Source organism: Argiope bruennichi, chromosome 8 (genome assembly GCF_947563725.1).
Source record: "Argiope bruennichi chromosome 8, qqArgBrue1.1, whole genome shotgun sequence".
In the NCBI taxonomy this organism is placed as follows: domain Eukaryota; kingdom Metazoa; phylum Arthropoda; class Arachnida; order Araneae; family Araneidae; genus Argiope; species Argiope bruennichi.
In genome coordinates this window covers 38986320-39130498 of record NC_079158.1, presented here as the reverse complement: position 1 = coordinate 39130498, position 144179 = coordinate 38986320, and positions in this window count along the sequence as shown.

The window sequence follows — 144179 nt, the reverse complement described above, 5'->3', positions numbered from 1 at the left end:
CAGTATGGGAAATTCCCTTCTAGTTTCAGAGGACGTGAAGATATCGATTTTAGGTCCGAGCTGTCATAGAAGGGCCTTTCTTTCTCGTAATTCTGCGTTGCGGCGTCTGCCCGTAATGGACAGCCCCGGGGTGGATACCAGAAAGAAATTTTTCACCTATTTCTGGGAATAAATCTTACACAATTAACCGGAAATGGTGAAATGTAAAAAAGAAGATTCGTGCAGTATGAGTTAATGTTTAAGATGGCTGCCGTGTGTAGGAAGATTATTATATTATATTCGAAGAAATATTGATTGTATCGGAAAAAATAAAATTAGGCGTTAAAAGAATTTTTACGAAATAAATGATGTTGATTATTCATTCGAATTGTATGATCTGTCTGGATCGTAACAGGAAATGAAATATAAAAATAAAATTTATTCTGTGGATCGTTTTTAAGACAATCATAACATTCGAAGAAAAACTGAAATTATTAATAAAATATTACGACATTGGGCTGCAATATGGTAAAAAGGTATGAAAACATTCCAACTGAACTATCATTTGAGATTCTGACAGTAAAATTCTAGAATGTAAAAAGAATATTCTTTCTGCGCGTTAGTTTTAAGATAGAGGATACATAAAAAAGCTAAAATGTTCCAGGAAATATTGTTCCTTTTGTAGATATGAAATTAAAGTTGGTAAAGGAAGATAATAAAGTCCAAAGAAATGCAATATTATAAAGATAGAATAATGGTGTTCGTTAAAGAATAGACCAAAAATATATGATGTTAGTTGTATCAGTCAAAGATTATGGCCTGTTAAAATTGCTACAGAAAATGTTCGAATATAAAAAGAATATTCATTCTCCCAGTTATTTTTAGATGAATGGGTTGATAAGAATTAAACTACTATTAGAAATGATATAATATTAATCAAAACATACGAATGGAATTCTAAGAAGATTATAAAAAGAACTGATCAATTACACATGGAAAATTTATTCTCTAAGCTATTTTTATGAAGGTGAATTATGTAAAGGAAATTTCTAGCGCTTCTAGAAATAATTCTTTTTACATATATGCAATTAAAAGATTAATCAAATGCAGGTAATGATGCGTATATCATTAATGGTAAAAAGAGACAGATCTTATGAATTAAATAATCTTGTATGTATTGTATTAAAATAACAATAATATAATAATATTAAGTACTAGAATTTTGTATTCAGCGGCTTTTATGGTCTCGTGAACAATAAAAAGAATTTCAAATAAAAAAAATAAACATTTACAAAATTAAAAAGTTGATTTGTGAATTCGTTATCTATATAAATAACTGTATATTCATTACTATTATTAAGCAAGGAAGGCTGGGGTCAGTGGAAAAAACTCGGCTTCAAGTTCAAAGAATCACTCATTCAAAACTCGTTTTAAACACAATAAATGAGCAGCGTTAAGTCAATTCTGCTAAGAATCGTCAGTTATATTTCTTTTGTTTGACCTGTAAGAACCATCCTCACACAATAACGATTTCTAGGATCGACCTTATTTTCCAAACCTTATGGCAGGCAACTTCTTAAGAGGGTACCTTATTCTCTAATTATGAATTTCTTCAGAAATGATATTCTTGAAATTTTAAATAGGGATGTTATTTTATCAAATTAATACCCAATTGCACACTATGTATCATTGGTCTGATTTTTTTATAGCATTCTAACCCAGATTTTCCAGAACTACGAAAATTAGTTCTTCATTCAAGATATGTCATGACGTTTTGAAATTCAAAAGATTCTAAGAGGTTGGTGAGAAAATTCGAAATAAATGCTTTCTGACATACCTACTGTTGCAGAAAGATTCGAAGTTTATTTCCCAGCAAAAAACTAAGCCACCTTCTCTTAAAATTTCCTTAAAACTATTTTTTGTAATAGCAGTAATTTACAAATAATACCATGTTCGATAATTGCCATTCATCAGCTTCCAGAAGTTTACTGTATTTTATGAATAAGACTTAATACACATTAAAAAAATATAAAATAAAGTAGGTTTTGCTTTATCTTGGTAAAACCCTCTGGAGCGCACCTCGAAATAAGGATGGGAAGCTTTCGGTATGGTGGTTGTTTCTCGCTATCCTGGAGAGTACACGAAAACGTGGGGGTCTTATTCCTCCCATCGATGACGGGACGTACTTCCTTAGGGAAGGGTTGTAGCGTGGCCGGCGATGGCCCTTAGGACTCAACCACAGTTTCCGCCAGTATTGCTGTAGCGGAAATCCGGTCATTTAGTTATTTTCAGTTCGGGTGGGTCGGAGAGTTAGTGATAAGACTTTATCTTGGTAAAGAGAAAACAATATCTCTCCCACAAAAGCAGCAGAACATTTTGATTATTTTTCCAATTCTGAATGTTTTTGAAGTAATCAAATTATAAAAAAGCCTATTTAGGTATTGCCTATAAAATAAAGCAATTATAGTTACTTGGTAAATGCCATCAACTTTATTCTTAATTGTACAAAATCTTAAGTTGAAGTGTGACGAATATTTTGCTACCAACAAAACACAAAGCTAGGATTCGAAAATAGATGCGCCATGATGGATAATATCACGTGAAAACCGGAATTTTTCCAGTTCCTTAGTAAAAAGAGACTTAGGTAGAAAAATAGTATCATGTATCAAATCAGGTTATAAATTTCATAATTTTAGCTCCAAGGGATTATAGAGTTAATTATAAAATGTATGCGAAATGAGTGCTGTGATTACTTTATGCAAAATATAGTACATTAAAAATTCACAATTAATTCTTTAATTACTTAAATGATTAACTGTGCCACAAAGATAAAATATCTATATTTTGATTCACCAAAAGTTAGAGTTCCCATCGGGGTAATGGGATTAAAATTCAAGATATTGAAGATTTTTTTTTAAAAAACCTGTTTGTTTTGAATAATACCATTTTTGCTAATAAGAGTTTAAATAAATTTCCTGAATATTTCTGCATCAGAATTATAAAGACTCTTAAGAAATTGATTTTAAAAACATGCATTTAAAACATAACCGAATTAATATATCAAATCAGTTAAGAGAAAAAAAGAATTTCGTTGCAATGTATAAATAAGTTTTAGAAAAAAATATGGAAGCTTAACATTAAAAAAAAATTAATGAAAGAAAGATAACATGTGCACTTCATGTTCAAAAAATAAAATGTAAGGCATCGAAGGAAAAAAAAATACTGATGAGACTTAAAAAGAAAGAAAGAGGTGGGATGTTCGAGAAGCATTTTTTTTTATAACTGGTGATATTTAATTTTTCAGCACTTAAGAAAAAAAAATAAAAATGTATGTTTAGTCAATAAATTACACTCATTTTTTCGTGTCAAGTGGATCTTTCAAAATGGAGTGGTTTCACGTTTATTCAAAATTGAGGACGATGCAAAATCTTTTATGTATAATTGAATTATAAGAAGAACGTCTACACTTAGTTGAAAAGGAAGAATACATTTGAATAAATATATATTTACGCATGGAACGCAGTTTTTAGAGCTTTTAGATATTATTTAAATTGAATTTCAAAAATAAAAAATAAATTTTTAAAGACAAGGAATATTTTCACTTTTATAAAATTGAAAAGCAGTTCTGTGTTAGACTATTATTTATTGATTATCTGTTTCTTGCTTAGAAAGTAGAAATTATTTTCGATTATTTCAATGAAAAAAATTGAGAAAAAAAATGTTGAAAACATCAATATTTTTATTTTTTTCAAAAATATTACATAATGCTTCGATCTTTATTTTAACCCTATGAGCCGCCGACCTCCCAATATCGTCCCGTTCGATAGGGGCCTGGCTCAAGCGCTTTGGAGCGGTTAAAGAATTCAAAGGAGTGTAAATGAGCGCTCGTCGAGAAATACCTTTCACCCCTTAAACTTGTTTATCCGCCCCAAAGTGCTTGACTCAGGTCCCTGTTGAACGGGGCGATATCAGGCGGTCAGGGTTCATAGGGTTAAAATATTATTCGGAATATTTTTTCTAAATTATGTATCTATTACTATATCAGCTCTTAATTTGAGATAAAGAGTTTAAAATTACTCATATATGTGGATAAGGCGAGTCCTTATAAATACGCATCAATACGCCTTATAAATATGCATTAAAAACATGAAGTTACCCAACCATCAAAAATTTCATGAACCTTTTTTTAACTCTGTAAATAAATATATGAGAATTTGAAAATAATTCCAGACATTGCTGAGAAATAATTATTGGGCAAAAAATATGTAATAAAGATTGCAGCTTTTTACATATCATTATATAACATGAAAATAAAAATGTTACTCAAATTGGAGTTATATCGATGTCGATGGCTTCATTAGATCAAACAAATTTGTTGGACGATTAAGCGGCCAATTTTTCTCATATAAAATTTTTTCATTATAAGTCAATAACTTTTCCCTTCATTTTTCAGCTGGAATATGTTCTTCATTAGGATCCATTATTTTCAAAATTTCTTATGTTTTTTTTAAAAATGAATTTAGATTTTCCTTCAAGTTTTCAGTTTGTTGTTTGTTTTAATTGTTAATCGCCTTGGCCCTAGATGGCACTACTGAAACAAGAGAGGCTAAACCTCGGTTTAAAATTGCTGACTTCGTCTGCGGACTTGTCTATGACAAGTGCCATAAGAAATAACAGCAATATCAATTGTTAATTGGGTCTGGAATATCACCTTTTACAAAAAAAGATTTGCATCCAAAATTTTATAAATTCATTGCAATATTAATTGTTTGTTTTCAACTTATATCTTATGTATGAAATTATATGGTTAGATAGATAATTCGTTTTAATATAGGAATAATTTGATTAGTTCTGGCGATAAATTTGGCTTATTTTTGCAAAAAAAAAAAAAAAAAAAATCTTATTTTTTTTGTTTTTGTTTTTAATATTGAATCTATTATAAGCAACATTTTAAAATTTGAATTACTTTATGGTGGAAAGGAATAAAAGAGCCACGTTACGTAGAAAGCATCAGGAAAGAAAGTGCATGCATAATAGTACTTGACTACAATCGGCGACAAATTCTTGTTGACAAAACTGATGATTAAATCACATTTTTACATGCTTTACAGTCACAGAGGAAGGTCCTTGATATAAAAGAACTTAGGTTCGAAATATATCGTTTTATTCAAAATGGTACTTAAAATGATCATTGATATTTTAAACAATTCTTTGAATACATTAGTTATAAGAGATAAATATTAATACAGTTGAAACTATTGCAATTAGATTTTACTGTCTTAGTAGATCACATGAGTTCCTTAGGAGTTTATTTTGTTTCACATGAATGCTCAAACTTTTTAAAAATATTGAATCAAAGATTTCTCATTAGTTACATTCTAAATTAAGATCATTTCCATTTTTGACATCATAAAATGTCTCGTCACTCATTGGGCGCTTGCTTTCAAACATTTGGCGGTCACGGAAAATATAGAATTATAAATAGTTTTGCTTTCTAACTTTTTAAAATGGCCATGAATACAAATTTCTATACTTTTACAAATAAAATTTAATCCACTATCTTTTGTCTTTAAAAACATAGTACCTACGATTAGAATAAAAGACTTTTAATTGGAGCAACCAATTCTCTTTAAGATTATTAATGCTGATAACATTAAATAGATCATGATCATATCAGGACTATTTATATTGATACAGCGCAACATTTACAGCACTATCAAGAGCTAGCGGCAAATTCAATATAATCCTAGGGCTTAAAATGATATCTCTCAGCAAGTTGGAAGGAGAAAGCAAATTCTATTTATTCAATCACATAAAGAAAAGAGATTCTTACTCTTTTCTACAATTACCTTACAATTACTCCTTACAATTACCAAAAGTTAGAATTATGAAACTGGAGAAAAAGGCTTAAAAAGATGAAACTGTAGACAGCTTTCAAGCGATATTTCACATACATAAATAAAAAAGTCATTACAAAATCATGCTCTGCTGTTTCATCGTAGAAGATTTGAGTTCTTGAGCGGAATGAGCGAAGTACATCCGAAATGTATAGCCCTGTTAAACTCTGTACCCATGGCCAGTTGCCGGCTACCTCGTAAGTCTGCCATCTGACCAATTGCATTCACACACTGGCTACTTTTCTGCAACAGCAACAATGGTGGAAACTGTGGTTAAGTCCTAAGAGTTAGAGTTATTACCAGCCACAGTACAACACTTTCCAAAGGAATTACGGCCCGTCATCGATGGGAGGAGCTAGACGGGGGGCGAAAACCAACCACCATACCAGAAGCTTCTCATCCTCAATTACGAGGTGCCCCTCCCTTGGGACATTCTGACCAATTGTAGGACCACACTCGCCTGTGAACCTCGGTCGGGAGCTTCTCGAAAACTATTGGACATCGGTGGCCCGGTAGTAAGGTTTCGGCTACAGAACCGGTTGCTTTCAGGTTCGGGACCCGATTCCACCTAAGAACCGTCGTGTAAGTGGGTCTGGTTCACGTCAAACGTCCTAAAGCTGGTGTGGCGTGGTGGGGAGAGAGGGGGGGCACGCTCAGGAGACATCCTCGTCATCTGACCATGGTTCAAAATTATGAGGTCCGTCCCAAAATAGACCTAGTGTTGCTTTAAAACGGAACGTTAATATAACTAAACTAAAAACTAATCTCGCAAACTATCGGCAAAACGAACAAACATCAAAGAGCCCCGAATAATCTCAAATGAAGTGAAAGATAGCAAAATGCGCCGAACACTAGGAGCGCACTAGGGGCTTTAGGGTCGTCCTTGGTTAGAAGGCTATTTTTTTTAATGTCCATTTAAAGGGAGCAGGCACCTGAGGCTAAGTCATTCTCCCTCTGGTACCCCAGTTCTTCGAACCAACTGACGAAGCATTTCCCCCATTATTATGTATCATACTTCTGTTTTCTATAGGTTTTTGAACCCACGAAGATATCTAGCAAAATTAGAACATCTGGGGTTTGTAACGATAACCACAACAGATTAAAAAACAGTTCAAGGTAAGGGTTGAAATTCCCTTTTCAGCTTCAAACACTTAATGACTTACAAAAGTTGTTCGCTATAATATAGAGATTATTTGCCTCTTCAGAGTTTATGCCTTCAATGGTTAGTGATCAATATGAAGAAAAAAATTTGGCCTTCCAATCATCCTCCCCTCTCTTTGGGTGTATGGCCCATTTACGAGCTTGATAAGATTTTTTCTCCCTGCAACATATCTCTAGATGACTTCTTAAAGATTAATTCCGTTACATTTTAAAAGGTAAAAAGCATTTTTATTTAAAAAACTTTTAAATGAGGATGGTTTTAGTTTCTAAGAAGTATTATCAAAGAAATTGAACTATTGCGATAGATAGCCTATAAGAAAAAGAACTATTGCAATCAATAAATTCCATTCCCATAATTTCCCATAAATTCCATTGTAATACGTAATACATAACAACTAAGGCAATAGATAACCTTAACCGGCTACACCAACCCACCTGCAGTCTCAAGGAAAAATCTGATCGGACCGCCGCGACAGCAACACTGGAGGGAACTATGGTTGAGTCCTAAGGGCCAACACCGCCACGGTACAATCCTTCCTGCGGGAAGTACGTCCTGTCATCGATAGAAGGTAGTCAACCCCCTACCATTTCTGTCCCCACCAGGGTAGCGAAAACCAACCACCATACCGGAAGCTTCTCTTTCTTATTTCTGAGATTCCTCCCAATGAGAGAAGGCAGTAGATAATTTTCTTACTAGAAATCTAGGTAAAATTTTTGAATGAAATTGTTTTTTAAATAAATAAATTTTGTAAAACATTTGTCAAATATAAAGACCAAATTTTAACACTAAAAATTAAAAGAAATCCTTCTGAAATAAATGCTGTTTGATAGATGAAACCATATATTATATCTGTTATTAAGGTATTACTTAAGTCTACATGTAGTTTTTATCCATAAATGACAGTATAATCCTAGGATCATTTGCTAATAATCGTAGAATTATTTACGGACTATGAGCAAAACCATTCTAGCCCTAAATAATATTGAATGTAGATAATTATTTCCTGTATCGATAATGACTTTGGTAAAGTCCGTTAACAGTTATCATGGCAACTTTTACGACGGCAGGACCAAGAAAAAGAAAATGTTTATAATCGTGAGCCATTTAGATGGATAATAAACGGTCTGTTTTTGTATAAGAAAGCCATTAGACTATCTTTACCATCGTACAACAGGAAGTCGTCCGGTTTATCTCTGTAAGAACAACAGAGATGCAAACGGCCATTAAATAAATGTTTAGTTATAGGTAGTCAATGTTGTATTCATTTTTGTTATTAATCTTCAAAATATTTAGCTATTGTACTTCGTTATATATTTAAAAAAAACAAACTGAATTCTGATTTAATTGTGTAAAATGAGGAATATTAAAAACATTTTTATTATTAAAAATGTAAACACATCTTTGTATTCTGCGTAGTTAAAATCTTGATTAATTGTAATAACTTTGTGTTTTGGGCTGGAAATAATCGTTTGATGGTTTTGCATTTCTTCATTCTTTCAGAATAATATGTTGAAATCTGAAATAATACGTTTTATTGGTGCATTTATTGGTGCCACAAAGAAATTTCTATAACAAAAGAAGTGAATAGATATTCGTGGGTAAATTCTGGAGGATTGATGATTTTTCTAATGCTACTTGAATCAGCATTGATATAGTATTTCAGGAATCAAGAACTTTTAGTTAAGCCTTTTGTTTCTAAAGCGACTTTGGAATACCTCAGGGAGAAGTGTAACTTTGCTCCAATATGTAAATAAAGGTTGTCTTTCTACATACTTTCAGAGGAAACCAGTCCGCATATGCATTTTTCAAGGAATATAAAACCAAAAATATCTTCCAGTGGTCCATCCAACCACTAGAAACATTTTGTTGTTAAACTGAAATCAATCTACTAATTTTTGAATAATATTTGTTAAGAGCTGAATCGTAACATTCTACCTTCGATTCTTGTTTTAGATCCATGCCATGCCATTACATTATTCATTACGTTTAATTTGGTTGTGAACTAGCTAATTAGCAAAATGGCATCTGGGATGTAGCATTTTTTTCACCAGTTTGGCATTAAAGACAAAAGACAATAATAATTTGATGTAGATGGTCCTAACGATTATTACCCTTGCCACTGATCCTATGAAGTATGATCTGAAACCCTCGGGGGGCACCTCGAAATGAGGATGAGATGCTTCCAGTATGGTGGTTGGATCTCGCCACCCTGGTGGGTACATAAATAGGTGGTTGATCTGGTTCCTCCCATTGATGACGAGACGTACATCCTTCGGGAAGGGTTGTGCCGTGGCTGGTGATGGCCCTTAGGACTCAACCACAGTCCCCACCAATGTTGCTGTTGCGGAGGTACGGTCATTCAGTATTCTTTATCCATGGACATTCCGGCGGGTTGGAGAGTCAGTGATATGACTACAGCCTGTTTCACTTTATGTCATTTCTCTGGATAGGTGGGTAGAATTAAAAGCAACTTTCATAAATTAGATTTTGGATTAAATGGATTCCTAGGTATCTTCTTGAAATTGAAAATTTAGTAAAGGGAAAGAAACTTTCAATTTTCCAGGATACTTCAGAATATTTAACGATCTGAGAATACTTCACCAACATCAATACTTCAACGATCTGAGAATAGCATTTTGTTGCTTTCGCTCCTTAGAAAAAAATTAATTTATAACAAATGAAATGATATAATAAGGTCATAAGATAGCAGAACAAATCAATCGTATTTACAATTAAAAATATCAAAGAAACTGAGTGAAACCGTAATCCAGTTGATGGTACAATACTATATCAGCTCGTACGTAGAGACTTCATATAATTATTATTACACGTTATGGTCAGGTTTGCTACTAGAGGTTCCCTCTAGGAAAAACAAAAATTTGGGCCAATTTACCCTGTAAGTGCCCCAAGAAGGAAACCTACCCTCGTATATTGGAGTTATGTAATATGCTAAGACAGGCAGAATTCTCCCTCACGTTCCGATGTCGGATATCTAGAAATTCCACTGTCAATTTCAGGAATAAAAGATTTTAATAATCAGAAATTTTGAACTAATAAACTTTCCCAATTATGACGGAACAAAATGGATCAGAACCATCACAAATACTGAATCTCTAATAGACAAGATTGTTTAATCGAAAATGTAATAAAATATATTTAATATCTAAAATATATTTTTCTCCCTCTAAAATTCTGATTTTTCATTTGAAATTAAATTTAAAACAAATAGTTGATGGTTATGAACATACTTATTTCTGAACAAATCACGAAGAGAGGCAAAAAAACTAATAAACTAAACGATGTTTAGATCCGAGGTATTAATTCATCTAATGTTTGTTCAAAGTAAACGCTGTGTCCCAAACAAAATAATCTGTTTAGGTACAGGATGCCGCACTCTTTATTTTTGCATTTACGAGGCGGCGGTTTTAATAATCATTTCGCCGTCTTCTTTTGTTCAGGGAAAAGACCGTGATTTTGTTTTATTCACAGTAAACGTTCTTACGGAGCATCATTAACGACGATCGCATTCTTCGATTTCTGTGAGCCATCTGTGTGGAAGCGATTGAAGTTAATTACTTGCATTTAAAAGCTCTTTCGTGCCGACCCCCCTCCCCCGTATCCCAGTAATGGCGTCTTTCACCGCCTGGGCAGCAACAAAAGTATCGATTTTATGAGGAATTTTTTTTTTCTCTTTAGGTTTGAATACGGAAATTCCTTTCACACGACAAAAGAATGAATGTACGAGGAGTTGGCAAAGGAAGTGAAAACGGATAATCAGGCCGATAAATGTTTTTTGAAGGTCAAGTAAAGGAGTAAATTTATCTTGGGCCGTTTTTCCAGGTAACTGAGATGAGAATGACCCACGCAATAATGTGGCAAGAAATATGTAACTTTGGTCAAATTGGAACTGTTTAATATAATACGTTGAAAAATTGGTTTTCATATTATTCCGATTATTGAAACATGAAACTTATATGGATATTCAGAAAATCAGCTTTATATAAACAGATATCCATGCATAAATGGACAATTAAGTCCTTTAGTTGCTTTCCATAAATTCAGTAAACGAGTAAATATATCTCAGAATCAAGTCGATAAACATTTTTTTGAAGGTAAAGTAAAGGAGTAAATTTATGTTGGACCATTTTTTCCAGGTAAGAGATCAGAATGACCCACGCAAATAACGTAGCAATTAATATAAAACATTCATCTGATTGGAACAGTCAAATATGATATGTTGAAAAATTTTCTTTCATATTATACCTATTATTGAAACATTAAAATTATATAAATATTCAGAAAATCAGCATTATATAAACGGATATCCATGCATAAATGGACAATTAGATCTTTTAGTTGCTTTGCATAAATGCAGTAAATGAGTTAATATAACTGAGGATCAGGCCGATAAAGGTTTTTTGAAGGTCAAGTAAATAAGTAAATTTATGCTTGACCATTTTTCCAGGTAACTGAGACTAGAATGACTCACGCAAATAATGTGGCAAGAAACATGTAACTAATTGAAACTGTCTAATATGCTGTGTTGAATAAAATTTCTTTTCACATTATTCCAATTAAATAAATATGAGACTTCTATGGACATTCAGAACATCAGTCTTGTATAAACGGGTAATCGAGCATAAACGGACAATCAGGAATTTAGTTATTTTCATAAATCCAGTAAAGAGTTAATATATAGTGAAATGAAATCAGAATTTGAAAGGCAACATTTATGACAAATAATATATAACATTATTTTACTTTGACGAAGTTTTTAATGTCTCGTATGCACAGTATAGAAAAAGTATAGAAATCGTCAAAAACATTTGGTACACAGATTCGGTATTTCTTTCTGTATACAAAGAGTCATAATAGTCAATATATTCGAACTCGAAATTTTGACGAATCGTCACTATTTAGGCATCTCTGAGTTCGAAAAACACATTTTTAGAAAATTGTCTGCCTGTCTGTGACAAAGATAACTCAAAACTGCTTTGATTTAATTGGAAGAAATTTAGTATACGTTCTTCATACCAAATTTGGAGATTTATATTAAATTTTGAGTAAAATCTATTCAGAGTAAATCCGTCTATCTGAATTTCCAAATAGAAGCTTTACACGATAATTACAAAACGAAGAAAGTTAGATACATAAGTTTCGGTAAACATATTCAACATCTATAGTGTGGATATCTGTAAAGTTTTGTGTCAAAACCATCAAAAGGTTGACTGTCTGCCAATCTGTACGTTCAAAAACATGTACACGCGATAATTCAAAAACATAATGATTTAAATATATCAAATTTGGCAGGGGATTTTGTGACTACAAGTGTAATTTTGAATCAAATTTTTGTTTCAATCGACTGGGACAAATACATCTAAAACACAAAGTTAATTTTCGGATACTTTAACTGTATGTCGGGGATTAATCGCCAAAAGACTCGCCAAAGAGAGATTCATTAAAAATGCTAAATTTTCGCCAAAGGTTGATATTTCGTAACTACTGCAAGTGCAAGGCATTCTTTGGAATAACATCAATATGAGAAAGTATGTGAAAAAGTTTCGGGGTTAGCACTCCAGCTGTTTATAACATAAAAATTTCTTTATTTGGAAGAGACTGCAGGAGATTAATTGTAGTTAAATGTTGTTTTGTCTGTTTCTTGCGCCTTCTAGTGAAGATAGTTCCACCTCTTAGTATCGAAACATACAAAAAATGATATCGATGATTTTTAATGAGTTTTAACTTCTTCTGGTTGCAATACAGAAATTTCTTTCACACGATAAATGAATAAATAATTCGAGGGGTAGTTACAGAAAACTAAAACTGATCATCAAGCCTATATATCACATGAAGCTTAGGATAAAGAATAAATTATTGTTGGGTAAACTTTTCAAAGCAATTCAAAATAGCACAGGCATTATATATATCAAAGATTCACATCAAATTATTTTTACTATTAGTATTTTTGTTGAAAAGATGCACCTTTAAATTGTATTAATTGCTGAAACAAGAAAATCAAACGATTGTTCAAAGATCAGCGAAGAAAATAAAGTAGGTAATAGTCGATAATTGTCTTCTTTAAATAGATTTTTTTCCGAAACACAGAATCAAAGTGCCCTTAGCAGGTAATGTAACAAGGATAAAGTTTGGTTTACTTCTGCGTTTTAGTTTAGTTAAATAAAATTTCTTCTGAATTGATAGGTTGATAATTGTTGAAACCTTAAAAATAATAACAAAAGAAGTGAAAAAGGACAATTAAGATGATGAATGTTTTCTAAAGACTAAGTAAAAGAGTAAATGTATGTTGGACAGATTTCCCAAGTTACGGAAATCAGCATGCCAAGTAAAAGATATGGCAGAGAATGACATTGGCTGATCTTTCCTATTACATTTCTTAAAAGTATATTACATTGATGATGATATTCTTATAGATTACATTTATTATCGAAACTCGGAACTTAAGTGGGTAATCACAGAGTCAGCAGAGAAAATATAAATAAATAATCAGATGGTTAGACATATTTAACAGATATAATACGAAAGTAAATTAATCTTTCATACTGTGTTCGATATTATCACTTGTTATTTTCAACAGCATAACGTTTTGGAATGAAGAGCTCGTTTCATATGCGATATATAATTTTTTGTCAATCAGATTATGAAGAAAATATGAATACTTTTATCTTATAAAACGAAACTGATCCAAATTGATTATTCTCCAAGTTAGTCATTTTTTTCAGGTGGATTTCTTGGAATATTTTTCATTTATAAATTATATTAATTTTTAATTAGTGTTAATTACTTAAATGTTTCGGTAAACCAGCTTTAGATCTTAAAAAAGTAAAATGAGTGAAATAATTTTTGAACTATTCCTTGAAATATTGAGAGAAACAATTGACCAAACAAAATGCCCTTATTGAATTTTAAAATGTCAGCACATTTAAATTTTAAAATATCAAAATATTATTTTATGAAAAAAATATTTCAGCAAATAAACTTTTTTTTCAAAAAAGCTTGAAGGATGATTCCATTCCAAATACCGTTCAGAAAGCCTTGTTTGTTCATAAAAGGCAAAAGCAGCTGCTTTCTTATTTGGAATGGCCACATCACTTTAGCGGAATATCAAAACAATGAACTCTTGCCAAATATCATAGCTCCATTTTCACCTGCTCTTTTCAAGAACGCAAAAAAAAAAAAAAAAAAAATGATATACGAAAAACTATTTACTTTCGCAAGGCTAACTGCAGTTCCCTTTCTCGTCGACATTAAAGAAATCTTTGACAAACACAAAAATGTTTCAAAATGACAAACAGAAGAGGATTTGCTGGGAATAAAAAGCGATGCCTCTTTAAGAAGAAAAAATGATTCTCTCGAGTCTAAATTCCAGCATTATGGGTAGCGACTTAAAAACAACTTTTTCTCTTGCATCCCAAGAACGAGCAAAGGGCCCGTTTCAAAGATCGATAGGGAACTAGCTCTCTTTTCTTTCTTCCTATTCGAAAGTATTCGCGCGGATTAAGAAGTTCAATGATTGGCCGCCATTCGAAACATGGAATAGCCTGAGGATCAAAGATATGGCAGACGGAAGGAATATAATCTTTAAAGTGACAAGAATATTGGAAATTCGTGCTAGAAGTATGCACTTTCAAATTGTAACTGTGCATATGTAGCTGGTGACGGATAAAATTTCTGAAATAAAATTTACATAGTATGTGGCACGTAATTTAGAAATTATAAGTTAAACTGTTAGAGAAATTTTTGTTAAATATTTAAGTGTTCTGTTGAATTATATTATTGCTATTGCTCTTATCAAAATATCAAATGCTAAATTTGTCGGAGTATTTTATTGATGGGAAATACATTTTTAGGTTAATTGCATTTGTTTTGAAGTTGTTCATTGGTATATTTAGAGGGGTTTTTTTGTAATAGGTTAGTATTCATATTGTTAGCATTTATATAAGAATTTAATCATTTCTGTTGTTAAATAAAAGAATAAACATAACAAAAACATCAAAAACATTAGTTCGTTATTTTCCCGATATGTCTCTAATTATATGGTAGGGATTTCTGTTTTAAAATCAAATTTTCTCATGCTTTGATTTGCAGTTTCAGAGATTTTGATATAACAATGGCACCAGGTCGATCGATAAACATTTCAAAAGTTATTACTTGAAAGGAATTAAAGTTTCCATCTATATATATATAAAATACTACTATACGTGGCACAGAATTCGCACGTATTACTTATTGGTGAATGGTAACAGTGAAATGTAAACAAATTTCTCTATGGCCAGACTATTTCATTGAAAAGTATTTGTAGCAGCGCTTGATTCAATGTTTCTCTAATTAATGGCGCTGCAAAACATTGTTAGAAATACTGTGTAGAGGGTTGGCATTCCATTAAATCAAAGGAAACAAGATGTAAAAGAAATAGGCGTCAAACAAAAGGTTAGACATAGCGATTATCCATCTGGAGCCGGTTAAAGCAGATGGAAAATCGCTAGGACTTAACTTCTCCATATTAGTCCTTTAATAAGTCAATCTTTAATAAGTATACCATTAAAAGTGATAGAATTGAAAAAAAAATACGGAAGGGGACAATTTATGAAATGGATACAGAGAAAAGGATGTTTTTAACTTTTGGTTTTTTTGAATCTGTAATATTAACAAATCTTTGGAGTTACAAAATTTTGTTTATAAAAGTGGAAGGAAAAATATCTTTTTTTTATGATTCTATAAGAATTATTTTTCAATAACCTGGACATCATTTAATGAAATCTTCATTAGAGGGCCGATGGTTTGTCCTTTATAAACAAATGCATTCTCTTTTGATATTTATAGAAATAGATATTTCAAAACAGTTGGTACTCATAAGAGATGCTGTATTAAATTTTTTCATTATATGGATAATGAAAGTATCATTGAAAGAAAAGAAATTTTAAGGATATGGGAAACTTAAATTTGAAATATCATAGCAGAAAATATTTTTTACGCTTGATACGTCTATCTTATCTTTAGATTTAAAAGTTTAATTAATATTTTGAGAAACTCTTTTTTAGTGATTCATTCTTACCCTAGGAGAAACTCATATTTTCAAAAAAAAAAAACCTTAATTAATGAGAATCTATGTGGTCAATGTTGTTAGTCCTACATCCAATGTTTGTTCTATAGAGAATTTTGAAGGACTATTTAGTCAAGAATATTTTATTTTTAATCTATAAATTATATGCTAGCTTGTAAATATTATTTTTTTAAAACAAAGCAATGTTATAAAAGATATAATCTAATAGTAAAAAATGTAATTAAATTAAATTAATGAAAGAAATATTAAAGATAGTTCCAATTAAGACATAAAATCGATAATATTTAAATATAATGACAAAAGATGACAATATGCTTTGAAATCTGAGGCATACATTTGTTGCCAAAACATTATGAAGAATTCTGGCAATCCACTTCGATTATGTATTCATGCCAAATATTTCATATATGTAAAAGATATTATAAAAGCCTGCGACACAGGGATTTTTGGAAAAGAAAACCCTATGGAATTCCATAACGCTTGACAACAGAACAATTGAATTAGATTGAGTTGGCAAGGATCTGACAAGCTGCCGAGATTGTGGATGTAAAATGTTTTCCTTAAGACTGCTCCTTTTTATTGTCGACATTTTGTTTAGACGAATTGGTTTGTCTGCAAAGTACCCAAGTGCTTTCATGAATATATGTACAGTTTCTATTATTTAAAAGTAACTATAAAGTTTCGTAATATTTTATTGATATGAAAGACGACATATTGGTCATGATGGTGTTTGATATTATGTACACTGTTATTGCGTTTGAAATATAGATTGTGAAGGGTCTAAATTGTCTAAATTCTTCTTTTTTAAATGAACAATCTGAGAAGTTTTATTAGATTAATGCAATTCTTTTACAGTATAACAAAATATGTTTATACGAAAATCAAATTTGTATTAAAAATAAACAAAGTGTAACATGTTCTCGAAATCTCATTGAGATTAAGACGTATCTACTAGTAACTCTGTCCGATAATTGACTTACGAATATTACTAGCTGATTCTGAATATACTTTGCTAATTTTGATTACATATTTAAAAAATCTTTTTGTATCGTTATTAACAATGTATATTCATTGCACAATTCCGATAAAAATATATTATACATACAGTATTACTAAATAGAGCTTTCAACTTAAACTGTCTTAAAATTTTTATCAGTAATTTTGCTTCACTTTATTTGCATTTTTCAAACATCATCCTCCGAAACTATGCAACTCTTCTGTTCTTCTCCTTTAATTCATACTAGCAGCCTTAGGAGACCAGCCGGTTCGCCAATCTTAATGTTCGTTAAAATTTTAATCATTATTTTATGCAATTCTTACTTTGATAGCTTCTTCATCAAAATATTTTAAAACTTCGAATTTTGATTGTCATATAATTTATTCATAATATTATAAATGCCTTCAGTCATAACGCAATATGTATCTCTCTCATTTTCTGTTAGCTCCCGCAGAATTCATGCTTTAAATTATTTCATGCTATAAAAGCATTTTTTAATAATATGATTACAGAAAACAGTGTCACTGAGCGTTTAAACTTTATGGGCACTAAAGAATATCTTTCTTAATTTATGCAATATCTCAAGAATTTGTCAACAAAATTTTCTCAGATTCATCATGAGCAGATAGATTAATTAACAATGTTAGATTTTAAATGCATGAAACATTAAGAAAATAAACAGAATCATTTGAAATAATCGGCCGAAAATGTCCTAAGCCTATCCTCTTTAGGGTGGGAAAAAAAACGAAAGCCTTACTCATTTCATGGTGGGGAAATGAAAAGAGTTTTTTGGTGGGAAAGTTAGTTTTTAATTAACAATTAAAATTCTAATTAAAAATTAAAAAAAAAGGGAGCCCAGGTGCCCGTTCCCGATCTCCAAGATATGAATGTGCCAAATTTGGTAGCTGTAGGTCGAACGTTCTGGCCTGTAGAGCGCCAACACACATACACACACACACATTGAGCTTTATATAAGTATAGATAATTCGGCATTTTCTAAATTAGACTAATAGATTAAATTTAACAATTTTAAGCATGAAAGCCCGAACTGAAAAAAATTATTAATTCCTTTGAAAACCAAAAGATAAAATATCGTACAGATATTATTTTATGCAAAAAATATATTTTAGATATATAATATATATTTTAATTTTCATATATTTTGCTAATATATAAAATAATATTTAATAATATATATTTTAGATTTTTCATTCAAAAATACGTTTTGACTAGCACATAGTTTTCCATTCTAAATGAAATACTTTCAAATTTAATACATTTATTAATACAAATAATTATAACAGAAACATTCTACATTGTCCAAAATTTTTGCTTTACAAAACCTAACGTTTTCCAAAATCTAATTTTTTATATTATGTCTTATTAAAGACGTTTCTTTTCAAAATGTATTAGCATTATTAGCATGGAAAAAAAAAAAACTGAAGCCTTACTTATTTGGTAGTGGGGAAAATGTAGATTTTTCGGCGGGAAAGTTAGTTTTTAATTAATAGTTAAAAAAAGAGACCCCAGGTGCACATTCTCGACCACCAAGGTATACATGTACCAAATTTGGTAGCTGTAGTCAAACGGTCTGGCCTGTAGAGCGCCAACACACACACACACACACACACACACACACACACACACACACACACACACACACTGAGCTTTATATAAGTATAGATAGACTATTAGTACTGGTTTAATATGTTCCTTTCCTTGATGATTTTATTACACTCATTATGGGAAGCACTGAGATTCAATCAAATATCCTAGAAGATGTTAATAACTGTAATGATAATTTTAAAGTTGTAATCATTTTTAATTTTGAAATTTTAAAGAAAAATAGAACATAAATACAATTAAAAAAACTGAAAAAATTATTTTTGTATTTTGTGATTATATCTTAAATAAAATCTGTCAAATTGCGAATTAGAACTAATTTAATATAAATGATTCTTGGTATCAAATATGAAAATGTTCCTTTAAAACAGTTGGAGAACATTTTTAGCTTCAGTTTTAGCAATTAACGAAATTCAGGAATAGCTTTAGAACGAAATCAAAATGAGATTTTCCTATTTTATACACTCAATAGATTTTAAAGCCTATTATAAACATTACATAGCATTGTTGGATAGCAATGAAAAGATGCAGCTACAACCAAAACAACGACCATAGGACAATCTATATTTGAAATTGAGACCTCATAAGATGGTATATGCAATTCAATTATCTCTTGCCTTCAAATTCGAGTCTTTTCTTTCTCTTGGGAACCAGTTTGTTCGTAAGGAATACTGGTCATGATTGGTTTCAATTAAATTTTTTATAATCTCGATGCGACATATTTTAACGTATGATATTATATATAGTTAAACAATGTTTATTTAGTAGCTTTACACTTACTGGAATAAAGTTATGTGCACAAAAAAAAATCATGACATTCGACATTAAGTTAAGAGAAATTGCCTGTTGTAACTTCACTTTCGTATTCTTAAGATTAAAAATGAAATTGATTTGAATATTATAAAGTTGTGGTGCATTTTTATCATATTATATAAATACGTCCTGCAATATGTGCCTGCTTAGAAATATACAGTTAAACATCGGATAAAAGCTAATACAATCATTAAGAATACCTAGCATATTCCACAAAAATTCATAGGATCTATCTATAGATGCTCAAATAATTTATTGAAATAGAAGAAAAATGAAAATAAAACCCGAAATTCAATATGACTTTATTGAACCATATGAAAAAAATTCATTTCTGAACTTTTAGTTAGGAATAAAAATGAGTGATTAAATATTTTATTTGTAAAAGTGCTTTAAATTTCATTTCAATAGTGGAGAGTATTGTTACAATTTTAATCATAAAATTTATTCAATAATTTTGAATATTAAGGAAAAAAATATATGATTATCTAAACTGATATTATTAAAAATATATTGTTTTGAATTTTATTGTATTTATATGCTAAATACCTAATTTTCTATTCATATGCTAATATCTCATAAAGTAACTGACAAAATAAAAATATCTTAGTTGAATTTTTATCACTAAAATTAAAAAAAAATAAATTCAACTCGAAAGATATTTACTAATTTTCAGTAATATATTTTTTGCCATATTTGATATCTTAAATTAAATGGGTTGTCTTTTATAAAGTCAATGTACGGAGTCACAAAATTACTTTTTAATATGAGTAGAAATAATTGAAATATTTCAAATCAGAAATGTATGATCTTTCAAATTCAAAATGGAGTACAAACCTATTCTTGGACATTTATTTTATGATCATGAAATTCTATTATTAAACAATTTAAACTGTTTAGAAATTCTGACCAGCATATTTATATTAAATAAAATATTAAAAAAAAAGATAAAAACTAGATATTAACTGCTTTATCAAAGATAAAATAACCATTTATTTTACATCATATTAATAAAAATATAATGTTTATAAAATTTTTAAGTGCAATGAATATTCAAACCGCTATTATGGAAACTGCATTAATAATTCCTTCCAAATTAGAGGAAACATTAATAAATAAATAAAAAGAGAATTAACACCAATCTTTTATAAGCGCAAACTCATTACATAAAACCATTACTACCACGACAGCAAAGAGATGCAGTACTTAAGCCGACACATACAGAAAATTTTTCAACTTCAGAGGAAAAAAAAAAAAAAATGCACTAAAGAGTTAATTGTGCACTGGATAGGATGCCATTTTTTTTCTTTAAATCTTCAATGCGGACGAGCGTAAAACGGTAAACCTTAATTAAGTCATTTAGTTTTCAGAATCGGTCGCTGATCCTAATTTAATTTCTCGTCAACTATCAGTATGACATTGATTCGTTTGTTTGCTAAAAATGGCTATTGTTTCCATGGCGACGTCAACATGCGGGACGAAATCTGAACCATAATCGAGCTCAAGTTTAGCCGATTTGTTCTTCGCTATGAGCATTGTTGAAACATTTTCGCGGAAGTTCAGCTAGACGGGGAGGAGGAAGGCTTTCAAAACTTTTTTTTTTCCGTATTTGTTTTTACAAGACTTTAGTGTGAGAAAACAGCCTTTGCACAAGCGGAAGGGGAATTTTTCTTTCATAATTTTTGAAGAATTTGTTTCAATAATGCATACTCTTTTTAAGGTATCCGACTAGGTTAAAAATACGAATTTAGGATGAAAATTCTCATTTTTACTTTTTTGCAGTTTTAAAAAATATGCACGTTTCTGTTTCCTTTATTTCCTGTTACCTTTATTCTTTGTCTAGGTAAATTAAAAACCAACTATTGCAAGCTATTGAAGCAAGATATATTTATTTATAAGCGTTTAAAAACTTCAAACGCATTTTCTGAAGAACGAGTATTTTCATAATTCTGCTGTACGAATATGGTCATATTTCAAAAAATAATCAAGATATCTTAATAAAATTTATAATTAGTGTTCATTATGTTATGCAGAATGTAATGAACGATGGATTTGATGAATACTCGAGAAGTGGATTTATAATTGCTTAATGCAAATATTATTGAAAAATGCCAAAATTTTGTAGATAATTTCATATATTACAAAAAAAAATAATTTATTTTTGAATATAACTGTTGGATAATAATTTGTTACACACTAATATATGTTACACATGTAATATTACAAAGAAAAATGAAAAACAGTAATGATGTTTTCCTCTAGAACAATCCTAGTTGTAAAGCATTCCTAAAATTTGCATCAAAATATGCATTTTCTTCAAAAGCTACTCATATCAATTTTATTTTCATATAATTATGTTTAGTTTTCAAACACGTTTTTTAATTTATTATGTAACGGTTTATGCAATAGGTTTTTAATATTAATTCGCAACATAAATCCTTAATTTAATGTTTAATTGTGAAAAAGATTTCTCAATCTGAATTACATCAGAAATGACAAATTACATCACATCTGATTTACATCACAAACATATTTGTTTTTCGAGATTGCACCGCTAGCTAGTATTTTCTCACATTTTGTTTTATTTTCTTAAGAATGTAAAAGCGTACACGATGAAATAAATAGGCACGTTAAGACAATTTATCGGACAAAAATTTGAATCTCCGTAGATTCAAAATTCTTAAAAGTATAATTATTTAATGACCTTGCTTTAAACAATAACAAATAGCTTCGCGATTTTCTCGCAAAACTCCACAGTACATATTTTGTAATTAGCTTCGTGATATAGTAACGATATATATTGTAGAATAGGATTTCAACACTTAGGAAGACATAAAAATTGAAGTTACTTAAGCTCATCATCAAGTTCAAATACTCAAATACTTAATGATATTTCTTATTATAATTTTATATATTTTATCTATCATATCGATGGTTGAGTATTACAAAAAAGCAAAAAATGACCATACATGTTTGTATTTAGTTTCGTTGCATAGTATACGTAGGTCGTACACTTTAAATGAGGTACTATTGCCAATTTTTTTGTTAGTTACAAGTAGGTATTTATTTCCAGATGGAAAAATAGTTTAAAGAAAGTAAAAGATTATTAAAGAAAGTAAAGGATTATTTTTTATGCCGTTCGAGTCAATAAATATAAAAAATAATTTCGGTAAAAATAACATTTTCTAAATTTTTATATTTTCCCCATGCTTTTTTTAATTAATAATTAGTTTAAAATAATAATGACACATTAATATTTTTAACAAAAATGTTTCACTCATTTAGCACCAAATGTTTATGTACACAATACATAGAACAGGTGTAATGTTTGCACAATTTTATCCTTAAAAGTTGTGCAATGGATGCACAATTAGATGATTCTTTGGACATTTAATTATGCGTAAAAAGTGAATGCAAATTATAAAAAATATAATTGAAATAATAAACATCCAATATTCTCTGTGAACTAGATAGTCGTCAAATGCGTCTAGTATATAAATATAAATAATACATGTTCTTTCTAAATAAATTTAATTTAGTACAACTGCAAAATCAGAATTATATATTTGCATTAAAATTCAAGTACATTTTTAAAATTTTATTATTTTTAGTTAAATGTCTTGAAAGATATGATAAAAAAGCAGCTTTAAATTTTATTTCCAGCTTATCAAGATAAGAATTTCTATGAATTGGATAGTTTCTTAACAGGTCCTTAGCGGTAAAGTATGTCGCTAAGGACCTGTTAACTGGTTAAAGTATGCAACTCTCCGTTATTAACCGTATTCATGCGGAATCTCATTTGACCATGCGTAAATCAATAAGTTTTCAGACTAACACAGCCTGCAATGATTATTAACTCTTTCAGCTAGAAATAAGAATTTGGTATCCTGTATTGGAAAATATTTAGAATTTATTATAGCAATGGTAAACAAAAAATGTATTTTGTGAATTAAATGGTTGCTGTAACTTTTTATTTGCATAAAGACTATTTGATATGAATTCAAGGATAGAGTTAAAATTAATGAACCGTCGCCAAAATAGAATTTCTTGGAACGATTTCTCGCCAAATGTAATAGTGACAATTTCTTATAGCAACCGTAAAAACCGTTTGTTATTGCTGGTATCCCTTTTAAGATCACCGGCTTTTGGATAATTGGTGCGATTTTGACGGGTTTGAAAAAAACAAAACAAAAAACGTACATTAATTTCAAGTTTTTCCAAATTCTGCTTTTATCAGTATATCATCCCATATCTTTAAAAATTGAATGGAATATTTTTTAAACTCTTTAAAATTTATTTCTGTCGAATAAATAATTACGATTAGATTAGAATTTTTATGTTTATAACTGCTTTGCCTATCGTGTTATTAACAAATCATTCAACAATATACTTTTAAAATCTGACTGAAATAAAAAATACATAGTCACAACCGTCTAGATATATTTGAGTGACCCTTCCATTTTCCAGGCTTACTTTTTTACATTTATTATTTCTGATGGCAATGAGAATTCATAACAAAAAATAAGATAAACATTTTTTTGTTCTATATCCGATATTTGCTTTGAAAAAATAAACTCCCATATTAACTCGAAAGCTTTCAATATCACATTCGTAGCAGTGCCCCACAGATATTAATTTTTTTAGTCTAATGTAATGAAGAATAAGACATCTAAATGCGGCTCAAAGGAGCCCTTAAATAAAAATATTGTAAAGAAACGGAAGAAAGTAGCTGCCAAAAAAGAGAACAGTGACAAAATAAAGGACCCAGAACCTGCACCTGTTAATATTAGCGCGTCTGGATTGGCACCTGAAATTCGTAAGAAACTTTTGAAATTATGCGTGAAAAAAAGTGGTAAAAAGAAGAAGAAAAATCAAAAGAAATTCTGGGATACTAAAGTATCTTCGTTGGTGGATGGGACATCGTCTTTAGCCATCATAACTGTCCTATGGCTGTTATTTCCTTGTTTTCTGAGTGAAGATGTCATAAAAAAGCTTAAAAAAGCCAGTCTTCCATATTCTGAAATCTCATCAATAGAGATGACTTCTATTTTAATGCACAGATTTTATACTTATCTCAACTTACCATTATTATTCATTTTAGAATGTTTTAAAAACTTAAACGACGAATTTGTAAAACTTTTACATCATCCTGCAATTGGTAGAGTGTTTCTTGGTTAATCTTGGATTGTAATGTCAAATATAAACATATATTACAACCTGTATGTTTAATGGTAATGTGCAATAAAGTAATAGATATGATAATTGTTTCATAATGTGTTCTTATTTATGCATTAAAAAATCGAGAAATAACATTTTCGTTAACTTTGTTCAGCAAACTTTCTGGCAAGTTCATTATATTCAATGCCAATATGATTTCATTTTGGTAAGACATAAGTTTAATGACCAGTTTCCCGCCAACATGCCAAAATCGAGCCATTGTTTAACTTTCGTGCCGCTAATTTGTTTGTAGCAAGAAATAGTAACAAATGTTTTTTTAGGGTTACAATATAATTGGTATTTTTCGGCTAGCCAGGCTCAAACAGGAAATCGCCAAATTGTCTTGATCTGCGCCAATGAAAATGTCACAAAAAAAGTTGTAAAGTTAGGTTTGCACGCAAGTTAGAGCAAGTCAAAATTATTTGGTGATCTTTCGGTTGCATTCTGCTAACCGAAAAGTACTATAAAATTCTAACAGGATTAAATTTAGCAAGAAATTATTCCTAAAATAATTCTTTGGCGAAGGACGTCTCATTTTAACTAAAATAATTCGTCTATTCTTGACAAAATAATAATTGGGTTCAGATTCGTGAACGAGGTATCACAAAGTAGAAAAAGTCTTGAAATCTTCTTGCTCAACTTAAGAATAATATTCAGTTCCTAAAGTTGCTTTTTTGGATGAATTTTTATAAAATGCGTTAATCTTTAAAATTTTTATTGCAACCCTCGCAATCGGGCTAGTCACAATCGAATGCTACGATCGGCTAAATCTGAATGACTGGACACTGCAACAGCATGGAGGAAAACTATAGAATAAGTGGAATTGTGAGTCCTAATGGCCATCAGGCTAACGTAAAAACACTTGAATGCATCATATTTTGGATTAACTCATTGTGATTCAAATATTGTTTTGTAGTGATTTTTTTTGCTGCAAGCAGGTTATTTACATTTTTAAGTGATTTTGTATTCATTAGTAATTTTTGATTTCAAATTAATTTGGGCTACAAATTGGAACTTTTCAAATGACGCCAGTCAGTAGTCTAATGTCCATTTTCACCTTAACTTCTCAGATATAAAATAACTTAGCGGGTTTTCAAATGCCAATATTGTCATTATATTCTTTCCTCTCTTATTTCTTCAACGTAAAATATTTTCCCACGTCACAGGAAATAAATTACATGATTGTAATGTGATTGTTCCTGCCTTTAATTCTTTTCTGAAATATATCAGTGCATAAATAGAAAATTAGGATATTTGATACATTGTTATGTATATAGTCGCAAAAACAATTATAAGAACCAAAAAATATAAACAACCATCATCCGACTGTAAACAACCACATCTTCCTGAACCTAATGGCATGTCCGCAATTAATGGCAAAAAATCGCCAAAGTTGTCATGTTAATCCATTGCTTATGTTCTCAAACGGTATGCAATTAATACACAATTATCAATCAGTGTCTAATGATTTTTCATCAATGTTAAGTTGATAAACAAAATTATTAATTCTCTTCCAAAAGACATTTAACATCTCTAACTATGATTTGACTTTGTACATTCTGCATAAATAACGAATAAACAATTCCTAACATAAATAATCATATCTTTTTGAACCTAACCGCATGCCAGTTGTTAACCACACAAAAAAAAGGTATCATGTTAGACGATTATGCTCTGAAATGGTACGCAATTAATGCAAAAATATTGAACAGTGTCTAATAATTTCCCCACAAATGTTAATTTAATAAATAGAATAACTAATTTTCTTCAAAAAGACATTTAACGTTCTCTAACTATGATCTGACTTTGTATATTCGACATAAATAAACAAATAAACAATTCCGAATATAAACAACCATATCATCCTGAAACCGAAAATGAAATACTGCCCTTAAACAGCGCATTAATAGATTTCATTTCTGTGTGACAGGAAAGGGGAAAAGCAGTTATAATAAGCATTTTAATGCGAAGAAAACCATTTCCCTAAATCATCCAGCGCACATGGCCGAAAACAACATGAGTGCATTCGAATGCCGAGTTGCGGAAGCGCTGCATAACTAATGCATACCGAATTCCGAGTTAATGCATTATTAACGTTCTGGCGTTCTACACGTACACATGCATAAAAGCTATGGGATCAGGCCGCACGTTACAGGAAACGGTGAACTGATGTCGTGCCTTGGATATCATTAGCGGAATTGGAAAGGTTGCAAGGTAGCACGAGGGATTTTGTCAAGGGATCTGGACTACCAGATTACTTCATGTTGTTGTGGAAAAAGAATGTAAGACTGTTATGAAAATGAAAATTTTCGGAATTATGTCTATGTGAAGTTTAAATTAAAAATTGGGAATGTTCTTTCGTGTACTTTCTTATTCCCTGTCTCCACTAATAATGAAGATGAATGTGTGTGTGCACTTCTATGTTGGCGCTTTGTAGATCAGAAGGTTTAACTTAGATCTATTAAATTCGCTAAATATATACTTTGGAATGTGAAAATGCGCAATTCCGAGCGACTTTTTGGACATTTTGAATTTTAATCGGTTAATAGTTGAGCGAAATCTTGTCATTTTTCTGCAAAAAATTTCGAAAATATTACATTACAAAAGTGATTTTCGCAGCATTTTAAAATTCAAGGAAAGATTTTTCAATGATACTAATTTATTTTACATTTTAAATCAATTAAAAATATTTCAAGTGTATATTATAACAACATATTTAATTTTTAAAGCGAAACTTAAATAATTTTCATTGTTGAAAGATAATATACATTATGTATATTTTACACAATGTAATTATTTTACATAATGTAATGTATAATGTAATTACATAATGTAATAATGTATATTGTACATAATGTAATAATGTATATTGTACATAATGTACATAATGTAATGTATAATGTAATTACATAATGTAATAATGTATATTGTACATAATGTAATAATAATTTTATATAAAATGATACATTATGTATAATACATAATGTATCATTTTATCAATTTTACTGTAGTTATTATCAATATATAAAGATTTCACTTATTTGTGCATTTTGAATAGATTTCATAATAAAGTTAAGCCTTTAATTACATCATGTGAAAATTGTCGTACAAATTATTAAGTTTTAATTTCAAAATCAAACAATGATGAAAAATGATTTAAGTGAGTATAGTTTTAAGCACTACCTCTCTTTTCTATAATATTATTGGTTGTACAAAGATATAGACCGAAAATTATAGAAATTCATAGCAAAATGAACAAAATAATGTAAAGCTCCGAAAATAATAGGACTTATATGTACATGAATATTTGAAAATTAAAAATATTTTACTGTAGAAGGCATTAAAACTAGATAAGAAAAGATATTTAATTGAAATATTAAGCATGTATTAATTTTTCCGAGTCAGTTGATCATCATAAGCAGCTAGTGTGACATTTAAGGAAGTCACACAAAGAGCATATTCAAAAGCTATTTTGCCTATGTGTGATGTAACCAAAGGTTTTCTGGTCACATGATTCAGAATTCCCTAAAGATAGTGTAAATTACTTTATTCGCAGATTGTTTATCTTTTCTTTTTCTTTTTTTATGATTTGTCTTTTTACCGATATTTTCAAAAAAGTTTGTATGGAGAAGTGAATTTCGCAATGTTCGATTTTAAAATTCTAAATATCATCAATTCGACGAGGAAAATGTAATCGTCAAGTTTATTTCCTGAAAAAGCTTCTTTTAATTCTTACAGGGGTAACATGCTCATCAAATGAATATATTTAATATTTTTAATTAGCTTATTGGCAGCTCGCAAGTAAATTAGGGCAGTAAACAAACAAAAACATTATGAAAATTGTTCCTTATTCTTAAGCTGCAGATGTGCACCAGATTTTATCTAATTCTCTCTTTGCTTTCGTAGTTATCGAGTTTTTCACTTCTAGTTCGGACAGCTAGATAGACAAACATGCTTCCCGTAAAAAAATTTCACTCAAAATTTGAAAGTAATCTATACATTTTATTTTAATTCCACACCAAATTTCGCCTGGATGACTCCAAGCATTTATCAGTAATCGTGTTCACAGACAGACTGATAGACAGACATAATGACAAAACTTTATTTTTTTGGATTCCGAAAGGTTTGAAACGTAGATTCGTCAAAATCTCGATTTCGAATCTTCTGACGATTTCTAGAAAATAAAAAAAGGACCAAGAGCTAGCTAAAGGATTCTGTTTAATATCTTTGTAGTTTATTTGAGAAATTAGAAAGTGCAGTTAGAGTACCTCTACAGTTAGAAAATAAACAAGCCGGGGAATTCAGTTTTTAAACATTATGATGGCATAGGATTTAACGTTATTGTTATGGTTCCATACTTATAAGGAGCGGTACAGATACTATACGTTCTTGGATTTGATAACCCCGCCGTACTTTTGCATTGCGTTCAAGATGTGTTTATTTAATCTAAATAGTAGAGAAAGGAAGGATGAAAGGATGATATGTTTACTCTTAACAATAGGACGAACAGATTATCGAGGAATTGAAGGTAATAACCGCTAATCTTTCAATCTACCATTCTTTACCAAGGTATAATCGTCGAAAAGTGCTAGTCTCACCATCTTAAAATGTGTAGTATTGACACTTAATGTACACACAGTACACTTAAACGTATGTACTAACACGGCTTGAATTTCTATCACACGAATATTTTCGTGAGGAAATCAGGGATATTAAGTTTTCCACTGGAAGTTAATTGAAAGTTAACAGAACCAGTATTTCTCTCCAAATAACTATCAGTTGGCAATTAATGTGTATATATGATTTGATTTCAAAGAAAGATAATCTATATGGCACTCGTTATCGAATTATTCCAGAACTTTTAAACAGATTTTTTAACAATCAGTTCGAAATATTTTAGGATATTTTATTGGAAATCAAATGCATCATGCACATCAGAAATTATATTATAAATTTTTTTGAATGCACAGTTCAAAATATGTATTTCCTTTGAACTATCTCTGATCGATATAAACATAATTTATCATACTCTTAATCTTTGTTAGCTATACTCATGTTTAGTGCAGCCATATCATTTTACAATTAGCAAAGCAATCAATCAACAATTATTTTTCCTCAATTATCTTTGTAATACATTAAAAATTTTACTCATTTTGGATAAAAACTGACAGGAATTATTTTGCAAATCACTTTTAAATAAAAAAAAAAGTTTTTTTTTCTTGCCTCTTCCTTTAATAGTTTTTTTTTACTTTTTAATAATGAAGGCAAGAAAAATTCAAGAGCTAGGAATGGAAAATTTCATTCGCACTTGAACTAATGATATAATCAATATTCAAATCGATTTTCTGGAACTAACTTATTTTAAGAAAATTCGGGCAAATTAATGGATTTTGAAAATAAGAACAGTTTAACTTTTTCATCGAAACTCCTTCACAGAAATATGGTGCGGCATTATTGCTATACTTAGGTTTCACTTTTATTAAAAGTTAGTGTTTTTAGAAATAATTTAATCAATTATATTTGCGCTGAACTTTATTCAGATTCTTTTACTTTATCAAAATTCATTGAAGTAAATAATTTCGTATCTGAATTGTTACAATACAATGTTTTCTTCAAATGATTACAATTAGAAGCAAATAAAAATATTACAAAAGCTTTACATATTTTTAAATTGCCACGAAGTGGGCATTACAGAAAAAAAGGGAAACGCTCAGTGTTCAGAGAACTCATATGAATATTTTTTATTATTATCTGTTTTGTTATAATTATGGCCTGATTTGAAAGGGAAAGTAGGTCTATTTGGAAAGAACCTCATAGATTTAACCCTTTATTTACTAAATTATGTTGCCATCAATTTTTCAACTTCATTTTTGCACTAGTAGTTAAGTTTTTTTGCAGAATAATCCCAGGGAGCCCAAGAAAAATATTTTTATTAATAGAAATAAATTAATTTAATTATTAATTTAATATTTTTAATTCCTACTTTTAGTTTATATTAACTTCTTGCTATTTGGGTTACATTTTCCGTGCTCTTTAGAATATCATCAGCAAAAATTGTCATATTACGAAGATATAAGCCAGATTTAAATGGTACTTTTAATTACCGTCAGTAAATAAAGGGTTAAAACCCGGTCAGATGACGAGGACAGCACCTGAACTGACACCTCCCCCCTAAACCACTGTACCGCATCAACATTTTTTCCCCGATTAAAGATTTAACGTACTTGAGACCCGAATACAAGACGGATCATAAGTGGAATCAAATTCGAACATGAAGACCTTCTGCCCCATAATTGACACCCTACTAGGCCACCGCAGTTTTTAATTAGTGTGATCAAACTTTTAGAAAACGTAATACGAATGCGTTATACTATCTAGATTGCCCAGTCCTTTGCTTCTCTAGTCCTACTAGAATAAATACGGAACCCAATATTTGTTGCAAAAACTTGCTATTTATTGAATTAACCCTTTTTACACCTATATCGAGTCTTATTCGCCTTTCTAAAGAATACATCATTTTCATACTTTTGTTAGATAATTATTATTATAAAACATGTGTAATAGAACACACACACACACACACACACACACACACACACACACACACACACACACACACACACACACACACACACACACACACACACACACACACACACACACACACACACACACACACACACTTTAAGACTCGATAATAATATTAAACACATATTAAAAACATATTTAACAACACATTAAAAAACGATTTTTAAGAATTAGAAGATACCTATATCTATATTTTTCAGCTTCCTTAACATTAAAAGGAATCCTTGCATTCTCTATACGTTAAAGCAGCATTTCTTTGGGGAGTATTAAAGCTTAAAGGCATTAAAGTTTATTACGTATTTTATAATAACATTCATCATGTTCTTCATTAGACGTTATGGTAAAAAATGTAATATTAAATACGTATAAAGTGTGTTCACTATTTTCCATGAATTTATGTTAGATACAGCTTAGTTAGTCGTCATTGCAAGGAATCATATACAGATGAAAGGATGCAAATAAAGACATGTATTATATCGAGGATGATTTTATTAATGGTTACATTTTCAGGAAAATGTATCTATGATTTCTCGTATATCTATTGAAGCGAAATATATTGGTATGTCCAGGACATAGCTGTTGCCATTTGTACATAATTAAATTATGAGCACATGCTTAGTGTAGGATTTATGCAGAAATTAATCTTGCATGAATTAAAATATTTTATAGAAACTTTCATTCAAGAAAATATTACTCATTTTATTAATTTATGTAAATAACTAGAAAATGCTGTTAAAATGATAACATTGCTTGAATCCTCATTTCTGTGAGTCTCACCATTTGTTTATGGTACATTTTGAAACTGTACATTAATAAATTCGGCCAAAATAATAAAGGAATATTTTAAGGAAATTTTCAATGTATGTAATTATACATTGAAATGAACTTTGACATTCATAAGCTTGTCGAAAAATGCTTATTCTTTATCACTTTAAGAGATCTTAGGCTTACTACATGAAAAAGAAATCAAGAAATCTATGTTTCAAGGAAGACCTAACAGAAAATTCTGTAATTAAAAAAATCTCGCAATTGAGATATCTGAAGCTATATTTGTAGTTTTTTGAATCCTACTGACAATAACGCCCATTGAATAAAATTGTTAAAATATCACTTATGTATTTCTATTACAATAAACCATAGCATTGGTTTTATATTCAAAATAAGTTTTGATAACTTAGATACTCTAACAGTTGAATATGTCTCTAAATTTTACACTAACTATTTAAAAACTTGGTGGTCAGTTGGTAAGAAAATCTTTCGAAACGTGAATTGCTGATGAGGAAGATAAGAAAGGCCAATAAATCTGATGATCTGATAAACACCACACTTATTTTTATAGATCAAATCATATCATGGTAGGGAAAGGGGAAATAAAGCAGAAAATAAAGCAGTGTCCCCAAGTTCTTACACTAGTCTAGGTTCAACATTATGGTATGTGTTTTGAAAATCGTGAAGTGAATTTAGAATGGGGTGTAATAATTCTCAAAAAATGAATTCTTCATAAAATGAACAAAAGTGATGTTTTTGAATTTTCATGAAACAGTATATCTTTATAGGCAAAAGGTTAAACAATAGTTTACATTTTTAGTTTAAATAATAGTTTAAACAATAATTTACATTAGACCGATTTAGCATAAAGAATCTGTTTCTTATAACAGCTTGGAACTTCAAGTGGAGACTGAATAATCGATTAACATTCAAAACGAAATTAGAGTTAGATGTGTTTCTGAATTTTTAGGCCGCAATGTATATTAGTAGATGTAGTTTTAAACAAATTGTATACATATACAGCATTACAGGATCCGCTTTCAGCAAAAATCAGGTCATTTTAAAATAAATATATAAAAAATTTACTTGAAAAAACTGACCATTGCAAAAACTTTCTTAAATTCTAAATCCTTAAAATAAGATATAATAAAGATGAAATTTGCGAAGTTACTTAAAACGATTATCATAAAGTACAAAAGCATGGTTTTTTTCTTTAAATTTTCATAAAACACCTGATATTAGTAGACATAAGACAAGCACAAAATGTTATAGATACGTAGTACAAAGATTCAATATAATGAAAATTGTCCCAAATCCTACAACTTTTAAATAGTATATAATTATCACAAAATTCAACAAGTAAGGTTACACATAATTTGTGATTAAATTGATGAAAGTGGAATTTCTGCATTTCTATTACCTATTATAATGTTTCAATAAAATAGATAATTAAAAAAAATCTTTTTTTATTTTTATGCTAATTTTAATATGGCAGTTTCTTTCATATACTTCCTTATATAAGAAATACAGAAAAAGAAAGGATCGTAATCATCAAAGAATTCGATTTCGAAATTCTGACAAATTTCCTAGTTTCGAAAGCTCCTGAATCCCAATTTTTTTAGAATTGCCTTTTTCCGTCTATGAATAAAATAAATTTAAATGTATTATACTAAAGAAATGAAATTTAGTACACAATCTTAATACCACATTTGTAGGATTTCTGTCAAAAGAAAATTTATTTCTGTCCGCATGCAAGTGAATAAAATAAATCAAGAATATAAAGAAATATATCAAAATTTATATATATATATATATATAGTTATGAATCTCTAACATTGCTTCCCTGTGAAGTTAATCTCCTAGTAAGGTAGAGAGTTTTACAGAGCATTTTATTAAATGCTCCGAAATCATGATGTCATAAATGGAATCTAATGATTCCTAACATTGGCTAAGAATTTTTTAGCAAACATTAATACTCTAAAAATATAAAATTTATGACAATATCTCTATGAAGAGACGAGAACTGAGAATCTTCTATAAAATGTTATACTCTGTTGGAATATTATAAACGACCGAGTGGTTACGCGAGGAGTTAATTCTCCTTTTGAAGTGTTGGTCACGGAGTGAACTCTAGCTTGCGTTCTGAGCGCTATCATTATTTTAAATAAGCGATTTGCTGTCTACGTATCTTGCGAGTTTCTACTAATGATGCTATGTGAGCACGTCTTATCTACGTTTTTACTATCTGTAAATCGTTCCTTTTTTGGAATAAAGAATTGTTTCTGATTATTAGAATGCTGGACTTCTTTCACTGCACACCCACAGGGTGATTTTGATAACAATATTCATTCTAAAAATTCTAGAAACATCTGAAATTTCGGACGAAATTTGCCACTTTTGTATTCCTTTGTATGTTAATTCGATAACAATTCAATTAAAACAGTTATATTAATGTCCCCTTTTTAAAGCCTTACTAGGCCTATTTTGGGACGGAACTCGTCATTTTGAACCACATTCAAACGACGAGAAGAAAACCTGAGCAGGTACACCCCTCTCCAGATTTCCACACAACACCAACGGAGGACGTTTGGCCTCACCATTCACCAGACCCGCTTACAGGACGGTTCTTCGGGGAAATCGGGTCACGAGTCTAGAACCCTCTGGCTCCGTATCTGAGACCGTATAAACAGGCCACTGCGGCTGAGCGATAATTCAAAAGTGTATCGAATTACGTAATAATTATGAATGCTATAGCTCAAAAGTGCATTGACTTAAATAATAATTATGAATGCAATAGCTCAAAAGTGCATTTACTTAAATAAACATTGTGAATGCAATAGCTCAAAAGTGCATTGACTTAAATAAACATTGTGAATGCAATAGCTCAAATGTTCATTGACTTAAATAAACATTGTGAATGCAATAGCTCAAATGTGCATTGACTTAAATAAACACTATGAATGCAATAGCTCAAAAGTGCATTGACTTAAATAATCATTATGAATGCAATAGCTCAAAAGTGCATTGACTTAAATAAACATTGTGAATGCAATAGCTCAAAAGTGCATTGACTTAAATAAACATTGTGAATGCAATAGCTCAAATGTGCATTGACTTAAATAAACACTATGAATGCAATAGCTCAAAAGTGCATTGACTTAAATAATCATTATGAATGCAATAGCTCAAAAGTGCATTGACTTAAATAAACATTGTGAATGCAATAGCTCAAAAGTGCATTGACTTAAATAAACATTGTGAATACAATAGCTCAAATGTGCATTGACTTAAATAATAATTATGAATGGAATAGCTCAAAAGTGCATTGACTTAAATAAACATTGTGAATGCAATAGCTCAAATGTGCATTGACTTAAATAAACATTGTGAATGCAATAGCTCAAATGTGCATTGAATTAAATAAACATTGTGAATACAATAGCTCAAATGTGCATTGACTTAAATAATAATTATGAATGGAATAGCTCAAAAGTGCATTGACTTAAATAATAATTATGAATGCAATAGCTCAAAAGTGCTTTATCGTATATTATCTTTTGGCTACAATCGTAGCTCTGTATTAAAATTTTAGATCCAATCTGACCAAAATACTTATCGTGAAGATGCTGGGAATTCGTGGGAAATAGACACCAGCCAGTTAATCTTGTTTCTTCTAGCATTCTATTCACACCACTTGCATAATAATCGGTAAAATCACATAGATAAAAAAAAAACCCCTCATAATGATATAAATATCAACTTAAAGAAATAATTTATACGATAATTTTTCATTTTAAATTGCGCACCCATTAAAAGATGATACAACGTTTCCAAATTATCTCATTTTCGGTAACAAAAGCTCCACATCTAAAATTGAAAATAAGTTTTATCAGACTGCTCACGGAGAATTTTGGGCGCATTAACGGTAAAATATCCAAGCAGAGAACTGAACATAATAAGGGGAGGAAGGAGGGGCAACAACAAAAAAGGAACAACTAAAACTATCCAGTCACCGCAGAGCAGAAAAGTTCCATTAGCCATTAAGGTAAACTGCAAATTCCCAATCTTGAGTCACTTCGACAAGCAAAGCATGAATTTTTCAGACGATAATACAATTACTCCTTTCCTGATTCATTAATGGATCGTACGAGGAGTGAGTCTTCTAAATCAACAAAAGTTATGACCCTGGGGATCTTTCTCTAATTTAGAGACAATTAAAGGTGTTGGGTTATGTGCAGAGGATTCTCAAGTTTCCCTGAAGTGGAATGGAAAGTTTGGTTGGATGTCTCTCAAGATTGAGGGGGAGAAGTATAATCGATTATGTTTGAGAAATTAAATTAATAGTTTAGTTTATTATTAAAATAGAATTTTCAATGAAGAATTATTGCTATAAACTTAATGCGTGGGAGTTCTTCCTATGCATTTATAAAGAAAAAAAAAATTAGAAATGTCAAATGGTTCACGAACTAAATAGAATACAATGGCGTGAAGACTTAAAATAATCCACAGCAAGAATTTCACTCATATTGAGAATCAAGTCCTTTACATAAATTAACCAAAATTTTACATCAAATACTATGAATTCATTGTACTTAATTAAATATATTCTGTATTGTGGTATAGAGTTTACCATAAACTTTCTTTTTCTTTTACTGTTTCTGCCTTTCAATGAATTCGCTGAATAAACCTATTTAGCTGAGAGCGAACCCTTGAAGTTTCAAATCCGAATATATAGTGAGGAATATATAAAAAGACTTAAAAATAAATTTATTTAAAAATTAAAAAAAATTAGTGTACTAAAATAGCATCGTAGCGGTTACATAACTCTTTGACTTTCTCGTTTAACACAACAGATGACGTTACCTTATTAACATCAAGGTATATTTCCCATGATCCTTCTTGGTGGTCATTTTTAGATTGTATTCTGTGCGTTGTGCATTTTAATGTAAAATTGTGTGTTTAATGTTGTGTATTTTAATGTTTTGTCCTGTGAAATGTGGAAATTTGAAAATAATTAAATAATTGTTGTTGAAATGCGTCTATTATTTATATTAAGTTATAAAGAGTCTCTCCCCTCTATAGTATTATTTATTTAAATTATAATCTGACTTTTAGTTTCTAATTCATTAATTACAGTGAATATAATGTATTTATATAGGCACTTGGTAAAAAAAATACGAGAATGTACTTATATACTATAGAAAATCTTATGCAGCCTTCAAATCAATTTTTCTCAAATTTATTATCAAATATCGTTACTTGTATGCAGCCTGATTAAATTAAATGGATTGATAAATAAGTTCTGAAAATAAATCAAATTAATAAATTAGTGTTATGTGATCCAGAATACACAAGTGAACAAAATTTTAAGACTCTAAGGCATCAGAAAATGGTTAAGAAATTGATAAAAAAAATTCCCTTTCTTACAAACATGAAACAATTAAATGAAATTATTTAAAAATATTAATTCAAAATAAGTTTTGTTATATTTATTCTACATTTTAAAGCAGGGTCAGAGTTAATGGCACAGGATTGTTGCTGAAAATCTTAAAAAAATTCGTTGATTTCAATTCTATAGACATAATACCATGATGAAGTTATATATTCAGAAAAATTTAAAAAAAATTACATTACGTAAAGGTAAAGTAATATGGTGAATAATTTTTCCCATGAATTTATTATTGGAAATAAAATTATTTTCTGCCACAATATTTATATATGAAAATAATCAAAGAAATTATTAGCGATAAAAGAAATATTAAAAGTGATATTACTATTTTAAAGTTTAAAAACCCTTTTGTTTTGACATATACCTGAAGCAAGTTTAAGCGTATTTTGGAAAATTAAACAAATAAAAGTTTTTTTGAAAAAGCAATTTATTTCTAAACATAATAAAACTGAGGTCAAAATTAAGTCAACCCAATTAAGCAATTACTTGCATTTATGAAATAAGTTGTTCTAAATATAACGTTGTGGTTAACGTACAATTTATTATTTATTAATCTAAAAGATTCATCTAAAGGGAAACGCATTACAATGTGTTACATATGTTGGTAAGATTTCCCGAAGAAATAAATTAATAAAAATATTTTCCATTGAAAAACAAACTGTAAATTTTGAATTTATTTTTAAATTTTAAACATTAATTACAAATTCATTCTAAAGAAATTTCGAAATGCTAAATAGAACATTCAATTTTAAATCAAAGAAAATCGATATATCTGATAATCGATATCAATTTAATTGATATGGAGGATAAAAAAGGGACCAAAAGTTCTAACTGGAAATTCGGCCACCAAACATTAAAAAAAAAGTCTTTTTATTTGCATCACAGCTGTATTCGAATTAATTTGCTCTCATGTGATGCATCTCAAATGGACTGTGGAAATTTAATTCCGATATCTACTTCGTATCCTATAGAAAGAAAAAAAATTTACAACAACTGAATATCATGAGACAGATGACTAGACACTATCAGACACTAGATGATGTTATCAATTGCGTTTATTATATGACTATGATATCGTATGAATTGAATATATTTTTGAAATAATTTCAAATATAAAAAAAGAGCAATGATCCTATTTCAGTTCTTTTACTCTCAAAATGCAATTAGATACTAGACGATATATGCCAATTACGTTTATCATATGACTCTAGCATCGTATGAACCGATTGCATATTTGAAACAATATCAAGTTTAACAAAAGAGCAGAATTCCTCATTCAGTCAGTTTGCGTAGCTCTGTTTCACAAAATGCAATCAGATACTAGATGATATGTGCCTATGAGGTCGTATGAACCGACTATATATATGAAGCAATGTCAATTACAAAAAAGGCAATGCTTCGCCTTCATTGCCTAGCTTTTACTCTCAAAATGTAGTCAGATACTTGATGATATGTGCCAGTTACGTTTATCAAGTGATTATGACCTCGTATGAACCGATTACATTTCTGAAACAATATCAAGCATAACGAAAGAGCATAAAATGAAAGAGATTTTCTTTCATTCAGTTAACATAAGTCTTATTCTCAAAATACAATCTCATACTTGAATATATGTTCCATTTGCGTTTATCGTGTCATTATGACATCGATGATTATGAAAAAGCAATCAAACACTATATGACATGAGTGGTTGTTTTTATCATATGGCTATAACATCGCATGAACTGATTATATTTCTGAAACAATATCAAGTATAACAAAAAAGCAAAGCTATTCTTTCATACAATTTACTCAATTTTTACTCTCAAAATGCAATCAGATAATAGATAATATGTGCCAGTTACGTTTTAATTATAACCTAGTATGAATCAATTACATTTCAGAAACAATATCACGTATAACCAAAGAGCATAAAATGAAAGAGCTCCTTCTTCATTCAGTTTACATAGCTCTTATGCTCAAAATGCAATCAGATACTAGATGATATGTGCCAATTACGTTTATCAAGTGATTATGATGCCGATAATTATGAAAATGCAGCTAAACAATAGATGGGATGTGTGGTTGTATTAATCGTATAGTTATAATGTCTCATAAACTGACTACATTTCTGAAAAAATATCAAGTATAACAAAAGAGCAAAGCTCTTCCTTTCATGCAGTTTGCTTAATTTTTATTCTCAAAATGCAATCAGATATTAGATGATATGTGCCAGCTACATTTATCAAGTGATTATGACCTCGTATGAACCGACAACAATTCTGAAATAATATCAAGTATAACGAAAGAGCTTCTCTTTCATTCAGTTTAAATAGCTCTTAATGTCAAAATGCAATCAGATACTAGATGATATGTGCCACTTACGTTTATCATGTGATTAATTTCTAAAACTATATCAAGTATAACAAAAGAGCAATGATCCTCTTTTAGTCAGTTTGCGCAGCCTTCCCTCTCAAAATGTAGCGCCAAAACTTTCTGGCGAGAAATGCGTTTTGTTCTGCATCAGATCGATAACCTACATCGAGAAACTTTAACTAAAGATGCAAGAGAAACAAACAGTGTAAAAAGCTTGCATTTAAAAGGGAGCAACGCGAGGAATTTCCGAAATAAAGTCGCAGCAACTAATCAATTGGCAACGCGCAACTAAACACATTACAGTTACCATAACATAAGATTCAGTGGGGGAACTGGAGTTGCCTAGGTTTCGAAATGCAATTTTTCCGCTTTAGATGCCGTAAAAGATTAACATTTTATGCTTAGCGAGAGAAAGAAATTTATTTTATGTTGCTGCCGGGGATTTTAAATTATCAAGATTAGCTTCCTTTTTTTATAGTTTCTGTTAGAAGATGATGGATTTCGTGTTTGAAATGACGATGAGTATTCGTTAATTGAATTGTTATATGAAAACTCTTTTAAATTTTGATGCCTCAAAGTTTCAAAACAGATTAAGTAGTTTTAATTAAAGATTCTTCTTGCTTCGGATGGGATTTTAATTTCTCAGAGATTTATTTTAATATCGGTTAAAAATTAAGTCATTGTAGACATGGTTTTATGCGAGTAGAAGTAGTCTCCCTAAAGCATTTCTCGCATACTCCCAAATAAATACATTATTCTCCCCCCCCCCAGCTTAAGAATTGGGCATCTTAAGTTATTGCATCTTTAGGTTTCGAATTTTAGAAACCTTTTTGCCAATTGATTAAAGCAACGTTGACACAGAAGCGACGACTTAAGTAACAATATCACATACCAAATTTCATTTATTTAAATCTCTGTTGTTTTTGGTTTATTCTGATTACATGCCTGAAATTGCACAAACAGAGGATAAAGATTCAAATGGATTTAGTTCAACATTTGACACAGTTCTACATTTCAGATGATGAAACTGTGTAACAAATTTCATTCATCTAGCTTCTTACGGTTTGTAGTTTCCAGCTCGCTTGTATTTGGACAGATAGATAAACTTTCTGTGAATGTATTTCATATAAAACTTGATAAAATCTATATATATATCTGTTGTAAATAAGATATACCAGATTAAATCTGTCTTGTTCAAACAGTTCATGAAAGTCATTAATGAGGGCAGATTGATATAATTTCAAAAATTTATTTTTAGGATTCAAAGAAGTCTGAAATATGAAGATTCCTAAAAATTTCAGTTTCGAATTTTTTTGGCAAGTACAATATTTTTTCTTTATATAAATCATGCATGAAAAAGAATAAACAATGTTAAATGATTAACTAATTTGATATTTAAGGTGTACGTACACACTTGAAGATTTTTTTTTAAAATTTTAACTTTAAAAATCCAGTTTTTTCACAGTAGTTTATTAATATATGTTTAAACTCATTTCAGTGAGTAACAACCAAATTACACTAATTATTAATTAATTAAATAATATTTAATGAGCTAATTAGCCTATTTTTTGAAACAAGATATCTTAAATTCTAATTTGTACAGACACACAATTCTAGCTGGAAATGATGCCTAATATTAGTCTTCATGTTGTCTGCCTCAATCAAGTTATAAAAATATATAGTTTTTTTTAACGATTTTTTCATCAACGATGAATAGAAAAAGCGAGATTTTTTCTGTCATTTTAACTTTTAAACAGCTATTAAAAATTTACTTCTATAAATATAACTTTGATTGAGGCAAAAAACATCCGCTATTTCATACAGATTATTTTGATATATAAATAACTGTATTTGGTTCATTTATTGTTGAGTTATGATTGTTTGAATGAAGCAACATAGTGGAAAAATATCCTTCTTCATAAAATGAGTTTTAAAAACACCGTAACTAGAGTTTTCAATGGAAGCACCTCAAGAGAAATAATTATAACTCGAGAAATATTTGGAAAATTGGCAACATCTTGGTATCGTTTGAAAGCTAAGGAATCAGAGAACATTATTAAGCAATAAAAAAAATATTCGATATTTTGAACGATTTTCGAAGTTTTAAGTGTGTACATACACCTTAAGTTTTGAGAATATAAAAAAAGAAACATTGCACTGCCGTTATGCAAAATATCAATTTTCTAGTGTTCCAAGAGGTGAATGAAAATTCAAATATAAAATTTCAAGAAAACCCGATTGAATGGTTGAGTAAAAAATAATTTGACTTTATGTCATTTTTCTAAATATATAAGTACATGCATAAGTTTTTCTAAGTACATATTACCAAGGAAAAGCGCTTCAATATTAAAGAGATTCAAAATTCATTGGATTAATGTAATATTCAAACAAAGGCGTTGACCATGTAACTAAAATTGAATCATAACTTGTATACTAAATTTCTAAAAATTGCCAAGATTGTTTAAAAATTTTAATGTTACTAGGTATGATTCAGTCAGAAAATAATTTATTGATTTCCTTGTCTTAGGTAATACAATCGTTAAAAAATAAAATGATTTTACCTGTTACAATACAGCAAAAGAAAATATTGCTTTAAGTAAGCAACGTATTGTTCAAACATGTTAACATGGAAAAGATCCAAGCATGAGTACTTCCCTAGACTTTTATATGTCTGAAGAAAAACACAGCCCCTGACCACTGTCCGAAGTGTTTAACGACTTCGTAGACCCCTCAACGAGAACCTGACGACAGGATAGAGACACAAAAAGCAATTACTGAGATTTCATGTAGCGCCATTATATAGATGTTCAAGAGAGGTCTTTGTCTCTTCCAATCAATATCGAAATTGACAAAGGGGTCCTCGTGACAAAAACGATTTCTTGAGATTTTTTGGAGTAACGTCATTCCTTATATAATTTAATGAGACACTGTTAGGGTTTTTTCTGCGAGATTTTTTTCTTGGCATGTAGCTGTGATTTTGTTGCGATGAAAGGATTAAATTGGTGAGAGTAATCTTTAGTTATTTCTTTATATGACAGATTCTTGGCCTAGCCCTTTAATTAACGGGACCATGGTCATTTGGACATAGAGAATCATTCCCCAAACTTATAATTCCAATTTAAGTAATTCAAAGGTGTATAATTCGATATAAAAATGAGACACCCACAAATGTCTCAATTATTCTATAAATTCTTAAGTGAACCAGTAAGTCAGCACATTCTCTAATTGGACGATTTATCTAATAAAATTAAAAAAAAACTAAACAGTTAAGAGTTAATAAGAAATTTAATTGGAATAAGAAATAAGATATTAGTTAGATTCCACTGCTTTATAATAACTTGTGAACATTTTTTTTCTATATTGATGACTTGTATATGAAGTATATAAAGAGAAAATATAATAGCCCAAGACTTCAGATATTGAGATTTTGAAGTATTTGCATTTTTCCGAGTTTCTGATTCCCCCACCCCCCCAAAAAAGTCATAATACCTGTCTGTCTATTCGTTCATGTTCATGTTAACATGATCACTCGAAAATGCAAGCGCAATATAGAAGAAATTCTCTATGTCATCTTCACACCAAAAATTCTTAATATGTATCAATTGTTGGACATAGAAGTGAAAGGTTAGAGATACAAATTCAGACTTATTTTTATTTTCAATTCTATGAAACAACTAAAAAAGGCGTTAAGTATTTTATTATGACGACGAACATAGAACACTTTCGTTCATTCATAAAAAAAACAACATTGGTTTTAACTGTCGATCTCTATATAGAAGAGTTCAATGCATCTTCAGATGTTTTTAGCAAGAGGTCTTGTGAGATATTTAATCAACTGTTTAGATTATCAGTATTGGTTCTATACTTAGAAAAGAGATTATTTGTTATGAGTATGACTGAAGTGCCAAACATATCTAAATTACTTAAGCCATGAAATTCTATACACATGTAGTCATAATATAACATAACGCCATCCTACGTTCCCCGGTGCCTATAACAGTGAGTTATCTAACCAGTTGAATGAACACAATAAGAGAAAAAACGAAAAAATACGACGTCCACCTGATCTTCAAAAAGCATCTCACCGAAGTCACATTCTGGAAAACTATATTTAATGTTTTAGCTATTTATTGATTAAATAAAGAGAACAAAAATACCTAAAAACTAATGGTGACTATAGATTGAACTGTAGTTGTAACAGTGACTTGACGTAGGTAGAAAGCAGGATTTTTAAAACTTAATATTGACAGTTTTTTTTAATGTTTTATGTTATTTCGGATAATTTTTTTGCTTATATTTGCCCGTGATATTGTTCTTAACAATCGCCTAAAGCAATTCTTAGCTCAGCCAAAGAGATCGTCCACCTGTCTTTTAAAACTAAGAGTTTGCTATTTCTTTATTTCTAAATGTTTCCGATATAATTTACTAAATTTCTATATTTCTAATTTACTATATAAATACTAAATTTAAAATTTTTTTTATAAATTAGCTACATTTTTTCGAAAAAGTTCAAGATATGAATATAAAATTCTTGTAACGAGCATTCTTAATTTTGTTGATTTTTTAAAACTTATTTGAGATAATCATTCTAACACTTTCTCTAATTTAAAACAATGAAGATCAAAATATTTTGATTGATTGATTTTCAATTAATTGTTTTTTAAATGAGTTAAAAGACTTTTTTCTCTGATTCGTAGCTGTTTTATTCGTTTTATTCTTCGTTGATTTCATAAGGTTGCCAACTTAAGAAAACTAAGAATCATGAACGTTATTTTCATTGAGCTGTCTTCTTTAGTGTGTCTTTATTTTTCGTTATTTGTTTTGATTTTTATCGTCTTCAATTCTCCAGGTGCAAAGAAAGAAAAATAAAATTGAAAAAAATCACTATACTTTTTTTATTTCTTTTCATAACTTTATTTTAGGTTATCGTTGTTATGATTTCACTCAAATTCATCAATCACGTGTAATTTCGCGCAAGAACCAAGAAAACTATTTATATAATTTAATTTCAATAGCATCTTCTAAACAAAAATTTTCATTTCATTGCCTTTTTTTTTAGCGCACTTTGATTTTCAGCTAGTTGTTTTGATTTTTATTATTTATAATTGGCCAAACGATAATATTATCATAAAAAATAAACGTACAAACTAAATATTAATTTTTATAGTTGTATTTTATATTGATTTTACTGACATTGATCCTCTCAATGGACAATGACATACGGATTTTGCTAGTACGTAATACAGTATATGCAGAATAAAAAAATATATTTTGCTTGCTACAATTTCCTCTACTGAAATTATTGCAAATCAAAATGAAAGTACTATCAGTATTAAAAGTATTATCAGATCTTTAATTATTAAAAATTATTAATTCTATTCTTTCTACTACACATTAATTCTTATTTTAATTATAATATAACCTTACTATGTTTTATATCAAATTCTCTAAACTATAAAACTTAATGTAAAGTTTGTTGATTTTGATTAAAATATGATCATGATAGCTCAAATATTTAGACACACGTTATAAAAAAATCAATAAAATTCCCATCAGGGCTTCTTGTAATATATATCTGTATTAATTTTGTGCATAATATTTAAGATCAGCATTAAATCCAGCCGTCTTCAATGATCAACTTTTTTGTCCACTATAATAATAACATTAATTTAGAAATACCAACCAACTTTGATGAAATACATTTTATCTCAGCAAATGAAAATGCTGTCTTAAATTATACTTGCATAGTAAACACAGGAAATTGTTCTTAGTTAATTTTTATACATGTAAAATGTCAACATTTATCGTCGAATAAAAATGGCGATATCAATCTATTTGTTGAAGAGGGAGTATGAAGGTTTTGTTTAGTGAGAAACTTCTTTGATTTTTATATTTCCGAAAATGGGTAACCTGAGACCAATGATCAAATTCTTAGATGTAAGATCTTTCATCCGTACTGATAATAAATATGAATGTATGCATGAGTGTTTGCACTTTACATGCCAAACGTTTAACCTACAGCCAGCAAATAAAGAATATGTGTATTTTAGTGGGTGAGAATGAGCCCCCCCCCCCAGAGAATATCTGAAATTTTAATTAAATTGAAATTAAGCGGAATTTCGAAATTTTTTCACCATAATTTGAAAATATATTTATGACCAAAAATTATTTTTATATCATTTTCAAATTAAAAAAAAATTTTTTTTCAATGATACCAAGTTTATACCAGATATATTTTTCCTTTTTAATTAATTTTAAGCATATTTTACAACAATATATTTCGTTGTTAAAATGAAATAGAATTCCTTGTCATTATTGATATGATACTTCTACTTTTCCTAAGGTTTCCCCTATTGTTGATGGATAAGATAAGAGGATTCGGCTCATATAGAAAATAAATTCAAGATACTAGAAGATTGTGTACTGCCACTATGCATATTAATGCGAAAAGATTTATGCCTGCCAACTATATGTTTCTTATTAACTTTTCCTACTGATATATTTTCTTGATATATTTCTTTCCTGAGATTATGTCGTGAACAAATGTGAAAGTTTGAAATTTTGAGGTGTATTATGTATAGAATCAGTTATATTAAACATTTCTTAAGGAAACAAAAGCTTCATTTTTTGTTACAAAATCTTATTTTTAAAAGTACGAAATATTTTTTTTTACAAAGATAAAGAATGTTATATTTCATTTCATTTGTTAAAAAAAAAATCCATTTAACTTATATGTTCCTTTTTTCCCTTCTGCACCAAATGTGCAAAAAGAAAATATGCAAAAAAATGATACAAAGAATTAGACATATCTTTCTGTTTTAGACTTCTCTGAGATAATTCCAAAAATGATGTCTATCTGCGAACGCAACTTTGAAAGACCCCAAACTTGATAGATTAAATTTTCCACCTGATCTCAATACCAATAGAATAAATTTTTATCACATTTTGTAAGATATTTGTCCATTAAAAGATTATATAAGTGTCCATCCGAATACGCGTGGATTTAATATGCCACAAACCGGATGAGTGAAAATTGCCATATAGATTGATAATGACAATTATATTTGCACATAAAATGTTTACTCTGTCTATTCGTGTATGTGTGAATGTGGGGGGTTAAAATTCCAATAAATATATCAATGAAACAGAGTATGGGAACGTAACAAAGGTAATTTTCCGTCAGATTTTCAGAGGCCGCGGTGACCTGGTGGTAAGGTCTCGGCTTGTGAGCCGTAGGGTTTCAAGTTCGAGACCCGATTCCACTGAAAAATCTTCGTGTAAGGGGGTCTGTTGCACGTTAAATCCGTCATGCCAAACGTCCTCCCGCTAGTGTGATATGGTGTGGAGAGGGGGGTGCCAGCTCAGGTGTCGTCCTCGTCATCTGTCCGTGGTTCAAAATTACTAGGTCCGCGTCAAAATAGTCCTAGTGTGGCTTTACAGCGGGACATTAATATAACTAAACTAAACCGTCAGATTTTCAATTCAATCAGTCACAATTAATTAATAACTTAAGATTAAGATAGTTATTTACAGAATCTTAACTATCTTAATAAGTATCTCAAAAGTATTATTACAGTATCTTCATGATAATGTCTGACATTTGGAATGTCAGGAAACATTGTGAAAATGCCGTACAATATCTTGTTCTAATAGGGTTGCTAAATTTCATAATTCGTAATGGCAGGAAATCAGGAACATAATATACAAAAAAAATTAGCAAAATGAACTAATTCTTTCTAACATATTATTACAAGTACTTATTTAAATTATTTAATGGTGGGTTTTAAATTTTAGAATTAAATCTATTAAAAAGACATTTCATTTAACTGCAACGAAAAATATTTAAATAATATATTAATAAAAAATAATAAATATATTAAAGAAACTGCTTTGTTTCTAAATAAACTGATTTTTATTTATTTGATATTTTTATAAAATTCGTGTCACTAATAAATACTTATATTCACAACACTCCAAACACAAAAACTCTATAATGAAAAGAAGAAAAAAATGAAAGGATTTTTTTTTTTCAAAAACAAATTAATCCTTTCAGCACGGCACGAATTTTTCCAACAGAAACTGCTTTGTTTCTAAATAAAAACAATTTTATTTATTTGATATTTTTATAAAATTCATATCATTAATGAATACTTAGATTCAAAATACTCCAATTACAAAAACTGAATAATGAAAGCAGAAAAGAAAAAAAAAAAATAAGTGAAAGGATTTTTTCTTTCAAAAACAAATTAATCCTTTCAGCACGGCACGGAATTTCCCCCAAGAAACTGCTTTTTTTCTAAATAAACTCAATTTTATTTATTTGATATTTTTATAAAATTTATATCACTAATTAATACTTAGATTCGCAATACTTCAACCACAAAAACTCAACAATAAAAGTAGAAAAAAGAAGAAAAAAAATAAGTGAAAGGATTTAAAAAAACAAAAAAAACAAATTAATCCTTTCAGCACGGCACGAATTTTTTTTTCTCCCCAACGAAGTACATTAGTCTTTTCGCCGAAATACAGCAGTAATTTCCTATGTCAATCATACTACCAGGTGAAAGTTAAGAGAATCTATATTTAGAACCATCATTTCCTACGCTAACTGGGTTCAAAAGCACCGAATTGATCTCTGATGAAAGAACAAAAAGTTTAATGCTCCTATCATTATAGGTGAAGAAACCATTTCTTAAATCTCGAACTCACAGGGCAATTACCTTTTGCTATTTTCATTATTTCTACTACTAGTTCTTTTCGTAAATAAATTTTCAGTCAAACACCTGCCTTGAGTTTTGACTGAAAAATATGCAGTTTAACTTTCTAAAGTGACATCTGCATATTTAGCTTCAGTGTCGAAAGAGTGATCTGTTTAATGTTATGAATATATTTTGCAGGTGAAGTTGATGTTACTATATATCAAAATTTCTGAATAAAACTGGAATGGGGTGATCTACGATTTCATATGCAGACAGTTAAAAAACTTGATATTGGCAAGATAAAATATTTTTAACAAGGGATTAAGAGTTTAATAATTTTATCGTACATGCTTGGCGAAAGTAAGTTTTAGGTATAGGAATCACAACTCATGGAAGATTGGGGAGCGTGAAATCTTAATATGTTCATCATATGTAACAAAGAATATTTGAATAATTTTTGTAACTGGCAAACAACATTATAAAATATTTGACTTGCAATCGAATGAACTAGTATTCGAAACAGATTTAACATCGGAGTATCAAGCACCCTTTTGAAAATGCAATAAATGGAAATCATTGGGAATTAAAAATAAACAGCACCCTTTTGAAAATGCAATAAATGGAAAAATTGGGAATTAAAACTAAACAGCACAATTTTGAAAATGCAATAAATGGAAAGCATTGGGAATTAAAAATAAACAGCACCCTTTTGAAAATGCAATAAATGGAAAGCATTGGAAATTGAAAATAAACAGCACCCTTTTGAAAATGCAATAAATGGAAAGCATTGGGAATTGAAAATAAACAGCACCCTTTTGAAAATGCAATAAATGGAAAGCAATGAGAATTGAAAATAAACAGCACCCTTTTAAAAATGCAATAAAGGGAAATCATTGGGAATTGAAAATAAACAGCACCCTTTTGAAAATGCAATAAATGGAAATCATTGGGAATTGAAAATAAACAGCACTCTTTTGAAAATGCAATAAAGGGAAAGCATTGGGAATTGAAAATAAACAGCACCCTTTTGAAAATGCAATAAATGAAAATCATTGGGAATTGAAAATAAACAGCACCCTTTTGAAAATTTAATAAATGGAAAGCAATGAGAATTGAAAATAAACAGCACCCTTTTAAAAATGCAATAAAGGAAAAGCCCTGGGAATTAAAAATAAACACTAATAATAAATATTGTCAAAAATATTGATAGTAAGCAAAATAAGATTGAGTTCAAATGGTTATTGAAATTTCAGAGAACAAAATGTCGAGTAGTTTGAATTAAAGGTATATTTAAACAAAAATTAATGCAGTTGTTGTAGATCAAGGGTTTTATTTAAAATTTTGTTTATGAAAATCCTCAAAATTCCATCGTGTTATAACTACATTTTTTAAACCATCTTCACGATACAGGTATTAAACAAAATTTTTCTGCTTCAGCTTTCAACAATGAAAGAAAAGTCGAGGGATTAAATGAGGTAAACGGTTTGAATTTGAGGACAACAACAAAAAAAATATTTAAAAAAGTGCCAAAATTCAGAGAAAATTTTTATGATATTTAATTTCCTATAACTTAAAAGACAGTATTTTTTAAATTTTGAAATGATGTCAAATTCATTTTTGCGCAATAATATTTTCAGAAGTCATCAAATTCAACGTTCAGGTTTAAGATAATTTTCTGTTTATCATTGATTTAACGCATCATCTTTCGTCTAAATTTAATAATAAAACATTTAAAATTTTAACTTATTTTGCAAATTTTGTTTAAATGTTTGTAGAGATGAAATTATAAATGGCACACGCTTTATAAATCAATTTCTATCTGAATTTTTTTGATAGATATATTATAACGAAATATCTGTTACATCTTTCGTATTCTTTCCTTAAAGTTTAATTATTTCATTTCCATTAAGATATTAAATTTATACTGATTTCATTTCGTAAGCATATAGTTTCATACTGCTTGAATGAATATTTTTCATAAATTAACTTGGATTTTTCTATTAATAAATTAACACTCATTGCTTGCTACCAAACTCCAGTATCTGATTGTAGTAACAGGGGAAAAAAAAAGAAACGTTAGCTCGATGCAAAGGGAATAACTTATGTGCTGATCTAATTCAATATTTTATTGTGAAATTTTTCCTTGAAGCATAATTCCTTAAGTTTTTAATTACGCATGATGTATGATTAAATGTCTTCGAATATAAATCTTTTATCAGATACTAAGAGAGGTTTAGCTTAGTTCAATTATATTAAAGTCCCGTTTTAAAGCAACACTAAAGCTATTATGGGGTTGACCTCATAATTTTGAACCCCGGTCAGATGACGAGGGCAGCACTTGAGCTGACACCCTCTCTCCAAACTTCCACACCACACCAGTGGATGGACGTTTGGCCCTGACTGATTTGACGTGTACTAGACCAGCTTACACGACGGTTCTTCGGTCGAACTGTCCAAAGCCGAGACCTTACCACCAGCCAACCATGGTCCCAATGCTAAGACAGGAGTAATCATTTCATAACGAAAAATGAATACATTTGAAGTCATGAAAAGCACAATATATCTCGTTGATTAAAAATTCGTAATATAATTATAATATTTAGTTTCTGACAATCATGATGTGCTACTTGATAAATTATCATCAAATGTAAATATACTTTCAGATAACATCACTAAAACGAGAACATTGAGTTCGTAATATGCAGGGTGTTCGTTCTTATCGTGGTCCTAAAGCTAATTTCTTTGCCAATGATGATAGACATATAGAACCAAATGAAAAAAAAATGTTTTAATGACGAAAAATTATATTTTTTAACTTTTAGTCAATAAATATATTTCACAAGGTGTTACAAAATTTAAGTTCTCACCCCCCCCCGTTCTTATCAAATACATTTAGCAAAATTTCTTGACACTTTAATACTTTTAATAAAGAACCCACCCCCTTTCCTCGGCGATTAAAACTGGTACAGTTATGAAACTATAAAAATTCTCTTTTAAGACGAATTCTATGATAAAATTCGCTGTCTGGAGAGAAATCTAAAAGGATAAATTTCAAATTAGTTTATTAGTTGTTTTCCCTATTTAAATTGCTCCTTATTATAAATTTATATATTTAACCCATTTAGGTTATATTGTTATCATTCGATAAGCTTTAGTTATAAAACCAGTTCTTCCCACCCCCCGTTGGTTTTAACTCATCAACAACTTATCCCTATATACGACCAATGAGATTGAAGAGTATATAAAAAGTTAAAATTAGTAACTTTTTCAGAAACTTATTGATGCATACAAGATAAAATATAATTCCTTAAATCATTTATGGTACTTACCAATTGGAACTATATGTCTATCTAAGAGTTTAAAAATGATCTTTCAAGCCCATAATAAGAGCGCTCATTCGGTAATATGAATATGCCTTAGTCATCCTATATAGCGTTTAGTAATAAAAATTTCAAATTAACATTTTGTAAGTTTCAACATGGTTTGATAATGTTAATTTGTTATTTTAACATGTTACATATGTTAATATTAAGAAATGACCTGCCCATCATAGGATACTCTCATTCTTATATAGTTATTCACGGCACTTTTCCGTTTGCCAAAGAATGTAGAATTCCGCCAAATTTCTTACGCCAATTTCACGTTTGGTTCACAATCCGTAAGCCGGGCGAAAGCGAAAAATCGCCAAATAATGTAGAATTCCGCCAAATTCGCGTTTGGTTCCCAATTGGCGACTTTTGCGCCCGGCTAACGGAAAAGTACCTTATTCTTATTATCATCAGAAACATTAGAATAATAATAGATTTTTCTACCTTATTTGGGAAGTATAATAAAACTAGCAAAAACATTCCCCCTCCCTCAACATCCTCATATGCTTACATCATTTGGCGAATTTTGTGTTTAGTTGGCAGATTGGCGAGAACCGAATGTTGCTCTCATTAACCAGTTTTAGTATAAAAATCACATACCAAAACTCATTTAATTGCTTATTTAAAACAAAAAAGAAAATCGAAAAACTATTAATCCAACAATGGGTTTGGTTCAAATCAGACACATTCACAATTCTTCCTATAAAAATCCTATGATAAATTCCACCCATCTAGTTCGCTGCGTTTATACATTATCGTATTCACATACATGTAGACAGCCAAAAATAAAGACTTCCCTTTGTTACAATTTATGCGAAATTAAAGACAAGTCTTCATTGAAATAATAAATACATTTACCAACTTTCTTCCTTTTTAAACTTTTTTAGCTGACTGCATTTCTGAATTATAGTCTTTGTAGGTCCATGGATGGATAAACAGATTTCATATAGTCCAAACTTAACGGAGAACTACGATTTAAGTGTAAATCCATGTCAGTTTCGTATTTCTAGCTTCTTGCGTTTTTAAGTTATTGTTTTTATAAATGGACGCAATTCCAAAACGTTTTTTATTTCAAAATTCAAAAAGAACTAAGATTTTGAGATTCTTTATGTTCCCAAAAGTGGTTTTTAGGTTAAAATGCTTTCCATTGTATTTGTAAACGATATATAACTGTTATATCTCTTATAAATTTATACATACTGTTTACTGTTTGTATGTACGTTATACATGTACTGTTTGTATGACGTACATACAAACAGTAAACAGTATATACATACTGTACATGTACTGTTTATACATGTACTGTTTGTAGTACTGTATCAGGTACTACAGTAATTGTATACTAATTTATACATGTACTGTTTGTATAACGTACATACAAACAGTAAACAGTATGTAGTATGTAAACAGTAGCATAGTAAACTGTAGTACTGTATCAGGTACTACAGTAAATGTATACGGATATAACTGTAAGGTAATTTAAATTAGAATACTGCAGATGGAATTCTTTAATTGTTTTAAATAATATCTGGAAAAATAATTCATTTTTTTTCAAAAAGAAATATTCATTTTACAATCATTCCATAATTTAAATCAAATTTCATATGCATATGTAAATACGTGGGTTTTAAATTAAAAAAATGAATAAACGTCTTTCAGAATAATAAATCGGTTGCAGCCTCCGCATAAAAAAGCAAATGTATAAAAAAGAAAATTTATTACATCATTCGTTTCCATCAATTAAAGAGAAAAAAAAGCATTCTTCCGTGTGTTTTTTTATCGAAAAAACAAATCATTAAAAAATTACAACCTTTCATTGAGTGGAAAAAAAATTATAGAATGAAGCTACATCATTGAAAAAAAAAACGATTTTATTCATCACGTATTGGAATTAATTAAAGCACGCATCCGAAGTACAAAACTAATTTACTAAACCTGCACAGGTCCAGGGATGAAACACCCACACATAATTAGCGAAAGGTATCTTTCAAAATTTAACGATGCCACCAAACAGGAAAACCCTAGAATAATTACGGTCACAGTTAAAAGAGAAAGAAAAATACATTTCGGAACGAAGTTTTCTAGAGAGGTAACCGTTTAATGTTTGAATGGTAATTGATTGTCGCAGTCTCCCTCTGCAGATTATTCCGAAAAATTACTCGCTTAGCTTGAAATCTCTCGATTACTCTATATTTTAGACTGCACAAATACTGATGCAGGAAAGAGTTGGTTTTGTAGAATTTTCACTTTAAATTGCCATGCCTGAGTCTGCCATTATTGACGAAGTAAGCATCATCATTGCAATGCTCCATGGAATGTTTCCTCTGCGATAACTATTAAAGTCAATAATGATTACATTCGAAAATGATTAATTTGCTCTAGCGAGGAAGGAGGAAATTAGTCTTTTAGATTTCTGAATTAACAATTATATTTAACATTTTTACAAAATATATACCATACGACTTCTAAATATTTAAATGTTTTTTAGATTTCATATGTAAATGTTACATTCTGAAGTTGTACATATGATTTTGGGACATAAGTATTCAAACAGAGCGATGTATTTAAGGACAAGAAAATTACCATATGTTATTTCCGTCTCCAAACTTCCATATCAAGATAAATTTCAAGAAAAAACGTTACACTTCTATATGACCGATTAAAGAGAAAGCACTTTCGAGCAATTAGTCTTCAGATTCCGAAGTTAAAACTAAATAATCAGCTAAATAATTTATACCCGTATCAGAATTAATATAATGTTAGACACATCAAGAATATATTCTTATAAAGAATATAATAAAAAGTTAATAAAAGAATAATAAAGAATATAATAAAAGAATATGTCGAGAGGTTGACGGTCTGTCTGTATAGTTCATTTTGTGGCGTAAGAAATTTGGCGGAATTCGACATTATTTGGCAAACGGAAAAGTACCGCGAATAACTATATAAGAATGAGAGTATCCTATGATGGGCAGTTCATTCCTAAATATTAACATATGTAACATGTTAAAATAACAAATTAACATTATTAAAGAATGTTGAAACTTTCAAAATGTTAAGTTTGAAATTTTTATTACCAAAAGGCTATATTGGATGACTAAGGTATATTCATATTACCGAATGAGTGCTCTTATTATGGGCTTGAAAGACAATTTTTAAACTCTTAGATAGACATATAGTTCCAATTGGGAAGTGCCAATTGGAATTTTATCTTGTATGTATCAATAAAAGTGTTTCTGAAAAAGTTACTGATTCTAACTTTTTATATACTCTTCAATCTCATTGGTCGTATATAGGGATAAGTTGTTGATGCGTTAAAAAAGAGGGGGGGGGGTACTTGATTGTTTTATAACTAAAGCTTATCGAATTATAGCAATATAACCTAAGTGGGTTAAATATACAAATTTATTTATTTTAAGGAACAATTTAAATAGCGGAAAAAAACTAATAAACTCAATTTGAAAATTATTCTTTTAAAATTCTCTCGAGACTACGTATTTAATCATAAATTTCGTCTCAAAAGATTATTTTTATGGTTTCATAACTCTACCAGTTTTAATCCCTGATGAATGGGCGTTCTTTATTTAAAGTATTAAAGCGTCAAAAATTTTGCTAAATGTAACTGATAAAAACGGGGGGGGGGGCAAATAAAAACTTAAATTCCATAACACTTTATAAAATATATTTATTGACTAAAAGTTAAAAAATACAATTTTTCGTCATTTAAAACCTCTTTTCTTTTTTTTCGATTTTCTGGTATTTGTGTATTAACCGTATCCCAGCGATTCATTTCGAAAAAATTGCAAAGGATCGTACGTTAATAGGTTTTTTTTTGTAACTGACCGGCTCAGGTGTCGTCCTCGTCATCTGACCGTGGTTCAAAATTACAAGGTCATTCCCAAAATAATATTAAAATATTTTTTTCCTAATCCAAAATGTTACTTTTCATCAACGAGAAGTAATAATTGTTTAATGAAATCTGAGTTTTTAAAAATGCAAATGTAATTACTTTTTTTATTTTTAGTAGATTTTGACTAATTCAGTAAATAGTACTATTGATCCTGTTTCAGAGTTAGTATCTAATCATAAAATCATTTTATTTTTCTTGTTATTAATCATATTAATTATTACGGAATGGAAAATGTAATTGTCAATTGGTTTTTTCTTGTTACACTCATTTAACTAAATGAAGTGTAATGTGAAGTTATGACACAAAAAAGTGCCTTATCTTTTTATTGCGATCTTGAAGCTCTAACATAAAAAGCTAATTTTCTTTTCCACTTAAAAAATGAACACAAAAAAAGCAAATTAAATCTTAAATGAATTTTAGAAATAAATATTGAAATAAAATTTACACGTGTTCAATCTATACGTTTAAGGAGTTAAAGTATAAATAGTTAGAAAATTGCAAGTTTGCATTTTCCAATTTTAAGGTCAATAAATAACTTGAAAGTAACAAATGAAAATATAATCTCAATTAATAATAAAGAAGAAAATTTGTGTGCTGATATTCTACAGAAAAGACTTTTTGACCTGGAACTAGCAGACTTGACGCATATATAATTTGGAGGATGAAAATGTGAGCATTGGAAGGAATTTTTAAATTAATAATTCAATTAATTAAAAATTGAGTAAAAGTTTGGCGTTCTTTCATTTTATGATAACTTGAAAATATTACTGAAGAAAAAAAGATTTTAATATCGTTCGAAAATTTAAAAAAAAAAGAAGAATCTTTATAATGATAACAATTCAGTAGTCGTGCAAAATTTCCCTGAGTTAGGGCAGTTAGAAAAAGCCTTTTTCACTTGACTTCTTTGAATAAATTACATTATTGATGCAAAATTCAAAAACTTTTCGTTATTCTGTCAAATATTTAATAGTGATTTCATCATTTAAAGCTAAGAAAACAAAACTGTTTGATATCTTTGTAGTTTACACTGCGAATAAAAAAAATGAAGTTACACTACTACGAAAGTTTAAAGACAGATGAACCAGAAAATTATATATTTAAGACAGCTATGTTGTCATAAGATTCCATTATGAACAGCGCCATCATAAGACTATAAATTAACATGGCTTTATGGTTATGACAATTTTATGCTTAAACATAGTTTTTTGAAGGTTTCTTGAACCCGAAGTTATGTCCAAAATTTAAATGAAATTAAATTCAATCAGTTTCTTTTACAGACCATTCGGTCTCTAAAAGTGGCTAGTATATGAATAAAAATATTAAAAAATTCGATATGCGCCTTAAAAATAGTTAAAACTATAAGGAAATTATCACTAAATATGAATATATTTTATCAAACTTTTTTATTAATAAAAATAACTCAACAAATGTTTTCTCCCAGTTTTATAGCTGATTACAAATTTTGAAATCTACACCAGTTGAAATGAAGCATAAAAAATTACAAATGAGCGAGCAAAATGTCGAATAGAAGTTAATAAATAGTGTTTTTCTAAAGCTTGAATGAAGTAGCCGAATTTATTATATTGAAAAGTAATTATTTTCCTACATTAAGCTAATTGAAATGAAGCGAAATAAAAATTTCAAGTGAGTGAGCAGAACATAAAATGGAAATTAATAAATAGTATTTTTCTGTAGTTAGACTGAAATTACTAAATTTACTATATTGAAATATAATGATTTTCTATTATTGATAATAAATGAAGTCTAATCAACTATTTTGAAATTTTGTGCAAATTCAGTTCTCACAAAATATTAAATGTATCGTAAAAAGCTAATATTTGCATCAACAATATGTTTTTTTCTGTATATATTTTTAGCATTTTTACTGTAATTAAATACATACAAAGGGAATTAATTATAAATGAAAATCTTTTATTGAAACTAGTAGTAATAAAAGATTTTGTAAAAATACAGCTCTTAAATGAAAGTGTTGAGAATATTTTAATTTATTTTAACAAAAAAGTGAATTGAGATTAGATTTTTACGAATTATATTTGACAATAATCTATTCTATCTCATTATGTGAAAGAAAATCTGCATTATTGCAACAAATTATATCAAATCACTTTCAGTTCTTGTGAAAAAGTCAATTCTATACTAAATTTGTGCAATATAAATCAAATATTATTATTCATATTTAATTGGCTGAAACTTTTATTATTATTTTTAAATATATCAATATGTCGAATAAGTAGATTCATAACGTTTATATGAAATAAAAGTTCAGTTGATATTTTTTTATTATTAAAAGAATGCATTTCATTTTCAATCAAATAGAAGATAATAGTTGTTGAAATTTTCAAAATTTGTCTTCAATTTATGAGGTCAAAATACAGAAAAAAAAAGTGGAAGGCTAAATTATATGTCATTTCATTTGAAAATGCTATAAGTCTGCATTATTATCTAAATAATCTAATTATATGTTAATTATCTATTAAATTACTATTGATATAATTATCACATGTTAATCATCTAATTTCATATTAAGTAATATAATTGCATTATTATCTATTTATATATTTACAATTTTGAAATTCTTTTCAAAAAAGCAGTTAGTTTCTAATTTTATTTTCAGCAATTTTCTATTGGTTGAAACCTTTTATCGCTGTCTTATGAGGTCAAAACATAGAAAAAAAGAAAGCATAGTGCTAACATGAAATATGAGTTCAGACGATATTTTTTGTCGAAGGAAAGAAAACAATTCACTTTCAATTAGAAGATATGTTTAGCTTTATTGCATGAGGTCAAAATCCTGGAAAAAATAGAGGACAACTAAGGGATAACATTTACATATTTCAACGAACCAGTATTGGAGTCCAGAAGACCTCATTATGTCTGTGTGCTATTTTTAGAACGAAATAGTACATTACGAGAAAGAAAGTAGGCCAAACCGGGTTAGATTGCTGCTAAAAATAGGGGTACTTTTCGTTTAAGTTAATAATTAAGCCGCTTACTATAGTGGAATGCACGATATTTTCAATGCAGTATTTCATTTTATAGAGAAATATATCTACAAATTTAACAATGGAAAAAGGACTTCAACTTGTATGCATTTTCTTTTTACATCACGTGACTTCTGTTCTCTGTTTAACATTGCCAGAATTCCTTAAGTGATCTTTATTTCGCAAAACTTATTTATTGAGGTCTTTGTGACACTAATTGTTTTCTAATAACTAAATAGAACAACTGTTTAATTTATGTGAAGATATACTTGGTTTTAGCCATGTAAGTTTATATTGAATGCTGTAAAATTAAGGCTTTTGTAACTGAATATTTTACAGTTGGACATTCAGGTTTTAAGGAAATTTATTTATTTAAAATATTTATATGAGAAATGTATCGTTTTCTTTGTTCGTCACTGGAAATATCAGTTATCGAAAAAATAATAAGGCACTCAGTCATACTAAATACAATTATTTAAAGTTATATACAAATGAAAAAAAATAACAATTATTTCCAGAAATCTAGTTAAATGCGTTCAATATCAACTTTGAATCATGGACATCATATTCGATGAAAAAAAAAAATCCAACATGAAATTTCTTAGAATCAGAATGTTTTATTAATTTAAAATTATGATTCAGTTTGTATTGTAAAATAACCCAATAAATATAAAATGCTTTGAAAAAGCACAATTGGTATTTCATACACATTTTTAAGAAAGCGAACTATGTATGTTTATTATATATATATATATATATATATATATATATATATATATAATATTACTCTAATTAGAATATGGATTACTATGGATTATAAATATTTGTATTCTAGAAAAATTATGAGTTATACTTTTATAATTTAATGAATTTTTTTATCATAACTATGGCTTTAAATTTTTACTATTTATGAAAATTATTAATTTTTAAAATATTTTTCTAAAAGCAATAAACACAAATTTGATTACTTCAAGTATATATCTTAAATTAATTTTTATTACAATTCATTCGTATATATGAATATTTTACTTAAAATTAGGAAAGTCTTAAGCTATTAAACTTGTTTTAAAATTTTATTATGAATAAATTCTTTATTAAAAAGAGATTGAAATACAGTTAAAATCCATATGTAATAGAAATATTTATTTCTCAATTTATATCAAGAAACATATTTCAATGAACAGAGTAGCGTTGAATGAGTGTAAATATAATATATGAAATATTTTCATTTAAAAAATATTATAAAATTAAAAAACGAATTTCGAAAAGAGTAATAATATAGAAAAGCGAAAATGCAGTTTTATAAAAACCTACAGGCAAATTTTATAATACTTGTTTATTTTTTATCTGGCAAAAATTTGGTAATTACTTAAAAATATCGAAAAATAGATGATTGTCATGATTATAGTTTATCTTGTAACTGAGTTACATGGAAGTAACAAACAAAATTTATCTACGGATAAAATAATTTTAATATTAGATGGGAAAGATTTATCATAAAAATTATTAAAAATGTTATTTATAGCCAATACGAAAAAAAAATATGAAAATGGAAATGTAATCTGAATATAAATATGGATTCATTTTTATTGTATTTGAACATTTGGGAAAATATATAAATTATTTAAAATCTAATTTTTCATATCCATTCTAACATGAAAGTTCATTCCAATAGATATGAAAAAATTACTGTACAAATGTTTATAATATTTTTTATCTAACAATTCACGTTATTTTAAAATAGATTAAATATAAAAGATGAAAAAAAAAGGATTGTAATACATTTAAGATTCCAGTTCTACAATTTTAAAGATAACATTTTAGAAAAAGGAAGGATTTCATTCGAACACCGCCAAATAAATTATATTCTTACTTTTTCTGAAGCATTTATTTATGGATTCGAGCCACGTTTCACTACTAAAATAACACATTAAACTTAGAGTAAAATAAGAAAAATTTGAGGAATTTTATTCTCATATTAAAAAGTTCTTCTAAGCAACTATAAGCCTTTTTTGTAAGCCGATTTAAGAATGTAATACATGATTAGTTGGTTTGAAATAACTAATCGCAGATCATCTTTTTTTAGTACAGCTAAACATTTTAAATCTTATAATGAATTAAAAATTTTGCGAAAATGTTACATTCAATATTTATCTGGATCTTCTCACAGAATTTACACATTGAAAAGTGTAAGTTATATTACTTAATCTAAATTTTTGCAAATTATTTCTAAAAATGTTACCATTTCTGTTATGAATTTTTTACACATTTTTATAATGTTAGCAGTTATAAACATATTTATTTCATAATTTGCTTTCATTTTTTAAATACAAATTCAAGCTTTAGGAAAAAACTAAAATTATATTAATTTAAAAAAAATCTGTCTTCTAAGCACCTAAAACGTTTTGACTTTTCCTTTGTGGAAAATTTCAATATCGTCTGCAATATCTTGTTTAGAGGAATTCGAAATTCATTAAGCTAAATGTGAGGTAATTGAATATATTGTCATTAATTTTTTAAATATGAAAAATAATTAAATTTCTTAGAATATATATCGAGTATTAAATCTAACAGTTTAAAATATATGATATTAAGAATCTAGACTATATAATAAATTAATAAATAAAAAAAGAATTTTTCAAATTTTCGAAGTAAAAATACAGATTTCAAGATAATATAATTTAAAGCTTCGCATTTCCAGATAATTTTTAATAAAATTATTTTAAGTTAATAATTAATTAATTAATAAGTTACTAGCATTTAAAAAAAAGATTAACTTTTCTGAAGGTGGATTTTACAAATAATTTAAATCACCCCAGTGCATTAACTATTATTTTCAATGAATTGATTTAAAAATGAAAGAATGCAATTTCACATGTGTAAATATTTTCATTTTCTTTTTAGAAAAAAAATAGGCATTTCTCGCCTCTCTTATTTTAAATTTCACTTATTATTTTCTACATTTCACGGTAAATGTTTAAATAGTTTTTGAAAGTATTGAAACTAATAATTTTAATAAAAGAGTTCTATTTTTTCCGCTCTCAAATTCTACACATTCCACAATAATACAATTTTTTAGTCATTGGCCTAATTAGTTTAGATTCCCCACCCCGATGTGTTTTTAATCGTTTTTTCGAAACTCTTATCTATATTTTATTGAATAACCTATTTTTGTGCAAATTGTTTTTTCAAAAATCCTTTTTTGGTGAGACCTTACAATTATCGACTTTTATAACACAGCTTATTCATACACCATATCAAAATTTTGACCTACAACTTTTTAGAAATTTAACTACATGAAAAATAATAAAGGTCCTTACCTCTACGAAGGTCAAAACACGATTCCATAGCTACTATATTCCTGCAATTTCTTCTGGCACCACAGTTCATCTTATTTACAAGCAAGCATAAAGGATAACAGGAGGACGAATTAACAATATATTATTTTTAACACGGAAAACAACAGCTTACGGACCTAAATAGCATCCGAAAAGACTGCAATGCAAGCATGAACAAACATTTCAGTATCAGGTACGGTATCGAAAAGACGGCTTCGTTGAAAAAAGATTTTTTTTTTCTGACTCTGTTACAGCGGCGGCGGTAACTCTAATGCTTTTTATCAATTAATTATGCGACGTTTGGGACGGTATAGCAGATAGATGTATCTGCAGATTTTACGGAAACGTTAAGACTTCTTGGAAAAAAGGACAGAAAGCTTGGATTTTGAAGGAGGGATATTTTTATCTACTATACGGCAGTGTGAAGTCGTAGCATTTTCTTCTCTTCCGACACTCTTCTCGGGCTACACTAGCTGGCTTAAAATCCTGCAGGCAAGCAGGATTTCTGCATCTCTTTGGTGAATCGATATATAGGAGGTGGTGAGACCTCTTCGGACAGTGTAGATCTGACTGAATTAAGATTTAAAAGAGGATATTAGATGCAACGGGGCCCGGAAAGAATGCACGAATTTTTTCTGGGAGCTTAGATGCCATTTTATGTGCATTTTTAAGGCCAGAAATTGCTTTTTTCGCGAATTATTCGATCTGGAAATTGTTTTGGAGGGAATTCCGAAATGGGAACTCTGGACAGCTACGTCAGTGCCATCTCGTGTTAATGGTTCGAGTTAAAACGGTAATCTGCACTTGCCGAGTTAATCCGCGGATATGAAACGTTAAAGTGAGTTGCTGCTCTTAAAGAGGCGTTTATTTTGGTAATCAAACCGAAAAGCTAGTGTTAAGGTTCTTCTGGCTTTAGTCCGTCATTTCCGTAATAGTTGGCGGATTTGGACTGGAGAGAGAGTCTGGCGTTATTGTTAAGCATTGTTATGATTCAAATAACAAGAACTAAACTGATGAAATGATTTCCTTTCTTTTACTTCATATTATTATTTTAATTGCTCCATAAATAAATGTTATGCATATAATTAATTAACTAAATTAATAAAATAGAACATTTGGTATTTTCTTCAATTTAATCTTTATACGTAATTTCATGGTTATTTTTCAATAAAAAGTCGGTGAATACCACAATTTAATAATAATTTCTTAAAGAGAGTTATATTTAAAAAAAAAATGATGTTAGTATTTTTTTTTTGAAATGTCTTAATTTTTTAAAAATAAAAAATCTAGAAATATGAGTAACTTCTTAAACTATTTAATTTTCTATTCGAATTAATTAGAATAAATTCAAAGTATAAAAGAAGTAACAAATATATAATAAGAAAAACTGAAGAAAAGCGAATCAAAAATATGTTTAATATTAGTGGTTTCTTTAATATTAAATGTTTGATTATTTGTATACATTTCTAATATCTGAAAATAAATAAAAAATTTCACAAGGAAACAAATTGAAAGCTCACCCTAATTTTAAAATGCAGGTAAAAGAAATATTTCTTATTCATTACTTGATATTATACCAACTTTATAATTTGAAGAAAAATTAGAATTTTAATAAAATTGATACCAATCTATAAAAAATGAATCTTTCAAGAGTATGAAATATATTTTCAGTAAAATTTGCTTAATTTTCATAAAAAAAAGTTGATTTTCATTTTAAAATATTAAGTTTATCTTCATTTGTCTATTGCTTTAAGAAGTTCACAAAATTATTTTTCTGTATATTTCAATTCCTTCACATTGCTTTATATTTAATCAAAACATAATTATAAAATTTTAAAATATTATAAATATTTCAGGAGTTTAATATATAAATATTCCTTAAAAATTACTTTGTGTACTTTTTATAATACTATCTTCCCCCCTATCAAATAGAATGTTAGAAAATAAAATATGTCTAAATGATTTAAAAATATAAGTAAGAATTTTAATTTACACAAATTTTCATCGAATCCGCTTCCGTATAATTAGATAAGTAACTTTTTTTTTATAACGAACATATTTTTTATACTAAATTAAAATATTTTGAAATTAATAAAAAACAGTATAATGTCCCATTTCGGCATTTAAATCAAACGAATTAAAAAGAAAATAATAAAATTTTACATTTTAGATGAAATTTTAAATAAAAGTTTCAGTTGAAATAAAATTTATTTTTAAAAGAAAAAAAAAAGGAAACGGGTTTTATTGCTTGCTAAAAAGAAGCCATAAATAAATAACCTATTATTAAGATAATTTAGAAATTACGTGGTTATATAATAAGGAAAATGAAAAATTTCAATCAGTAATGAAATTTTTTTTTCCATATGTATTTTATCCATCTCGATTTGATGAATACATTTATAAATTACCCAATGACGATATTTGAGTCGTCGAATTTAATCCAAACGTTATTATTTAATAATTTAAGCGGAAAGTAAATTTCATGTTCCCTCGAGCTAAAATTCGATTTGTTTCAAGTATTTTATAAAACAATCATTATTATTCTTTGTGATTATTTCCTATTAAAAGCAAAGGAACACATACTTTTAAAAGTAATAGTCGGATCATTATTCTTTGTTTTCTTATTGATTTTTTAAGTACAATGTAATGGAAATTTATCAGCTATTTCATTTCGATAAATAATGAAGTAAAGGAATTGTTTTACTTATGAGTATTTGAGTAATAATTCCGGCAATATTAAATCGATATAAATGAACAAGGGAAAAATGCACAATTTTTGTAACAATTTATGTATCGCATTTTCTGAATATTTGAGTGTGTATCGGCAAATTTAAATTATTAAAATTGGATGATGAGGACGACAATCGAGATATACCTTCTATAAACTTTCGCACCACACGAGAATGAGTGCTTTTGGCGTGCAATGTTAGATTTAATAAGCCTAGAGGGCTTCTTTTATTATATATTTTCTAGTGTGATGCAGGTGTGGTAGATTACACTTTGAAGTCTATAGCCCAGAAATTTGAGGTTTGTATACTAGGCCATTTTAGACGTTTATTTATAAAATGGTGAGAAGATATTTCAGGTAATGGGTATTTTATTTGCTTTATAATTTTCGGAAACTTTATGATAACAAGGTCATTTCTTTCATTGTCATTTTCCAAGTAAATGATACATCATGTTTGAAATATTTCTTGCTTCCTTAAATTGTGTATTAAACGCATCCAGCGGAGGGTTTCAGGTTCGAGACCCGATTCTACCGAAGAACAGTCGTGTAAATGGGTCTGGTGCACGTTAAACCGTCCGGGCCAAACGTCCTCCCACTAGTGTGATGTGATATGGAGAGGGGGGTGCCGGCTCAGGTGTCATTCTCGTCGTCTGACCGAGGTTCAAAATTACGAGGTCCGTCCCAAAATAGCCTTAGTGTTGCTTTAAAACTAAACTAAACTAAAGCATCCAGCGATTAACCACCAAAAAATCGACATAGTAATCTATTGATACTATGCGTCAATGACATGCGATTGAAGCCTAAATTTTGTTATTGGCAAAGTTGTTTGTTATAGCTAAAAGTTTATCATTAACAAGCGGGTAATTCACAAGCACCTTTAAAGCAATTATTCTGGCTAAAAAATATCTGTAGTTTTCTTGCGTAAAGTGATTCTCTTGCATAAAGTCTTATTATATATTTGTTATTTCTTCTATACTTTGAATTTATTCTTGTTAATTCGAATAGAAAATTAAAAATTTTATGAAGCTACTCATATTTCTAGATTTATTTTTTAAAAATTAAGACATTTGAAAAAAAAAATATTAACATCATTTTTTAAATGTAAATCTGCTTAAAAAATTATTATTAATTTGTGATATTTACCGAATTTTTATTGAAAGATAACCGTGAAATTGCGTATAAAGATTAAATTGAAGAAAATATCAAATGTACTATTTTATTAATTATTTAGTTAATTAATTATATGCATAACATTTATTTATGGTGCAATTAAAATGATAATATGAAGTAAAAGAAAGGAAATCATTTCATCAGTTTAGTTCTTGTAATTTGAATCATAACAATGCTTAACAATAACGCCAGACTCTCACTCCAGTCCAAATCCGCCAACTATTACGGAAATGACGGACTAAAGCCAGAAACAATGAGGGGACCAACAGGAGTGCTCTTATCGAAACTTCATCAGAAAATCTCTAATATAGGGGTTGTTTCTTGTTGTCAACATAAATTGAACACCTGAAAAATGACCATGAACATTACAAGTACTCAGATTTTTATTTTCACACACATAAGAGTAATACACTCTTTAATACAGTAGAGAAAAACTGATACATGAGTATTAACCGGATGTCACTGGGGAACAAAAGTGACAGAAGACCAATTTTTGGTGTGAATATAACATCTTACTGAATTCAGTTTGCAGTCTTTGATGATTAATCGCTGACATACGAGCAATATACATGTACCAGAAAAATTAAACGTGTAATTTGGAACTTTTTTTTTCTATTGACTGATGCCAGATTTGAAGCATAATTGTAATTGCAGTCATAAGATCATATTTCGCTTATTTAAATATTTGTGTTCCTCAGATATTATGTTTATATTCACCAGAGAGTACAGATGGGTAACAATTTTTCTGCAGATTTTGTTCAAAATGTGACAAAATATACAATTTAAATCCGAAAAACTGAGAGCCCAATTTTATTTACTCAAGTTGTTACGTTTTTAAATTAACCCGATTATATGCAGTAGAGACCGACAGATGATCAACCACTTGATAGATATGGTTCTAAATTTGTTAGGTTTTTACATTTTAAGTATTAAATCTCAGTACGAAATTTTATCTGTATAGTTTTCTTAGTATTGTAGTTATTGTATTCATTTATATTCGAACAGCCGGACAAACAGACTTCAGCGGAGTGGATTTCGTTCAAAATTTGACTGAAATCTACACGTTTGGATTAAAGACCTCGAAATGAGGATGAGATGCTTCCGGCATGGTGGTTGGATCTCGCCACCCTGGAGGGTACACTAATAGGTGGGGGATCTGGCTCCTTCCATCGATGACGGGACGTACTTCCTTCGGGGAGGGTTGTACCGTGGCCGGTGACGGCCCTTAGGACTCAACCACAGTTCCCGCCAATTGCTGTTGCGGCTGTCCGGTCATTCAGTTTTATGGTTTAAATTCGTGTGCCTTCGGGCGGGTCGGAGAGTTAGATGGTGGTTGACTTAAAGACCGTATACTAGGTTTTGTCCACATAGCTCAAATCGTTTGCTTGTTCTCGGACGACGGATGGACGGACATAATTCCAAAAAAGTGGTTTTCTGATTCAGATAGCTTTGAAGCGTGGTCATTAGTCAAATTTTAAGAGTTTGAATTTTTTGAAAATTACAATATTTTCTCTGTGTATACACCATATTCGAAAAACTTAAATATTCCTTTCCCGTATACAGTTGTTCTATGTCTCTTCTCTTGGTCACATGGGCGACATTGCTGCTTTTCTGTATTTCATAATCATATCAAGAATACTCGGTACATACTTTCAATCAGTTCAGTGCTTTACATAAAGGAGGAGTTATGACAGAGTTCAAGTCACATCTTAAGGAAATAAAGAGTCAGAAAATAGTTATACGAGATTTAGTTAACCATATGCAAGACATTTATTCATCTATCATTTGTTCTTTTGTGGCTGAGTATGCGCTTCACTGTGTGAAAAGGAAAAAGCTAGAGTGTCGCGCTTGCGGAGAAGGGAAATAACATGAAACAAATATTAATTATTCAAATATTATCTTTCTTCATCATTTTTCTTCAAATACTTTTTTTATAATTGCTGTTTTAGAAGAAGTTGGTAGCATCATTAATTAGAGAAATTGTTTCGAATATCGCAGTATAATAGCGAATTTCGCTTGTTATATATACATTGTATATACACTTATAATTTTCTGACAATTGTTTTGAAACGTCACTTTTAATAAATGAAACTTTAAAATCTAAATGATTGAATGTAGTTAGGTATTATTCCTTAAATAAAAAATGATTTGTAATAAATCAAGCATACAGGACTTTCTGAAAAAATTCACTACCTGAAATCCGTTAGAATACATACGGCACAAATTACTTATCTTACTATCAGTAATTCATTATGTTTATTCTTATAATTGAAAGAATAAATAAATATTGCTTGCACCTATATAAAAATTAGCTGCTCATGAATACCATTCAAATAAATTGTGCTAATGCACAACATATTAATTTAAATCGTTTGTATTTATTCAGAGACTTATTGCAAATCGAATATATAAAAAACTTTATAAGAAATTAAATGCTCGATATTCCTTCGTATTTACATCGACAAACGAGAAATTATGAAATCAGCTTATTATTTTTTATCATAATAACGAAAGCATTTATATTATTACTTGCAATTATATAAAATTTAGTTAAACCTAATTATTATTCTAATTTATATTGCCAGCACTTATAACATTATTTAAATCTTCAATATTTAAAAAGTATACAGTGGTCTTAATAATTTTGAACTTGTAATGATAACCAATATTTTGTTCCTTTTATCCAAATGTTCGACCCCCTGATGCATTAGTCACTGAAAAGGTTTTTAAGAAAATAAATGAATGCCTTTCAACTTTTGTAACAAATCGCGAATTGTTTTAAATATGGAAAATATCCCTTTCAAAGTTGTTTTTCCTTTTAAAAAGTTCGCTGGCTGGGAAAACAATTTCCTACTCGCGAATTGCACTACTGAAAGGAAAATGTCGAGTTATTTCGGTGATATAATTTTTTAATATCTTTCTTCTTACCTGCCTATTCAATTTCTTTTAGTTAAAAAAATCTTTTATATAAGCAAACAAATGATTTGGAATTAATTTTAAAAAAGTATGAGGAAAATTAAGTTTAGATGGATGTAATCTCTAAATTGTGATTATTTGCTTGTTGATTTTCCTAGAAGAGAAACGCTGTACTGGATTTTCGAGAACAAATATCACTTGCAGGTTTAATTACTCTTTAATATAAGAAATATTTTGAATTATAATCAATTATCAGCAAAAATTAATCATAATAATTATTTTCAAAGTAGTGAAATGAAACAAAATTACGAATATTCTGTCACAGAAGTTTTGATTCAGTTGGCTAAAGTAAGGTCAAAATCTGTGTTCTTAAGGTAATTTTATCGAAGACTTTCCTGATGTAGAATTCATTTTCAAAATATTAATTTATTTATTAAAATCATTTTTAATTTTATTGTTAAAAATTCGGCGAATTTTTAATTTTATTGTTGAAAATTGTCGAATTTTTTTAATAATATTTAAATTTTAAAAGTATTTGAAAAGTAAACTACGAGTAAGTAACTAAATTCTGATATTACTTATTAAATTTAAAATCTGAGGTATAATAAAAATAGATATACTTAGAGTAAAGAATGCAAGCCATTGGCTAATTTAGAATTTGAAGTTTGCAAGGTGTATATTTTATTATAATATTGCTATTCCATGCAAACTTTAATTCCACAACGAATTAACAAGATTTTCTTTCTTTAAATTTGTATATCAAAATAGCTTCGATCTTGCAGATTATTTAAGAATTTGTTCCATAGAAGCATATTTTTAAGACAAAGTACAGAATACTTTTAATTTTACTCAGCTTTAAGACCTCTAAAAATACGAGAAAAGGTTTGGTTTAGTGAGAGATTTTCTATTTTAGTTATTAAGAGAGCTTATTAGAAAAAAGTGTTGGTTAACTATCTTTATTTTGTCATAAATTTTTAGCTTGCGATAATCGAAGGCAAAACAGCTGAATAGGGAATATTTAGATAGTGGTTAACTGAGATCCAAGATAATGTTATATAATTTTGCTCGATAATCGTCCTGTTTTGAAATAAAAATAAGTTTTCATTTTAAAACTTTTTATTTCAAAAAAAAAAAAAAAAAATGAAATAGAAGTAAAAATTCTTTTCGTTGCATTTCACCAGTTCAGATGACAAGAACGATATCAGAGTCGACAACTTCTCCCAGAATTCTGTGCTATATGAGTTTCATAATATTTATCAAAACATATGTAGGTCCTTTGAGCCTCTTTTGTAGCTGCCTATTTCGCTTTCTCCTATCTCTACTAATAACAAGGATGGATGGGTGTGTATATAAGTTTTGGAGCTTTTAAGTACAGACCGTTTCATCTGGCACAGATACATTTTCAAAATTAGATATATGCACCATGGTGCGATTTTTTGAAATTTTAATTAAAACGGGAATGAAATTGGGAAATATTTCTACAATAACTTTAAAAAATATTATTGCACAAAACTAATTTTTAAATCATTTTGAAATTTAAAAAAATTATCTTCTTAATGATACTAATCTAATTGTTATGAATATTTTTTTCTTAATTTTAAATATTTTTTAAAGTTATTTGTATAATTTTCAACAATACAGTTCATTATTGAATGAAATTAAATTCTTTTTAAACAAAATCCTTTGATTTTCTTCTCTTGTTGAAGTTTAAGGAAGAAGAGATTTATTTAATATCTTTGTAGTGACATAAAGAACAAGAAAGTGAATTTACAATATCACAAATGAATGCTTAAAGATAACTTCATGGAGAAATCATGCTTTGTATAAACGATTTAACTAAAAATAAACACAAGAAATACTGCTGTAGAACCAACTGTTCAAGAAAAGTGGCTAGTTACCAATAAGCATATTTATTAGACATATCTCAACAACACAGAATAAGGATGTTGCACTATTTACAGTGATTTAGAGTTCCAAGACGTTGGTGCCTAAAAGTGGAAAAATTTTGTAGTGTGTCCTTATGTAGCATAAATCTATTGGTACAATCGATCTCTACTGATAATAAAGTTGAATATATATGTTATATGCGGCCATATCGTTTGACCATGAACTACATGTATATTTTGAAAGATAGAATTCTTGGGACATGCATATTTTGAAAGATGGAATTCTTGGGACATGCATATTTTGAAAGATGGAATTCTTGGGACATGCATATTTTGAAAGATGGAATTCTTGGGACATGCATATTTTGAAAGATGGAATTCTTGGGACATGCATATTTTGAAAGATGGAATTCTTGGGACATGCATATTTTGAAAGATGGAATTCTTGGGACATGCATATTTTGAAAGATGGAATTCTTGGGACATGCATATTTTGAAAGATGAAATTCTTGGGACATGCATATTTTGAAAGATGAAATTCTTGGGACATGCATATTTTGAAAGATGAAATTCCTGGGACATGCATATTTTGAAAGATGGAATTCTTGGGACATGTATGTTTAGAAAGATGGAATGTGAATCTCTTGATTCTTTAAAATTTTAAGTAATTGAAATTGAAGAGAAATTTTTGTATTTTTTTCCGCTAACGACCAAAATTATTATTGTAAAAAAAACTAACTTTTATCTCATCTTAGAGTTTGAAAAATTATCGTTTCAATGATGCCTATTTAAAATCCTTTCAAGCTATTTCTAAGTTTCAACAATTAAATAAAAAATATTTTTTGGAAAATTTTTAGTAACAGATTATATTATTGCCCCGAGACTCAGACCTCTGATATCCTCGACCACAGTTTTCCTTTTGTAGGTTATGGTTTTGCAGATGGATCTGATACTAGCTAGTTAAGAACTAACAAATTTTATTAATCTAGCTGTTTGTTTTGTGGTTACCGCGTTCAATTGCACTTGGACAAACAGACTGGGAAGTTTATCAAGAAAGGATTTCGTTCAAAATTTAAAGGAAATTTACATATTTAGTGTAAAAGCTATTCATGAAATTTATCCGTCTTGGTCAGAGTTATAGTATGTGCTGATAAGTGTATTTTATGGTGTAAATTATTGTATGAGCAGTGGAATGTGTTTTTTGCCTTTTGGGATATCTAAAACTTAGATTCGGGAAAATATCGATATTTTTGTAGATAACAACACTTTTCCTATGTTTATTTTGCTCATTAAATGGAACAACACATTTCTAACCACACCAATGTTAAACGAGATCGACTTCTGATTTCACTATTCATGCATGAGATGGTAAAGAAGAAATCGTGTTGCAATTCTTTAATGAAAAGTTTACTATTTGACGATAAATGTAGTCTTAAGTGACTGAAAAAAGAATGGTCGTGTTTCACTTGACGTTGGGGGGAAAATTCCCCCAGACAGTAGTTTTATTACAAGATTCAAAATATTTCAATTAAATAAATATCCAAAGTTCTCAAAGAAAGAATAACAAATTTAAAAATGAACCAGAAATTAAATTACGAGACTTATTTAATACGTTGGCTGCTACCTGATTCACCTATGGATTACAACTGCTATTTTATTCGATGATTTCTTCTCTACTATATCTAAAAGATAGCAAAAATGGGGTCATATAAATTAGAATGATGACCCGCATCACAAGGATAAACATTGGCAGCAAACGTGTGTCAGGAATGTTCATCAGTATCAGTACGATTCCTTGTTTCAGCACACAATTTCATTGATAAAGACCAACACGGTTTTAAAAACTGTCGATAAAATTCTGTAAATACAATAGACAATTTTTTTTTATCCTAGTAGCTAATGTACAGGCAATCTAGATCGATGACATGGTAATCAAAATAGTTTACAAAAAATATCGAAACTTGCACAGTCCGAGGAGACTGGAAACGGACTTCAAGAAAGTAAAGTATTCTGGTAAATTCTAAATGTTGCACATGTATTTCCAAGAAATTAACACCAATTATTAATAATGAAAAATATAAGCATCATGAAATTTCAATTGAAATCTATTTCTGAAAGCAAACTAAAAAAACTAAAAATTCTTTCTGAATCAAACTAAAAAAGATATAATTGTATTTAGAGAGTGCTAATGCTACTACTACTAAAATATAGATGAACTTAACCAAATTAGTAAAAATACCAAGTAAATATTAGTAAAAAAAAAATAAATAGAATAAAAAAAAAGAAAAAAAAATTAAGAATCCGGCCTGAAGGCAGGTCGGATTATTAACTAATATTAACTTGATATTTTTGCTAATTTGGACCCATTATTAAAGATATTTTGTTTATTTGTGCATTGACAGATGCACATTTTTCAAAAATGTGCTTTTCGAATTCAGAGAGATCTAAAACCTGAACAGTATCAAAATCGAGTTCGAATCTTCTGACGATTCATTTACTTTCTCTATATTACCTACAAGAGAAAGTAAAAAATTACGGTGCTATTTGTTCAACGTAAGGTTCAACAATTTGTTTCATAAGGACTTTTTTGAGATTTCATAGATATTCCGTTCTTAGTAGCTTCTCAGCATTGTTTTTCAAATAAATAACGAAACTTTGTATTACAACTACACTATTTAAATTTTTTTTTTCAAAACAATAAAAAGAAGAACGTACAACGAAAGTTTACGTTAACAATTTTGCGTATATATCTGAATACCCCTTACTCAAAAGAAAATATCATTTGTTACTCACCACAATTAAGAGGTTACAAGGTCAAAGCGACATTATGATGTGGGACAAGATAAATGAGCAAAAATTATTTGTGAAAGTCAACCCAGTTCACCCGTACGTCCTTATGTTAGTTAATGCATTAATAATGAATCTGGTAAGTGAAAGAAACGAGAAGAAAAATGTGTTTAAAGATTTTCTTTGAAATTGTTTTGTTGGCATTTTAACAATAGCAACAATTATTCTGTGGATATTTAACTTGTTTATGGTAATGGGTTTAATGATTGTATTGCTTCCGCTGAAGAATAAAAAGAAAAGAGAAAAAACTCAACAAAAATTAAATGCATGTCTTTGTTTTGAAAGTTTCTCAGAATCTTTTAGAAAATACATTTTTTTTTTTATTTCTAATAAGCAACGCTTTTTTCCACAAACTAATTATACAGTTTATGGAGTGAATTGGATTTATATTTAAATTGGATTAAAAACTAAGTATGAAAGCTTTATTTTATTTGAAGTAAAGCGAACTTAAAAGAAGCGCGAGCACATGTTTTGTTTATAGCAAATGCACTTTAGTCATTAACACCAAAAAAAGTTATAATGTAAACACATATATCGCTTCTTAAAATGAAAAAAAAAGCGGAAATTGGGCATATTATAAATATTAATATATTTGTTTGATAGTTTCATGCTTAGTATACTTTTAAGATAATCGAAAAAAAACCCCATTTTTTCTTTCATTTTTTTTTAACAAAAATCTCCTAAGATTTTCAAATCTATTTTTACAGTTCTAAACATATAAAGGAATTACATCTAGTAATAAAATAAGTATTTCGTCACTTATAATAGGGATATTCTGAAAATAAAATAATCTGAAATAAACTCATTCATATCAAAGAAAATTCGAATTTTTAAACCAAAACATTGTATTCGAATAATGTTATCAATACAAATAGTTTTTTTCATTCCATCTCATTAATTTTATTTTAATAATTTACAATTATTTCTAAATCCTGTTCACAAATTTATAAAATTAGATCAAACTATTAAAAAAAATTCTTGATATTTCCTTAACCCTTTAAAGGGCCATTTTTTTTCTGGTCATATTATGTTAAAATATTTTTAGGTTTGGAATAAGAATAAGAAAAAGGATTAATTTAGCTAATTAGATAAATTTAATTTGATTCATTAATTAATTTGGTTCGTTAATAAGTAAGTAACAAATCAAGACACGTCATTTTGTGTAAGATAAAGAACTAATGCATCTAAGTTTGTCTTTCTAAAAAAATTGTCAGAACTTATGCCAACCTACATAATTTCATACAAATATTGATCAATTTGGTGGGAAGCATACTTCCCACGGCCTTAGAAAGGGTTAAATTAGATACAAAGTATAGTTAAATATTTCTAAATTGCGAATTTATCAATTTTTTTTAAAGAAATTATACTTATACTGCATAAACAATTCCACATTTAAACTACTGTTGAAGATTTCAATAAAGAATGGGTTATAAAAATCTACTGCATCGGATGTAGTATAATAAATTAAAAAAATAATTAAAATTGAAAAAAATTATATTATTCAAAAGTTAGTTTTTTTAAATTTTAAAATCATATAAAAATATGTTTTGCATGATTGCATTCTGATGTACTCCGAAGTTATTAGATAAAAATATAAAAATTTTGATTAACCCTTTATTTACTAACAGTACTTAAAAAGTACCATTTAAATCTTGCTTGTATCTTCGTATTATGACAATTTTTGCTGATGGTATTCTAAAGAACACGGAGAATGTAACCCAAATAGCAAGAAGTTAATATAAACTAAAAGTAGGAATTAAAAATATTTAATTAATAATTAAATTAAGATATTTCTATTATTTAAAATAAGATATTTCTATTAATTAAAATATTTTTCTTGGGTTCCCTGGGATTATTCTGCAAGAAAACTTAACTACTAGTGCAAAAATGAAGTTGAAAAATTGATGGCAACATAATTCAGTGAATAAAGGGTTAAAGGGGGGGGATCTAAAAATTATAGAAAACGATTTCTTCCTTTTTCTTTTTTAATATATATTGAACACTTTCTACATAAGAAGCAATCGCGTAAGAAATGAGGTATCTTTAAATCAACTACGCCCCGTAGGAATCATTAAACGATTCTTGTATCAAGTAATTTACAGATATGATTTTACACTAAAAATATTGTCATTATAAAATCGAACAGATTATTATTTTCAGCAATTTTTCAAACAGTTTTAATAAATCTCAAAATCTATATAAATTATTTCACATAAATTCCTATTGTCATTAGCATTATTCAGGGTTGTTTACAAATTCAGAAAATTCTAAACTAAATTATACTGATCTTCGTTGAATTTACTGTGTGTTTAATTGTTTAATTGGTTTTACAAAGATTTTATGCGAAATTATTTTTTCCTCATTATCTCAGCAATTAATAAAGATGCAAATGTGAGTGTGTAAGTGTTTGGTGCTCTACAGGTCAGTCCATCTGACCTAGAGCTACAAAACCTGACATATATATATGCCTTGTAGAATGGGAATATGAACACCTGAACGATTCAAAAAAATTAATTAGAATTTTAAGAAAAATTATGGAATTAAATAAATATTAAGCAAAATTATGGAGATTTTTCTTAAAAAACTTTGGAAAACATTCCAGTACAAAAATAATTCTTAAAACATTCTAAAATTTAAGAAATTATATTCCCAATATATAAATTTTTGGATTGTATATATTATTTTTGATAAATTTAAAAAATATATTTTAAGCCTATTTTATAAAAATATCTTAACTCATTTTCATTTTCTGCAAATATTTAATCCTGGCTTTTTCCTCCCATTGTTGATTATCAAGATATGAAGATTCGACTTATTTTTCTATGCTGAATATGTTTCAGTATAAAATATGCTTTTAATAAAATTTTTGATGTTTTTGCTGCACTTATAATAAAATTTTAACTTCAAACAGTGAACATTACGCCCATTTTAAACTTTTCTTCTTTTTCCTGCGATATAATTAAATGCCTAAAGACATAGATTATTAGGGAATTAAAAAACGATGAAAGATTTTCTAAAATATTGTTAGTTATACATTTATCATAATTTAAAGTTAAATATTTTGCTGAGGAATCTATCTAAACATAGCAATACAATTCTTTCTTAATTAAAATTTTTACGAACCATTTATTCCGGCGAACGAACTCGTTGCCTAGTAAGTTAATAAAAAGAATGGATCATTTTCTTGTTGAAACATTTCTAATAGAACACAATGCAAAGTATTATGTCAGATGAAAAACTCTTCTTTAAATTTTGTCAGTCCTTGAATAACTTGAAAAGTATTTCACTAGATAATCATCTTTTAGTGCAATACTTCTAAAAAGAAATTATGAATTATTTCGGAATAATTATCCATATCAGAAATTTAAATTAAACGTTTTTCTTAATTATGTTGTAAGCAAAGTTTCCGAATAAAAAATGTAAGAAAAAACGAAACGTTTATAAACAAATTTAATAACTCAAAGAAATTTTCAAAATTATAAAGCAGTATCTCTTTTCTTTATATTCTGTGATTGCTTCTCATTATTTTTACAATTCAAAATGGAAGTAATTGCAATACTATTAGTAACCAAAAACCATTTACAGCAGCCCAAAAGATGATCTGCTTTCATCACTGTTGTAAATCTTTAGCGTTTTTACAACCTAATGGAAAATATTTGGCACAATATTAAAAGTTTAGCAATGTCTGAACTAAATTATTTTTTGAAGATATGCATAACAGTAGAGTGTCCATTAACACATAAAATATTAAATATACTAGAATAAATTATATTTAATTCTATTATACGTTTCAATTATTTTAGTTAATTCCATCCTTTTAACAGTATTAATAAAATAATTTTAAACAAATTAAAGAAAAATGTATTGATTTTAATTGATATTTTGAAATTTATTTAAATACATTATGCTGATTTAAAAAAAATCCGATTTATTTTTAAGACTTTATTTCTAATTGGATCTTCGCAAGCTTCAAGAGAAAACAAATAGGGATTTTTATTAATTTTAGATGTTTATAAAAGTCCTAATTTTTTTTATTTAGAGATTGAAAATAATTTGTTTATCTAAATAATTCATTTTTATGCTTTCATTTTCTCTAAAATATTAAAATTTATTTAAATATTGAAATATTACAATATTATTTCGCACTTTACACCATAAATCTATAAATTTATCTTATCATTATTATAATACAAAATATTCTAAGTCGAATTTAGAAAAATAATGAATAGTACAGAATAGTATTAGAAGAAATAATGTAAAAAATTCGGTCTTTAACTAAGCATTTTAAAAACTTTACAATCTGCGAAAACAATCTAATTTTTTTTCAAAGAATTTCGTAGGTTATTAAAAATATTTTATCTAAAGCCATTTTCCGTAATTTAAATTGTTCAAGTTTATAAAAATTATAATCGAAATGATAGATTAGGTCTTGAAAATTTGATAATAGAGCAATTACTAGTTATTCGATGGTCGTAAAACGTGTTATTTAAAGATGTTTCATTGGAAATATTTGGCATTTTTTAAAAAGTTTGGCGTGTACATGTTTGCACGTTTGTCGCCTCCGCAAACCGCTGTTGAAACATATTATACTTCGAAAAAGTCTTGTCTTTTTCAATTGCGGCTTGAAACAAAATTTTTGTATGCAACTTTGGGTGAAATTTCAATAATTCTTCTTCCAATAATACTTCTACTGTAATACATTAATCATCCATCATTTACTAATCCATCTCTTGTTAATTAACTACAAAGCATTAATATATTAACTATATATTTAAATATGCATATATATTAGTTCTATAATTACCATATACCACTAATTTGATTAATTTGCTTTAAGTAGCAATTAATAAATTATATGCAGATGAGAATATCTTAAATACAGGGTGGTTATAATTAAAGTTCCACTTTGAAAAGGTCATAAAAGGGAAAACCACTGGACCGAATGTTATCACACTTGGTAATAGTTTAAAGAAGATCATGGAAATTTCTTTCCCGCCAAAAAAAGTTAAAAAAACTCACCACCAGGAGAGAAATGGCGCTGTATGCAATATTGTAAAGCAAAATAGGACAAAATGCGTTTAATCGTTTTCTGAAATGCGTTACAAAGCATGTCCAATATGGCGTTCTCAGTTCTCTGGAAGCAAGTTAAATCGCATTACTGCCTATCAGGAGAAATGTTACTCACATGTCGGTGTATCACATCTTTCGATTCCGCCAAATTGTTTAAATTATCACCATAAACAGTGCTTTTAGAGACAACCCACAATGAACATGCTTTGTAACACGTTTCAGAAATAATTTAACACATTTTAAAACAATGTCTTCATGTCCTATTTTGCTTATCAATATTGCATACATCGCCATTTTCCCCCTGTGGTGAGTTTCTGAACTATTTTTGGCGAAAAAGAAATCGCCATGTCCTCCTTTACACTATTACCAAATTTGATAACATTTGGTCCAATAGTTATCCCTTTTATGACCATTTCAAAGTGGAACTTCAATTAACCCTTATCGTGGCAAGATTGCTTTTCTGAAGAAAAGCAAATATATATATATATATATTATAAAATAAAATAAATAAAATATTATATTATAAAATAATATAAATTTTTTTATAAAGTTGTATGTATGGTATACTATACAAAATTAACATAAGAATTAAAACCACCCTATATATAAAATAATGCTTATAAATTTTTTTGTGAGTGTTTGTTTAGTCTTACAAAAAGTATTCACTACTTTTTTCATTAAAGGGATAAATAAATATTTTTCGAGTCATGCAATTTGTTTACTTTTAAAGTGCGATACAAATAAATTGTATAAACGGAATTTAATGCTGATTTGTTGCAAAACCAATAAGTCAAATATCATAGAACAAAACAGTATCGCATTAAGAAATTTAATTTAAATGTAGATTATTCGAAAAATTCCATACAATTTTACACATTCAAATTTTGATTTGGAAAGCTTCAATGTTCTGAATCTCTTCTTCCCTAATTATTTTCAATGCTCATGATACAACGTAAAAAAATATAAAACGACTTCCATTATATCAAATACCATTTATTTTTCGGAACACTTAAAATTTGATTTAAAAGCTTTTAATCTTTGCTGAAAAAATGTTGGAAACTTTAAAAAAAATGCGAAAAATATGAAATTGCTAAAAATGCAGTTATTGTTATTCACCATTCTTCCATTAACTATTATAAATACTCTATATAGAACATAGAAAATTCGGAATAAAAACTTGATTTATTTATAAAAAATTATATGTATTTTACTTTCTTTTACACGATGAGAAAAACATAAGGAGACACTTACACAGAGATAAATTATTGTAATCAATCAATAAAAAAAAATCCGTTTTCAAAATTTGATGAATTTTTATGTTTTATAAAGTTTTGAAATAAAACTGTCTGTCTCACTGTCATTTACGATAACAAAGAAACGCCACAAGGTAGAAAGATGAGATTATCTATGTTATCTTTACAATAAATTAGTAATTGCTTATCAAATTTAAAAATAAATTCGTCATTTGTAGGAATTTCCTATTCTGTCTGTCTATTTGAAAGCGAATGGATCATTCAAAGAAATGACAAGAAAGACAATGGAATAAAGTATGCGTATCACAGATATATTTACATATAGATTTATGTATATAGATTTTTCTGATACATATTTGATCTAAATTTTGGGAAGAAGAATAATAATAATGAAGAATATAAATTTTGGGAAGAAGAATGAAGAATATAAATTTTAGGAAGAAGAAGAATGAAGAATATAAATTTTAGGAAGAAGAAGAAGAGTGAAGAATATAAATTTTAGGAAGAATAAGAGTGAAGAATATAAATTTTGGAAAGAAGAAGAATGAAGAATATAAATTTTGGAAAGAAGAAGAATGAAGAATATAAATTTTGGAAAGAAGAAGAATGAAGAATATAAATTTTGAGAAGAAGAATGAAGAATATAAATTTTGGGAAGAAGTGGTGAAGTAATGTCATTATCGTCACTCTTAATTTATAAGGTATCTTTTTCTGAAAGTAGGTGAAGGTGTCTCCCTACCCCCTCAAATATATATAAAGGCTATTCTTGCCAGTTTATAATTGAGATACCACTCTTTATACTGATGATAATTTTACTCCAAAATTATCTTGATAACGTAATACCCATGAAATTCGTCATATGAATTTAATCTTTGAATCCATTTGGTATGTAAAGGGAAAAATGATATAACAAAAAAAGGCAGAACAATGTATAGTTTTTAGTGAAATGATATGTAATGCTAATTACGTATCTCTGATGTCATGTGACGTAATACTACTAAGCTTCATGCAGTAATATAGAGCATGTTAAAAGATTTAGAACAACGTAATGCAAATTTTAGATTAACTGCTGTTTAAAAATCAGTTTTAAAGATATTTTAAGTTTAAATGGTTGAAAATTTGAAAAATAAAAATAAAAAAAGGTAAATTATAACCACGCTTAATTGCTTCTTCTGCAAATTAGTCATATTTTTGTGTTTGTTCAATCTCTTTTAAGTATAAAGTACAAAATGTGTTTGTGTGTGTTGGATCTCTACAAGTTAGAATGTTTGAAATATGATACCTAAGCAATTTAATAGATTTTTAAAAAAATTATAATCAGAATTTTCATTAACTAAAAATTAAGCGAAATTTTATCGTTTTTCCCGGTTATAACTTTCGGGAGTATTACTGCTAAAAATAATTTTTTACATCCTTTCAAAATTTTTAAGAAACTCTATATTTTCAATATTAATAATAGTTTTTGCCATATATCAATTTTTTTAAATTAATTTTTGCATATTATGTAATTTTTAAATAAAATTTGACGTAATTGAAACAGTATATTTCAAAGTTGAAATAAAACCAAAAACATTTTTTAAAGTGTGCTCATTTAAAAAAAAAATACTAATTTTTTTCCTGTGATGCAAACAGAAGTACAGATATATATATATATATATATATATATATATATATATATATATATATATATATAATACTGAAAGGAACGGTAGACAGTTTCGACAATAGTATAAATTATACATCTATCACAATTTGTAATTTACAGTTACTTTATTGAGAAAGTTATTGAAATTAAATCACACAAAATATTTAACTACAGTTTTCAACTACCATTTATCCACTATAATCAACATGTCGCCAAATGCGGCTAGTAAAGAATATGTAAGAAATGAGTATTCGCTCATCATCTTGATTTGCGAATATGCCATCACATTTTGAAAAAGTAACATTGGAAAATAATTAAAAATTTGAAATCTTAAACTGCAATTAAGTTTATTCATGTATATCAAAAAGAATTTCAAATACTTTTATACTTTTTAAGAAATAAAAAGGGTTCGTTAAATCAATGATTTTTATTTCATTAGATACTAACATTTTTATGCGCATCTTTTTCACATTTCATTTGAAATATAAAATGAGCTGAAATGAAGGACATTTATTTAAACTTATAATTATAAGTTTTTGATGAATTAGAAAGAATTTTTTTAAAGCTCGTTTAAAGTTCATTTTAAAGCAACATAGTTTTATAAAACGAAAGAAAGTCTAATTTCTGGAAGTAAAATAGTACAGGAGTTTCAATTGTGATTAATAGATGGCAGCACAACAGTTGTCATATTCTTGATATAAGAAATATTTGTGCTACCTGTATTCCACAATAGATGGCGCCATGAAAAAATAACCTGAAATAAAGTAAAAGCTTCATGCTCTATTGCGGAAATAGCTTAACGTTTTTCAATAATTTGAAATAAAATCAAAATGTTAAAGTTTTTAAAATTTAAGTTTCCTAAATCATTTTCCTCAAAAAAAAAAAAAAAATGCACAAAATTATATCTTTTAGCAATTTTCTTGTATGTTGGTAGGTCTAATTATTTCTCAATAATTATTTTCGAGTAAAAGATTTTTTTTTTCCTGTGCACTTTTTGAAAATTTTCTTTATTAATAATTTACAGAATTTTAATTTATTTCTGTATTTAAATTATTAAAAATCAAAAACCAAGATAAGTAAGCGCAGTACAATGTTGAAAAAAACTGTCTTCTAGTATTGCTTTTATATACAAGATTTTTGCATACTATGTATTTGTGGACAATTATTTTTTCCAATTATCAGTGATAACTATATTCTATTATAGAAAAGTATCAATAATAAACAAAAAAAACCCCTTTAAAATCGAAAGATATACCGAGCAATTTGTGAAAGAACTGTTCTTTTCTGCGCATATTTTGAAAATTACTTTCAAAAAAATTAATTTACAGAAATTGCACTTTGCATTGTATTCAAAATGGTAATAGTAATTACAAAACAATAATGTTTTTGCAAAATAATACAAAGAATGGTATTTCAGATAAGCAAATTTCAGTTAATAGATGTTAGTCAAAAGTCATTTGCCAATTATGTTTACTAATATAAAAGATAATTCAAAAGTTATGAGCAAATTTATCGTTAGAATAGAAAAATATCTTTTAAACTGAAAAAAAAGAGAGATGTTCACGATTTATTTTTTCAAGAAAGTGAATCTCTAAATTCCATAATTTACACTTTAAAACATAAAATGATTAAGCAAACGATAAACGATGGAGTACATCTTAATATTTAAAATAATAATAATAATAATAATAATAATAATAATAATAATAATAATAATAATAAAACTACAGAAAACTAGTCTACCATTAGTTTTTGCCGTTTTTTCACACGAATGTCCATGCCCTGTATGTATATATATATATATATATATATATATATATATATATATATATATATATATATATATATATATATATATAAAAGGAATGGTCGTTTGACCTCTATTTTTCATCGTTTCAGTGAAAAGTTTAAATATATTACTCCACTGCATATTCTCTGAAATGAAAACTTTGTCAATGTCTCTTTACCATACTTATTTTACAGTCTTCAAAAATTTTTATTTTACATGAAACATATTATCTAGATACATCGTTAATTGTCGCCAGTCTTTACTGTTCTAAAATTTTGAGAGATATAGCGAAATTAAATTTTAGCACAATCACAGAATAATAACCGGAGAATTTTGCAAACATTGCTAATGAAACAAAAATGCTCTATGTTCTTTTTTTAAACAGAAATTGTATTAAAATGGTACTTTATCTTGTTGTGATAAGATGCAGTCCTTGAAGTTACTTGATATGACTAGATTAATATCATTAATATAGTTAGTGAACAATGTGGCAAGTAGAATTACTATTTTTCTTTTGCTTTAATTTTAGTTGAATTGAGAATGGCATACAAAATATTTGGAATATGTTTTTATCCTTTGTAATGCGTTTTTCCAATAATTTGAGAGCCACCTAGTGGCATGAATTGTAAATGAGGGAGAAAAAAAATTATATTCTTCTCATAATTCCTGTGTAAATGTCATCTTTAGACCATCATTCGTTTGTTAATAATTATTTTTTAGAGTTTGGTGAAATATCTGAATTTTCCATACATCATTAATTCACTTGATATGTATTTATAATGTTTTAACAAATTTAAATATATCAGTACCATTTTGCCTCTGTTTAGTGATTTGGATATCCCAAACACCAGACTCAAATAAAAACAAAGGTTCAAGCAACGTTCAGAATACGCTTTTGTGATTCTTAAGGTGTAAGTACACACTAAAAGATTTTTTTTAAAAAAAATTTAAACTTTAAAAATCCAGTTTTTTCACAGTAGGTCCTTAATATATGTTTAAACTCATTTCAGTGAGAAAAAGCCATGTTACACTAATTATTAATTAATTAATTAATATTTAATGAACTCATTAGCATATTCTTTGAAACATGATATTGTAAATTCTAATTTGTACAGACACACGATTCTAGTTGGAAATTACGCCTAATATGAGTCTTCATGTTGTCTGCCTCAATCAAGTTATAAAAATATATAGTTTTTTTAACAATTTTTTCATCAACGATGAATAGAAAAAGCGAGATTTTTTCTGTCATTTTAACTTTTAAATAGCTATTAAAACTTTATTTCTATAAATATAACTTTGATTAAGACACAAAACATCCGCTATTTCATAAAGATTATTTTGATATATAAATAACTGTATTTAGTAAATTTCTTGTTGAGTTATGATTGTTTGAATGAAGCAACATAGTGGAAAAATAACATTCTTCATAAAATGAGTTTTAAGAAAACCGTAACTAGAGTTTTTAATGAAAGCACCGCAAGAAAAATAATTATAACTCGAGACATATTTCGAATATTGACAACATTTTGGTATCGTTTGAAAGCTAAAAGATAGGAGAACATTAGTAAGCAATAAAAAAGCCTTCGATATTTTGAACGATTTTCGAAATTTCAAGTGTGTGCATACATCTTAAGAGAAAGAAATCATAGATACAGACATGCATCGATCATTACTTATTAAGAACCTGAAATAAACTGAAATCATTCATTTAATAATGATATATATTAAAATACAGTGAGAGTTATTTTACATAATATATTTTCCATTTTCTATTTTTCCCATTCCGTAAAGCACTAGTCCCAATATGCCATTTACTAGAAAAAGAAATCTAGTCTCCATGAGCATATTAATATACTGCTACAATTTTTATATTCTCGATAGCTTACTTTATCTTCATATTTATAAGAATAGATTGTTAAGGAGATCATCCAGTAGATCTGTGGCAATAGAAAACTGACATGGAATTTGAATGGAAAACTATACTTTATATCACACACAAAAAAACAACAACAACAGGAAATGAAGGCGGCAAAACACAGTCGAAGAGTATAAACACACATAACACAAGCAGACAGTACATCGCTAATTCAAAAACAATAATTGCTTCTAAAAATGCACAGCTAGATCTTATTTTACGGGCACAACTTCAGAGAAAATATAGACTTCACTTCAGACTCTCGGGTTTATATAGTTTTTCTGATAAGACATGGCCTCGTTTACAGTTTTCAAGAAAAATTCCTTATCTCGCTTCCTAAGTCATAATTCTTAAATTTTCCAGATATCCTTTTTGTCGCTACATTCGTCGCCAAGTCATCAAATACTCGCCAATTTTATCACTAAGGACGGAAATTATCAAAGCATCATTGGCAGTTTTTGAATTTATGATTATTTGACCGTTTGTATTCCCAGTAGGTAATGGAAATAAGTACTGTTTTAAACTTTATACTTGATTTTGCTTTATTCTATGTCGAAGCTAAACTTAAAAAGCTCCATATTATGGAAGTATAGAAAAAAGCCAAGGTAAGAATATTTTCTATTTCTATAAATATTTAATTTTCTGAGAAAAAAAACTGTAGTTGGCAACAAAATGAACCGAAAATATTATCGTCGAGTGTACTTCAATATACAAAATTCCAGAATTCTAGTAAGCAGAAATAAAACTTCGAATCTATTTCAAAATTTCATATACATAAAAATATATGAAGTAAAATTAAATAACAGTATTTAAAATCCTTGATCATATATTAAAACAATTTAAATAAACTAAATCTGAACTAATGTAAAATGAATTGATTCAAGGAATGAAATAAATTATTCTCTTTCCAATAATTTCGTTTTTTAAATTTTCTTTCAGATTTTTAAATGAAAATAAATTAAAAAAAAGCTTTTAATAGCTGAAATATACAGTCTTCGGAAAATTATCTTATTCAATAAAAGAACAAAAAACAAAAAGAAAAAAAAAGAAAACAAGTTATTAAAATTTATGAAGAAGAAAAAAATTCTCAATGACTCCTTAACAACTAACTGAAATAAAAGGAGCTTTAAATGTATTTTGAAGTAAATAAGAATCATCCCTAAAAGATCGAAATGAATCTCCTTGTTTACATTACAAGTGTTTGAGCACAGGTAGACAAAATACTTTCGAAATGGGCTTAACATCATTAATTAACTAATGAGTAATTATAAATTAAGAAAGTATCGGATTATTCTTTGTAGCTCCAAGTTATTTAAATACTAATTAATTCGTTGATGGCAGACGATATTGATTCTTACTTTGTTGATTACAATGAGTACAGTTAAAGTGAAGAATTGCATTGAATATTTAAAAAAATTACAGAAAAGAAGGAACTCATCAAATATTTATATATATAATATCAAATATTTTTTAATACTTAAGAATTAAAAAATTATTTTCGCGTTTCTTTTTCATACAAAACTTTAAGTTTCAACATGTTTAATCAAAACATTAGACAAATTTTTAACACATTAACTACTTTGCAAAAACTGCTTTTCTTTATAGTTTGTATTTCTAATAATAGCAAAAAGTTGGTGTCTTCAGCGTATTTTCGGCTGAGAGAATTATGCGACAAATTGAATTAGGATAACGAATTTTTTGAAATTGTTTCTTCTTAACTCTGGACTTGATTAACCGAGAAAAATTTTCCTTACATCGTTATAGATAAAATTTTCTTTATCCTGATAAGCTTTGAATTTTTTTCCGATCTTAATTCAATAAATATTATTGAGTTATAGTTTCATCAAAATTCAGGGTTTTCTTCAATCTTTCTATAATGACATTTAAGAAAGGTAAAAATATTATCACCTATCAATATTTATAATTTACGTAAATTCGTTCAGTAAAGATTATTGTCTTTACGAACAAGAAATGAATACTGCAATGCATCCTCAGCAGTTTTCTTTATACAAAAATATTCAAAAGTTTTATAGTTTATTCTATTCTACAATTCTTTATTTAGGAATGATGGCATAATATAATTTTTTTTAAAAAGAAGAAATATTATATCCCAAAAAAATCTCTTTACGAATAGAAAGTCGTATTAAATATCCTTTCAAATTTTGAACATTTTCTTTCGTTTATTTTCTGAGGCTTATTTCTGAAAATTCGTAAAAATCTTTATCGCATAACCGGAAAAGGGCGTATAAATTTTCAAAAATAAAAAAAATTGAATCTTTTTGAAGGTAAAGTATTATTACTTTAAAAAATTGCCAGATATTTTATTATGGAAATAGAATACAGACAGAAAAATAGACAGGAAATAAAAGGGAAATATAGGAAATAAAATGCGTATTTCGGATTACCGTCGCGTTAACTTAAGATTCCTAACTTTAGAATGAATATACATTTGATACAGTAACGAGAAATTTGAGGGAGATTCTTTGAATTTTAAACATGTCATGAATGAAGTATGGATGTTCCGCTTCTCCTGAGTTTACTTTAAGAAATTATTAATGAAATCAAATTACCGAAAATTAAGAAAGCAAATCAAACTGCAATCATCAAATTAAAAAGCAAGTTATCGAAAATGATTCTAAAATCATCAGAATTAAGACTTTCATTCAGAATGACTTAAAACGTCTTCAAAGGAATGAAGCTCTTCTGAACTACTTAAAAAAATTATTTCTTAACCTTATTATTCTTTTGTTTATATTTTAGAAATTTAGTATCTAAAGAAGTCAATAGATGGCATTTTTATCTTCCAATGAATTCATATGTCCATTAATATAGTTTCCATGAAGAAAATAAATTATAAATGCACATGAAAGAACTAATTACTCGGTAGTGGTTTTAACTCTACTTGATTTAGCATATTTGATCACTAATAGAAAGGAAGTTTTCCCAATTTCTGTTGGCCCAAAAGGCCTTGGAGCATCTGATTCTGCCAAAAAACTGCTCTTTTGAATACCTTTCAGGGAAACAGAAAAAACAGGCCCACTTCGATATTTCGATGGAGGAAACATAAATGTTGGCAGTACATGTCCCCTTATTTTGGAAGAAAACTTCCAGTTATCAGATGAATTAATAACAATGAGCATTTGGCAGTAAGGTAGACAAAAAAATGCATAATTTTTGAATAATACAGATCAAAAGTATAGGTGGATATTATAAACCAGAATCGTCTTCCTTTGAACCAAATTTTCCAAAATGTTTTATGCAAATTTGCTGCAATGATCTCGGTTCAATTACTGAAATTTATTGCCAATGTACAGAACTTTTTATCCAAGTTTTTTTTAGCATTTAGAATTATAAAATAGTTTTTGGTTGTTTCGTGTCGTTTAAATAAATGAGTTTGACTTTTGACTAAGACTACAAACGATATGGCACTTTTTTATAAACTTCATAGCCACCAACAGCAATTGGACATTTGAAATTCTCCGCAAGATTTAATATTCTTTAGATACATATGCCCAACGGAATTTTGGCCAACCTTCTAACCTCAAAGATGAGACTTTACCAACAGATCGCCATGATCTTCAAATTATTCGTGAATTTATGTTCATATTGATAAAATATATTACAATATTCATTTTCACTACTGTCTATCTCGTTGTATCCAGGAATTTCACATTCATGTAAAATGCGGTAAATCATAAATGAAACATTAAAGTTTAAACATATTGCAACTTCTGAATTTAAATGTCGAAGTAGCAGGCATTTATTTTAAACATTTATTTCCTGCAATAACTGAGTGCATCATGCAACATTTGCATAATACTTTATCATCAGATCGTTGCGATCCTCGAGTTATTCCTGAACTAAGGTACATATAATATAAATATATTACAATATTAATTTTAATGGCCTACAAATTATTTCTACTGCACTCAGGCATTTAATATTCATGTAAAGTGCAGTAAATCATAAATAAAAAATTGAAGTTTAAAAATTAACGCAATTTCTGAATTTAAATGCTGAGACCAGCAAGTAATAGGCTATATATTTATTTGTTACAATAAAATAAAAGCCTCATACAAAACTTACTTGCTACTAGACGAGATTTCTGTTAATTCCTTTTAAAGTTTTTGTTTTCTTATTTTTATTTTGGTTTATTTATTTACACATTTAATAATCTTAAATTCTTGCTCGTTGTGTTATTATATACCGGAATCCGCACTTTTATTTCCTTAAAAACTGTACACCGCTTTTTTTTGTTAGGTAACAACACATTCCTTCAAAACGGAGTTTGTCTTTTTTCATTTTGGGCATGAACTTTAAAATAATAAAATATTTTTTCAGCTCCCAGTTTTTACGAAGGTCTTAAAAGTATATATATATTTTTTTATTCCGAGTCTTTTTTTTTGAATCTCATTGCATTTTTTTTATATATAACAAATTCTTTAATTGACACTCTATTTTTTTGTTTAACGTCTTTTCTTTAAGCGTGCTTTAAGATTATGTAATAGAAGTTCCTCTCTTATAAAACAGCTCGCTTTTAGCTAGAAATTTTTTTTGAGATCTTGATGTAAATTACATCTAGATTTTTTCACAAGAATTTTTTTTAAATTTTATTTTCTCAGTTATTTTAATGATTGCGAATTTCTGTAGAGTACAATATTTCATTCCTTATAATTTTTTATTTTTCACACTCTAAAGTCATATTGCTTATTTAATCAGCAGTCCCTTTTTATTCTTATACAAATATTACAAATAAGCAACACACTTTTTTTATGAGAAAGCAATATTTAATTTCTTATCTGATAATATATCACAAGAATGAATGAATGAATGAATATTTATTTTGTTTTAACAGGTTTCACAGTAAATTCAATTATTCTTTTTGATTATCCACTTTTTTATTTAAAACTAACGATTTATTATTTTAATTTTAATTCTTTACTTTTTATCAGTGATTCTTATTCTTATTTTATTAAGAACTCTTATTACAAGAGACATGAAAAAACAAACAAAAGGTGTAATTTAAATATACAAGACAAAAGATGAGACAGATTAGAAGACAAACATTAGAGAGAAAAAATTCTCTTATATTATTAGAAAAAAATATCGACCTTGCGTATCAATAAGTGCACGCAAATAAAACAGAAAGATCTTGGCATTTATTTCTTAAGCTTAAATTCTCATTAGAAAAATACATTAAATTCAATAAAAATGGATAGAATTAAAGAATAAAACTAATATTCAAAATTTGGTTTCCTAAAAATTAAATTGTTAGGAATCGTTCAATTATCTTATTTATACATTATAGGGATATCTATTCCAATGATTCATATTATTTCAACTTTGTTTAATTATTTTATAAATTTTTTATATACTTTTTGAAGAAATTTCTGAAAAATGTAAGAGAATATGTTTATGAAAATGGATGATAAAAATGCTTTTTTTTATAATATTTGTTTCAACAAAACAATATTTAATTTATTAAATTATACTTTTAAATCGTTCATGGTAATTAAACAAATGTTGATTTATCTTTTAATTTATATATTAAAATGGTTTAGAAATATGATATAGTTGCCAACTTTAAACTTAAAAAAATACAATTATTAGACCCTGAATATTTTAATGAAACTGGAAGCCCATGCATCTAAGGAATTAAAAATGTTTTATATTTTTGAATTTCCAAGTAATAAAAAAAGAAAGATATATTAAAAATACAAAAAAAATCAATGTATTATATATAAATTATGGTGACTTTTTCTTTAATGCTTTTTAGGCATTTAAAAATAGTTTGGCATTTGCAGATTAAAGAGTTTCTTTTATTTTGTTTCATTCAAAAAATGAACATACTTAAGATAGTTCCGAATTAAACATTCCATATAAATATAAAATCTGTTTTAATCAAAGTTAAATTAATTTTTGCGGCATTAAAATATAAATTTATTCAGTATAGAAGAAATTCAAACTATAAAATACACATTTTTTAATCAAACAAATACCTTTGAAAAAGTAAAATATTTCTATGAGAACGAAATTAATTTTTACAGAATTGAATTTTATTTTACAAATTTGGCCAAAAAATGTCTTATATGAAAGATTGCAAACGATGTTAAATTAAAAAAATATATTATTTTGAAAATTAAAACTTGCTTATAAAAAATTAATTTTAGCAGAATTGATTTGTTACTTTATTCAGTTTAATAAAAATCCTGCATGAGAAAAAATGCAGACGATTTTCGAGAATTCGACATTTGTGGAACACAAAGAGCTCGCAATATTACTCTTAATTACTCCTGAAACTTCGGGGCAAATATTCCACGCGAATAAACGTTTGCTTTAGTTCTTAACGCGGCGAATTCAGGTACGGATTCAAATGTCGCCGAATGTAATCACATGCAAATAAGTCTCGAAATCCCACCTCTGTGGAAATAGAAATTAATATCCACAAGTTTCCCCGGATCTGTTGTTTATTTATGTAAGTCCCCGCAGAATTTAATTTTAAAAACATGTGCTTTGATCTGAAATTCCGTGCTTCTCGAGATGAAAACGAGCCTTTCAGGAATAATCAGGTGTAAATACAAATACCTATTGAAATGCTGAAAGAGAAATTAATTTCGTATGCAGACAGAGAAGGAAAGCTGTTAATGTGTAAATAACTATTTTTATATGGTAATGGGCTTCTGTTCGTGGTTCGTTATTTAACCAAGGTATGTTAATTTATTTGAATATCTCTTTTAAAATGCTTTTGATATTTTCTTTAAACTGCTCGATATTACGGAAGGATTTATATAGTTTAATATTTACAAAATAATATTTTCAATTTGCAATCTGTTTTATAAAGCTAATTTTGAGAGAGATATTTGAGTTGTTTGAATTTCTGAAGTATTTTCTATTAAAATTTCTTATCTTTAATGAATACTTTTTACCTTTTATTAGCAATATTATTACGAAAAGTAAACATTATTTCTTTATTAATAAAAACCTTTTTCTCGAATTAAGAATTATTTGACAAATTAATGATCATTATTAGTTTTTGTTGTGTCTTCTAATATGATATTAGTATGTTAAAATTTTATGCAATTCTATAATACTGTTACGAATCCATATCAGTAAATGCTGCTTCCCAGCGTAGTTATTTCCATACCAGGAAAGACAATTTTACGGTCACCTGTATTGGATGCTGAATCAACGACCCCCCCCCCCTCGGCTTGGCGACGAATTTGGCGAGTTTCGCGACAAAATGGATGGTGTTAGATTCTTCAAGAATTTTAGCGAGAGGACCAATAGGGGCAATGTGTACGTGATTATTCGAGAACCTTCTGTGCCCTGGTCCGTAAGCTATAAAATGCTGACTGTCCAAGCTGAAGCCAGTCATATAATAAATAAAATTTGGATCAGTTCTGCGAGGTGCAAGCGTTGAGTGGAGCTCAAACGATTAGGGAATTGAGGATTGAACCGTTTGACGTATCTTCGAGACAAGTATTGAAGCAGCATCGAGTTGTGTACTGAGTTACCGATTCTATAGTAGTGAATTGGCAGTTAGATACAGCTAAAGCGAGGAGACAGTAGAGAATAGCAGGCGTTTGGAGAGAACTTATTGAATAGCTACGTGGATTCTCTCTTCCTGCTGAGTTCGGTCTGGCGGCTTTGTATGTTGTTGTGGTTGTTCCCTAACGATAATTATTTGCGAATTGCGGTTTGTTGTAAATGCTGCTGTGTATTGCTTGGGTATGTACGTTTCGGCTGTGTTGCCGTCTGCGGCTTCGTGCGCTCCTATTAATAAACGTCGTTGTTTATTATTTCGGCCTACATATTGTGACACCAAACACCCACTATAACGAACCCGTCGACTTTTAGCTGAATTTTTCGTAATAATACAATAAACAAGGTCGAGTATACGTTATAAAAGTGTCCAATTGACCCTTTTAATGCAACATTGTTATTTTAAAATTATAATTGTTGAAAAAATTTGATTCATATTCAATACAAATTTGAAATTTTTATCTGAAGTAAGTTATTAATTTTATCGATTCTTAGAAGAGCGCAGATACACATGAACAGACATAATTATGATTAATATGTTGAAGTTTCTCGAAATTTTAAGAAATAATTTTCAGTATGAAGGTTGATAATTACGTTGAAAAGTCAATTTCTCACAGAATATCTAATAAAATTTATTTAATATTCTTTGTTTCCCACCAACTTAATTAAAAAAAAATTTCAATTTTTTTTCTAAGTTAAATTTTTGGAGAAGCTAAATTTAATTTTATATTGCATAATTTAGGGTTTATTAATATTTAAAGTCTTTAAATGCTATTTTCTCAAACTCTAAATTTTAATAAAATCTAGTTAGGAAAAGTATCATAAATTAAAATATATTCCTTTTTTAAAATTTGGCGTATAAAATTTTAAATATATTTTGCAATTCAAGAACTACAGATTTAGTAATCAATTCATTTAAAAGGATTTCACATTTGTTTTATTTTTTACAAAGTGAAAAAAAAAAGAAAGAAACGAAAATTTCAGGTTATTTATCAGTCGAATCCCAGCATTTAAATAATATGTCCAAATGAAGTTTATTTCGTACCTCAGAAAATTGGTAATATTTTCCTAAGTTATTTTTAAACTTTTGAACAAATTATCTGATAAATATTAAAATTAGTGGCGTTTTATACTGATATCTCTTTTTAACAAAAAAAAGAAATATCCTAAGTGTTTCTAAATTTTAAAACATTTAACCAATATGTTTTGGTTAAGTAGGTGTTTTTCAAGCCATTTTAGACAGAAATTCAAAAATACAAGTATTTAATATTTTTCAAAATATTCTTAACCGAAATTAGTCCTATACCTTAACAGTATTTTCTTTCCAAATATAGGGGGTTGCCCAAATGGAAAGTGGACAGAATGTCTGCAGCTATAGCAGCGTCATCGAACAGGGATACAAAGAGCGGTATTAGGTGTGTACTGGTTACGGCGTTCAAAAGTGAAAGCTATTTGTGGTAGAAGAAATTAATTGAAAGTAAAGTCGTGCTATGCATGGATGCGTCAAGATCTGGACAATGCACAGAAGTACGATTTCGGATTCTTCCACTACTTCCTGCCCCAAGGGAGCATTATCAATTTTACTCAATACTGCAGTATTCTGACGAAACTACGGAAAACAATAAGAAACAAACGGCCAGGCTTCCTCACCCGAGGAGACATTTCTCCATTATAATTTCCCTCCACACGTCTCTTGTGTAACCCAGGTGACCGATCCAGACGAAAATCCATAGGGAAGTATTGGAAAACCCGCCTTACAGTCCAGATTTGTCACATGTTTGGGTCACTTAAGAGAGTATTATAGGGCAATATTACCATTCGGACGAAGAAGTGATAAAAACTGTACAGGACTTCCTCACGAATGAACCTCCGTCTTTCTATAGCAAAGAGATAAACCTGCTACCTAAACGATTGGACCTGTGTTACAATGCTTAAGACGATTTCTGTTTGTTGTTGCTTCTTATGACACTTGCCATGGACAAGCCCGCTGTTACGAAGACAGCGGAGTACAACTTTGCCACCACATACGTCACAACTCTTTTTTACGGGGCGGACTTCATTCATGCATTACATTCTCTCAACCACAGATCGTAATTTAGACCTTAATCAGAGAACGATCACCCCTGATCCAGTATCCCCAGTGCTATTACTCTCGAGAGGGAGGACGTTGTGACCACGACAGATTTATACGCGCGCCAGCCACTACACACACGGAGAGTCTTCGACCGGTGGGGTTCGAATTTGCAACCCAAGGGATGCGAATCCAACGCCCTACCAACCAGACTATCCCGACCTTCAGATGATTTCTTTTGATTTCCAAAAAAGATATTCTATTCATTCAACTTGTCCACTTTTACTTTGTGCAACCCTTATATTTCAACAACTAGAAAATAAAATTTGGAAATAAATACATTCATTGTGTTTATGAAAAAAGACCTGACTATTAAAGTAACGAAATCGGAGAGTCAATTTTGACACCAAGCAATCTCAACTCATTTGATACATAAAAAGATTCAATCAAAAAGAAAAATCAACTTTTTTATCTTTTACTAGCTAAAATCTCCAGTTGCAACTTTATTTAATTATCTTCAAATGGATTCAATCTTTTTTTCTAATTTTGATTCTTAAAATGCTCAGATAGTGAGTGCTCCGATTTTGGGCAGCCTTAGATTAATCTAAATCAGGGATGTAAGAGATGAATTTCTTAAGTCTTGGTTAAGAAGTAAGTAATTTTTATGGAGTTAATAAGATAGAAATAATGAAGTGGATTCTATTTAAAGATATCTGAAATGACTATCCACTTGAAATTGATTTCTGGATGACAAAAGGTATGTTATGCATTACTTTTGTATGCCTTTCTTTAAATACAAAAGGTCAACCTTTATTTCAAAAGTGTATGGATGCAAAAATTCTTTTGAATTTATTGGAAGAAAGAAGGCATGGTAAACTAAATAAATAAACTTTTAATTGTATTCATCCCTTGGCAACATAAATAACTGTTTATTTTTTCAAAGATTTCGTTCGATATTCCGAATGTTATTTAAAATCGCAATAAAATTGTTGGGCATCTTGGGTTAATAGAACTGTCAAGACATTCACCGTGAACTATATCAGAATATTTAGCCTAGAAATTTATATTTGTATTGTTTATCTTTCATCTATTACACTTACTTACTTGAGATGCTTTTCAGTTTGAAATTTTATCAGATCAATTTCTTCGAAATAGATTAATAACAACAATCTAGAGGAAATCAATGAGATCTATGCTTTTAATGACATATGCATTGCACAATAGATAAGCTATTTCAAACGAAAAGTTGCAGAAAGGTGGAATTAGTTAGCTAAAAAACAATATAAGTTCAGCAGAATGATCATATAAAGGTATTGCAAATGACTCTAAAAATACTTCCATGGAAACTGGCGTACAATAGCTACGGGATGTTAATCATTGGCATGAATTTATCATTTTTATTGGATCTATCGTGTTATCCTTGGCGAATATTTTGGCGACGAATCTCTGGCATGTGGTTTTTGCATTTTTTTGACGATTATTTTTAAGTATACGAGAAAATAAAAAAAATGCCGATGTATATGAAACGATTAAGAAGAACCTATAGGTATTCTAACAGGAAGAAGGTATTTTAACATACATAGCTCAAGCCATTATATTCCCCAAATCTATGTTATTTCAAAATCTGTAGTAATAAAAATCAGTAAAATGAAATTTCAGTACGTCAAACCATTTCTTTCCAAAAAAGAATGTGAAAACAGAGCTTCGCAGATAAGGGATTTTTAACTACAAATTTAAAATGGAGTTGGGAAATTATTGAAAAATCTAGAATCTATTAGAACATTCGAAATAAAAATTAAGAATAAGATTTTTAATTTATTGTTTAATTTAATATTTTTTTGATAAATAAATGTTTTGTTCTGTATTTATTTTCTTTTGTTACCGTTATTATGGGACATATAATATTCAGCTTCCACAATATTATGAGACTGAGGTAATATACTTTTTCTACCTGTGCTGTGCCATCTGTATTTGGTATATTTAACTTGATTAACTTGATTTTATCTTAATTTGTTTCATTTTTCTTAAAGCAGGATTCTATGACATTTTTTAAATTCATGTCTGCAAAGTTTTACAATTCGTAACCTTGTCTGATTTGTTGACAATACGCGCTTTTAATGTTTTTAAAACATTATTATCAGTTTATAGATTAATATGATAAAATTTAATCGAATGGAATTAACTGGAAGCGAGTTTGAAAAATGATTGATTGTGGAATTAAAATTCAGTATTATTGATGTTATAGACTGAAAAAATAAAACAAATAATAAAGAACATTTTTACTTTTTAATACTTTAAAAAAACGTGTACCTGAAAATAATTTTTACTAAATATTTCTTGTTTTTTCAGTTTATCTTTCAAGATATAAAGTTTGTTTAGAGATTGTTGATTTAGAAAAGTAGTTTAATTTTAACCATAAATTAATCCTTACTTATGGTCAATATAATATAATAATTATAGCATCCAGTATGAAGTGAATTTAAAAAAAATATTTTTTGCCAAATAAAAATTTAAAATTTTTTTGAATATGGATTATTATTTTGTCTTCGATTATTTGGAAATAATTACAAAGTATTTTACTACTACAATGTTTATTTTAATTTCGGATGGTTAAAGGTAAATTCTTAACAGCTTATTAACAGTTTACAAATTTCCATATAAAGAATCTTAGAATATGGATAGAAATAACATTAAAAATATAGCCGCTCAGTGGAGTGAATCAGGATTAATAACAGTCTTCAGGTGTATAATAAACATTTAGTAGTATTGAAGTTAAACATAATACAATAATATAAGAGAGAGCGAAATAGAATTAGTACACGAAGTTCCAGACTTCAACACACCTTCTATCTTTCCACCTCGGGTGGGGTCATTTATTTTTACTTTGATAGCGGTTTTTTATTTCTACCCAGGTTAAATTAAAATGCAAGTTCAACAAGAAAGCTTCTTTATAATAACGGTTTTCTAAAACCATTATTCTAAAGATGAAATTAATGATTAAACATGACATTTTTTTATTTGATTAGTTCTCAGATTTGTCATACGGGCAACGATTTTACTTTAATTGGTTTGCCCGTATTTGGTATAAGAATCCTATTTTTCAAAGTTCGCGTTTCTAATTATATCAGTTTTCCATCCTTGCTTTTTGACATAGTCATAGAAATCTATTTTTTCTCCTAATTGTATTTTTCTGTTTGCTATATAACGCAACACGATTTTTTTTTGAATATTGGATTCTTTTTTTCCTATGCATTGGTTTTTTAGATTAAATTTAAATGGTATATTAAAAGCTGGTGGTAAAGTTTTTATTTCCGATAAGGAAGTTGAAATCGCAATACTTTTCGAAATACAGAGTACATGCGTCCCTTGTACATATTATAACGCTCAGAGAAGGTAAAAAAATAATAGAGATTAGAAAATACTTATCTTAAATAGAAGGGAAAATTGATCCAAAAAATTAAATGAGTGACAATATAATGGAATTTGGCTATTCACAGTTGAAGAGATCACAATAAAAATTCTATGAATTTGAAAGCTCGATTTAAGAAAAATTGGAATAACAAAGGAGGAGCAAGAGGAAATGAAATTATAATATGAATGTCCTTAAACAGATCTTATAAATACCCAATAACATTCATATCTATTACATAATTAATTATAATAAATTATTATTATTATTTATAATAATAATTATTATTATAAAATATTATATAATAATTATAAAATAAATATTATAACATTATTATAAAATAATAAATTCATTATTATAATATTATATAATAATAAAATATTATAAAATAATATAATAAAATATTAATTATATTATAAAATAAAATATATAAAATATTATAAAATTATAATATATATAATAATATAATATTATAAATAAAAAATAATAGAAATATTATAAAATATATTATAAAATAAATAATAATAATATAATTATATTATAAAATATATTATAAAATAAATAATAATAATATAATTATATTATAAAATATTATAAATAAATATTATACTTATTATAAATAATAAGTATAATATAATAAAATATTATATTATACTTATTACTGACCTAATGGCAATTATATAAGATAATCATTATATAATTTATTTTATAATATAATAAATTAATATTATAAAATAAATTATAATAGAATTATTATAAAATAACATTATTAATCATATATATTATAAAATTATAATTAATAAATAGACAAATAAATTTAACGATTAAAATGTTACAATAAATTTAAAAAAAATTAATAGGTTTGAAAATAGTAACTTCAATAAAAAATTTTAAATAGATAAAATTTTATTAAATAAAGAAATGCTGATTTTGCATCAGAACAATAGAGCTTCGTTCCGATTCAAAGTAATAATCAAGTGTTAACTGTTTATAAAAAAGCGGAGCTTTCTATTACTTGTTTGATTTAATATAATGCACATCTGCCAAAACTACACTGATTTAAATGTTCTAATATAACCAAAGATTTAATCTATAATAAGTATCCTAATTTTACAGTTTTTAGTTTTTAGCTTCGAATACACCAAAAATGACATTCGAATTCTCTATAAACTTTTGATATTTAGTTAGAAAGGAATTTGAATTTCAGAATACAATTCCATCACATTTGAATTGTCAAGTTGAAATATTAAAAGAACAATATGTTTGATTGTTATCATTACGTTGTGTTATCAAACTGCATAATGACTATTTTGGAACAGAATTCACCATTTTGAAACATGTTGGACGAAGGAACTGATATATGTTGTTTCACCCTATACAGTTAATTTCCCATTTACATGATTTAATACACTACATCTAGAAATACAGCATTGCTCAAGAAATTTTAAACATCTAGAGTTCCTTAATAAAGTAAGCTCGTATATCCTTGGTGGCGTAAAATATTACTTTTTTTTGAAAAATTTCCGACAAAATTTTGCCATTATTATTTGCCAAGATAGCTGGAATCTTTCGGAAATGGGACTTGGAACACTTTTTCTTAGTTCTCCATATTAATATAAATCTTTTTTCTTTCAATTAAAAAATTAATCAGTTTTTCATTTGACAGGAAGCCATTCTGACCTATTTCCATAGGCTCATCTAATTTTCACAGCGACAAAGAAAAATCAGGAAACTACTTAGTAGATGATCTTATAATAAAAATATTTTATTTCTTCAAACTCAGTGTAAGAAAATTACTGACCTAATGGCAAAATATTGATCAAAATAAAAGATACCTGTTAAGAATCATCGACAATTTAGATCCTAAAAAAAAAATCTAAACATTACCCAATTTAGGAGAAGTTTGGGCGGCCATTAAATTGATATTATTATAAAGGTAATTTTTAAAAGATTTCAAATAGTGTAAAGTTGTTTTTAAGCAATGATAAATTTGGAAGTTAAAAGCACCAAAATTCAGCATAACTTGCATTAATTAAACTTCTATTTAAATATTCAAAACATCGTTTCGCGGTGCACAACATTACACTCTTAGGTATACATGTGTTAAATCATTTAGCTTTAATTCAAATAGCCTGACCTGAAGACACACATACATTGTTTTATTATTAATAAAGATTATTGTAACAATTTGATTATTAAACTACTATTATCTCAACCTATTTAACAAACTATTATTGTCATGATATGTTAAATTCTCAATGTTACGATTTATACTCTTGGGTGACATGAAAAAGAGTTTGATATCACACAAAAGATCATAAAATAGGTTTTATCATTGTGTTGAAGTGCTCGATTTCATTACGAATATACTGCTGATGTCTCAATTCAAAGAATAATACTTCATCATAAAACGCGCACACATATCTGAGATATTTCATCAATTACTGGAGATATATCAAAAAACGTTAACAGATGATAAAAAAGCAAATGCTCTTCCAGTTTTTTTATTATTATCTTCTTGTAACATTCAAAGAAACAAGATAAAAAATCACACCTTTTTCACATTTTCATCCTATCACTCTTACAATGCCAGCCTTGCTGAGCGAATGCCTTTTTCAGCATCAAGTGATGAGCGAAGGAATCGGAATCGAATCGCAGCGCCTTTTCGCGAGAGCAAATTTCATTTCCTGCACTTTTGATGCGGCCGATTCTCATCTGATATTTCAATTTCGAGGACATGCTTGTTTTCCTTCGCGCCGAGTGTCCTTAAATCCTCTGGAGAGCGCGCGCAGGAGTTATATCCTTTTCGTTCGAAAATTGCATACACAGGGAGCCCCTTGCAATTGCATTTTGTTTATATAGCCTTTATACATGTAGAGTGCTTAAATCCAAACATTCAGAGACATCATAAGAGGGTTTTGCCATAACACACCAGGGAATAGATGTTCAGCAAGAAGTTGATGACGGAAGTTCTGTTGTGTGAGAGCGCGTTGCTTTCTAAGATGCTTTGAGGTGACGACGCAGTTTTTTCGCGCGATTCTGTTTTTGATAAAGAAAACTCTATTTTAGGTTTCATTGCTATCAAAAGATTAATATAGTAATATTTTAAAATGAGACACGTTATGTGTAGCATTATGTGAATGAATTTCAAACATTTTTGGTTAAGAGGCTCAATCATCTTGTCGTGTAATAAATGTTGCGAATTTTGGCTTCGATAAATAAAATTAATTTCCAAATAAATGTTATAATTTTTAATGATTTATTTAAAATGAGGTTCATTGTATGTAACATTATGTGAATGAATTTCAAATATTTTGCATAATTATGTCAATCGTCTTGTTGTGGGGCAAACGTTGCGAATTTTGGCTTCGATAAAATAAATTAATTTCATGGTAAAAACCAAATAAATATTATAAATTTTTTTTTTATGAAATTGCCTTAATATAAGGGAAAAGATTAAATCTATACTTATATATTGTAGGATAATACTACTTTAAAAATACGATACGTGAAAAAAGAATGTATCCCAGGAAAAAAATATGAAATATAGATTTAATGTATAAATGTATAATAGCGCAACAATTACTTGCAAGAATAATAGCTTCAAAAAATACACACCATAATATATAATTTATATATTAACTGCATTATTTATAGCTGTGTATATTGAACAGTTTATTAAATAAAAATATATTTCTTAATAATTTAATTATTTATTTTTAAATTATTGTTATAATAATTTAAAATTTATTTCAAGCGAATGTTCAATGGACTTGTTGTTTGATGTAATACACGGTTTGCATATTATTATATTTTCAATTGGATTATTACATTTGTTCCGACCTGTCACTTGTGCTGCCCTCTTGCGGCAAAGGGAAAAACACTTCAGTGTATCGTGAGCGAGTGCGTGTGCGGCAGCAAGGCAGTGTGCTGCTAAGCAATGATGACCAGAATAAAAGGAAAAAGAGTCCAAAATTATTCTTGTGTGGTGATTTTTTAATCATGTGAGAGCAATCGAAATAAATTTAGTGCGTGTATGTTCAACATTATTATATTTGTATTCAGTTAAATTTGCACAATTTATCTGGAACTTTGCTGCATTCTTTTATTTGATCTAAGTTCATAATAAAGTCCCTTGCAGTAATCAGCAAGCCCATTTGCTTCTCAGATTACAATCATCATTGTAAATTTGATTCAGAAATCCTGATATACCCTTGTATTTTTAAATGATTTTTATGAATAACTCGTATACAATTTTCTGTACTATTTGTTATTCATCAAGCTTTTTTTAGTTTCTATTCCCAAAGTTTCAGCTTAAAAATAAAATTTCGTCGAGAGAATTAAAAACACTTATATTCATGTATTACTGAATATTAAGTATCCAAGATCATTTTTTTTCTTTAAAACGTAATGCTACATGAAATAAAGATTTATATTAACTTTACTCATAATCTCATATAGATAAATAAAATAGAATTTACATTACCAATAACACAAACAGTAAAAAGATCAACTGTGCTAAATATTTAACTTCATTACATCCTCTTCCACATATCTTCATTTTAATTCCGAACAAACCTTTTGCCATCAAATCAGCCTGCATCCAGCACTATCATTAACAATTCAAACTATTCCTAAATTAATCTTTAAACAGCAGCATCATGACAAATATTTATTTTACAATGAGCATATGTATCGAACTTCATATCGCGCAGAAACAGTTTCCACTAAGATATTTCTCTCTCTAGCCTTTAACAACTCTAGTCAGCATTTCGAGCAATGTCACGTATAAGGGATTGAAGGGAATTCTGGTATATAAACGATGATTTAAAGCAGACATCTTCATGCTGTTGATTTAGTTGAGACTTAGTACTTGATGACGTTAATGCGATGCTTTAGGGAGCGACGGATTTTGATACAACGCTCACTAAAGCTGCTGTCTTTATTAATTATGATATTAAAAGCGGCTGCTATTATTTTGCTTGACTTATTCGGTTGTGCGAAGAGTTTTGCATTAAAATCAGGCATCATGCTCTGGTACAAAATTTATTCTCTAGATTTAAAATTGTATTATTATCAAATGTGAATAATATTTAATTGAGGATACAACCAGGCAAGAAAAATTATTTATTGTAGTTTAGGGTACATGTAAAACTTTTCCTTTTTTGTATAAGAAATACAAAAGGCAAAAATACTGTAATACTTAAAAAAAATTTTGACTTCAAAATTTTAAAGAATATCTACTTTTTAGACATGTTTGAATCTTTAAATGACTTGTTTGGAATCATTATTTGTATGATTCCTAATATGTATTATGAATTATAGTATTACTGTAATATGTATTCCTAATATGTATTAATATGAATGAATTATATTACCAAATATATGTATGAATATATTTTTCTCCATACCTGATCAAAATCAGAACAAATTAGATGAATTAAATATAGAGTTGACTTTAGAATTTAAATCTATATCCCTGCTGACATGTCTGTCCGTATACTTTTGTACAAGATTTCATGCATACAAAAAATGAATAGATAAAACTCGGCATATGTTTTTACCACCAGAGTGGTATGTATACCTGTAACAAATAATTGGCTTAGTCTTTTAAAATGTAAATACATTGACTGTCTGTATACAGTGAGTATTTTATAATTCAAAACTGCAACTATCTGGTGAAATTAGGTTCGATATTTTGGAGCCAAAATCAAATTATCTGTATCATATGTCAGATCCAGTAGGTTAACGACAAAAATCCAATATTTAATACTCAATTTCTTCAGAAAGTTAAATATAAAACGTTAAATATTTTAAAAATAACGGGAAAGTTAAGAATATTCAAGATAGCTATTCTAAATGCTTATGTTGTCAATATTTTCAAAATTTGAAGTAATTCAAAAAATGGCACGGAACTGTAATAACTGATTAAAATTTATGGAACCAAATCACATAATGAGCTTTTTCCATACAATCTGAAGAAAATCGAATATAAAATAACTTTTTCCATTTTTGCGCTATCTGTTAGACTAAAAAGGGTATGATAATTTCATAGTAAAAAAAAATTACCTTACTATATTCAATGGCTTTTTTGTAATGATTTTATGTGACGTATAAATCGGAAAGATTTTATAACCACCATATATATTCCTGACCAGAAATGTAAAGTTAGATATGTTGATTGAATTAAATGTTATCAGTGGAGAAATTTCTCTTGAAGATTTTGATGATTTTATTTTTGTAAAGCATACTTATAAATTATAAAAGACACATTTTAACTAACTGCATTATTTGCAACTCTAATTAGATGTTTGGCTGTTAGCATATGAAACAAATCGTATATCGTAGGCTAAACGGAATGGATGTTAAAATAAGTTTATCGATTTACGTGCGAAACATCACTGAAGACTTTAAACTTGGAAAATGCGTTTAGCAGGTTTGACCACAGATTAAATGTTTATAGTGTTCCGAAAGCTTCACATATCGAACAATTGCAATTGAAGAAAAAGAAAGAAATGCTTTTTTTTCATATATCACTAATAACATTTTATATAATAGTTTTGAAAGTATAAATATTTAATATCCGGTCTTTCATTTAAGTTAAGCCATGTATAATAAAACTCTGGTTAAGTCAATAACATATTGAAAAAATATGTACAAATGTAGCCATAGATTCTTTCATTGCTTTAACATTGATCAATATATAGAAATTGAGTCACTTTTGGGTTTTATAATAAATTATATTACATTGCTCCATAAAAATATTTTATCATTTTTTTTATTTGCTTTCTCTTAAAATCGTTTAACTATTCCCTATTTATATAAATATCTATTTAATTGTTATATTTAAATCTGAATTATTTTCTTAATGAAGACATTTAAGAAATTTGAAATCGAAAGACCATCATTTGCAAATCCTGTTCTTCATTATTCAATTTAATATTAAATTTACCACCTGTTCCTTAATAATTTTAAGCCAAGCTAAGAAATCTTATTAACTACTTGATTAATACATACAGATTCTTTTTACAATATCAAATTTATTTACCAAGAAATAAACATTTCATATATTACATATGAATTATAAATCTTAACCGTTGGTACCAAATGCAGTGAAATAGTAACAAATCTTTTACATGAAAAATCTGAATTTTTCAATACATATGTATAGTAATAGTAACAGAAGTAATAAATTATTTGAATACAAGAAAGTTTAAAATTTGCTATATGTATTTTTTTATAAATTAACATTTTAATTCAATAATAATAATTGCATGACTTTTTAATACTAATAATAATGTCTCGTTCCAATAATAAAAATTGCTCAACAAATTTAATAATAAAATTATAACGATACAATTTCCTTATTTTTACGAGAAATTAATTTATCCCGAAAATACTTTCCATTCCATCTTGGCAACAATCAGATCTCTTCCAGTTTCCAGTTCATTTTGTAAAACGCTGTGTTACCATGACGACCAAAAGCAAGCAAGCATCAAACCTTCCGACTGCAAACTGCAAGGGACAATTCCATTCTGGGCGTATTTAAGTCTAAATGGAACGAAACTAAATTGAAAGCCTGGGCCTATACACTATAAAACGTATTTTCATCTCTGAAGATATCCGAACGGATAATGAAAGGAGTTGGTGCTTTTAGAGAAAATACATTTTTTATAAAGTTTGTCTGAGTCTAGCATTGTTTCTTTCTTCCACAAATCCCGGAGATCAAACTCACAAACGAGATATTTGTGATTAAAATGGGATAAGTCAGATCTTCTCAAGGGTTAGTATAGGCATGCACATCCAATTGGAAAAATGCTTTAAATAACAAAGAATTTTATTTTATGCTGTATCAGAATAATAATAATGCGATACTGAACAAATTGCCTGTATTTGCCTGTAGTCACGACGCCTGTATTTTTTACTGTTTCTAAATAGAATTAATAATATTTAATAAAATATTTATGATAATATTCGAAATATGTCTTTAATTTTAAGTAAAAATACATATTTCGAATATTGTGGAATACATATTTCGAATATTGTGGAATACATATTTCGAAATACATATTTCAAATATAGAATTATGAAGCTTTGAACATTACTTCTTTAAAAGAATTTGTCAGCTGTACCGGCCATCTTGAAGAAGATGCACAAAAATACGGGGGTGTTTGTTATAGACCAATATTAAATGATTAAAGATAATAAAAATCAGAATTTCGTAATTAAGTTAATCTAACACGCAGAGAAATTGAACTTTTTTTTTGTTTAAATGTTAGCGGGTTAACCTTTTTTATAAATATGATTAATAAGATCCAGGGGCATTAAAACATTCAAACTTCATAATTTCCTCAGAATTCCATTAATTTAATAACACTGAAAAAATGTAATTATGCTATTCAAAATATTTTTCCAACCAGAAATAAATGCCTATTTCTAATGATTTGAAAATTAATTTCCAAGTCAAGATTTGCATGGATACCTTATACATATAATATACCACATTTCTTGTTAATTTGTGAACACACACAATAAGGAATTAAATTGAAACAGTGAGAGATATGTTGTAAGGAGAATTAAAGTTTTGGATGAGTTTATAAATGGTCATTCATATAAAATGAGAATAGAAAAGATAAAGAAGATTTTCATTTCATTATAACACACTTTTGATAGAAAATAATTTTAATCAGACGAATTATAGCTTTGTCCTCATGAATGATTTTTGTACTGGAAGTTTTACATGAGCTACAATTTCTTGGAAATTACAATCTTTTACATGTTTATGTGACTCCTCCTTGGAAAATTCTCATCAGTTGCCATCATTTCCACCCTCTTCCACCTTAGCAGCCCCGCCCCTTATGAAATTATCAGTGAATTTCTTTCCCTTTATTTCTGGAGAAAAGAATTCACCGTTACTTTTCCTATGTTGAAGATACAAAAATTTCTTTTGGATTCTATGCGATTAATTCTACATATTGTATCCAACTATTAGGTGCTCCGCTGTTTGTCTATCTTCTTGGTACAATATATTCATACTACTTCTCTTTGCCATGATAGGATCCATTGTGTAAGTGCAATTCTGCATTATAGAGTCAATATTTTTAACAGTGCTGATTGTTTTATGCAAATATTGTTACAAACCTGTAATTTGCTTTCCAGCACGAATAGTGTCATTGTAAGAAAGACCGTTGTACGATCTGTCCTGTGCATGCTGAGCGGGTACCGCGTCAATGACCTCGGAGCTTGGCGACAAACTTGGCGAGCATTTGGCGACTTGGCGAGGAATTTGGCGGCTTTGGCGACAAAATGGATTATACTGGAAAGTTCGAGAAGTTTCACGATCCATCCAGTAGGAACCAAGATACACTCAGATACGCCCCGATTGGTCTTGAATATTCTAGCCCAGCCTCCCGGAACTACAAAAGACAGGCACTCTCAAGTTGAGGGTCGAAGTCGTGTGTGCGAGTAGTCGGAGTCGCCGACAAGTAACAGATTGAGGATTAGACAGCAAGCAAGCTGTTGAACTACCGATTAAATGCGCTGCATTATTACGATTGATTGGCGGCATTTGTAGAAAAATTTTCGTAACAATATTCCTAAAAATCTTTTGCACTCGAAAAGTAATTAGATGCATACTTATTCACTCAATACATGTACTTGTTTATCGCATCATAAAGTAAATACAAACAATTGTTTTAAGTTGAGTTTAACTGAAAAATTCGGCTTTTTACCATTCTGTATGTATTTTTATCAATTAAATTTTAAAAAAATGAATAAAATGTCAGAATGATGCACCGTTTTGAATGGAGCTTGAGGAAAGATTTTCTAATGTAACCTTTTAAAACTTTAAAACTTTTTTCGCTCGTTTCATGTGCTAAGAGGGATTTTGTAGTCTTCATCTAATTCATGCTCCATCGATGAATTAAATTTAATTAACAGAATTATCTGAATATTCATTAAATACATAAAAAAGAGTATTTAATTTACATTTAAAACAGATTTCTTTCAAAAAAGTTGTGATGTAGCAGACATTTAAAGCGTTTTTAAACCTTTGCCTCCAATGGTGACTCTCACTAACTACTCAAGACGATGCATCATTTTTGAAATTTTATTAATTAATTAATTTAATTTTGAATGTTAAAAATACTTGCAGAGTAGTAAGAAGATTCAAATTAATTAAACGGAAGAATTCACTTAAAACAATTATATATATTTATTTTTCGAAGCAATGAACAATTACTTGTATTAGGTGAATAATTATGCATCGAATTACTTTTCCGACTACGAAGTAAGTGTTAAATGACAAATTTATGAGTGTCAATAAACAAAAACAATAAAGCTATTTAAATAACATCAGCAATACTTGAATCCATTACTTTATACTCTGCCAATCGTTAGTTAAAACTAACTTTGAAATGTGACTAACACCACTCTCGATCTCATCTTTACAAACGCAGAGAAATTTCTCCAGAGCTTACTTGAACCAGTAACTTCTCTTTTGTAAGCAAAAATAGTTATTGTCTTAAAAATGTTTATGCGGATTAAATTAAAGTCAGTCAGTCCCTTAAGACTCGAGACATGCTTGCAGAAACTCGAAGGAGGAAAGATTTTTCTCTTTCGTTTGTCAACATGTCAGGCACGGGTTTAATGGAAACGGAACCTGAAGCAATTTCTAGTATCTAAGAATATTTTAATCGAACAGAATGGATGAAGGAATATAAGTGGAAGAGAATTGAAAATTAAAGGTTAAGGAAAATACTCTTTGATTAACTATTTTATCTAAAACGTTAACAAAAATGCATAATTGGAAAATGATATCTATAATGGTTTAAGTGATAGGCACTTAAATATATGCCTCTGCACTTTGGTTTCTAAAATATACAAATCCATTTATATGTTTTTAAAAAATTTCAATACATTTGTAACAATGCAGAATGCACAAAATATATCCACAAAAATTTTTTTAAGTAAAAATTAAAAATCATACGATAGATTTTTATGCAAAATTTGAATTAGCCACCATTCGTGCAGTAAAGTGTTGGAAACTCCATTAAAAAACCATTTGACAGCTGATAATTTAAGACTAGTAAAAGTGAGCGTTACACGATAGAGCTGCTTTTTTTCATTATTGAACAATGTTTCAAAAGTAATGAAAGTCTGGCGATCTCAATTCGAAAATTTGTGAATTGGCCCCCTAGATCGTGTGATTTAACACCATTGGATTTCTTTTATGGGATTATTTGGAGTCAAATGTCTATAACAAGATCACAAACACGCGTGCATTGAAGGTGGAAATTCAACATTGCATCAACGAAATTCAGCCACATTTATGCTAAATGGGCAAGGAAAATTTTCACTAAAGAGTGCGTAAATGCCAGCAAAGCCATATTGATTTTTTTGTCCTATGGATTATTCCATACATAACCCTATCCTGCTTACTTTACGATTCAATAAAATATAACAAAGGAAAAAATCAGTTTTTTTTAATTAATTCAAATCTGGCATTAACAATAATGTTCCATAGTGCAATGCTCTATTTTTACTAACCCTAAACTATCAGCTGTCAAATGGTATTTTTAATGGGGTTACCGCCGGCATCCTGGCCTAGGGATAACGCGTCTTCCCCGTGATCTAGGCGTTCCCGGTTCGAGTCCTGGTTCGGGCATGGTTGTTCTTTTCCTTGTGTTCTCTCTGTGAGATGCGTGAATGACCCCCCCTGTAGACTTCGGCCCTTAGGTGCTCAGGGGTCTTTACCCTCAGAAGCTACTACGCAAAAATTTGGCTTAATATAGTCACACAACAACAACAAGAACAAAAAATGGGGTTATTAAAACTTTACTGCATGAATGTTAGCAAATTAAACTCTTGCATTCATTTTTTTTTGCTTTATAATTAATTATTTCCTCAAATTAATAATTTTTTTATGCACGAGGCATCAACTAATCGTTATTATTAATAATCGTCTTTTATATAGCCCTCCCCCCCCCCTTAAGTACACGCAATGTCAATAATTTCAAGCTGGTTAGGAGTTTTTCTTATCTTTTAAAGAGAAACTCATGCGTTCCTGAATTGAATTCGAATATTTTTACAAATGAGAAAGTTGAAGGAATTAATATTTGGCATTTTATGAGATTTCTTTTTAAAATGTGTTCATTGTTATTTTCAACATCCTGCATTTGGAAATAACTTTTGATCAACAATATCTTTTTATGTGATTTGCTTTTCGAGACAAAATACTTCTCGAAGCAATTGAGTCACTTATCATGAAAGGTGGAAAATTTTATATTAAAAATAAATCAGGATACTAGAATTCCTTTTAAAAATGCAACATTATATTTAATTCATCCTGTAAAAACAGTGACTTTATCACTGAATTTCATGAAAAATATTCTATTTCGTAAAAACTGAAAGGGTTTCTTGTTTTAAAAGGAAAAGAAGTGGGGAGTTTTACATTAAAATATAAGAAATATGGCATTTCATTACGAAAAAGGAGATGCTAAATTACAAAATTCAGGAATAAGACGAAATGGAGTGTTTCTGTTTTAAAAGAAAATATTCTAAATATTTTAAAACTTTCTAATTACTTAAAATGCAAATTTAAATGCTGGTAATTGCACAATAATGTTTTTTTCATTATTTCAATAAGGACTTTTAAGTGGTTGACACCTAATAAAATCTAATTACCTTTTCATGTTTATTAATTAAAAAAAAATATATAACTTTAAAAATAATTAATATCATTGTAATAATAAACAAAAATTTTTATGTTAATACCAAGAAAATAAATGAACCATTCAAGATTAGTTTAAGATAATATAATCATTTTCTTTCAAAGGCATTTTTAATACAGAGATTTTGAAATTACAAAAATTGCAATTAGAGGACACCAGACATGATATTTAATAAGATGCAAATATATGAAAATTCAAAATTAACTTAAAGAATATTTTCTTCTTTATGGCTCTGTAATAATAAAATTAACGAACTGTTTCAGTTTCCACTAAATTTTACTTTGATTTTTTTATTTTGATATTTAGAATTTCATAATGAAAATACGATTATCGTTTGGCTTTTTTAGAAGAATAAATATGCAATGGAGAATTTTGATAATGGAAGATTTGATTCTATGGAGACAAAATAAGTAAAAACTTATCAGACAGTAATGAAAAAGATAAAAAGAAAATAACAAGATCAAAAAATACCCAGTTTATATCGTTCCAAGCACAACAATTAGTATTAACAGACACAACATAAAAAAAAAAAATCTTAAAAATTTTTCTTATTGAATTTTTAACATTCTGTACAAATCTCTTTTGTCGGTGTTCTTTTGGGTTTCAAAAGATTTTTTGAACTTTAAATGAAATTAGATAATTGAATGGAAAGGACTTTCTTTTCACTATGGACGTGCAGAAAGAATTCCGGTTGGAATTCATCTGCTTTTGTATGTTCCTTAATTTCCGATTCGATTTGATAAATGCGAGTTCATGAAAAAAATGGAGATTTTAATTGGTTACAGCAGCGGAAAGCTTGAATAACAGAATTTTATTTCTAATTTTTTATGAATTCTACATTAATAGAAAGAAATAATTCCGTTTCTTGTAGAAATGAAAGTTTATGTACATCAAAAAGGAATTCTAGAATAGTAAAACGCATGCAGAGTTTATTTTGTGGCTGTTTCCATAAAAAATAAATACTTTTTGGAATTTAAAATATTTCAAATTAATTGTCGAAAATTTATCGAATTGTCGAAAGTTTTACATTACAAACAGAAATGAACATTAATTTAATGAATTAAATTATATTGCCTTTTTTTTCAAAAAGAATCTTAAAAACTGAAACCTATGCCTATATTATGAATTAAATAACAGAATTGATTTATATTTTAAGTAAAAATTGAAAAGTTAAAGCTCAAACTTTTATATTCACCCCTTTTATTCCTATATTTTTTGTTTCGAATTTCTGCACCACTAAAATGCATACCAGCAATACCAAAATTCATTTATGATGCCAAACTTCAGATTTATTCAGTAACAAAAATATCTTGAAAATTACAAGCTGACTTTAAAAAATTAAAATAGAAGGTATTTAAATTTCTTTAGTGATTATTTATATAAATTATATTGATACTGTAATATTAATCATAATTTATATTTTTTATATGGAGTAAAAATTCTTTTAATAAAATAATGCTAATTTTCCAAATTATAACTATGTATCTATTTTTTTTCAGTTCAGTTTATGTATCTATTTGTTTTTTATTTATTCAAAATCTATTTTTTTTCATTTCAGTTTCAGTTCAGCTAATTTTTTTCAATTAATATAAACATAATACCCATATATATACATGCATATTATGCTTTAATTAAGGCCCAATATTTACAAAATGAGATTTTTTTTTTTGACAATATGAATTTTCTTTTTTCTTAAAAAGTTACAAACATTCTTTTTCCTCCACTTTCTAATAAATCAAAAAATATTCAATTGAATTATTAAGTTTCTTTGTCTTTAGTAAAATATTTGTGTTTTTGTCTTCCAAAGAAGTTTTTTTTTTTTTTTTTTTTTTTTTTTGATAATGAGGGCTAATTATTGTCGTTTCAAGAATATTAATTTTCCTTAAATTAAATAATTGTTTAAACCATAACAAAAGTTTATTCTAAAAAAATATAACAATTTCTTTTGCCTGAAGCATTTGCAATATTCTAAAATTAAATAAAAAAATAGCGATATGACATTTAAAATCAAATTGCTTAAAGTGCTAATTATACTCAAAAATTCTAAACTAGCATAAAAAAACATTTCCTCCTTGATGGTGCTTACACAATAGGATTATTGGACCATTTAAGGCCATGGAAAATTTTTCATTTTATTTTCAATGCTTTTTTTTATTCTGAAGTTTACAATTCAATGATGAAAATAAATATCGTTTGACTTTTAAAGAAGAGTTCATTGCCTCTGGGGGAATGGAAGCTTTGATCGTCATTACAGAGAAAAGAAACTCTTTTCAAACCATAATAAGCCAAACTAAAAGTAAAGAATGCAAGAAATAATGAAAAAAGAAACAATTTAAATCGTCCCAAGTATAACAACAAGGAGCATTAAAGACACAATATGTTGAAAAAAATAAAATAAAAGAGGGTCGATTCCTCCCATTCAATTTTTGGCATTCTTTACAGATTTCTTTTGTCGGTTTTGTCTTCAAGAGATTCAAAAGACTTGTTGAGCTTTAAATGAAATTGGATAATTGAATGGAAAGGACTTTCTTTTCATTATGATGATGTAAAAAAAAAATTTCGCCTTTAACTTTTTTAGTTTTATATGTTCTAATTTCCGAGTCAATTCGATAAATGCGAGTTTTATGAAAAAGGGGCTTGAAATTGATTACCGCAGCGGAAAAATTGAATGACGAATATATATTTTTTTTCTGTGCTGGCTTTCTAAATTCAGGTTCAATGACAAAAAGTAGCTACATTCGTTAGCTAAAAAATAACGAAGATTTAAGAGCATCAAACGGGTAATTATTCAACAGCAACTTCCTTTTAGAATTTAATCGATAATCGTTCCAGATGCAAAGAATAATGATTAAATTTTATGGAACTTTATGTAGATTAATAATTTTGATGTCAATACTGCATAGCAAATTATTTTTATCTGTAGTATTGTGCATTCTACAAGTTACTGCTGCCTGACTGACAATTTGGAGGATGTAATATAGAAAATTTTGAGGTCCCTATCATATACAAAAATTGTGTATCTTATGTGGTCCCTGGGTTACAGGCAAATCCATTTGAATAAGAACAGGAATGAATGATTATCGATTCAGGTGGTATTTTTCACCCCTTAATAAACTAATTAACTTGCTTTATTAATGAGAATTGCAAAAATATTAAATATAAGGTACTTAATTCAACACAATTGTATTCATAACAGTCCTATCAATTCTGGCGAAACTCTCCTCGTTTCAATACTTTTACCCTTTCAATAAATAAACTCGTCTGTTTGAGGTAGGTCAGCCGTCAACTAGTGAGTGCCATGCTCTCTAAAATGTGACTGAAATTGACAATTTTGATGCCAAGATCATATACTAAAATGCAACCATAGAGTTTGGTATATTGTTGAATCGGATATCTGCAAACGCAAGAATAGGTAGATCTATACGATAGGCGGAATTAGTCTATAATTTGATATATTCCTGGATTTTTTTAATAAAACCACACGCCGAATTCCATTTTTTTAATGTACTATATTCTTAAAAAGACTTAATACCAAATAAAATTGTTTGGGAGTCAAAAGTAGAAGTTAAAATTCGGAGAATAATTAAAATTTGGAATATCTTCTAAAAAAGAAAAAATGCTTATTTAATCGATAATTTTTTTAAAAAAATATTTTTTGTAGAAACAATTTCTTAAATTGAAATTTATAAAGGTTTATTTTAGTGCTTTCTTTTGTGTATTCTGAAATCTTTTTAAATGCAAGTACAAAATACATAGTTTCCGTTTACAAGAAATCTGATGTGACAGCTTTAGCATTTAGTGAGAAATTTTCCCATTTCAGATAAACTTTAATAATTTCTCACATCAATAAATTTATATATGCACAGCAAATGATCCGAAAAATTAAACTAATATTTTTTAATGCACATATGTTTTTAAAATTGTTAAGAAGACAATGTAAAATTTGGATTTGTAATAATTTATTGATATAAATCAAACACAGCTTATAATCTCTACTGAAATCCATTTTTATATTTTTCCATTTAATTTTTTATAAATGATTTATAAAATGGCAAGGGTTAGATATGACAAATAATGGAAATGAATAAAAACATATAAAAGGAATTGAAAATTTTATTTATAAGAAAAATCTAATTAATGTTTTTATAGAAAATTTGACATATTTTTTTGATTTAAAGAGGTTTAAAAATCAAAATAACAAAACAATGATATGAACAATATTACAAAGATATTGATACAATAACAATACAATGCTTTTAAAAAAAAACAAAATAAGGATATTCGACATAGTCAGAAATATTTTTGAATTGTATTTTGGACTTGATTCCCCGATCACGTATTCCTAGGATTGCATATATAACAAATTTTTCAGCAAGTAATTTTCAGAAAAAAAAAAAAAAAAAAAGAACTGACAGCATAAAAGCATTACTACGTAACAAAAGGTAAAGAGAAATTAAGTTGGATTCAATATCACATGAATGAAAGAAATAATATTCGTTTTAATTTCATTACAACATTAAAATGCAACATTACAGAATGAGTTTCAAATGTAAAGAAAAATTGCATGAGAATTTTATTGAAATTATATTGATATCACTAATATAATTAGAGATAAAAGTATTCATTTTTAAGATTTTAAAATGGTGGAAAAATTGTTTTTGTGAAATAATAAGTTCCTAAATCTATTGAGGAGAAACATTAAAATGTTAAATAATTTCAATATTACAAATTATTTGGAATTAAAAATTCTTTTTAGTGAACACTTACTATCTAAGAAGTAGCTAATTATCAGATTTTGTATATTTAAAAACATTGTAATTATACATTCTGTAGGTAAGTAAAATGCATTATGCATTGAAGAATGCATAGATAATAATGACAGCCTAAAATCATTAATGTTCTGTTTCTTCCAAGTCAACATCTAAGTAAAGAAAATAAAATTATTTCTGTAAAAAGCATATTTTTAACTTGCCACTATGATTCCAACTGCTGTATCTTTTTAGGGTTAGGTTCTCTATATTTTTATGCGTATTAATTGGTTTCTGAAATGATTGTAACTGAGACACGTCCGGTATTGTTTTTAAGAAATTTAATAGGAATGTCAATATGAATGCTATGTAGCATTCATTCTCATTGTGATTCAAAAAGTAATGAATACTATAATATTTAAATTTAAGCCCTACATTATCATAATTATCATGTATCAAATTTAAAAAAAACCATATTTTTCTGAAATTATGCATTTTAATGTAACGTCTTACTGAGAGATTCAATAAGTTGTGTGTTAAAGAATTTACTTTATTTTGCATGTTAAAAAATTTATATTAAACGGTAAATAGTGAAAATTAAAAATGCGGCTGTTTTTATAGAATTTTATTTTAAAAGTTTGATGAACCGCATTCATTTTCTGCTATTCATCAAAATGTGTACTGTCCTAGAATATAATTTATGAATGAAAGGAACTTCGGTATTCTGACGGAGTTTAAAAGCACCCCCCCCCCTAAAAAAACAGCTTAGCCTCAAGCAGATACAGATCTTTTCTCCCATTTTGACTCCTAGAATGCTCGAAGTGAAAACACTGATTCTATTGACAGAGTATACGTAGACAGCATAGTTAAAAGAATATTCAGTTCGTAGACAGTGTTTGATACCATTACTAGCACAGCTTGGGGCAGAGAATGTTTGAAGTAGAGAATTTTAGTTAAAGCTCTTAGGCGGCATTTTCTTTCAGTTCATATAGCGTGTTTTAGTGTAAATGTAAAGCTATTCTTTTAAAATCGTTCAAATAAAAGTTTTAATTGAATGTGAATATGATTTTCAAAGCTCTATTCATATGAATTTTTTTTTTTATATTTTCCAACAATGTAAGAAAAATAATTATAACAAAAAAATACGTTTATTTCAAGTTTTAAAGTATTTCAGCTTATGAACGTGAAATGAAAAAATTGTAAAATTTAACTGATGTTATAGCTAGCCCCCCCCCCCCCCCTATTTTGAATGTCTTTTTTTTTTTTTGTAATCTGTTTGTCTTTATGAAATTTAAGTGGCATCACCCATTCTTTTAGAATAGAGTGCAAATTTCAATTTATATTTGGACCAAAGCCTGTAGAGATGAAGACATTTCTAAATATGTGAACCAAATCAAATTGTATGCAAAAATAAAAATTATTTTGTAATATTAACCTTAAAATTCTAAGCTATATAAAGTTTATTGAAACAAACGTTTGTTACACACAGAAATCATTTTAAGGTTCTACTTCAGAAGATGCAACTTGCCTTAATTTGACTAATATCGTAATTTTAAATCCTGATCAATTGATGAGAATCAAATAGATGTTTTGTTCAAATGAAGAATGGACCCCCCCTTTCAAATCTCCACACCCCACCAACGAGGAGATATTTTATCTTTGAAGCCTGTATATTCGCAAGATAGTTGGAATAGGATTTCAATTCCAAATTTTTTTTGTTTTGAAACTGAGACCTACTTACTAAGCCCACCGGCGTATAATAGTAGAGGAGAAATATCATTCAATGGAGAATCACATTACATTAACAATAAAAACCAGCCGAACCTTTTTCTACTTTAACCCTTTAAAGGGCCATTTTTTTCTAGTCATATTATGTTAGAATATTTTTAGGCTTGAAATTAGAATAAGAAAAGGGATTCATTTAGCTTATGAGATAAATTTAATTTGATTCATTAATTAATTTGGTTTATTAATAATTAAGTAACAAATCAAGACACATCATTTTGTCTGCGATAAAGAACTGAAGCATCTAGTTTCTGATTTACTGAAAAAATTTGTCAGAACTTATACCAACCTACATAATTTCATACAAAGATTGATATATTTGGTGGGAAGCATACTTCTCATGGCCCTAGAAAGGGTTAAATGCAAGAATTATCATAAAATAACATGAGCTACTATTTCTATTTAAAAGTTGAATAATCTGAAAAAAAAAATATGATAAAATTCGATGCATATGCAGGACGAAACATGCTTTTAAATTTCCAGACAAAAGAACTATACTAAAATTTGTTTCCGAGGTAACAGATTCTCATTATTTTGTAATATGTAAATAAATCACGAAGAATAAAGGAATAACCGAAAAAATTCTTATCATATTTCTTCTAACCATACCTAATCATATTTTAGTAATAACTAACCATTTTATCAATATGCAGAAAGTACCAAAATGTTGCTACTCGTAAAAATATAATTTCTATTTAAAATTTCTCGTGAAGATACTTTAGTATCGCATGATTAATATAATTGGTAAATGAAAGCTTAACGTTTGAAACAAAATAAATATAATAACTCTTAACTATATTTGATATGATACTTAGAATGATCAGTTGTTCTAAAGTAGAAGATAAACTTGTAATGTCGTTTTGTATGATATATGATGCCACTTATATTTTAAATCAGCAATATCATGAATATGTAATTTACTGTGATATTGGTATTTTCGAATCACTGGTTAAGCAACATACCAAAATGTGATCATGTCAATTAAGCAGTTTTAAAAAGAAGCTTATATACGATTGTGGTTAAAAGTTTATAAGCCAGATAACAGCTACGAAACACGGGCAATTGCTTTTGTCTTGTGGTTTCGTCACTCGACTGCGAACCACAAGGACCCAGGTTCTATCCTTGCCCATAACAAACCTCTACACGATGCAAAGTTTCCAAGATTTTTGAGTCAATTTCATGATCACTCAAGATGTAATAAATTTAGATAAATATGTTTCTACAAAAGGGAGTATTTGGGGGAGATTTATTTTTTCATATTTCGCATAACAAATTACTAACTAGAGAGTTCAGAAGACCTAATTAATAACTTGATCATCCTTTACATACAAATGTCATCTAGGAATATTTCAAACTCAACATATTCCCCAGCCATTCTACCCCCCCCCCCGGGAGGCACCTCGAAATGAGGATGAGATGCTTCCGGCATGGTGGTTGGATCTCGCCACCCTGGAGGGTACACTAATAGGTGGGAGATTTGACTGCTCCCATCGGTGACGGGACGTACTTCCTTCGGGGAGGGTTGTACCGTGGCCGGTGGTGGCCCTTAGGATTCAACCACAGTTCCCGACAATATTGCAGTTGCGGCGGTCCAGTCATTCAGTTTTTACGGTTTAAATCCGTGTGCCTTCGTGGCGGGTCGGAGAGTTAAATGGCTGACTTACCCGCCGTTCTTAATTAATCCCCTGTTTTTCGCTTTTGAATGAACACGATCATGTAAAATCATCTTTTTTGAAATATAATTCGTTGACGATAATTCCATAATAATAATGGCAATAACTCTCTCTGCATTTGGGTTGGTCCTTAAAATTATTCCCCAAATACGACCACGATTTTTGTTCTTCCAATTAAGATAATTACCCATATTGATTTTTTTTTTCAAATTTTGCCCAGGAGATTATTCTCTGAAGAATTGAAAAACTTAATGATTTTTGAAGGCTATCCTGCATATAACTATTAATATTTTTCATTGTAATAATGCTCAGATTTAGGAAATATTAGTATTTCTTTTCTAACAAATAACAATTTATTCCATGTTTAATCTATTCTTTTTAAACACTCATTTAATTCTGCTTGTTTTATGTTTATAAAAATAAAACGTTCTGAAAAATTTCCCATTCTTCCAGATGCATTAATTTTTTTAAATATTGCATACATATATCTTTTTAGTGACAATGAAATTTTTTATATTATTTTAGAATAAAAATTAAGCGATTAGTTGACATGCAACTACATTTTGATCCCATTAAAGTGGTGCCACCTGGTGTTAAATTTAATAACATGGACTTTTGCTAGTTCCAAATTATTCATAATAAGAAATTATAAATAAGAGATTTTAAAGTAACATACATAATAGCATGTTTCCTAAAAAATATGTTTTTCTATTAAATTTCCTTTTCCTTTATAACTGTATCCAAAGAAATAGCTGATGTTGCTCTATTCCTTCCATTTACCACCTTTATCGAAGTGTCAGTACTTGGCAAATCGCGACTGGAAATTTCTTCCTCAAAAGATAAATATATTTACGCTCAGGATTTGATCTCCAATCGGAGATGTTTGTGCTGTGACCAAAGAATCCACCAAAGTGAATCACTAGAATCTTCTCAGAATATTAGGGCAGACTAAAAAAGGAAAAGTTTGATAAATAACGAAACGAAATGTTCCCTAAATACATCTCTTTTTTTGTGGTGGTGGTGGTTCTTTTTTTTTATCGAGAAAGGGAGTCTTTTCCATAAGCCTTTGAGGTACAAAACCGGCGAAGAAAGCATTTCTTTCAGATTTTTAGAAGTAATGGTAAAGTAAAATGGAGAAAAATCCTTTTTTGGAATCGAACTATATATATAAATTTCTGTGAGGAAACTTTTTGTAAAGCTGAATTTCTTTTTCTTTTTTGTGTCAGATCGAAGATTGTAAAATGTCTAAGTTCTCGAATCTTAATCTGAAATTTCCAAGTTCTGATACAAGCATCATCATCGCAAAATAGAATCTGCTGCATTTTTCATTTTGTGCGAAATAATAGTTATTCCTAGTTTGAGTTTTTAATATGAAACGAGTCCAAGCTAAAGCGATGTAGTGGTAACATACCATGTACCAGAAATTTCAAATTTTTCGATTGATGTCTTTATCTGTCAGAAAAAAATATATATAAAGCGGATAATGGCAGCGCATCGTTGAATGAAATATATTCAGGTACATGATCGCATTAAAAAGACAATTTTTAAAAAAAATTATGATTTTTATAAAAAAAAAATTAAACATTCTTAATGTTTGAACATGTTTCTTTATAAACCTTTTAGAATTTTGTTTCTAAATTGATTTTTTGGGAAATTACACTGATTTTTATATTTTCATTTACTTGCGTTTTAATACTGTTTTCTCAAATTCTAATCTTTCATAGAATGTTCTGAGGAAAGACTCCTAAATTGCGTTCTAATGCGGAGTTTTTGTTCAAATTTGGTATAATAATTTCTTGATATGTTCTTGAACTAGAGAAATAGTAATATATGTATTTAGAAATATTTTATAGATGTTTTAGTTATATGAAAAAAATGAAACTACTACCTCCGTTATATGAAAAATATTGAAATATTCGTTATATGAAAAAAAAATTGAAAATTTCATATTATTCATCAGTCGAACCCCAATATTTAAAGAATGGATAGAAATACAGCATATTTTTCAGTTCAGGATCTAGATAATATATTTCTTAAGCTATCTGAAACATTTTAAGCAAATCCTTTGATAATTTTGCATCTAGAAAATGTTTGGTTTATACATATTTTGAATAAAAAAAAATAAAAAACAGATTTTTATTTTAAGAAAAGCATTTGCCACTTTTCTGGTTATTTTAGTTTCATAGATTGTTTTTTTTCAATATTTTATATGCAAATACACAAAAATACAATTTTCGAATGTTTTTCAAAAAATTCATTCCAAAGTAGTTGTATTCCTCCAATGGAAATAGATTCCATCGTAATCTGGATTACTCTAAACAACTTAAACTTACAATAATCCAATTTTTGTTGACGGAAGATAGTAAAATCAAAAATATGTCTAACAAATAAAGAACCTTAAGTATGTCGTGTTGTGCCATTTTCAGATGATACAGTGATTTTTGAACAAAAATAAGCCTGAGTGGGGCAGCTTGTTCCACGAAGGAAATCGCTTCGTGATTAGAAAACTGAATTGCATAGCATTCATTCAGACTCGCACGCATTTTTAATTCGACTCTAAATGCCGATTATTCTCTTTTAACAGATTAACAGAAAGCTTTTTTTATGGGGTGCCGATTCAGTTTAGAGAAATTCAAGTATGTTACTTGATTTGCCACTTCTACTTCATTCATTGAAACACTATGGTAACGAATATCTTTCTCGGGTAGATGTAGTTACAGTGGCTCCCAAAATTGAGTATACAGTATACTCTTTCTTCTTTAATTTTATTCTTTTCGATCTTAACATTCCTATTTATTGCTAATATTTATAAGAACGATAAAATACACATTAACAAAGGTATTAGGCTAAGAAACAAAACGGAGGAGTCAATAATATTTTTATTACAGTAATTTTTATATCAAAGTCACAAATTCCAAAGTCACAAAATTGAGTATACACCTTATAAAATATGCGACTTGACTACTACTATTTATTTTTAAATTAAAAAGTAAAATAGTTTTGTTACTTTAATTGGCAATCATTGATTTGCATGCGAAAACAAACGTTTTGTTTATCATATTGAAATCCAGAAATGAAAAAAATGTTGTTATAAACTTGTTATTCGTCTGGAGATGGTAAATCTCCATGAGAAATTGCAAGGGAAATTCAAAGCAGTCACGGATGCGTTTTAAAAATTATCCAGAAGTATAAAATGTATGGATAAATTGCTAATAAACCTGGAAGAGGAAGGAAAGAAATCCTCATTTCCACGACCAAGAGAAGAGTTATTCGAGAGGTAGCAAACAATCATAAGGTAAGTGCTACAAAAATTGCTACATGTACTTCAAGAACAATTGGAAAGTGTGTTTCTGCAGAAACAATTCGAAGAGTAATCCGAAAAGCAAATTATAATGGTCGCGTAGCCAGAACAAAACCATTCATTTCCAAAGTAAATCGAGAGAAAAGAATTTCATTTGCTAAAAGTCATATTTCAAAGCCTCCTGACTTCTGGAATCAAGTAATATTCAGTAACAAAAGTAAGTTCAATGTTTTTGGTAAAGATGGTAGATGTTATGTTTGGAGAAAGCCCAATTCTGAAATTCTTCCTAAAAACACCAATCCTTCCGTCAACCCTGGAGTTGGTTCACTTCTTGTATGGGGCTGTATGTCTGCAAAAGGAGTGGGAAATTTAGTTTTCATTGATGGAATAATGGACAAAATTAAATATTTGGATATATTGAAGAAACATTTAAAACAAAGTGCCCAGAATTTGAGTTTAAGGTCAAGTTTTCTGTTTCAACAATATAATGACCCGAAACATACAGCTAAAATAGTTAAGTTATGGTTGTTGTATAATTGTAAAATGCAATTGCACACCCCTCCTCAATCTTCAGATCTCAATGTGATTGAAAATTTGTGGGCACAATTAGGAAAATCAGTTCAAAAACACGATATTAGGGGCAAGGAACACTTAAAAAGAGTACTACAAGAAGAATGCTCGAAAATATCCGATGAAACAACTCAAACTCTTGTCAACTCAATGCCATACCGTTTACAAGCTGTTCTAAATGCAAAAGGATATGCAACAAAATATTACCTTAACGTTTTCTCCTTTTATTGACAGATTTTGCTAGATGTATACTCAATTTTGCAACTTTGGAATTTGTAACTTTGACATAAAAATGACTGTAATAAAAATATTATTGATTCCACCTTTTTTTTAGCCCAATACTTTTGTTAACGTATATTTTGTCTTTCTTATAAACATTAGCCATAAATAGGAATGCTAAGATCAAAAATAATAAAATTAAAGACGAAAGGATATAGTGTATACTCAATTTTGGGAGCCACTGTATGTGGCAGGAAAAATTAGATATAAAGCGAATAGTGGCAGTGCATTATTGAGTGAAATATATTCAATGGAAAAAGGTAACATCGTAATCTGGATTCGTCTAAATAGCTACAACGCACAGTAATCCAATTTTTGTCGATAGAAGTTAGTGGAATCCAGCATATATTTTTAATGTGTTGAGAACTTGAAGTAGGTCAATGCTCTTTAATTTTCAGATGGTGCAAAGACTTCTGTGCAAATACATAAGCGCGACTGACCGGTTTGTACAACGACCGAAATACCGTCATGATTAGAAAACTGCACTGCATGATATTCATTTAGAGCTGCACGCATCTTATGTCTGCAAATGTCAATTATTCTATCATTTGATAACAAAAAGCTGGTTTACGGTGTGCTGATTCGGTTTAGAGGAATTAGTGTCCGTTGCTCGATTTGTCATTTCTACTTCACTCAGACACATAATAACAGGTCGTTTTCTGCTGTAAAAGTTTCCCCTTTTTCCTCACCCTGTAATTGGCATTCCGGACAGATGTGACGTCAGCCGTCTCCCCACACATAGTTAAGTGCCACGGACTGCCAGATGGAATCTTCCTTCCTAGTAGAATCATTGTGTCTAGTCGTTTGTTGTGAATAGAACAAATGACTGGATAGATAAAGGACCACAGAAGTGCGTTTCGCCATTTTAAAGAGATCCCTCATATCTTCAAAGGAGAAGAAAGTCAAAACATCCAGATATTAAACTTTTTTCCATCATGAAGGGACTACACAACTCTTCGAGAAACGGTCAATTACCAGCAACTGTTTTCATTAAGTGTCGAAGTCAGATGGACTTTAGCCGGTGTTAGCTGTGAATTGATTATAATAAACATGTGTTCGGGAAGTCAGCTACAAAGATAGATCATGGACAGACATCTCACGATCGACTGGAGACCATTGAGGAAGCATTGCTGAGTAGCTATTGCGTGATAAGGAACTCAAATGCACCAATGAGAAAATCAGAGGCAGAGATTTAATGGAAATAAAATTCGGGAATTTTGTTTTGAAAAGAGAGAAGAGAAAAGAGCAGTGGAGCCGGAGAGACATGGTATTCGAAGTTGTTTCTGATTTTTGTGAGAAGCTCGGGTTTTTGTGTTAGGATCCACCTGATAAAGACCGGTGGATTTCTGGAGCGGCCCCCTGGAGTTGTCGTTCGAGCTAACAGCCTGTTACCGGTTTTTTTGTGTCTATTCTCCGATTTGATTAAGGAACTATTTCATAATAAAACTTTAAATTATTGTATGAGTTTTGTAAATAATATTCACCTAGATAAGAACAAGCCGTTTTTGTGTACATTTATAAGGCCGTAAATAAAAGAACTTATTTCGCTTCTCTCTTATTTGATCGATCAGGATTAAGACATTACAGCGTTAAATGTTTCCAGATATATACAGTCTTTGAGTTAAGTGGAATTTTTCTACCACAATTTCATTTCCATTTACGTTTGAGTATTTTAGTTTCGGCTTATAATAGTATTCCTTAGGAATTTCAGAGCATTTTTTTATTATAAAATCATTTTAGAGTCCATGTTTTTATTATCTATAAAACCTACGAGAAATTTGTGCTGATACTGTATGACTTTAAAAACAATTTAAAATTTTAATTTAACATGCTTGTAAATATAATTTTATAGACTTTTTATTCATTAGTGTATGTGCTAAAATTTCAAATATTACTTAATGATGTGAATAAAATTTGGGAATTTTTATTAAAATGATAAATGATGAAATGAAATGAAAATGATATAAATTTTTGCTGATGCTTTGATTTTATACGAATGCTATCTTTTGGTAGGGAATTTTTCCGGAAATGATTTCATGGTATTTATAATAACAGAAAGAGTTGTACCTATTTATTCAACATTCAAAGAACATCTTCAAAATCCATTTTAGTTTTCATTAGTTACTACTCCACATAGCACAAAAATGTAATTTTAAAATTCTACTATATATATTATTATTTTACAATCATATTTTATAAATTTATCATACTATGTAAATTTGCTCCGTTTGTAAATATTCAGATAATTTTTCGAATTTACATTTTAATTCAGATGAAAGATCCATTAAATAATCAATTTTCTTATGAGAAATATTTAAAATAGAAAAATATATTAGTATTTGAATAAATGGACGAAAAATTATTTCATTACGTAACAATATTTCTCGTAAGTGCTGGTTCTAACGGATTAAAATATGTCTAAGTTTCAACTCCTTTTTTGTTGAATAACATGATGTCGTCGAAAAATTATCCCCATTATATTTGAAATATTAATTAAATTCTAAATTAATTACTTAGTTACTTAATGTGTAATAAGTTTTATCAGTTAATTAGTCTTTTAAATATGAAGAACGATTAAACTAATTTGTCTACTGTAGTTGCAATGAAATTAAGTCCAAGTTAAAATTACAAAATAATACATACATTTCCTTCCCTTTTATTTTAACTGAAGATGTAAATTATTAAATAATTTTGATATTTTCTTATATTGCTTCATAAATTCGGTCTTTTTTTAAATTACAAATTTAAATAAAAACATCAGCAAGTTTAGTCAAGAATCTAGTGCAAAACTGTGTTTCATTTTAATCTATTTGTACATTTGATTCTTTTCATTCATAGTTAATTTTAAAATATTATTTTTAAATATTTATATGATAAATACGGCAAAATTAATAAATTTATACCTTTTCAACAATAACATATTCCATGACTTCTTAGAAAATTCAACGTAAGAAATTGTAAATGGATTTGTTTGACATTAACTCCACGAAAATGAAAGAACTAATATTTAAGACATTTGAATGATTTTCTAAAGAATGAATATTCTAATTTGACTTAAACGCATTCATTACAGAATCTCAGAAAATAATGAATACATTTTAAATCTTCATTAAGACTTTAAGCTAAGATTTGCTGAATGCTGGGCTTTTATCAAGAAGGAATAGGTAAGCAATGATTCGAAATTAATTATTTGAAAATAAAGCGAGTTAAAGGATACATTGAATGCTTGGATGCAGGAAACAGAATCCATTGAGACATTTGAATGTATTTGGTGAACTGAGCTGAGAATTTTAATAATTGCATGAGTTTTAATTTATCTTTAAATCCAGCTCTACAAATGTTATCGGATATAAAAGAAGGAATATGTGCCCCAGTTTACTCAAAATTAAAATTGTGGAATAAAATGTATTGAACTTAGTTCTTCAAGGGAGTCACGAGTGTTTAATTTTTCGTTTAAGACAAAATTAATTTCTTTTAAGGGAATTTATTAATAATTCTGATCCAAAGGAAAAATAATTCAATAAAATTGTCATCTGAAATTTTTTACTGATAAAAATACTTGGTTAAAACGTTGCAATAAATTAATAACAGCTTTGTTTCTGAATATTAGTTATTATATTCTATTTTTTCAAAAATTATATATGATTCTTTAAAAAAATGCTTGCCATTTCTCAGATACTTTTAAAAAATCACGATATGATTTAATTCATACATATTTTTAGTTAGGTAATTATGGATTTGTCACGTAAATTAAATTATCTTGTGCTACATGAACTTTAGTATACGAAAACTTATGAAAGTATTATGAAAACTCGTTAACTACAGAAGTAACGTTGATATAATTTCTCGGAAATGGTCAATTTATGTCATGGAATAAGATTTTAAAATATTACTTCAGAAACTTCACTCTAAATTCTCTTATTTTTCAAAAATAGGGAGTGAATTTCTATTAAAATTTTAATGATTAATCATTTAATCTAAAGGCTTTCGCAATTTTTTAGATAACACAATTTAAATTAGTTTCATGATGTTACATATCATGGGTGACTTCTTTAAAGTATGCTTTAAAAAAAAGAAACACCCATGAATGGATTTATTATTAATAATCGGAAAGAAAGACAAAATTTAAAATTTTTAATATCATCTTTAGTTTATTTATTCCTTTAAAAAGTTTTTGAGTTAGAACAAAAAATATAATAGTTTACATTCACATTGTGGTCTATTATCTAATTTCTAAACCATTAAGAATAGACATTTTTTCAAGTTAGAAAAATGCTGGATGACGTAATCAATTATATTTTGCATTGTTTTAACCATTTAAATTTCTATTGAAACATTTATGATGCCTAAATTTTTATACTATCATCAGCTCATAATATATACATTTAGTAGAAAATTTTTGACACATTAATTTTCATTGGTATAATTAACCGAATTACTAAGTCTAGGATAATTTTAATGATCATTTGAGGAAAATTTGGCAGAAAAAAATCTTTGCATTCCCTAGTAGCGATCACTGATTATTCCAAAATAACGAAAGCCAATGCCCAAAACTAGGCCAGTTTCAGTTACAGAAATATAAAAATTTTATTTTTTAAAAATATTAATCATATATAATTAAATATTCCTGAGACATTAATAGAAAACATACTTTTACTTTCTTGTAAACCAAGAATACAGAGAAATTTTGTGGAATCTCACACGTTTTAGACTTTTCTGTTAACAAAATACTCAAACTAGATTTATTAAATTTTTTAATGAAATTTATTCAGAGGAAGTCTTTCTGTCCAACTGTCCAAATATAAGTTAGCATAACTACAAAGTGAAAAATGCTAGACAGATAAAATTTAGTGTATAAATAGAAGAATGTTTATCATCTATCATGAAGATGCATGCTAGATTTGTAACCAATTCCGTCTATGGGTTGTTCGTCTCTCAGTCCGCAGTTTCACGATCATTTAAATGCGATACTTAAAAAAGCAATTAACTATGTGCTTAAAGCAATTTGATATGTGCTTTTGTGACTACAATTTTAGTACTGTGTCAAATTTTGATTTCACAAGGTTGAAAAAAACGCCTTCAACGAAAACATTTGGTGTTTTTTGTTTTTGTTTTCGTATATTAACCACATCCCTGCGATTAATCGTCAAAATCTGCACGCTGTTAGGCTCTTTTGTAATTTTTGTTCACCGATGACTTGTGGATACACTAGTATTATAGAGTATGCGATAAAGTTTCGGGGAGACTCTTCAAATTGGTTTTAAAGTTTATTTATGGACTCAAATATAAATCCCTTCATCATTTAAAGCATTTTTTCAAAATTTAGAAATAAACTATTGAGATACGTTTAGAATAGACATTTTATTTAGCATTTATTGGATACGCAACAAGTAATACTTAGTGCTAAAATCATAGTATTTCACATTCTAATAAAATATCTATATAAAAATTGAAGGGAAGAGAAATAGGAAGATTTATTTTCTTTCAAGTTTGTTTGTTTTCTTTCAAGTTCTATTTTCTTTATGATACTTTGAGGTGACACGGGAATATATAGTTTATATAAATTTTACTTTCATCACGAATTTTTTGACTTTCTTACGTAGAATTGTATGAAAATAAGCAACTTCTATTCTAGATAATTTATAGGTAATAAAACAATAGCCCATAATAGAAAAGAAGTTGTAGTCGGAATCGGCACAAACTCTTATCAAAAAAATTATTTTACTTATTTCTATCCCTTTTTGTAATATCTTATAAATACACTATATTTTTTACCTTATACCTTTTTTCAGGTACATAATTTAAAAAAAATATTTTAAGTTTATTAGGAACGCGATAGACAGTATTAGTATGCAGTAAATTTGTCTAGTGAATGAATGCGATGAAAGAAGTCCAATACGCAAATTGATGGTTCACTTAACAAGAAAGCACAAAATCAAGTATTGCTTTAAAGCCACAAAAACAGTACTTGCGAAAATTAACAACACACGAGGAAAGACCAAACTGTTATTGAATAACAGCAACAGCAAGAAAAAGTCTCACTCACAATGCCTACTTTTTTCAGCTCTTTCGTCTTTATATATTCTATCAAAGCATGGAATTTTCTTGAAGAATCTATGAATCTCGAGTCCTAGTCGAGTGCATTATTTTTTCTGGAACTTTATTTTCTGCGGTAATTTACCAAATATTTAATTACTAAAGTTATCCTTAATTTAAGGCATCATTGATATGGCATCCATTGAAAATTTAAACTCTCTTCCAAACAATATTACAGATTCTTAACAATATTTATGCCACTTATTTTCTAATTTCTGAATTATTTTCTAACTTCTGCTATAATTTCACACACAAAATTATTTATTCGCAAAGAGCAGATTTACATTTCATGCATCATTCAATCGTGCATTTGAATTTGCAATTCACAAAACTGACCATTTGGTAATCTTTGATCCATGCATTGACGAATCATTTACCATTCCTATGAATCGCTAACAGTTTAATTTCAAAGGCCACAAAGCTTCCAAATCAAACTTGGAAAGTTATTAAAATCTCGTATCTGCTTATACCATTCATGTATATGCAAATCAGAAGAACGACACCGAAAATTTAATGTCGAGAATTTTACACCAAATGAAATGAAAGAGCTTTCTATTTGAAGAGTTGTGTTAATATGCATATCTAATTGTTAAAGATGTACCAGAGCACAGCACACAACAAAAGAGAATACACACTAGTTGAAGCATTTCTTTTGTATAAATTGTTTGAATAAGGATTTACTATGTTATTGAAGGTTTTCATCTGTGTTGTTTGCTTAGAAATTCAAATATATTTAATTATTACGCTATTAGGATAAAGTTTTTAAATAAGAATTGAATTTGATAAGTTAAATATTGAACTTCTATTATTATTAAATAACATTTTTGTTTAAGGCAGGAAAGAGGAGTAGATATTGCGGTTTTATGGTAAGCAATCGGTGAAAATTCTTTTCAAATATATTGGTTACACATTCGACATAAACTACAATCCTTTAAATGAATAATTTTGTGGTGATTGTTATTAGTTTTACTAAACAGTTAATTATTAACGAGGTGTTATCCGAAAAGAGAGATAAAGCAATGCGGAATCAAAACTATGATAAATTTCTTGAGCTTTAAGAGAAACAAAATATATAACAATAATATAAAATAGGAAGATATATAACATTTTTCTCGGCAAACTAGGAAACAAATCAAATTTAGTTTATAGTTTTATTTCAGGGAAAACAATTATATGAAATAGAATATTTTACAATTTTAATCAAATGAAAATATGCTTTTTTAAAAAATAAGGCTTATTTCCATTTTTTTTAATGGGAAGATTCCGAAGGAAATTGTTAATAATTAACTTCTATGATCGTAAATGATATAAAGAGAACTAATAAAGAAAATTAGTTATTTATTTCTAAGAAATAATCATTTAATAACTATAAAAGTTTAAATTTATTGTAAAACAACCCAGGAAAATAATGTTTAGATATGTTTTAATCACCTAAAAACCTATTTTAATTATTTAACTAAAACTAATGAATAGAATATATCAGTTTGAATGATTTCATTCATATAGAGGATACAATAATTCCATAAATATGAAAATATACATGGTTAATCAATATGATAAGAAATCATGATATGTAATAAATATTTATATAATCCAGGTAATAAAATTCATAAGGAAGTAAATATTTTTTCCGAGTGAAAATGCAGTATTGTCATTTAGAAAAATAACATTTATTAGATGCATTTAAGACATTTTATTAATGCGATTTCAAATTGTAACTATACTAATATAAAGTTAGGAATTTTTAAAGGAAACAAGATCCAGTTTTATTCAAAAGTAGATACAGATGAAATAGTAATTTTATGGCTTTTGTAATATATCTAAAGAAAATAATTCATGGATGACTTTTTTAATTCATTGATTTCATTTAATTGTTTATTTTTGTAATTTCAAATAACTTAAGCCTCATCAGTTATCGTAATTTATTCAATGAATTTTTTGATAGATCTATACCATTAAATTGTTTATTTGTCATTAGGAATACTGGCCACATTATCAAAGCTTATACGTACAAAAAAATAACACATGCGCTTTTAGGATTGAAATAATTTAATTGGAGAAGAAAATCAATATCATTGACATAACTGGAATTAAAAGTGAAATAATGCTTCGTTTCAGAATATTTATAGCAAATACCGAACTGATTTTAAAATCATTAATTCTGTTAAATAGATAGCCAATGAATTTACAAAATATACAATTGTTCATTTTCAGTTGGTTGTAAGCTGTAAAGCTCATAAATTCAATTTGTTCTATGAGCAATATTATTCAAGTATTACTATAGGATATTTTAAAAATCTTATAATGATTATGAATTTTTTTAACACAAGAAAATGTATTTAAACAGTCATTTTAAATACAAGAGTACAAGCGTCTTTGGATTTAAAACAAATTCTATTTTATAAATTATTCAGCAGACAAGTAAGATGCCCAGTATTGATTTAGAAATGACGCACTTTTGCAACTTAAACCTACTTTCAGGGGATCTCGTATATTTAAAACACTAGAAACGTACATTAACATATTTAAAATAAAATTAAGATCCATAAAATAAGCCGAGGTTCTCTTTGCATACGAAATTATTATTAAATCCCATGTCCCTCTTAATTTTAAGTGCCCTCCGACCTTTATGAGTACCGTTCATAGTAGATTCAAGAAAAGCCATACGCAATTTTATAATTCGTCATCTCTGGCATCTGAGAATTTTTTTCTTTTTTGCTTTTAGTTATTTTTTCAAAATTCTCAACGCTATTGCTAGTGAATTTATTTCAAGAAAAATATCCATCTAAAAATATCAAACTGAATAAATTTTAATGCATTTTTAAAACTGATAGTTAAAAAAAATGTTTTTTTTAGTTTGAATTAAAAAATTATATTGAATTTGAAAAAAGTTGTTATATTATCTTTCTTTATTTCCCTCTTTCTTTCTGTGAAGTATGTTGAATATTTATGCCTTATATGAAGAAATTTTCGGTGTTAATTTTTTTTCAGAACTAATAAGGTTAATTTTTTTATTAATTATTCATGTTGTACAACATTTTTGTCATCTTCTTAGTAAATCAATAGAGATTAGTAGATTAATAATTATAATTATATTTTCAATAACTAATCTCCTGTAGCTACATTATACAATTAATCTTTTTATACTTTTCAATATAAGGATTTTCATAAGGATCATCAGTAATTAAATGCATTGAACATTCTACTCGCAGTTTCTTGTAAATTATATTAATTTTCTCAAACCAAAATCACTTTCACTTATTATCGAAATCGAAATTTAAAAATTTGGATTTATTACATTTATGTGTTCGTATATAGAAACTTATTAAAATAGATTTTAATTAAAAACCCCATTTTTCTATTTTGTATTTATCTTTGAAATAATTTGCTCAATAATATTTAACATTTTCATAACACCATATTTAAAAACAATCAAAGTAACTACCGGATAATATAAAATGTATCAACAAAAGAATATATGCTGAATACTAATATCTTTTAAATAATTGATTCAAAACATTGGAACAGCATTCTCAATACGCCATACTTATAAATCTTCGACACAAAACGTCACATGAGATAAATTTGTCTGTTATGAAGCTCTGTTTGAATGTAGGAATTTTTTAAATAATTGACTCGAAATGTAGAAACTACATTCCAAGTATGTCCGCATTTGAAGATTATTAACACAACATCATGAAAGATAAAACTGTTTAGAAGCACGTTTTGAGCAATAGTGAATATGTTACATCAATTTATAGTTGTAATCTCATGTTGATATTTTATGCAGATGGTTGGATAAAGTTATAAACTATAAGCAATGCTTTCCATCGAGCTTCGCAAAACCAACCAAGTAAATGTACGGAAGAAATGGGAACGTCTTTATAATTTGATACTTCAATTAATATTAACATTATCCCCTTCTGGAAACCTGAACCAAATTGTTCAGCCTGAATATTGATTATGCAATTCCAAGCAATTCTTTTATGCATAAATTGATATTCATAATTTCCTCAACAAATAACTTTTAAGCTGAAGTTAAGTGAAATTAAAAAACGGGTTGTTTTAATAGATTTAAATCTGCTTATTGTGTGCAATAAATATTCCTACTGAAAATAAATCCCATTATATCATACTTCTTTTAAAATGTAAAATGTTTAGGTAATCTAATTCAAGTAGCATATTGTCATTATCCATAATTAATTCCTGTTTCTGATTTCTTTTGTAAAGCAAGCAGATAATAAACAGATCATTTCATTATTAGCTTTCAACATTTGAAGAAAAGCAGACGTTTATATTTGATAAAACAATGGAAACGATTTGAATTTCATTATAACAATGAAATTAATTGCTGCAAATTCAGAAAATTTAGAAATATCGTTAAATTCTCACAATTATCTATCTAACGATAGCAACACAATAAAAAAGGTCAGAATCAAAATGTTATGTCATTATAACAATGAAATTAATTGCTGCAAATTCAGAAAATTTAGAAATATCGTTAAATTCTCACAATTATTTATCTAACGATAACAACGCAGTAAAAAAAGTCAGAATCAAAATGTTACCCATAATACCCATAAATATATATGGACAAATTACAATATGAAAATTTTTTCAGATCAATTCATTTTTCAAAAGCGTTTTTGACATTTTGCCTTTTAATGAATTTAGCATAATAAAAGGAAACAAATGATCCAAATAAATCTTATTTGATAAGAACCTGAATAAGAACGCTTAAATGTCATTACTTATTCTCTTTTTTTATATGTTCTGTAATTAAAAACTATAAAAATTCAATGAATTTTCATTCACTTTAAGATTTCATTTAATAATGAGCATTCTGGAATTCTGGCCATCTTTTCACAAGCTGGAATTAGAATTTATTCAAGGCTCCTCTAACATTCCTTTCATGAAACCACTTGGTTACACAGATAAATCTATGTAGTTTCAACTTAAATGGATCTTCCATTATATTCCTTCTAAATATTAGTTGTTGAATATTTGTGCTTGAATTTTTTCTGTAGATTTAGGTTAGATAAAAGATAATGATATTGAATACAATAAGGTTGTCAAAGAAAGTGAGATCAAATATATTTCGAAGGAAGTGTTTACTTTGCGGGAAAACAAGTTTTCCGGATATAGGCTTTAGGGATGTACTTTTCGTATAATATATTAAAAGAAATACAAGTATTGAGATACAGTCTTCTTATCTATTTCTTTTCATGTAAGAGACGCACCCTTTTGAGCTTGTTATATAAATTCCGGTATTTTGACTTTAAATAGTTCTTATTCATCTTTAGCAGTTGAATAATTATTTATATGATATTAAAAAGAATATTACCTAAAACTGTTATAGCAGTTTTAAATAAACTCGAAACGATTTTACCAAAAAAACTATCGAGAGAAAATTAATGCTCTTTAAAGGGGAGATCCTTCTTAAAGAAAAATCTAATCCACTCGCAGTTTGATTGAGTTTGTTAATATATTCGACGGTAAATATAAAGTCTAGTAATTCCCAAAAGTTAGGAAAAATATTTCGAATATATTGTTACGAATTTGTAACATTTTTTCCTCGCGCAGTTAGACTCGTAGTAAGAGAGATATGTTTACTGGTTCTTCCCAATGGCTGTTGAATTGTTACCAGACTCCCGATTTTGATGACGAAATTGGCAATCACTATACGGCAATGAGAAAGAAAGGAATTCTTTGGAAGCTATGCGAATTTTGACAATCTAAATCATAATCAGAAGACTCTTCTAAAAAAATTCCTAACACTATCGGAAACTTATAAAGGGTTCAAGCTCTCAGATAAGGAAGTGATTTATTTTTTGGAATGCTATTTTGCAGCTCCTGTTATAAAACTAACAATTAGCTGTCTGCTTGTGTGCTGATAATTTATAATAGAACTGGTTTCTGTATTGAATTGGGTTTTGTTTTTGTTGCAAGTGTGTCGTTTTTCTCTTTGAATAAAATGTAGTTTTTACCATTTTCCATTATTATTATTGTTGTATTAAATTCACTGTACGTTCATTGGATTATTTTTGTAACAATAACTTTAGTTAAATCTGGAAAATGAATTTTGATTTTGTTAGATATTTTTCTGACTATTTTTCTTATAAATATTTTTTGAAGGAAATTCCCCAAAATTAATATTACCTTCTTAATGTAAAGACACATTAAAAATTGAACATTCATCATAAGTCATAAGTGATAAAAATAAACTACCAGAAATTAAGACATAGTTTTATCCCACAAAGTTATAAACAAACTCAAACAGTGCGTCATTCAGTTCGTAAAATGTATAAAAATAACATAGATCTTTGAGAAGTCTACATAGTAAAAAAGCTGCCCATTTCATAGAACAAATTGAAATAACACCTTAGAAGCTTTAAAAAGATATATTTAACTATACACACTTTCATAAACTATTCAGAAATATTTCTATGGATTTTAAAACTGAGAATTGTGGAAACTCAGAAACCTTAAATTACACAGAAATCGGATTTTTTTCGAAAACATAACTTTAGCTTAGAAGTAAAAATGAAGATTCAACATAATATCGATCACATGCTAGAAATCTGAAAAAAAAATACAGAAAACTACGAAATTCCATTCAAAAATATGGAAACCAATTCAATACTAAGCTTTAAGGATAGAAATTTCCTTTATTCGTTAGCTTCAAATTTAGAAAAAAAAAAAAGGAAAGTTATTTGAAAAATCTCAAACAGTGCTTAATTTATTTCAACAGATATGTAAAAACTATACCTATGAATGATTTATTACCAATTATTCAAGAAACACTTAGTTCAAAAAGTAAAATTTTCTCCAAAACTTTTCTCAATTCTTTACCATTAATCAATAAAGAACATTTTAAAAATTTGAAAAAGAAAAATCTAAGGATTCTTAGGCATATGCATATCCACAAGGTATAAATAATCATATTAAATTTAAAAGAGTCAATTTGCATGCACTGTATTCGCTTATGGCTAAAAATGGAATTCGGGAATTTAAGATCCATGGGGAAAAAAATCCTTATTATTCAATATTCTCATGAGGAGCAATTACTTTGGCAGCGCAAAAATTAATTACTTTTCAAACAATTGCTGCCAGCCTAATCTTTTTCCTTGAGTCTTCCTAATTAATGCCCCGCTAACAAAATGCCGGGAATTAGCTAAAATTAGTTTGCATTATTGCAGAGAAAGAAAGTTTTTTTTTTATGCGTTTATATGTAACACCGCTAGAATTTTTATTTGTATTTTATAAGAAATAGGGCTTTTTATTGAAACAATTCAGCCTTATTTGTTCATATAATAAAAAAAACTATTTTCTTAAAAAATATCTCTTATTTTTTTTTACTGTCTCTTTTTGCTTATTTGATGTAATTGTTAAGAAAAACAACTGTAGTTCAATAAAAGTAATTGCAGGAAAGTAAAGTTTACATTGAGCCAGGTAAGATCATGTTCAGAGAATTATTCATTTGTTTTTAAACAATTAAACAATTTTTTTTGATATTGATCTTTTTTTTTAAGAATAAAAGAATGATGGTATAATGCATAAATAAATATTGAATTGTCAAAGAATCTAGATCTGCTACAGAATAATTAATTTAATTCTCTTTTATATTTGCGTTGAAATTAATATAATCAAATAACTTAAATCAGATTGCATTTCTCTCGTGAAATTTTTGCTGTTGAGTCTTTACTTCTTTATTAAAAAATGCAAAATATTTACTTAAATTACGTAATTAATCTAGTAAAAATAATTTATAAAATTAATATTAATTTATATTTGATTCTGAGAAAATATTCTGCCTCTTCTATTGAGGCACATTATTCATTTCTTTTTCTATTAAGATACAAATACATTTGCTTTATTTTTATTATATAAATAACAAAGTTAAGGCAAATGGTTGCTAAATGTTCTTTGACGAAAGTTTCAAATAAAATCATTAATTAATGAAAGCAATGAAAAATCTAAAGAGCGTAACATAAAGACCCGAATACATATATCTGAAACAGAATATTTGGCTGATTTTCTGGTGTGTCTCTGGTAGTAACTCGCATTGCTTTACAAAAATCACACCAACTTTTTATCTATAAACTTATTGACAAGTTCTTTGTTCTAGAGATTCTAATATATCTTTTTTAATTAATTTGATAATTGGCTATTTTTAAAATTCATTTGTGAAGTGTCGATACTAGAATTTCATAAATCGACCTTTCATTTTGCAACCAAACTAGATTTTCCAGTCGTGAACCTTGCAATTCTGTATCCTAGTCAAATGATATCCAAGGCAGAAAAATCCAGCCAATCCAAAGTAGATATGCGGGTGGATTACAAACGGTAGGAGAGAAGCTTACATTGCCAGCGAAAATCAGAGAGCAGAAATTTTCATACTCGTTATATCGTTTAATTTCAAACAATATCAATTAAACATAATACAAAATTTGCATATAATAAATGAAAATTTAGATTCTATGAAATCTACAATTTTAACAGAATTTTGAAAGGATAAATTACATGAAGTAATAAAGTAAAATGCAAAAAAACAATGTAATAATACACTCTGCGCTAACCAAATATTATTAGTCCTTTACTTCTTCCCTGATTGTAATGTTCATGAATTGTATAATCGAACAGATTATAGAAAAATAAAATTGGATTATGTAATCGAAATAAAATAGCCTTTATTACGAGCAACTCATGGGATTTCTCTTTAAACAAAAGGCATGAGTTAGCAACGAGGAGTCTAGAAAGCAACATTACCATTCTCATATTAAGTAATTTCTAACTGCATTATCTGTGATGTCTCCTGTAGGATATGTATTGCTTTAAGATAGATCTCTTATTCCGATTTTTTTCCTCATCAAAAGTCATAATCATTTCCTCGGCATAAGTATAGATGCTGTACCAGTAGACATATTTCTTTTGTTTACTAGGTGATGAAAGTTGTGCACCAACAGGCCGTTAGAATTTCATTTCTTCAAGTCGCTAATTTATCAAATCTTTTAATTACATTATGATCCATATTAATTTCTAAAGTATTATATGACAACATGCATGGATTATTAGTAGTGTATAGGACCACCCATAGCAAACTAAAATACAATATTAAAATTCTCAAAAATCAGAAAGTATTAAAAAAAAAACCCCATTTTTGAGATCAAAAGCCTAAAAAAACCCCTCATTTTTATCAAAAAGATGAGTGCTTTTTTTATTAATATAATAACGAATACTTCTTTTTAATAAGATAATTAGTGAAATCTTATTGAAATCAGTGTTTATTCAATTCCGACGAAACAAGTTGTCATCGTTGCCACATATTTTTACAGAAATGTATTGAAAAATGAAACACGGTTTTTTAATAAATAATATTTTTGATTAAAATAAATTTTAATTTTGAAAGATTGATAAATTTTTAAAAGGAACAAATTTAAAATATTCAAGGCCTGATATATAAATAATACATAATTTAGGATACAATTAAAAATATATCAAGATATTTTGAATATAAGATTCATATTCCAAATATTTATTTGAAAAAATTTCCTATCGTTCAATTTTTATTCTATTGTAATGTAATGTAATAGCTAAAGTCCTAATGTCTTTTAAAATGTCTTAATGAAAGTTTAATATGATATGAGCCATAAAATTTGAACCAGAAAATTAAAGGAAATTTATTCTTTACCATTCGATATAAATAGAAAATGATATAAATTTAAACTATTATAAAGAGCTTGAACACATTTCCCATTTTGCTCAAAAAGGTTATTTTTAAAACACAATGCGTTGAAACTGTAACTCTTCTGTATTTCGTACAGTAAAACTAAATGCTACAGGAAATTATTATGAAATATCAGGGAACAAGAGGAAGCATTTCACTTCAGAGAATCCATTCAAACTCAAACAAATAGCCCTTTTTTTTCATTTTCCCATTTTCATTATTATCTTTTATGAATAAGATACAAAAATATCTCTATATATCTCGTTACGAGATAAATTTTATGATAATTTAATACATTTGGGAATATTGGATGTTTACCATCATCAATTGTGACAGTGTATTAATTTCTGTACAAAAGCCCCTTAATAGACCCTGAAATAATAATTCCAAAATTGTGCAACTTTGTCAATGTTATGCTTGAAACGTCCTTTTTATCTAGTATTTCATGTTCTGCTATTATTACATCTTTGTAACAATTTGAAGGCAATTAAGTTTTCTAGTGGAATTATGGGAACAGATAATCTTTGGAATTGCAGATAATTGCTCTTTCGCTCTCGTTACTTTGACAAATCTTCCCTTCGATGTTTATCTTCAGTTTTCTTCTCAACTCATTGCCATTTCTTTTTCAGTAATTATCTTTTATTATTTTTAGATTTGAGCAATTATTGGAGTTTAGTGAATTGTTTGAAAAATGCTTTTTAGGCTCCACAACTATTTGGGGAAACTTTAACTATTTTTTATAAAGATTTTTAAGTTTTTCTTCTTCTAATGTTGAGCAGATAATATTCTTATGATTTCTGTGCTATTGAAAGTGAAACAAAAGCTGTCTGAATATATTTTCATGTTAATTCAAGATTCTATGGTTTTTTTTAGAATGCCAGCTCTTTGACTGATGTATGGTACGAAAACTTTTATAATTAACACATTGCTTACGGGTCACGAGATTTCTCGTTTTTAGCAAGCAGAACGTTGTGTTCGGGTCACGAGCTATCTCGTTTTCATGTTTTTTCGGTTAAATCGAATCATAACCAATCAGAGACAAATATTTAACAAATTAAGGAATGCAAATAAATCTGTAAGACATCATATGCCTGGGACGGCACGATTTTGGACAAACTTGTACGTTCTAAAATCATCATAACTTTGTTAATTATGAGGCAATAATAGACGGGATACGCAACACGATAAAACTAATGAGCGGTCCGTAAGAGATGGGACACAAAATACGAGAAAATTCGTGAGTGGTCCTTAATATGTCTTAAAACAAGATACTGCTGCAAATCGTGCCTAATACCATTGTACAAGGAAATATGCTTTACCAAATATCACACTCTAAAGCATTATTCAAGTCTGGGAAATAAATGATAGTTAAAATGTAAAACATCTGATATAATAAATATATGTATAAAAATATATAGTAATATTTAAGAATACTTTCTATAAATATAATGCAAACTGCAAATTAAAAATTTGCGTATCTGTATCCTATAGCTTCCCAAGCATGTTTCTAGAGCATTCAAAAATGTGCCCACCTGGGAGCGTGTTGACCGCGCAAAACGCCGTACGTAATGTGTTAACCTGTTGACTACTAGTGAACAACAGTTATACAAGAAGATTAACAAGGATTTTGAAATGCCTTTATAATGTCTCTAGCATATCAAAACTAATAAGTAAGACAGTAGCGGACTTTGTTTGAAGTAAAGAGAATTCGGAAACATTAACTCAAAGGCGTAGTGAAGTTAAGATGGAGTATGACATCAAAGCGGTGATTATGGATATACATTTGTTTGTATGGAGTAGAAATTCATAAACAGTAGTGTATTCACACCTTGAAAGGTTTCTAAGAATATTTGTATAATAGGAGCTCTTTGGAAGTTCGGTTGGAAGCATCTTCAAAATCTGATCCTTTATCAGGGACAATTAGTGTTGTCGCAATCAACATGAAGAAAATACTATTTTAGCCAGATGTATATTAAAAAAGCATGAACTATACATTTGTTACTAAATGGATTTGCAGATTAAAACGATATCATGTTTGTATAAGAAAGTGAAGACTTTAGAGGAAATAAGTTGTATTTAAAATGTGACTTAGTAACTGTCCAATGATAATTCAAATTTATTCATAAATTTCTATCATTAATAATGGAAAATGTATGTGTCTGTTTTGGCTCTACAGTTAGGCCGTTTAAACTATAACTACTAAACTTGGCAATTATATACTTAAAAAGATAAAAGGTTTTTTTTCTGAAATTTTAACTTAATTTTTTTTAATCTAATAATTTAGATAAACTTTCATGAATTTTACCTTAAATCCAAAAACATTGAAGAACAAAATTTATTTTTTCACCATTTTAAAAATTATCTTTTAAATGATTCAAAGAAGTTGAATGATCTTCGAATGATTTGAATGATACCAATTCAAACGCCAGGCAAATTTTCTTGCATTTTGAAAATTTTTTAAAAACAATATTTTTGTCTAATTTCCAACAATAGATTGCCTTGATGCCCTAACATTAAAATCATTTTCACTTTTCATCAAATATTTAAACACGTTTTTTTTCATTTATTATTGAAAGCTAAAGAAGACTTATTCTATTTAATACCTGAGCCATTTATATTTTCGCGAAATTTATAAGACAGATGAACAAGCCAATTGTATTTTCAATTAATATAAGAGTGGGTCTTCATTGGGAAGGTTCAGGTAAATAATAAACAAACAAAAAAAAAAAGGTATAAGGCAATTAACATGTTTTTAAGATCTGTCGATTCAATGGAATCATTGTTTTAAAGTTCCATACAAACAATTTATAAGAAATTAGATATAACATATTACTGCAGAGCCAACTGGTCTCTAAAGGCGACTGGTGAGCGATAAATATATATTAGAAATATTTTTTGATGCTACATTTATAAATAATGTGCATACCTCAATCATCAAGACTTGTTCTTGTCAGCAAACAAATTTTCTTTATGAGGTTCTATTACTATATTATATTGTGTGTATATATATATATATATATATATATATATATATATATATATATATATATATATATATATATATATATATATATATATATATATATATATATATATATATATATATATATATATATATATATATATATATATATATATATATATATATAATTCAGTTCAGATGATTTTGGGAGACAGAACGTAAGATTTTCAAAAAGGTTAATTAATCTTAAAGGTAATATTATGCAGTGTATGCATAACTTTTTAATTTATATGCTTCGTTATAAAAATAATATTTTTTTGGTGTGCTGTTGGTCAACAGTTAAATTTTGTCGAAACCTTTTCGAACATCTTATTATTCATCGAGCACTTACTACTATTCTATCACATTTCATTCCTGCATTATTTTTGAAATTGTAAAACAGAAAATGAATATAAATTTAACTGTTATCACCATTTAATAAATATTTTCCCTCAGTATTACTTATTTATGCTGTGTTAAGAAATTTAGAGCCTGGAAAGAATTGATATCCAATTAAATATAAAATGTATTCTTCATGAACTTATTATTTCATCCATTGTATGTAAAAATATAACTTTTCCATTTCTCTTTATTCATCTAAGTTTGTGTGTTCGAAAGAATACGAAAGTTAATACGAATTTTGTAAATTTCATTTGTAATGTGTTCATTTTGTAAGTATACTTTTACATGGCTTTATGAGTATAATTTTTGTTTCCGTACAACTACTTAAAATGCATATTATACGATTACTGGAAATATCGTTAATTATATATATATTCATATTTATCAACTTAGAATCAATCTAATAAAAAAATTAACGATTTCGAATGTGTTACGTCGAAAAAAAATGTACATTCATAGATATTCATTATCATTTCATAGATATTCATTATCATTTCATAGATATTCATTATCAATACATTCATACATAATTTAATACGTTTATTTGCAGAATTATGTAAATAAAAACATTGTAAATTTTCATAATACTAATTATCAAAATACTTTTATATTATTGTAATAATGATACAGAAGTATTAATGTGTAATATAGAATTTATGGAGCTTATAGATACTTCTATTATTAGAATTAGTAATCTGTTGTCAATTATCAAATTCCACATATCATTTCAATTTAAATTAATTTTTACAACAATCATACAACATAACAACATAAATTTGAATAAATATTCAGAAAAATTATCAATTTTTGCCAAACAATATATAATTAATTTAATTCTGAATACCTAAAAAACTGATTAAAATCCACCCAGATACTAAACGCCTATTTCGAAAATAATGTAATAATGATATAGATGTATTATTGTGCAATATAGAATTTATAGAGCTTATATGTTCTTCTTTTACTGTAATTAATTATCCATTTCAATTATCAAATACCACTTAATTTAAATTAATATTTATAAAGTCATATAGCAGAACAACATAGAGTTGAGTAAATATTCAGAAAACTGTTCAATTCCTTCCAAACAATATAGCACAAATTTAATGCTAAATATTAAAAAAAAAAACACTGGTTAAAATCTACCCAGAACTAAACGCCTGTTCCGAAAATTCACGATAAAGAAACATTTGTAAGAGCACTTCCCTAAGTGCTCGCACACTGAGCAGAAGATGTCATGAAATTGGAACGCTAATCTGTCTGTCTACGAACTGCTCCAACAAAATTGCTTACGTAATGAAATGTTCTAGAACACTTACCCTCGAAAGAAATTCACTGAAATCCTTCGTTAATTTAATCGAAAAAATTCTCGGCACTC